The sequence below is a fragment of the Manis javanica genome, chromosome 5, assembly GCF_040802235.1.
Source record: "Manis javanica isolate MJ-LG chromosome 5, MJ_LKY, whole genome shotgun sequence".
In the NCBI taxonomy this organism is placed as follows: domain Eukaryota; kingdom Metazoa; phylum Chordata; class Mammalia; order Pholidota; family Manidae; genus Manis; species Manis javanica.
Genome location: NC_133160.1, coordinates 8,689,823 through 8,834,001, shown reverse-complemented (window position 1 = coordinate 8,834,001; position 144,179 = coordinate 8,689,823). Strand labels below are relative to the sequence as shown.

General features: G+C 43.1%; 1 protein-coding gene across 4 annotated transcripts; it reads right to left on the bottom strand.

Moving 5' to 3' along the window:
* Positions 1-42,390: 42,390 nt before the first annotated feature.
* Positions 42,391-105,930, bottom strand: ZFP64 (ZFP64 zinc finger protein). 4 transcript variants are annotated; one of them, XM_037006304.2, is made up of 9 exons: positions 105,293-105,930; positions 102,070-102,309; positions 88,232-88,393; positions 87,111-87,173; positions 83,859-84,110; positions 49,168-49,314; positions 48,858-48,920; positions 46,290-46,541; positions 42,391-43,622 (listed from the first exon to the last, which is right to left on the bottom strand). In XM_037006304.2, the coding sequence occupies exons 1-9, from the start codon at positions 105,336-105,338 to the stop codon at positions 42,913-42,915; spliced, it is 1,935 nt and encodes a 644-aa protein (XP_036862199.2). In that variant the 5' UTR covers positions 105,339-105,930; the 3' UTR covers positions 42,391-42,912. The 4 variants fall into 4 exon arrangements, with proteins under 4 accessions (XP_036862199.2, XP_036862200.2, XP_017520588.2 ...); XM_017665099.3 differs by lacking the exons at positions 42,391-43,622; positions 46,290-46,541; positions 48,858-48,920; positions 49,168-49,314 and adding an exon at positions 77,062-78,870 and having other exon boundaries at positions 102,070-102,303; positions 105,293-105,533; XM_017665098.3 differs by lacking the exons at positions 42,391-43,622; positions 46,290-46,541; positions 48,858-48,920; positions 49,168-49,314 and adding an exon at positions 77,062-78,870 and having other exon boundaries at positions 105,293-105,527.
* Between the last annotated feature and the right edge of the window lie 38,249 nt (positions 105,931-144,179).

Below are 144,179 nucleotides of genomic sequence, written 5' to 3'. Positions count from 1 at the left end.
GTAGCAAGAGCACACGGGGAAGGAAGAGCCAGTGCGGAGTCCCTGAGGCAGAAGCCCGTCTGCAATGCTGGAGGAAGGCCAAGGCTGGGGCGGCTGCGCACAGGGAGCAAGGGGGGAAGGGGAAAAGTGGCCAGAGCTTTAGGGCGGGTTGGGGGCAGGAGACTGGCCCATCACCAGGGCCCTCAGCTCACTGTGAAGACTCACTTTAAGTGAGGTGAGAGCCCCCAGGGGGGGTTGCAGCAGAAGAGAGCTGTGATCTCCCTTAAGTTCCAACCAAATTCCTCTGGTGTGGAACCTAGCATGGAAGGGGCAAGCATGACACTGGGAGACCAGAAACGTCTAATACCCAGGAAGATGTCCACATTAGAATGAGATTTTTTTAAAAAAGTTATCCAATAGCAGGTACAGATAGTGTCCTATAGTCATGTGAGCTGTGCCCACTGGGGGAAGGAACCTCTCTGTGCTCTTTGCAACATCGTATAGTCTATAATTTTCCAAATAAGAATAAAAATAAAAACAGGATGTATAGAATGATCCCATTTTTGTTTAAAAATGTCTATGCAATCCAAAAGACAAACAACAACAAATGTTGGCGAGGTTGTGGGGAAAGGGGAACCCTCCTACGCTGCTGGTAGGAATGTGAACTAGTTCAACCATTGTTGAAAGCAGTATGGAGGTTCCCCAAAAAACTCAAAATAGAAATACCATTTGACCCAGGAATTCCACCCCTAGGAATTTACCCTAAGAATGCAGGAACCCAGTTTGAAAAAGACATATGCACCCCTATGTTTATCTCAGCACTATTTACAATAGCCAAGAAATGGAAGCAACCTAAGTGTCCATCAGTAGATGAATGGATAAAGAAGATGTGGTACATATACCCAATGGAATACTACTCAGCCATAAGAAGAAAACAAATCCTACCATTTACAACAACATGGATGGAGCTAGAGGGTATTATGCTCAGTGAAATAAGCCAGGTGGAGAAAGACAAGTACCAAATGATTTCACTCATCTGTGGAGTATAAGAACAAAGGAAAAACTGAAGGAACAAAACAGCAGCAGAATCACAGAACCCAAGAATGGACCAACAGTTACCAAAGGGAAAGGGACTGGGAGGATGGGTGGGAAGGGAGGGATAAGGGGGAAAAAAGGGGCATTACGATTAGCAGACATAATGTAGCAGGGGGGGACATGGGAAAGGCAGTATATATAGAGAAGACAAGTAGTGACTCTATAGCATCTTACTACGCTGATGAACAGTGACTGTAATGGGGTATGTAGGGGGGACTTGATAATAGAGGGAGTCTAGTAACCATAATGTTGTTCAAGTAATTGTACGTTAACGATGCCAAAAAAAAAAAAGTCTATGCAAAGAAATAACACTAAAATCTTCCTAGTGGCTCTCTCTGGAAGTGGAATAACAGGTAATTTCTTTTCTTTCCTTACATGTATATTTTATAACTTTTTTGCAATGTTTACTTACTACTTTTATTACTTCAAGGACAAGCCTTTATAAAACCATCCAGAGTAACCCAAACCCAAGGGATCATGTACAGAGACAGTAAGGAAATGAGGTAGGAGGGTGGTTCAGGAAAACAGTTCTTCCTACAAAGGCTGACCTGGGGCCAAGAGTAAGTGGTTTGACAGATCTGGAAGCTGACCTGACCCAATGATGGCACATTTGAACATCACCCAATTTATGGCCCAGGCTTTAACACACTGCGTCTAGCCCCCAGTCATCACATGTCGTGCTGCTCTGGGAGGCCGTCACCCCCTGGTGGTTCCATTTGTCACCGGAAACTGACATGTTTGGAGAGCACACCAGCCCTTCCCATGCTGTCCAGCACTCCTGCGCCCTCAGCCCAGTCCCTCCCTGACGCTGAATCTGAAGTTCAGTAACTACCATCTTTGAGTCTGATTCTCCCTCCATCGGGTGAGCCCCTTGAGGGCAGGAACAGGGTCTTACTGGACTGCTACCCAATCTGTCAAAAGAACGACTTTAACCTTTGCTTGCACTGAAAGTGACAGCTCTGTTTTGTGGCTTCTGCTTGCTCTAATTTTCAAATTTTGCCCTTAAGGTAACAAACATACAAACTAGCAAAATACGAGAGGTTAACACTCCATAGCGAACCTAAAGGGTGTCCATCCAAACCCCTGAAGAAGCCTCAATGTATTATTTAAATGTTTTTCAGAACGTAAGCTCTGGACATAATTTTTTCCTACCTCCCTGCCTTTATCTTTTCACCTTTGTCTTGCAGACATATATGGGTCATGTCCTGTGTTCTAGCACAGCCATAGGGTGTAGGGGCAGCCCTGATTCAGATTTGAGGGGTATGGAGTCTGCAGAGAAGGCTTCCCAGAAATGACTTTCTCTTTTTTGGGATGAAAATATTGATACTTATTTCTCCATGCAAATGTCTGGGAATACTATTCTAGAAGACAGTGGAAAGAAGTCTGACTTTAATTCCACCCAGCAACGGCCAAGTTGGATTTAGGAGCCAATTGGAAGAGTAAGGGCCTGGGGTGACATAATTGCAATGAGAACGAAACAGTTCAGACTTACCTTGTATCAGAGAAGAAAAAAATGCTGATTGACCTTAATTAGTTTTGGGGTAAAGGGCAAGGCAGATAAAGCAGTGACAAAATAGGAGCGCCATTCTGATGGATGAGCTACAGCTCCGACATGAACACCCCAGGAGACATGAGAAAGTTGTGCAGGGCATGGGATGTCTCTTTGTGGAGCGAGACTGTCCCACATACAGTCATCAGACATCCTGGACCCTACTCCCTCAATGCAAGGGACAGTCCCTAGTTATTGTGACAGCTTAAACACCTCACCCATCTCCAACACACCCCTGCTTCCTGCCTCAAGTCCTCAGAGTAGCTTAAATGTCACATCTTTACTCCTCCTGTAGACCCGGGCCATGCAGCAGCCCCAGGTGGTGGTGGCGGGAGGCGGAGGGCAGTAAAGGCAGGAGGGAGGAATGGACAAAACAAGGGGCAAGGTCCTGCTAAGGTGTAGCTGAGTTCTGGGCAGGGGACAGCAGGTGCATTTCACAGTGGGAGGTGGACTGCGCTGACTCCACGGGCTACGTGGGTGCCACACCCACCCTTCCTGGGACCCTAGGCTGTGATTCCCAGGCAGTGGACACGGGATCTGCAGAGGAAGAGATGGAAGGGGTGGGTCCACAATGGCAGAAGGGCACATCATCTGAGGCTGTAGTCAGGAGGCCAGTACAGGAAGGGAGGAGGTGCCTGTCCAATAAAGGCCACCATTTGCTAGGGTCCCCTGGTCTTGGTGCTGTTGGCATTTGGGGCTGGATCACTCTCTGTGGTGGGGCCGTCCTGCATGCGGCATCTCTGACCTTTAGTTGCCAGGAGCCCTGCCTGGATGTGGCCTTCAAACGTGTCTCCAGACCTTGCCAAATGCCCCATGGGGGCAAAATTGTCCCCAGTTAAGAACCACTGTCCTAGAACAAATACTTTTAGGTGGAAAGATGAGTAAGGGTTCATCTTCCCGACTGCCAGCAGCGCTGCCTATGGGCACTGACTCCACACAGGGCTGTGATCCTGCCCTGTCCTCCAGCCAGCAGACGTCCACTTAGGACTCATGCCTGCCCATCTTGTCATCACAGACGTCCAGGACTGAAAGGACGCTGGTGGGTCTGGTGAGGGGCGGGCTCTGGGAGGATGTGAGGAAGTGGGTGTGGAGAAGTGAGTGGGGCCCAGGCCATTGGGCTATATTCAAGGGAAGGGATTAGGGTTTTTGTCTGTGTGATGAGAATCCTTAGAGGCTTACATGCTCCAGTTCCACTTTAGAAGCTCCCTCTGGCTGTTAGGTGAAGAACAGGGTATCAGGAATGGATGTAGAGACCAGTGAGGGGGCTACTGATGGCAAGGTGGGAGATGACAGTGACCTGGGCTTGTGCTCAGGTGTGGTGGCAGCAATGCAGAATGGTTCAGAGTCTGGGCTGGTGGCTGTGACGCTGGCTCAGGTGAACTGGGTGGGGACAAGAGCAGATGGCCGCTAGCAGCTCAGTTTTGGCCTAGATTGGAGACGCCCTTATGCCATGTTGAGGGGAAGGCTGGGGTCGGGGAGCAAGTAACCATGGCTCAAATACCGGGATATTTAATGGTCTCGTGTAACAAGATGTCTTGGGATAGGTGGCCCTGGGTGGGTTGGGTGGCTCAGCAAAGGCACCAGGGTTCAGGGTCTCTCCATCCCTTTGCTCTCTCTCCATGCACTGGTGTTCCATTTTCAGACTCGTCACGTGGCTACGAGAAGCTGTCACAGCCATCACATCCTCACTCACTTCCATGCAAAGACAGGAACAAAGGGAATGGACAGAGAGGCTCTCTTTCAATACTGAACCTCCCTGGCCATAGTGACTGAATCAAAGGTGGGCCCGTGACCCAGCTGAGGCTGATCAGAAAAAATATGGACTTCATGTTCCGAACTCCTGATACACCCTCTTGGTGTCTGAATGAAAGTTTGGAGGATAAAAGCCTGGAGTGCCTCAGGATCCTGCACACAGAGGAAAGCAGGGCCCCTTGTAACAGTGTCTGAACACCTGGATGCAGCCATGCCTGAAGCTAGGCCAGATCCCAATTTCCTTTTTAGTTAAGTAATCAAATACATTCCCTGTTTTATTTAACCCTATGGGAGCTGGGTATCTCTCACAGTTGAAAGAGCCTGGGCTGAGGCACCTTGCAGTAAGAGTTTCTTCTTCAATTCCAGGGTTTTTTGTAATAAACAAATGTATGACTAGCTTAGTTAGTTCAGCCTGTAACAAAAATACCATATACTGGGTGGCTAAGACAACATTTATTTCTCACAGTTCTCAAGGCTGGAAGTCCAAGATCCAGGCGCCGGGGGATCCAGTGTCTGGCGAGGGCTGCTTCGTGGTTTGCAGATGGTAGTTGTCTCTTGTAGCCTCACATGCTCTCTGGAGCAGAGTGAGAGGAAGCCAGCTCTCTCAGGTCTCTTCTTACTAATCCCATCATAAGGCCTCTGCTCTCATGACCTAATTATCTCTCAAAGACCCCACCTCCTAATGCCAACACATTGGGGTGAGGATTGCAACATGAGAATTTCGGTGGGACACAATCATTCAGTCCAAGACAATGACTTATTTTAGTAAATCCCAAGCCTCTTTCAGAAATCAGTTAAAAATAACTTTAAAAAATCCTAGAGCCACTTTTCAATCTGGTGTGCAATGCAGAGTATCTTTCTTCATTTAGGTGGTATGGGTGCTACTCAGGTAGCTGTTACATTACGCTGTCACTACCAAGGAAGTGCATTTACAAACAATAGGTGCAGCATTATTGTTACAGAAAAGTGTAGCACCATGTAAATGGCAATAAGTAGGTTAATAGTGAAAAACATTAAGGGCAGCCATGTATTGCAACATGCAGCTATTTAAAAAAAAAATGAGGTAGGCAGCTTTCTCTATATTGATGATACGGGTCAATCTCCAAAGATGCTTATGCAAGGGGAAAAAGCAAATACCTGTTACTGTGTCTAATAGGCTTCCTTGGTAGCGACAGTATAAAAATATTTGCTTGTGAATGTATAAAAAAATCTCCAGAAAGATCATACAGGCAGCTCCTGATGGTGGCTCCCTCTGGGCTGGGAGCTGGGAGCTGCAGAACAAGAGAAGCAAGAATATTTTTACTCCATAGGTCTCTATACTTTTTGACTATTGAATCATGGGAATGGATCACCTCCGAAATAAATTACACACACGCAAGCAACAAAGAATGACAGGCAGTGATTCCAAACACCAAAATAATACAGGATCACCCAAGGTTTCATGACCCAACGAAGTCACGAAAGATTGGCTTAGAATGGCGCTTGGACTTGAAGTCCTGTTATGGAATCAGGCCTTCCTAGTCGAATTCACGTAAGGAATAGAATGTCTTCCACGGGTCTGGTGTTGGCCCCGCTGTTCCAGGATCAACTCTAAGCTCCACTCTGAGTTTTCACTGTAATAACGGTGTGTAATTGTCACATTGCGATGTCCCCGCGGCTCCCCCTGCATGTTGGATTCCCAACAGTTTGGCTTCTTGGTGCTTTTTAAAAATGATTTTGTGTTGCATATGTATGTGATCATTAAAGGTGGGAAAAATTAATGCTATTTCAAATTAATAGGACAAATAGGTCCCCATAAAAAACACAAAAAGGTCCTTAAACTCAAAGAAATAAAATGAGACTTCAGTCTGGCTGTTGAGACTGTAAGGCATCATCTCTTTCTGAAAATATTAAGCTCTCAACAAGTAGATTAAAAACTTTACCCTCCATTAAATCCTAACACAGTGAAAGTGAATGCTCCATCTCCAGTGTCATATTTCCGGAGGGGACAACGATTATGGATGTCTCTCGGATCTGTACGCTCCATTAAGCCGCGTTAGGGAGAATACTTTCAAGTTCCTAGGGACAATTAATATCTTACTGGCAATGGGATTCTTGAATAGATGACTGGGATTTTAATTACACTCGAGCAGAAAGTAATACTTCTCAGAGCTGGGTACAAACACTCTTTGGAAGTAAAGTTGGGGGTCATAAAGAGCGGGGATCACTTCAGCTAGTCATTTGTAATAGGTGAATGGTTGTGTTTTGACTTCCTGGAGTTAGCTGGAGAAGCAGAAAGGGATATTTTAGGAGGGGTGGGAAGGGTCGGCTTGAGGAAAAGGAAGATCTTTATGAGTTTTTTCAGGGTTGGGAATTCATAAATAACAATAGTGTTTGCTGTAAGAAGAACAGAATTTTAGGATTAATCTTTCTCCGAATTTGTAAGTAACTCAGTGCATGCTAATTACCCAGTGCATTAATTGTTATTACAGGAAATGCAAACATCTCACCAAAAGTTGGAAAGAAAAACTAGCAAACAGTCACCAGATCTCCAGATGGCTTCCATGGTCTAGCCCAGTGGTTTTTAAGAAGGGGTGACATTTTTCCCCCAGGGGACACTTGGCCTGCTGAGACACTTTAAGTCTTCACAAGTGGGGGTGCTACTGGCATCCAAGGGGTCAGGGATGCTGCTAAATATTCTTCAATGCACAGAGCAACCCCTAGAACAGTGACTTATCCAGCTCGAATGTCAGTAGTCCTGAGCCAAGAAACTCTGGCATCCAACCTAACAAATTCAGAGCAATAATTCCTTTTTAGAATGGGCCCTAGCCCACACCATATCATTTCAGTGGAGGAATGATTCAGATCTCTGGAGGCCTTGCCCATAACCACCAAAAAACATATGATCCCTTGGGGAGCAAGGGATGTGTCATTTCTATGACATACAGACACACAAATAGATACTACAGACCTACAGTAGACAACATGCACTGACTAAAAAGGCATGGAAAATAGGCATAAGATCTTTAGTTCTTTGGTAAGAGAAGGTGCAGGGAAAATCAGAGCACAGGTTGAAAGAGGCAGTTTGGCCTCGCAGCATTAAACTGCAGTAGCATTCTTTACAAGACTGACTTTTCATAGATCCCTTGGAATTAAAGGCGATTACAGATTGTGTGCACATGGACTGTGACTCTCAACAGATCCTCAGTAGGATCTACAACCCCCAAAACATTGAGAACCATGACTGCAAAGGATTCCAAATACCACTTGTGGCTGGACATACTTTTTTCTTCTATTTTTGAATATGAGCCACACTTGCATATGTGAAACTAAAATCACACAGTATGAAAGGGGAGCCAGAACTGAGACCAGGATGAGGGGATCCCTCACTCATCTTGGGCACAAAAGGGAAAGGGGGGGAGCCCAAAACACTCAGCAATCAAGACAATTACATTTTAATGCAACTTTAAAAATCCCCAAATCAGTGGAAATGAAAAAATTGATGGAAAAAAATCCACGATGCACACAATATTGAATTTTTAATTAAAAACGAGGCATTACTGATTTTTCCTATGGCTTCAAGCTTCCCTATGCCTCTGAAGGGCACTGCTACTGATCACGGCTTGTCACACCCCCCCGTGTATTCCTCCAAAGACAGTGTACGCAAATGTAAGCAAATATTTATAGATCTGCCTCCTGCATGCATGCTCTCTACACACGCCATTCCATAGCTTGCTTTCTTCATTTTTTATATCTTTGAGATTGTTCCATATGAGACCAGAACATATTACATATTTACGCTAACGTATATATTCCATATATGACAATTATGCAAGAAAACGCATTGTCTGCTCTTTTAAAGGTCTGAGCTAACCAATTGTTTTCATTATTATAAATTAAACTTCCTAAAAGTAGGATCTTTAAAGCCATTAAAATTCACTCGCTAATACTGGGTGTTACATTTGTTTGCCAGCTCACATGGCATAAAAAAAAAAAAAAAAAAAACCTCTCCAGAGAACTAAATCAGTTCTCTATTTTTAAGATGTGCATGCCACCTCCTTCCCCCGCCCTCACTGGGGTTGGTAGCGTGTCTAGAAATGGCCAGATTATCTTGGCGAGACTCCCAGGTAAACTGAGTGTCCTGGGGGGCATGCTGGCCTCCTCAAGTTACTGTCACTGCTAATTAGTTTAGGGAGCATAAACCCTTCATATTCTCAAATTCCATTTTCAAAGAGAGGAGGCTTAAGTCCCCACAGATGCCAATGATGTCACTAAGGGGGACCTCATGGGCTGCAGTCAAGATTCATCAGAAGCTAGCGAGGCAGCCTAAACCGACGATGTGGCCCTAATTCTGCTAATACAATTAAGGCGACACAGGAACCATACAGCGTGTCCCTTCAGGAGCTCAGGGACCGCTAACAAATTCTTGAGAACACGTGCTTGTGCTGTTGCTGCTAGGCTTAAGAAAAAAGAAAAGCAGTCAAGTTGGAAATGTCGTTCGTTGGAAATTTGACCAGTGTATCGTCAGAGAGTATTTTCCGTATGCCAATAAGGGCAGCGATTTGGTAATGCTTACTTTATTCAAAAATTCCACAAATATTTACGGAGGGTCTATTTTGCGCCTGGTGTGCTTCCAGGACTGGTGATACAGGATGAAGACAGCAAAACAAAGAAAAAATTAAGCATTCCAGAATATGTCCCACAGAAAGGAAAGAACATGGGGTCCATCCAATCCAGGGAGGATGGATTTCTCCGACTTTTTTCCTTCAATGCTAATATATACTATGCTGGGGGTTTCTCGTACGTGTACACATATGCTTATACAGATATCCAGACAGTCTCAATAACAACCGTGGGGGAATAAGAATCTCCCAAGTAAGTGATCTTAAAAGCATTCTTGTTTATCTTTCACCTTTACACAGAATCGTCCTTGAAATTGTTGAAACTTTGAACCATAGTCTGTATTTAAAAGAATTTTCTGCCTTTGATCGTGCGTCAATGTTGTCACATTTATGCGAATAAAAATGGCAGTGGTAACAACGATCACAGACACAAAAATGCTCCATTACTGCGGTCTGGCTGTATGACACACACGCTACAAAGCCTGTCGCTCAGGCTGGCTCCTGGAATCACACAGCAGCCCTGGGAGGTGGGGTGGTACACCCCCGTGGAGAGACGAGCAAGGGGGACTGGGAGCAAGGACTGGGCAGCTGCCATCACGTTCTTGCCTGGCTACCAAGTACAGATGCCTGTACATCTACACACAGAAAATCTAGGCTGTCATTTGTCAGCTGCTTATATTCATTTGATAAAGCAAGTGCCACTAGAGAAAAACCAGCAAGATCAGGATTTCTAACTCCAGGACTACATTATCACAAGAGGGTGACTGTACGTTGTCGGGTCCCCTCCTACAAAACGAGATGAATATTCAACATAAGGACCCCAAAGGGTTCCTAACCGATGAGGACCAAGCCAGATAGTGCATATGAAAACAAGAGACAAGGTTTCTACATTCTCAAGTGCTTTCCAAATCTTACTATATTATCTAACTGGGGTGTTTTTTTTTAATGGTCTCATTTTTTCCCCTTATTGAAGTGAAATACACATAACATGAAAGTAACCATTTTGAAGCACACAATTAAGAGGCATTTAGTGCTCCCATGATGTTATACCACCACAAAGTACATTATCTTCACGAACGTATGCACATTGCTTGGGACAGCTTCGGGTATGAGAGACTTCGTGTTTGTAACCTTTAGGAATTTAGTGCCCCTCAAGGGATACTAGGCTCCTGCAAGAATCTCCCAATCCCTAGGCCTCTAGCTCACACAGGATTCCTGCCTCTTCTCAGTGTTGTCATTGAATTTCAAAGCCTTACAACTGCACCCAACAAATTGCTATGGGTCTTTATTCATAGTCTCTGTGATCTGTGGCTCTTTCACAAAGCAAGTGAGTGTTTGCTATCTGATCGGCCACAAAGCCCGAACTCATCCAGGTAACAGAAAATGTTAATGATGACCACCCTTGATTTTAAAGACATCCAAACCCTGTATATTTGTACACCCAACCCCCCTTGTCAGGCTGCTTGTTTTAGGATAGGCGCAGTGCTTGCCGCTGAAATTTCTAGAAATAAAAGGCTCAACAACATTTAAGACTTAACAAATGCACTGAAACACAGAAGCCAGTTCAAAGCCTTTTCTATATCTGGTAACTGGAGCTATCGCTTCTTTGTACGTGCAAGCTCTTTTGAATATTAGACAAAAATTTGATTATTTGAAGCATAGTGCAGGGTTACTTTTAGAAATGCTGACTGTTGCCACAGGACCAGCCCTGTTTTAATTCCTAGACAGGTAGTTTTAGAGATTCACAAAGAAAGAGAGGCCCTGGCACTTTCTCTGAAGCCGCAAACAAGCCCTGTATTTTTGGCTGGTGCTGTGAAATGCTCTGGGTCAGGCGGTCTGCGATCACACCAGTTGCAGCATCCAGTTCAAAGTGGGGGGAAAAACAATCTCAGCAACGCGGTAATTTCCAAAAGTCCAAACATCTCTGGCCCTGCCGCTCCCACAAATGGAAATGGTGTCAGATCTGCATCATAATTGATTCTTCAGATTTTCATCCACAAAAGGATGTGGTCAATAAGAACAAACAACACCCGGGCAACCGGCAAGCCTTTCTGCAAACTTTCCCCTCCTCCGCCTACCGGAGTTTAGCAACTGACATCAATTTCGGCGTAATTGTTCAAGATACACTCCCTGAGGTTTATGAAATGCTATGAAGAGCGGTGGACAAGCACATCTGTGCTATTGCTATTTTCCCTCCTGGAGATGCGAACTGCTGATAAATATCCACAGTAGAGTTTTTTTCCCATAATTCTTTGATTCTTCAGCAGCAAAGCCATTCGAGGAGTCAAAGCTTTTTGCCCCTGCCTTCCACAAAAACAAGGGGGAGGGGGAAAAAGAGAGAGAAAAAGAAAAAAATTGATACAGATAAAAGAAATTAAGTGAGCCATAAAGTCTGAGCTTTGTACTGGGCTGTGTGGTCCTGCTGTGCGGCCTATAAGCCAGCTGGGAGAGGGCGCCTGCTGGGTGGCTAATTAAAACAATTATAAATACAAAGAAGGTATCAATGGCATTCCAAGACTCAAACGAATAGATAAGGCATTGAAGATTTAAATTGTCAATGGCCAATCTCTTCTTAAGTGGTTCTGAAGAGAAGTCGGTGTGCCCAAGACTCCCCAACAGCTCTCTGACTCTTGTTTGGTCTTTGGTCGGTCAGTGGGGACCCTTCCTTCTACTGGGTTTATGGACGTCAACGTCTGTCAATGATGGAATTAAGGGAAATAAATTTACAGGCTCAAAAAGACTTCCTGGCATGTCGGGAAAGTGGATCTGAGCTTCAAAATAAAATTCTGTAGGGGGCAAAGAGGTCCCTTACCTTCCTTTTGGAATGGGTGTTTTCAGAAACAAGAAAACAAAAAATATCTTGAGATCCTTTGCTCCAATTCAAGGTGACAAAATGAAAGTCAACAGAATATGTGTTTTTTCAGAAGTGCTGTGGGCAATTTTAGGAATATTATACAAGTGTGCTAGAATACCTCTTGAGGGCATTTTTAAAAGATGATTCGCAGAACTAAGCTTACATCCAACAAAAATGGAAATCTTTTTTTTCTTAGACCAAACATTTTTAGGGCTTTTGTTTCTGGCCTTTGTAGATTCATCACTTAAAGGAACACCAGAAGTATAGTAACCTGGAGTTGCTTAAATGAGTTCTCAGATTATGGTAAAGATTCTCAAAAGGGTGAAACTTGAAGCCACGGGTGAACTGTGTATCTAGGAAAACAGTGGGCAACTTTGAGCGGTTTACAGTGCAGGACAAAATACGTGTCAAACAGGGATTAAAAGGTGGGCAGAGTAGGGTTCCAGGTTCTCTTATAAAAAAGCAATCTACCTTCCTGGAAACAGTCCAGCATATTACCTAAGGTGCAGGATTCCATATTCTGCACATGCCTCACAACTTCTCAGCCTCTACGTGTTGGGAGTCCACTGCAGTCGAAGAGACCACTCGCTTTGCAGCCTGCAGGAGCAGAATGTATTGCAGTGCTTCCAGCAGAGAACCCAGGAGGGTGGTCTCAGCGGTGGGTATGACCAGAGAGGGCCTGCACTCCGGGGCCATCAGCTGTGCACCAGGAGAAAAAGCCAAAAAGCCCCCATTCACCAAGGCTTACCCAGAGCAGGAGCAACTCTGCCTTCCACCCTGAAAGAAAGCAACTGCTGGGGCTGGTGGCAGCCCGTAGACAGGAGGAAGGCAGCAGAGGCTGAGGAGGCTGGTAAGAACTCGGTGGGGGTGGGAGCCCTGGAGGCGTGCTTTCCCACCCCCGCCCCTTCCCGCTCGGCCTCCCCCTCCTTTCTACCCCCTTCCCCTTCTCCTCCACCTCTTATTTCCCTCCAGCTACCAGGGGATTGATTCTTTCTTTTTGGGGGTGTCCTGGTGGCCTACGCCCTTTGCCTTTATGTTATTTCTTCCACCAGATAACTGAACCATCCGTCTCTTTCCTCGTGTCGAAATATTAGTTATCAACAAAAAGGCCCAAGAGCTCTGAATGGACACGTGGGCGCAACACAACACAAGCTGGTAATTAAGTAAAAAGAACGATAGGATTTGACCAGACCGACTTTTTCTCTAGGATAAAAAGCTTCAGTGCCTTAGGTATTTTTAAACTTTTATGTAGCCAGAGTATTAATACGAAGTACAGAAGCTCCTCTAGGTATGAAGATTAATTTCAGAACTCTTGATTTGAGCAAAACTCAACGCAAAAGAAAGTGTGGCAATTCTGCCCACCGCCAACAGAGGGCGATAGATACTAGGATCTGTCCCTTAACGTTCCGTCAAAACTTCTAAGCAAGACAAACTCAAATGCACCGGTGCGGGGCACAGCAAAGGATGGCAGAGCTTCCACATCTGCTGGCCACGGCCCCCCACTGTACGTCAGAATGTGGGAAAGCCATCAGTCAAGCTAGACAAATTGTAAATAAAACATTTAAATCATTCTCCCTTGACAAATATACATTCATAATGAGAAAAGCAAAATGTGTAATGCTATTGTTTATACATGATTCAAAGTCAGAAAACTATCAAAGTCGAGAGAATTTTCTGCTAATTGCACATGTCTGGGTATTTTGCTGTTGGGCGTGTGATGATACTCATATGGGTAACAAAGGTAACTCACAAATTATTATTTATCCTATAACATTTCTTGTTGCTTTCATTTCCGTAAAATCACAAAATATGTAGTTACAGTCAAGTTTTTACATAATTTATATTCTATTGACCAAAGGTTGATAAAATATTTTGTAAAGAGCCAGGTAATAAATAGTTTAGGCTTAGTGGCCTATATATGGCCTCTCACATATATTCTGTTTTACAGACCTTTAAAAGTATAAAAATAATTTTTAGCCTATGGGTTAAATATAGCCACTAGGCTGTTAGAAGTAAAATCCTGTCTTTTGCCAACTTTGGCTTTTGACAACACCCATCTAAAAGATGAAAAAAAACCAAGCAATTATATTTAAAGGATATGAAATCTGGACATATATTCATTAGAAAATTAGATGGCAAAAAATGAAGACTTCATAAATGTTTTAAAATATTTTTCTTCTAAGACATTCAAAATTAAGATGGAAAGGTAAAATAGAAATGATAATTGATATCAATGTTTGCATTAGAATTATTTAAACTGAAATATTTATACATATATATATTTAGAAGTTTTAGGTAAATCTGATTCAGTATTTCTTATAAAAATAAAACTATTTGCAATTCCAGCATTCAGTGTTCTTCTAGGTGCCAATGTCAAGAATCTAAGCATGTCATCACAAGACCAGCATATAAGCAAGTTTAAGAGAAATATGCATTGTTTAACATTACAAAATATTCCTCAGCTGCCATGTGCAGCTGGCATAAATACTGTGTTCTCTGTAGGAACCTTTGGAATGATTACTGAGATAAGAAGAAATAAGAAAGGGGATGTTCGGGTATTGCTGGGGAGACTGGTTATCTGAAATGTCTGATGCATTTGAGCCATGGGAGATGGTTCCAGCAGTTAATTCAGTTGTCTTTTCTCTTTCCTAAGTGCTTTGCCTGCACCATGGAGCCGTGTCCGTCTGATGTTGGCAGCAGTACAGCCACAGGTCTGCAAGGCCTGCAGAAGCGAGTGCCTTTTGTTTTGCAGACATAGGACCAGAGATGTGGAGATTCCCCAGGGGCTTGAATCATGTTCATCGTGAGAGTGCATGTTTACAGCTATGGACCGCACTGCACCACCTCTGAGTCCCAGGCTCTGAGGGGCAGATTTGCCCAGGAATTTTAGTATTTTGTGTGTTTTCCATTCAGAGCCACAAAGGGAGGTGTCCAGGGTAGGGGCCCCTCTTGCCTAAGTCCAATTCAAGCCCAAACAATTCAAGTGGGAAGATGAAGGGCTGCTGACATCTTCATGATGTGGCCAAACCTGAGAGGGGACAAGAGGTGGTTAAGACTAGCTAACTTGGGAACCATGCCCTGTCTAAAGATACTATCAATATTTGTCCCTTACCAATTGCTGGCATGTAGGGAAGTGGACCTGGGTTGTTGAACTGTGTGATTTCTCAAGAGAATGCCAAAATTTTGGTTTGTATGTGGGAAAAAAATTGATATTGACAAATAATCCAAATAAAAAAAATAAAAAGCACTTTTGTGGAAAGGATCACATCTTTAGGCTAGATTCATTTGTAAAAGGATAATGATGATGAAGCACGTCAAGGATGCTCTGGGCAATAAATCAGCCAATCAAAGTCAAGGTCTAGTACACGTTCCTCAGTAGGTACTCAGTAAGTGCTGGCTATTACTAGGAGGAGAATGGGATTAGTAATGAGAAGTTGGGAATCATCTGCAGACAGGTGGATGGCTGAAATCTCATGAGGACCTTGGAAAGGGTGGTGGGCGGGCATATGTACTAGGGAGCATATGGACTGGGGGGAGTAGAGGAAGGGAGTAGAACCCTCAAAAGGGTCAGGAAAGGAACAGTCAGGGAGGAGAAATGTCAAGACAGGGTTAAAAGAAGTCGCCTGGGTGAAAATAAAATACACCCCTTATTTTCAGAACAGTGCTGAGAATGACAGTGAGTAGATGGCATTTTACAGGCTTTAGGGTACCTAAGAATTACCTGGGAGAGTGGACAGGGCACATGTTTAAATGCAGATTCCCAGAAAGCCTGACTCAGGGATTCTGGGCTAGGGCCTGGGTATCTACAGGGATTCCACTTGCAGAGAGGCAACCAGCTACACTTGCAAGAACACTACATTAAGACTGAGCATATAGCCAGGGAGAGGAGACAGGGAGCGGCCACCATTCCTTCAAGGTAGTTGGTTAGGGCAAAATGTGTCTCACCCTCCACTACCCACGCATTGAAGAAAGTACAAAGTTCTTCAATGGAAAACAGGTTGCTTTCAATAAGTTGCTTGGTGAGTAAAGGAAGGAACGGTGAGTGGCAGTGTTTATTTCTCCTGCATAGGTATAATGGCCAAGGGGACTTAAATGTGACCCTGGGTTTGGATGGGTCAATTAAATTGGCTGATTTTCAAGTATTAAACCAACCTTGCATTCCTGGAATAATTCAATTTGGTCATGATGGACAGTGGCAAAGAGACTCATTGATCAGACTTCAGTCTCTGGCTCCAGGACCCCTTTCCCCTCTCTAAGCTTCAGGAAGACATGATCTTTAGGAAGGCATGATCTTATCTCCAAACAACACAATAGCTCCCTGAGACTTGGAAATAAACACTAAATAAATAAGCTTTAAAATGATGTTTTAAAAGTCTGTACTCCCTAAACTTATAAAGTTTATATCTAAAATGTTTCATATGTTTAAACAGCTTAAAAGGATTCTGGGGTATAGTAATTATTTGTCATATTATTTTAAAAAATTATTCAGAGTAATATAAATACCATGCATCCTTGATCTCTACTATCGTTCATTTAAATAAATACACGAATAAGCTATTCTTTAGTAGTTGAACTTTTACATCATTATTTACGGAGTTTTTCCCCTTAAACTTGTACTTCAATTTCACTTCCCCATGGAATTTTATGTTCATGTAATAATTTTTTTTTGGCTTAGAAGTCTTCTATTGATTACCCTGTCAAACTTCTTAGCAGGAAAACTTAGGCAAAGTAGAAAAGCCTTTTTAACTTTCCTTGATCAATTTTGTGTTACATTGTCATTATTATTTTTATGTAATTGATGAAAACAAGGTGAATGTACTCTAACATCAGAATGGCAGAAGGCTGATAATTGTTGAAGCCGAGCCACGGGTGCCGAGAGGATCATATGATTCCACGCCTCTGAATAGGTTTGAAATTTTCCATCATAAAAAGTTAGAAAACATGTTGAAGAAACAGTGTGCCATAAATTCTGGTTAAAAATTCCTAAACAAAAAATGTAAGATTTTATGGGTGGTACCATTTTAACAAGATGTTTGTGACCTGAACCATCCCTTTCTTTGGTGTCAATCAAGTAGCAACCACTATTACCAGGTTCTTGTGTATCTTTCCAGTGATATTGCATCCAATATACGAATAAATACTCATATATACTCTTTTTGCGATACTTGCTTTATGTTTTTTAAATGTCTTCAGAAAATTGCAGAGTGGATGACCTAACGTTATTTACTAGATTTCTCCCTTCTCAGAGGCATTTAAGTAGTTTCCCATCTTTTCCCTTTACGATCAGTGCTGCAAAGAGTAACCTTCACAGGTACTGCTTTGCTCACCTCTGAGTTTATCTTAGGAAAAAAACATACAAATTTTTAACACCAGTTTCAATAGAAAAAAAGCCTTTCAATAGCTTTAGGAATATTTTTTATAGATTAAAAGCTGATCAAAAGTGATTCTCTTAGCTCACTTTCAGGGGAGACCCTTGTCCCCTTCTTACTTTTCTATTTCAAACTAGCTGACCTCCATGATCTAGTACAAATCTCACCTCTCAATATATATTTTTCCAAATATTTCCAGTGCAGCTCACTGCAGCCTTTTCTGAAATGACAGAGAAGAGAAAGCTAGCGCTTATTGAGAATGTATGGCATGCAGGTTCCGTACTAGGAGATGTATTACACGAGCTACGCTCACTACCTTCCATAGCCCTCACCACCACCCATGATACGGACATAACAAATAAGAAAACTAAGCTCTGAGGAGTTATTTGACCAACGTCACTCAGCTGATAAGGGGTGGGAATAGAGATGCATCCCAGGTCTGCTTATTTCAGGAATTCATTCATTGCCTCTGGAGCCATAGAATATATATATCCACACCACCAGGGCCAACACTTACACACTTTTAAAACTACCTTAAGATGCACAGAAATACTGCAAAGATTGTACAGAGAGTTCTATGTATGCTTCTCCTAATTAGCAGACTGAGAAACTAACGTTTCTACAACACTATAAACTAGATATTTTACTTGTATTTCACCAGTTTGCTCACTAATGCCCTTGTTGTTTGCTTTGGGATCCAATCCAGAACACCACATTGCCTGTAGGATTTCCTGTGACTTTCTTTCTTTCCTGTATGTCTCAGCAGCCCCCTCACTTTTTGAGGTCAGAAATATTACTGAACCTCTAGGGAGAGTGCTGGGCCCACAGCCTGGAGTCAATCACAGTGTGACATATTGGGCTTGGCCTAATTTATTAAGGTTCTGGCTCTACAAGAAAACAAGTTTCCGGGGCTCTAGAATATCAGGTGTGCTAATGAATATCCCGTAAAGGCAGGTGGGGGGACATATCAGCACCTTGTCACCCTGTCTGCCAGGCATGGGAGGAAGTGGGAGATTTGTTCTTAACACCAGGTCATTTCCTCCCATCCCACTCTGACCTCCCAGGTCATTTACCAACAGCCAGCAGAGGCCAGGACCAAGTCACTTAGTGACATCTTAAGGGGAGGCAAAGAACTGACAGGGTGCGCTGGTCCTAAACTCAGGAGGGACCTTCTCATCCACAGGTCCCCTCCTTGGATGGGTTGCCACATGGAAACATGAGATGTCTAGAACATATTTTATAAAAAGAAAAATGTGCTATGTAATTTTACCCTATCCCCATGTTTATCTAATATCTACCATCCATAATAAAGCTTGATAAATGTGTGAGGTTCATTCACTTGTCCATTCAACAAACATTTACTGAATACTATGTTAGGGGCTAGGTATAAACAATAAATGGTGGAGTCCTAACCCTTACCCTAAAAGAGTATATACAGATATAGGAAGCAGATTAACAATCAATCAGTCAATCAATCAATCAATCAACATAGTAAATAGGCAAGTGAAATGTTAGCCAACTGTGGTAAGGGTTAAATTCATTTAGTAGGTATTTGAGCACCTCCGTGGGACAGGCATGGTTCCAAATCCTGGAGATGTGACAGTGAACAAAATAGCCCCTTAGCTTTGAGAAGCTAAGGCAGATTCTAATTAAAAGGAGAGTCGATTTTAGAGGGGTCAGGGAGGGCCTCCCCAAGACAGGAACCTTTAACTTGGGATCTGAAAGATAAAGACGTAGCCTTGGGAAAGGGCAGAAAGCATTGCAAACAAATGCGGCAGCGTGTGCAAAGGTCTGAGGCAGAAGAGAGGCCAGCAGGTTTGACGAACTGAGAGGGGAACGTGGTGGAGTGTTTAGTGAGCAAGGCGGGGAGGTAGCCATGGTGTGGAGGGGACATCAGTCCACAGGCCTGTCTGTCACCATCTAGAAGCTTTCCTGAAGCCCCTTCCCTGTGGGTTCCAGGTTAGAGACTGCCAGTGGGAGGTAGTCATACGAAACCTGGCAGGCAGAAGAGAGGCCAGCTGGAGGCGGGTCCAGGCCAGTTCGAGGCTGGAGGCGGCTTTCCCAAGAACTTTGTATTAACTGTGGTGTTACTCACTGAGGGCTTTCAAAGGGCTCCTAGTGGCTTGGGACAGGCTTCTGACAACTACTCACTAGGGCAGGTGTAGGCGATCTCTGCCTCTCAGGCCAAATCCAGCCTGCTTTTCTAAATAAATTTTATTGGAACACAGTCATGCTCATTTATTTGAATATTGTCTGTCTGTATTGTCCTACATTCAACAGTGGAGCTGAATGGCCTGCAAAACCTAAAATATCCACTTTCTGGATCTTTACAAAAAATGTTTGCCAACCCTGCACCAGGATGTGGCGAGCCCAGTGACCGGCGTTGAGCCAGGTTCAGCTCCCCGTGCTGGAATACTTAGAGCGATTTCTGTTATCTCGACCTCATCTTGACACCCATCCAACGTGTTATGCAAGGGAATGCTCCAGATAATGTTTTAAGATTACCTTTTGCTGCTGCTTGGAGGATGGGGTGGAGGGAGGCAAGATTGGAAATCAGGGGGACCCATAAAGAGGCAGCCATCCTGGTGAAACATGAAGATGGCTTGCACCAGGGGATGGTGGCAGGGATGGGGACAGGAGAGAAGATGCAGGATATAGTTTGGAGATGCCCAGTGGCAACAGGCATACCTGGGTGCCTTCAAATATTATTCTCCAATAAAAGGAACCAGGACTCCTTTGAGAAATGGCTGATGCCAGGCCTGGGGCAGGAAATAGGCAAGGTCACCTTGTGATGCCAGCAGGAAAGAAGTACTTATACACATCACGACGCCATGTTGGAATGGCGCAGGTGTCGACTTGAAGGACCTCCCGACGGCCACATCTGGAGCAATTTGGGCAACCAAGTTAAGTAATAATAATAATGAATGACACAAGTCAGTGATGGAATAAACAAGGAAATGGGGCAGCAAGGACAGTGCTTCCTTAAGAAATCCCACCTAATACGTGTGCAAGGAGTGACAGAGCTTGAAAAACCACCACTCAGAAGTTGAAAAAAAAGACCACCATGGGAATAATCGCTGCAGCACAGACCATCGAGGGATGCTAAAGTTGGTGGGCCACAGAATGGTGAGATATTTGCACATGATCAGAGAATCTTCCCACAAGGTACTTATTAAGGACAAAGGTAAAAAAGGCAACTTCACTGTGGAGAAACCCTACGGACACAGCTGTCACTGAAGGACCACAGTTATCACCAGTAACCAGACACAGTGACTTCGCTGAATGAAGCCACAGGGGGCGTTTCTGAACACAACGCACCATCTCAATCAGATCAAGAGAAACATCAAAGAATCTCCAATGGAGCAACATTCTACTAAGTAACTGGTTAGGATTCTAAACGGGTCAAGGTCATGAAAGAAAGGAAGACTTAGGGGCTGCCACAGAGGGGCGGAGACCAGGACCACTAAATGCAGGTGGGATTCTGAACTGGCTCCTGCGTCAGGAAAACGGAGCTGAGCAGGACCACTGGCAGGATGTGAATGAGGACTGTCAGGAATGGACAGCCGTGCAGCAAGGTCATAGCTCCTCATTTTGATAGTTTTGGAGGGTGATTATGAAAGATGGGAACATTTGAGAAGGCTGGGCAGAAGGGTTTCCTGGGGACTTTGTACAATTCTTGCATGTCTTTTCTAAACCTAAAATGATCTCAGCATAAAAAATTGAAAGCTCAAGAAAAAAAAATCTGATTTGAAAATAGGATCAACGGGGTTGCTAGTCAATGGTGTTGGGGAGTAAGGAAAGGGGAGATAAAAGTTATACTGTGCATGTGTTCAAGCAAGAAGATACAGATGCATGTCAAAATGCCCTAATACGTAAGAAAAATGAACTGTGTAACTATCCCTGAACCATCTGTGTCTATCTACCCACACATTTGCCCATTTATTTATGTACAGTAAGATCTATTTTGTATGTCAAAAGGACATCATCTTGTTCTTAAAATTCCAAAAGGGCTAAATGTGGTAGAGAGCAGAGAGACCAGTGTTAGTAATGGATATTTGATTTCATTATCTGAAATTAGAATCTTTTGTGACTATTTAAGACAAAACACTAGAATTAGCTCGTATTTGTTTTGTGCCTGTTCCATAGCTCATTGTCACGGGTATACAATTGATGGGGTATCAAATACAATGATAGTTATTAGCAGCCCTCATGAAGTGAGCACCTACTATGTGTCAGGATTTGGACCAGGTGCGAAAGATGTCTTATCTCACTTAATCCACCCAATGACGCTGTGCCCACCATTTAGATGAGGATGGTGAGCTTCTGAGGTTGGGGTGGGCGGGTAGGAATGGAACTGCTTACCATCTTTTACCCAGGGGATGATAACAAAGGCACATGGGGGTAATTGCCCCAGGCCCCTCACCAGCAAGTGGCAGACCTGTGCATCACTTCTAATCACAGCGGCAGGATCTCTGTTTTACCTTCTACTATTTCTACAACTTGTAGAGGGCGGGACCACTCAAGGACTGCTTACAAATTTGTCTAAGTGTGTTTGCTTAAAACACCCATGTAACAAGTTTGTGTATGAAGGGATACAGCTTACATTTCAGCCACCCTTGCCAACGCTTGGTATCACCAACTGTAAAAGGTTTGCCGATCTTATGGTGGGAAACCACCTCACCTGTCCTCTGAGGGTCTAATTTCCCAAGTCAGGCTCAGTCCAGCCCTTTGCATGTGGTACTGACCACATGTCTGTTCTCACGTGTTCTCTGTCTGTCCACAGCCTTAGCCCACATTTTCCTCTACTGGGTTGTCTTTTTCTTAGTGATCTGAAGGACTTCTCTTTGCATTCTGGATGTTAATCATTTGTCTACTAGAGCTGGCAATTATTGTGCCCGGTATTCTGCTTGTCTTTTAACTTTTTTCTTGGTGTCTTGCTAGTATTACTATTATTGGTGTTTTAAATCTGTAGGTATCAAATCTCCTAGATGGTTTTTGTGTCTTGAATAAAGTCAAATATATTCTTCCATATCTACCAGTTTTTTTAAGGCTCTGTAATTTAATCAAGGGGGATTTTTATAACTATAGTAGGGAATCAAGCTACTTTTTTCCAACTCAATAGTCAATTTTTCTAGCCATGCTTATTGAATTATCTGACAGCTTTCTCTTTTTAAATTATATGTAAGATTTAAATCTTTTGTAAATTACTTTTATAATAAAAATACAATTACTTAAAGGAAATAAAGTCATATATTGATGTCTCATGTGTCAGTGACAATGCCAAGCATGTAGTAGGTGCTCAATACATGTTTCTGAACTGAAGGCATCAACTTTTCTGCTTAACAGTATTAGAGGCAATACAATCTTCATGTTAACTGTGGCATCATTATAAGCTTTTTGGGGTAAGATCTTCATCTTGAAGGTTTTGTTCTCTTACTGCTAGTTTTCCAGTTCAATCATCTAGAATCCCACTCTACAGATAGAAAAGAGTTAATGGTGGGTGTCAGGATTCCCTATGTTTAAAATGAAATCAACAAAACGTATGTAATCTTCATACTCTCTTATATAGCCCTTATCATTGAGAGATTATTCATATCACACATTTTCAGCTATGCTTGGACTAAGCTACTTTGCAGCAATCTGGAATCTTCTCCTAAATAATTAAATGAGGTCGCCAAAATGAGAACATAATGGGTAGTCCTTAATAGATACGAGGTAAGAATTCCTCCTTCATTTCAACTACGCCGACTTCAAGAGGTCCCTGGGGGTGAATGTCCTTCTCCCCACATCCTTCCCAAGGCTCCTATTCATTTTCTGACACAAGGAACTTTGTCAACTGCTGCCCATTTCCAGTTTTTAGGCTGTCCCCAGAGTTACTGAAAATCCGGCAGGGCTGGACATTCATTTTATTGTGGTGCCCACCCCCTCCCCTTTCCTCGTCCGCAGCTTTGTTCAGCCATCAAGAGTTACATTTAAATATGGGAGTAGAAACAGTCTTTAAGGCTATTAGCAATGAAAGATAATCAATTGGAAAGGATGCCCTGCTGGGCAATTTTCAAGCAGAGTTATCACCAAAAACCAATTGCGCTGGCAGCTTTTGGTTATCATGAACATCTCCGTCCAATTACAAGTTACAGCAATTGCTGCCTCCTATGATTTATGTACACGTAGTATTTAATATTGATTAAGCAAATCAGGACACATGGGATGAATTCCCAACATTGGGGCAAAAAGTCCAGATCCTCAATAATTTCCCTTTTTGCTGGTGACTACAATAATTATGTGCTAAGTGGGGACATTTCAAATGATTTTATGTCTTACTATATTATTGGAGTAAGGGGGTTGGTAGATTTTATATTTACGTTTTGACACCTGGTCATATTCATAGGCCTTGATGTTTTCGTCATTCTTTTATATGCTATGTATCAAAATGTGCAAAAATATCACACATGGATTTTTAAAAACTCCTCTGTTAATGCCATTGAAAGTCACTAATGCGATCATGATAATCAGCTTATCTAAATTAGTATGGTGCTTAACAAAATAATACCCAATGTTGGAGAAGTAAAAAGTAACCTTGGCCTTTCAGCGTTGCCAATAAGTATAAACTGGTACAACCTTTGTGGAAAGCAATTTGGCATGTTTAGCAAGAGCCTTACAAATGTTCATAACCTTTGACCCAGTAATTCAATTTCTGGGAATCTATCTGAAAAAAATAATCCTACATACGGAAAAAGCTTTATGCATTAAGATGATAAATGCAGCATTATTTTAATTATAAAAAAATCAGAAGAAACCCAAATATTCACTAATAGAGTAATGGTAATTTATATTGATAGTGTATGGTAATGTGGGGAAATGCCTATGGTAGGTCTTAAAGGGAAAATAAAATTTTTCAAATTGTACACACATTACTGTACATTAAACAGTGATGTAAAAACATACTAACTAGAGCAAAAGACTAAGAAAACAGAGCAAAATGTCAGCATCTTTTACTTATAGATTTGGGACTAGGTTATAGGTAATTTTACTTTTCTGTTTTATTTTGTGTTTTCTGAATTTTCTACAAGCATGAATTTAATTTACATAATAAAAATGTCTATTACAGTAGTGTTTTAAAAATTCAGATCAATATTTTCTTTCAGTGTGAATACCAGTAATACATTGATCATCTCATTGTACAATATCACCTATTATGTACGGATACAATAATGTTTCGGGGAATATTTTATTCAAGGAAAACCTAAGAGTCGGAAGTAAGTTATACATGGAAGCAGGGACTAGATCCACTCTACAAGTGATCTTTTTGTGGGTGGGAGCACAGAAACAAGGTGAGCGGCTCAAATGACTACTGCGCTAGTTGAATAAACTCCTATTTTATCCTGAAATCAGAATCTCAGAGAATAACAGCAACAACCAAAAAAAAAGCTATGAAGGCGATCAATTCTTCTAGACTCACATTTGGAAAGAAAAGGTTCTGTGCAGTTCGCAAATTGCATTACAAAGAACTCTTCTCAGTTTATTATCCAAGGATTTCCAGAGACTGGCAGAAAACGAGGTTAAACATGTGCAAAGGTGGGTGGTAGGAGACGGGGGAGCAGGTGTAGAAGCCGAGTGTACAAGTGAGATGAGGGGGCCGAGGTCCACAGAATTTTAAATTCCAAAGGATTTTACAAATTTAAGTTAATGCGTCATATATATTTAGAACATGAACATCAAAGTGAATAAATGAGAACCTGTGAGATAAATTTAAAAGCTATTTTTAGTATTTATTTAGCACTTGCTTGTTGTAAAAAGCCCAACAGAAGGGTATTAAATACAAACTCTCCTCTCCCTACAGCTGCTTTGCTTACCAGAGCCACCAATAAAATGATTTCATACCCTTCAAGACAATATCCATCCACGCATATACCTTCTCTGTGAAACACAGGTGGGATTATACTGTACCGAGTGCTCCGCAACCTGCTTTCTGTTCACTTAATAATTGGCCTTCAATCACTCTCCGTGTCAACACACATGGGTCAACCACCCCTTTAAAAAAAAACCTGTATGTTCATCCAGGGATGGCTGCACTGTAACACTTACTCATGGTAATTTCCGGTTTCCCACTACCTGCTCCCATGGATAGTGCCGCTCTGAACTGCCTTATAATCATTTGCGTACTTAATCAAATTAATTCCCTGGAAGAAATTCCTACAAGTAGAATTGCTGGGTCAGAGGGTGTTTATATTTTATATTTTGGTAGACATAACTATTTTAAATCTATCTCAGGCAGAGCATAAGAATTCTTTCCCAACCTTTGGCCATGGAACTACACTTGGTTTATAACGAATATACTTCCTATTCTATTGTGTCCATTTATTTTCAAAGTACAGCCATTTTTTATTTGACTAAAGGGGAGAGAATGAAGGGCAAGATATGTGCAGGCTTGTCCTGATTTAAGCATGAGCATCAGTTAATTACTATTAACAAAGTAAATCCAATTAAAAATTATCTAATTCCAAAGTCACACATAAATGATTTGAGGATTAAGGAGACTCCTGTGCATGCAGGTAGGCATGGGTGATGGGGATTTGTTGGCAATTATGAGCTACTATTTAAAAATATAAATTATAATTTGAAAGCTCTTGATCTGGGGCTTATTATGGGCCAGACACTGTACTCATTAAATAGATTAAATTATTTAATCTTCATGGCAACCCTGTGAGGTAGGTACTAAGATTATCTTCATTTTATAGATTAAAACAACGAGGCACAGAGGTCTTCATATGACCAAGGTCATGCAGCTGTGAAATGACAGAGCCAGAATTGAAACCAGGTATCCTGAATGCAGCCTTTGGGCTCGTAACCACCATGCTACATTTGAAAGTCATGTTAAGGAAATAAGGACGCCTTCTGCAGTTCTCCACAAAGCTCATCATGGCATTTACATACAACAAGCAAGTGTTCCTAATCTACCATTGGGTTGGAGGTGACCCCAGTATCAAGATGTTGCAATGGCTGGATTATAGGTTTTTAATTTTTATTTTACTTTTCTACATTTCCTCCAGTGACTACCCACAGGCACATCTCATTTCATTGTGCCTCACAGATGCTGCATTTTTTACAAATTGAAGGCGTGGGGCAATTCTGCAACGATCAAGCCCATGGATGCCATTTTTCCAACAGCATTTGCTTACTTCATGCCTCTGTGGGCATGTTTTGCTAATTCTTGCAAAACTTCAAACTTTTTCATTATTATTATTATATTTGGTAAGGAGGTCTTGTGCTCTTTGATGTGACTATTATAATAGTTTTGGGGTGCCACAAACCACACCCACATAAGATAGCAAACTTAATAACTGTCATGCACTCCGACTGCTGCTTCACTGTCCCCTGTCTCTCCCTCCCCTTGGGCCTCCCTATTCCGAGACACAATATTGAAATTACATTTTTTTTTTGAAAAAGCCATGAGTATGTATAACTATTTTAAAAGATAAGACATTTTAAGAATGCAAAGTTTTTTTTATAAACGACTTTCATATTTAGGGAACATAATGTGTTGAGATTTCTAGGTGACTGAACATTTGACAAATGTAAATTTACTTCATGTCACTCAGAAGAGAAATACCTTCTTGCAATGGGGACACATGGACAATTCAAGAGGCAAACATGTTTAGCTTTTCTCAAAATCCAGAGATGTTTGTGTGTTTTAAAAGATTTTTTTTTCAACCATTTAAAAATCTAAAAACCACTCTTAGCCTATGGATTGTACAAAAACAAGCAGTGGGTTACCGTGGGAAATTCTGATTCTCTAAAAACCTATAATCCAGCCATTGCAACATCTCGATACTGGGGTCACCTCCAACCCAAAGGTAGATTAGGTTAAAGAAACACTAGAGTCTTTAATGACAACAGCAGCTACATGGCAAAGGCCTTCATATTTGAACAATATGAACCATTTGGGAACAGCATACATCAGTAAATAATCATATTCAAACACTCTGATTATATTAAAAGTAATCTAAAAAATGGTAGCCGTTAAAATTAAATACTGTATTTTCATAAGTTTTTCTGACTGGTAGGGGTTGTAAACTACAGCCGGGAGGCCAAATCCAGCCAATATTAGTTTATTTATTTTTATTGAGATAATTGTAGATTCTTGTGTAATTTGAGTAGTAACACAGAGAAATCCCTTGTATACTTGGCCCAGAATTCCCCACGGTAACCTAGTGCCTGTTTTTGTGCAATCCATAAGCTAAGGGTGGTTTTTAGATTTTTAAATGGTTGAAAAAAATCAAAGAAAAATATTCTGTGACATGAAAAATTACACGAAACTCAAATTTCAGTGTCCGTAGAGATTAACTGGAACACGACTAAGCCTTTATGTACTGTCTATGGCTGCTTTTATGCTATGAGGTCAGAGCTGAATAACTGCAACAGAGACCAAACGGTTCACAAGGCCTAAAATTTTTACTACCTGCTTTATAAAGAAGTTTGCACTGGGGTAGAGACTAGACAGGGGTCGAGAAGAAATGAGTAGCTGTAACAGGATTTTTCTTGCAGAGATAAAAAGTTTCTAAATGACATCCACACCACTGATTCTCTCAGATATCGGTATGAGAAATACCTTCTTGCAATGGGGACACATGGACAATTCAATAGGCAAACATATCTAGCTTTTCTCAAAATCCAGAGATGTTTGTGTGTTTTAAAAGAACACACAGGGAGGATCGGGGAGCCAAGATGGCGGCGTGAGTAGAGCAGTGGAAATCTCCTCCCAAAAACACATAGAGCTATGAAAATATAACAAAGAAAAATCTTCCTAAAATAGAGACCACAGGACACAGGACAACATCCAGACCACATCCACACCTGCAAGAACCCAGCGCCTTGTGAAGGGGGTAAGATACAAGCCCCAGCCCGGTGGGACCCGAGCGCCCCTCCCCCCGGCTCCCGGCGGGTGGAGAGAAACCGGAGCAGTTTTTTTTTTTTGGCGAGCGCTTTTTGGAAGCCTTAGAGGGACGGGCCCCCGTTGCTGGGGAGGCAGGGTGGCGGGACCGGTGAGGAGGTGCCTGGGAACAGCGCCGGAGGACAAAGAATATCCCGCGTTTCTCCCTGCGAGACCTGGGGGCGGGTGCCTGAGACCGGTGCCTGAGGACGGAGGAGGTCGCGCGTTTTTCCCCTTTTTTTTTTTCTCTTTTTGGCAAGCGCTTTTTGGAAGCCTTGAAGGGACAGGGACCCCAGTGCTAGGGAGGCACGGTGGCGGGTCTGGTGAGCGGGTGGCTGGGACCGGCGCCTGAGGACAAAGAATATCCCCCGTTTTTCCCTGCGGGACCGGTGGGCGGGTGCCTGAGACCGGCACTTGAGGACAGAGGAAATCGCGCGTTTTTCCCCTTTTTTTTTTCTCTTTTCTGCGAGTGCTTTTTGGAAGCCTAAAAGGGACAGGGACCCCGGTGCTAGGGAGGCAGGGCGGCGGGACTGGTGAGCGGGTGCCTGGGACCGGCACCTGAGGACAAAGAATATCCCGCATTTTTCCCTGTGGGACCGGTGGGTGGGTGCCTGAGACCAGCACCTGAGGACGGAAGAAATCGCGCGTTTTTCCCCTTTTTTTTCTCTCTTTTTGCCAAGTGCTTTTTGGAAGCCTTGAAGGGACAGGGACCCCGGTGCTAGGGAGGCAGGGCGGCAGGACTGGTGAGCGGGTGCGTGGGACCAGTGCCTGAGGACAAAGAATATTGAGCGTTCCTTCCCTGCGGGACCGGTGGGTGGGTGCTTTTTGGAAGCCTTGAAAGGACAGGGACCCTGGTGCTAGGGAGACAGGGCAGCAGGACCAGTGCGCGGGTGCCTGGGACCGGCACCTGAGGAAAAAAAAAAAAAATCGCGTGTTTTTTCTTTTTTTTTTCCTTTCTGTTCCCTCTCTCATTGTTGCTGTTGTTGTTTTGGTTTGGAGAGTGCTTTTTGGAAATCTTAAAGGGGCAGGACAGGTCACTTAGACCAGAAGCAGGGAATCTGGGGATCTCTGGGCACTCTAACCCCCTGGGCAGCAGGGAGCACAGAGGCCCCTTACGGAGATAAATAGTCTCCTGGCTGCTCCCCCTCTAACGGGGCTCCACCATTTTGGAGGAACAGCCCCAGCCAGGCCAAGCCCACAGCAACAGTGGAGATAAACCCCAAAGCAACTGGGCAGGAAGCAGAAGCCCTGTCTGCGCACAGCTGCCCAGCACAAGCCACTAGAGGTCGCTATTCTCCCAGGAAAAGGCTACAAACCAACAAGAAGGGAAGCTCTTCCAGCGGTCACTTGTACCAGCTCTGCAGACTATCTCTATCACCATGAAAAGGCAAAACTACAGGCAGACAAAGATCACAGAGACAACACCTGAGAAGGAGACAGACCTAACTAGTCCTCCTGAAAAAGAATTCAAAATAAAAATCATGAACATGCTGACAGAGATGCAGAAAAAAATGCAAGAGCAATGGGATGAGATGCAGAGAAAAATGAAAGAGCAGTGGGATGAGATGCAGAGAAAAATGCAAGAGCAGTGGGATGAAGTCCGGAAGGAGATCACAGATGTCAGGAAAGAGATCACAGAAGTGAAACAATCCCTGGAAGGATTTATAAGCAGAATGGATAAGATGCAAGAGGCCATTGAAGGAATAGAAGCCAGAGAACAGGAACGTATAGAAGCTGACATAGAGAGAGATAAAAGGATCTCCAGGAATGAAACAACACTAAGAGAAATATGTGACCAATACAAAAGGAAAAACATTCGTATTATAGGGATACCAGAAGAGGAAGAAAGAGGAAAAGGGATAGAAAGGGTCTTTGAAGAAATAATTGCTGAAAACTTCCCCAAACTGGGGGAGGAAATAATCGAACAGACCATGGAATTATACAGAACCCCCAACAGAAAGGATCCAAGGAGGACAACACCAAGACACATAATAATTAAAATGGCAAGGATCAAGGACAAGGAAAGAGTTTTAAAGGCAGCTAGAGAGAAAAAGGTCACCTATAAAGGAAAACCAATCAGGCTAACATCAGACTTCTCAACAGAAACCCTACAGGCCAGAAGAGAATGGCATGATATACTTAATGCAATGAAACAGAAGGGCCTTGAACCAAGGATACTGTATCCAGCACGACTATCATTTAAATATGATGGTGGGATCAAACAATTCCCAGACAAGCAAAAGCTGAGGGAATTTGCTTCCCACAAACCACCTCTACAGGGCATCCTACAGGGACTGCTCTAGATGGGAGAACCCCTAAAAAGAGCACAGAACAAAACACACAACATATGAAGAAGGGAGGAGGAGGAATAAGAAGGGAGAGAAGAAAAGACTCTCCAGACAGTGTATATAACAGCTCAATAAGCGAGCTAAGTTAGGCAGTAAGATACTAAAGAAGCTAACCTTGAACCTTTGGTAACCACGAATCTAAAGCCTGCAATGGCAATAAGTACATATCTTTCAATAGTCACCCTAAATGTAAATGGACTTAATGCACCAATCAAAAGACATAGAGTAATAGAATGGATAAAAAAGCAAGACCCATCTATATGCTGCTTACAAGAAACTCACCTTAAACCCAAAGATAAGCATAGACTAAAAGTCAAGGGATGGAAAAACATATTTCAGGCAAACAACAGTGAGAAGAAAGCAGGGGTTGCAGTACTAATATCAGACAAAATAGACTTCAAAACAAAGAAAGTAACAAGAGATAAAGAAGGCCACTACATAATGATAAAGGGCTTAGTCCAACAAGAGGATATAACCATTCTAAATATATATGCACCCAATACAGGAGCACCAGCATATGTGAAGCAAATACTAACAGAACTAAAGAGGGAAATAGACTGCAATGCATTCATTGTAGGAGACTTCAACACACCACTCACCCCAAAGGATAGATCCACCGGGCAGAAAATAAGTAAAGACACACAGGCACTGAACAACACACTAGAACAGATGGACCTAATAGACATCTATAGAACTTTACATCCAAAAGCAACAGGATATACATTCTTCTCAAGTGCACATGGAACATTCTCTAGAATAGACCACATACTAGCTCACAAAAAGAGCCTCAGTAAATTCCACAATATTGAAATTCTACCAACCAATTTTTCAGACCACAAAGGTATGAAAGTAGAAATAAATTCTACAAAGAAAACAAAAAGGCTCACAAACACATGGAGGCTTAACAACATGCTACTAAATAATCAATGGATCAATGAACAAATCAAAATAGAGATCAAGGAATATATAGAAACAAATGACAACAACAACACTAAGCCCCAACTTCTGTGGGATGCAGCGAAAGCAGTCTTAAGAGGAAAGTATATAGCAATCCAGGCACACTTGAAGAAGGAAGAACAATCCCAAATGAATAGTCTAACATCACAATTATTAAAACTGGAAAAAGAAGAACAAATGAGGCCTAAAGTCAGCAGAAGGAGGGACATAATAAAGATCAGAGAAGAAATAAACAAAATTGAGAAGAATAAAACAATAGCAAAAATCAACGAAACCAAGAGCTGGTTCTTTGAGAAAATAAACAAAATAGATAAGCCTCTAGCCCAACTTATTAAGAGAAAAAGAGAGTCAACACAAATCAACATAATCAGAAATGAGAATGGAAAAATCACGACAGACTCCACAGAAATACAAAGAATTATTAAAGACTACTATGAAAACCTATATGCCAACAAGCTGGAAAACCTAGAAGAAATGGACAACTTCCTAGAAAAATACAACCTCCCAAGACTGACCAAGGAAGAAACACAAAAGTTAAACAAACCAATTACAAGCAAAGAAATTGAAACAGTAATCAAAAAACTACCCAAGAACAAAACCCCGGGGCCGGACGGATTTACCTCGGAATTTTATCAGACACACAGAGAAGACATAATACCCATTCTCCTTAAAGTGTTCCACAAAATAGAAGAAGAGGGAATACTCCCAAACTCATTCTATGAAGCCAACATCACCCTAATACCAAAACCAGGCAAAGACCCCACCAAAAAAGAAAATTACAGACCAATATCCCTGATGAACGTAGATGCAAAAATACTCAATAAAATATTAGCAAACAGAATTCAACAGTATATCAAAAGGATCATACACCATGACCAAGTGGGGTTCATCCCAGGGATGCAAGGATGGTACAACATTCGAAAATCCATCAACATCATCCACCACATCAACAAAAAGAAAGACAAAAACCACATGATCATCTCCATAGATGCTGAAAAAGCATTTGACAAAATTCAACATCCATTCATGATAAAAACTCTCAGCAAAATGGGAATAGAGGGCAAGTACCTCAACATAATAAAGGCCATATATGATAAACCCACAGCCAGCATTATACTGAACAGCGAGAAGCTGAAAGCATTTCCACTGAGATCGGGAACCAGACAGGGATGCCCACTCTCCCCACTGTTATTTAACATAGTACTGGAGGTCCTAGCCACGGCAATCAGACAAAACAAAGAAATACAAGGAATCCAGATTGGTAAAGAAGAAGTTAAACTGTCACTATTTGCAGATGATATGATACTGTACATAAAAAACCCTAAAGACTCCACTCCAAAACTACTAGAACTGATATCGGAATACAGCAAAGTTGCAGGATACAAAATCAACACACAGAAATCTGTAGCTTTCCTATACACTAACAACGAATCAATAGAAAGAGAAATCAGGAAAACAATTCCATTCACCATTGCATCAAAAAGAATAAAATACCTAGGAATAAACCTAACCAAGGAAGTGAAAGACTTATACTCTGAAAACTACAAGTCACTCTTAAGAGAAATTAAAGGGGACACTAATAAATGGAAACTCATCCCATGCTCATGGCTAGGAAGAATTAATATCGTCAAAATGGCCATCCTGCCGAAAGCAATATACAAATTTGATGCAATCCCTCTCAAATTACCAGCAACATTCTTCAATGAATTGGAACAAATAATTCAAAAATTCATATGGAAACACCAAAGACCCCGAATAGCCAAAGCAATCCTGAAAAAGAAGAATAAAGTAGGGGGGATCTCACTCCCCAACTTCAAGCTCTACTACAAAGCCATAGTAATCAAGACAATTTGGTACTGGCACAAGAACAGAGCCACAGACCAGTGGAACAGATTAGAGACCCCAGAAATTAACCCAAACATATATGGTCAATTAATATTTGATAAAGGAGCCATGGACATACAATGGCAAAATGACAGTCTCTTCAACAGATGGTGCTGGCAAAACTGGACAGCTACATGTAGGAGAATGAAACTGGACCATTGTCTAACCCCATATACAAAGGTAAACTCAAAATGGATCAAAGACCTGAATGTAAGTCACGAAACCATTAAACTCTTGGAAAAAAACATAGGCAAAAACCTCTTAGACATAAACATGAGTGATCTCTTCTTGAACATATCTCCCCGGGCAAGGAAAACAACAGCAAAAATGAGCAAGTGGGACTACATTAAGCTGAAAAGCTTCTGTACAGCGAAAGACACCATCAATAGAACAAAAAGGAACCCTACAGTATGGGAGAATATATTTGAAAATGACAGATCTGATAAAGGCTTGACGTCCAGAATATATAAAGAGCTCACACGCCTCAACAAACAAAAAACAAATAACCCAATTAAAAAATGGGCAGAGGAACTGAACAGACAGTTCTCCAAAAAAGAAATACAGATGGCCAAGAGACACATGAAAAGATGCTCCACATCGCTAATTATCAGAGAAATGCAAATTAAAACTACAATGAGGTATCACCTCACACCAGTAAGGATAGCTGCCATCCAAAAGACAAACAACAACAAATGTTGGCGAGGCTGTGGAGAAAGGGGAACCCTCCTACACTGCTGGTGGGAATGTAAATTAGTTCAACCATTGTGGAAAGCAGTATGGAGGTGCATCAAAATGCTCAAAACAGACCTACCATTTGACCCAGGAATTCCACTCCTAGGAATTTACCCTAAGAACGCAGCAATCAAGTTTGAGAAAGACAGATGCACTCCTATGTTTATCGCAGCACTATTTACAATAGCCAAGAATTGGAAGCAACCTAAATGTCCATCTGTAGATGAATGGATAAAGAAGATGTGGTACATATACACAATGGAATACTACTCAGCCATAAGAAGTGGAAAAATCCAACCATTTGCAGCAACATGGATGGAGCTGGAGAGTATTATGCTCAGTGAAATAAGCCAAGCGGAGAAAGAGAAATACCAAATGATTTCACTCATCTGAGGAGTATAGGAACAAAGGAAAAACTGAAGGAACAAAACAGCAGCAGAATTACAGAACCCAAAAATGGACTAACAGGTACCAAAGGGAAAGGAACTGGGGAGGATGGGTGGGCAGGGAGGGATAAGGGGGGGGAAGAAGAAGGGGGGTATTAAGATTAGCATGCATGGGGGGGAGGGAGAAAGGGGAGGGTGGGCTGCACAACACAGAGAGGACAAGTAGTGACTCTACAACATTTTGCTAAGCTGATGGACAGTAACCGTAATGTGGTTGTTAGGGGGGACCTGATATAGGGGAGAGCATAGTAAACATAGTATTCTTCAGGTAAGTGTAGATTAAAAATTTAAAAAAAAAAAAAAGAAAGAAAGAAAGAAAAGGGGGATTACTCCTTAACAGGATAAAACTATTGGTAAATCAAAGATCAACGCATGCTTTAAATATCCTTAATGTTGATCACTTAAAGGGTGTCAGATGATCAGCTATGGAGGTACTCTTTTCTGATAATATTCCTTTCTCTTAATTAAAAAAAAAAAAAAAAAGCAGTTACTGTGTGCTGACCTCCAATGAGTTCTGCACAGTGGTATAGAGGGCATGTCAAAGTGTGGGCAAAGGGTCTGTTTGTTTCTACGCAGAAGATCAAGGCCTAGCTTGGATACCCAGAAAATGAACTAAGATACGATATGAGGAGGAGCTTCCGGCATCAGCACTCTCTGGAGGACTCGTGCCGGGGGATGATCATCAAAAAGCCTCCACAGGGATCCGGACGATGCTGCGGTTGTGGCTGCATCCAGCCCACCATCTCCTGGACTTGCCATGAGAAGGAGGAGGGAGATGTCTAGGCTGGCATGTGCATACAGTGAGACAACGAATTTGACTGGATCTGTACTGTTGGAACTCAACCAGGAGTTGGGAGGGGTGCAAGTTGTAGCACCCCAAAATCTCATGACTATAGACTATCTATGGTTAAAAGAACATATGGGATGTGAACAGATCCCAGAAATGGGCTGCTTTAATTTGTCTGATGGTTCAAGTACAGTTGGAAAATATCCATCATATCATAGATAAATTTTCACAAATGCCTAGGGTGCCTAAATGGTTTTCTTGGCTTCACTGGAGATGGCTGGTGATTATAGATTTGCTTTGTTTATGTCACCGTATTCCTATTATGTCAATATGTGTGTGCAAATTAGTTAGTAGTTTAAAACCTATACATACTTAAGGTACTATACAAGAAGATATGTCAAAGAAATAATCAATCCTCCCAAGTTTCCTTCATATGCTACATCTATAGCTTTTCTTCTTCCTTCCTAATTACAAACTTTAAATAGAATTCGTGCCTCATATCGAATTTACCGAGTATCATAATTCCTCCAGGTGGTAAAGATACCTCGAGACAAGTGCTGGGCATAGAAGCCACAGGGCATAAATCTGCAAAGAAGTAAAAAGCTAACCTTTGCAAACAATATGGCTTCTCTCTCACTTACCAACTTTACATTTCCCTGTATGGCCCCGGAAGATGACTGGTTAGCCAGAGACGGGTAAGATTCCTCAAGGGAGGAACAACCTAAGACAGGCACAGTCGCAGGGGGGCCATCAGGTGAGAATTTGGGGATCAACAGAGGTGAGGCTCAGAACCTCACCCCCCCTGCTTTGAGAGAAATCTTCTGCATCCGTGGATGTCTTGCTGCCCTTGTCTAGCCTGGATTAATACTTAGTCCATAGGCACACACCTGATCATCTGATCATCTACATTTGCCTTCTTACAGCACTAAACTATGTTTTCTACCTTTATCTTGCATCTACCTACCACTTCAGCATTTTATTAAAAATAAAAATAATAATAATAATAGGAGAAATGTGGGATCAACATATAAATCAAGTACAAAAATCAAATGAATATTCATATTTGACCTGATGGTTTATAGGTAATATTGCATGATCAAAACCGAAAGTTTCTGTGATGACTGCCCTTATACTGTTCACCATGTAAGAATTTATTCACTCTGTAAGAATTCGTTCACCATGTAAGAACTTGTTCGTTATGCTTCAGAAGATTGGAGACTGACGAGAATTAGGCTTGAGATGGATTAATGATTGTACATTGAGCATTGACCCCCCTATACTGAATTTTATTGTTGTTAACAACCATTTGATCAATAAATATGAGAGATGCCCTCTCAAAAAAAAAAAAAAAAAAAAAAAAAAAAATCAAACGAATATTCATATTTGACCTGATTGTTTATAGGTCATAATGCGTGATCAAAACCGAAAGTTTCTGTGATGAATGCCCTTGTACTGTTCACCATGTAAGAATTTATTCACTATGTAAGAATTCGTTCACCATGTAAGAACTTGTTTGTTATGCTTCAGAAGATTGGAGACTGACGAGAATTAGACTTGAAATGGATTAATGATTGTACATTGAGCATTGACCCCCCTATACTGAATTTTATTGTTGTTAACAACCATTTGATCAATAAATATGAGAGATGCCCTCTCAAAAAAAAAAAAAAAAAAAAAAAAAAAAAAACACACAGGGAATAAATTTCTCTTAAAATATAAAGGGATCATCTATCAAAACTAAAAGAGAGGAAGGAAGATTGTTTCAAGGCCACAAGCAAGCACAAACACAACTGAAATACCATCCCTTCCTTTCCAGGATGCTTACAAGTACCAAGCTCAGATGACACTGGGCTGAACACTAGAATTAACAGCTGCTCGGTCATTCACGTGTCACCCTCCCGGCCTCGGGTACTAACCCTACCCTGAGTATTAGGCTGAAGTCGGCGTTTTGTGACCTTTCAAGAAATATACGGCACAACAGGAGTGTGTGCGGTGCCTCGAGAATTTCAGAATTGACAAACATGTTTTCCATAGGCCAAAGTCCCGTCGAAGCATCTTAAGAGCAGTTTACCAGAAAAAGTATGTATGTAGGTATTAGCCTGAGTCTCTCCCAATACAAGATGTTTATGGTGGGGGTGTGGGGGTGTTAGGAGTCAAATGCTGGTACTGCTAGCTCTGGTTATAGGAGCAACTTTAAGTTCAAGTTTTACCAAAGAGCCCCCCCAAAATTCCTTTAGCATTGGAGTTCTTAACAGAGGGTCAAAGGGATCAGAGATAGAATCTGGAGGGTCTGGGGACTGGAATGGGAAGGAAAAAGAATCTTATTTCGCTAGCCTCCATCTGAAATCGAGCATTTATGGCCATTTTGGATGTAGGTACCAAACCACATTAGCACTGGCAGGACCACTGATTTGATTCACAAAGGAAATCAGGTATTTTCCTATCACATCATGGCTACTGTAGCTATCCTGAAATACCATTTATGCTCATTGTTATTTCAAACCAAGAATAGTTATTAGATTTGCTGCTACAATTTAATATGCTAACAAAATACAATTTAAAAATGTCTATTTCAATGTAATTGTTTTCCTTTGCCAACCTATGCATCGTTTTATTTTAAATGTCTTTCAGATGGGATTCATAGATGTCTTTGGACTGAAAAAGGGGGTCCATAATTCAAAAATCAGTGAAGAACTCTGGTCTCCCAAGCAGGTGGTTCTGGGAGGAGAGAGAGCTCCACTTGGAGGCCTGACATGGGTTTGAATCCTGACAAATTGCTTGCCTTTAGACAGACTTCCTTACCTTCATTTTCTTCTATTAAAATAGGAGCATCTCAAGGTGCAGGTGGGGCCTAAAGATGCTAAGTGTCTCCTGAGTGTTTGTAACACGCCCAGGTGGCCACTTGCACTGATGTGAGTTCAAGCGTGGTGATCATCAAAGATCCGGACTGAAGCAAATTATGCTGTTTTTGTAACCTGCCCGTGTCTGGGGAATGTCAGAACGTTCATTCCTGCAGGGCCTGCCTCAGCATGAGGTCAGTCGAGAGGCATTTTCCTAATCATCCTACAGAACCTATATTTGAAGCTTTCTCCAATTCAACAACAGACCTCACCCTTCCTACAGAAGAGTTCATCTTTTTTCTGCCTCAACTCTTAGAACCCATTTGGTTCTGTTCCTGATTCCCTCACCTCTGTTAGTGGGACACCTCAGACGTCGTGGAGTGTCAGACCACAGACACCACGCAGGTGCCGGAGCCCAGCACACCCAGGTCGGACTCTCCTGTATTAGCTGCACTGAGCGAGGTCACTTTCTGGTCAGTTTTCCCTTGTAAGGACAAATGCAAAGGCCATTCATTGTGAGGTCTCAATGGACTGGCACAGGGAAATGCTTGAACAAGGCATGTTTTCTTTCCTCCACAGGACTGGCTACGTAATTTGCAGAACCTGGTGCCAGATGAAACCATGGGACACCTTGTTCAAAAATTAAGAATTTCAAGACGGCAACAGTGGAGCACACAACCAAGTGCAGGGCCCTTCGTGACCAGCGCAAGTGGCACACCCATGCCTCCAGCCTGCTCCCTCCATGGAGCGGTTCCCACTTGGCGCACATTTGAACCACCTGCAGAACTTTAGGAAGCCATGTTGTCCAGGTCCCTCCCACACAGATAGATTACAAATGCCTAAGAGCTTCCCAGGTGACTGCAGCACACAGCCATAAGTGAGGCACACTAGAGTTAACAGAAAACCTTGGAAGATGGCCATGGACCAATATCCACAAGCAGCAGGCAGAGATATCCCCAGTAAGGCCCTGATAAGAGAGATGTTCATATATTCAGATCCTGTGCTGGGTATTTCATAGAAAAGCCATCCCCAACCTCTATGAGCCTGCATTATTGCTCAGGGAATAACACACTCATGACTCAATGTCTTCTTCCTGGACTTAACTTGGCACAGTTTACTCTGGAGCCACCACTTCCCAGCACCCTTTGCCTTAGAAATGGCCTATGACCAGTCATGTAGCCATGGGAAGTTTACATGCAACTTTCTGGCAGTGTTAGGGGGGAGGCAGGAGGCAGGTATGCTCTTCTGTCTATCCCGGTTGGACCCCAGGTTGAAGGTGTGTGTGTGTGTGTGTGTGTTTGGGGGTGGGGGGCAGTTAGGAAGACAGAAGCCATGATCTCCGGTATCATAAGGTCACAGTACTAGTTCTTGGTTATTTACCCTCAACCAAAAAAAAAGGACACACAGGTAAGCTAACTTTTGTTTTAAACCAGTCAATTTATCACTAAGCTAAATACCCAAAGCAGCCCATTTTACAGATCAGCAAGTGGAGAATCTGAGGCTAAAATCTGGCTGGATGTCAGTCAGATGGTACTGTAGGAGGCAGGGCTTCCTCACCTCCTTCCTCAACCTCACTAACTTATAACAAAATAAGTCTCCTTTTGGATTGTCACCATCCAAAATATTTTTTATTGCAGACTCAACCTCAAACTTTAGTTTAAAATGTGGACCCTAGAGCTATACTGCCTGGAGCTGAAACCCAACCATGTTCCAGAAGTTTCTTCACCTTCATGCTTGTTTAGACATTAGGACCAGAGGCAGTGACTATAGCGAGGCAGGTAAGGTGAACCTCTCAGGTGCAAATATAAAGTGGTGCCCAAAATCTCATTGATCAAGGTCAATATTTTAATGTAATTTTCTAAAAACCACATGTAATGCAAAAAATCCACAATGAACAAAACGTCAAATTTAAATAAAGATACAATCCAACTCCGCCTTAATTCCCAGGCCAACTTCTAATAAAACTTTATTTACAAAAACAAAATGGGTGACTTGCAGGCCATAGTTTGCCATTAAAAAAAAAAAAAAGATCGTTTTGAAATAGTTCTTGGTTCTGAGTTTTTGGTATTCTGGGCGAATGCCTCCCTTGCCCCAACCTCATCCCAGGTCTGGATGACACCTGGGGGAAGTCCATGAACACAGGTAAGGTGCACAGTACCACACCTGGCTCAGAGGAAAGGACTCGTGTCGCCATGACAACAGGAACTGACGCTCAGCCTTTTTAAGGAAGAAATTAAATGCGGGGACACATTCATGTTGTATAGGGTTCTGAAGGCCGCGAGAAACTTTAAACAGAGGCAGGCAAGAGGGTGTCACCTTGATTTCTGGACTCTCCCCTCGAGATTTTAGAGCTGATCTGAGTAACGCATCAGCTTTGTGAGTAAACAGCAGAAAGATGACCAGTTTTTCCCAATGCCTAACCTGGAACTCACCTGTTACGTGAAACAGCACCTTCCCTGAAGGGACCCAGGAAGTCCAGCACTCTTAATCTCGCTCATGTGTTTTTATCCATGATTAATTACTCTGTTACTTTACTCAACAGTCCAGCTCAGGGTCAGAAAACTATGACCCTTCCAATCATGGCCTGCTTTTTGTAAATAGTTTTACTGGTAAAGCGCTATAGCCGTTCGCTACCTATCATTTACAGCTGCTTCAGTTACAATGGCAGAGCTGGGTGACAGCGGTAGCGGTGAATGGATTCAGGAGTTTCCAGAGACTAGGGCCAGCAAAGTCCAAGATATTTAGTGTCTGGCTTCTCACTGGAGAAGTCCATCAACCCCTGGTCCAGGTGAAGTCACACTGCAAACACACTCAGTTTCCTCTTTCAGATCCATTATCAACCTTGCGAACAGAGGCAGGTATAAAAATGTTGCCTTTCTACTCTCCGCCTTTCAGCGGCCCCTCAGACATCACAGCTCTTCCCCAGTTTTCCCCGGTGATTACCTGAATATTTTAAGTCTCATCCCAGTGGGGTTAGCCAGTTTATAAAACAACAGGAAGTGGGAGAATAAAGTTTTATTGGGACCTAAACTCATCCTTTTTCTTGTAGTCTATGGCTGCTTTTGTGTTAAAATGATGGAGTTTAGTCACAAAAGAGAACTTATGGCCCCACAATACTTCAAATACTTCATCTGGTCCAAATATTTTGCGGACCTCTGCTCCACGGGGACTCCAAATTTTCTAGGTGATACCAGGTAGATCTGAGACTCCTGAAGTCCATACAGCTGTGAAAAAAATGCCTTCTAAAAAGGCAGATATTATTCCTATTTATCTGAAGAGCTATAACACCAGAGGCACACAGAACGTTTGTCTGATTTTGATCTATGGGTTCCCACTTGAAAGGTCCACAAGCCTCCTGTTACTAGAACAGAAACACAGATAAGATCCGTGACAAACAACAGAAAGATGAATGGAATCTGTACAATGCACCACCATTTAGTAACCACTTTTTTAAACCATCAGAAACAACAGTTCCAGAGCAATGAGTAATTTTATCATGAGTCTCTGCCATCATTTTTGTCTTTACTCCTTAGTACAAGAGGGATTCAACGGCACATCGTCCCCTGCCTGATTTCAAATTTAAGTGGAATCAGGTTTTTTCAAACAAAATACGCTGTGTACCTCTTGCTAGTCCATAAATGAAATATTACCCTCTATACAATCTATAAAAATTTGTTTTCACATCGTTTTTTTCTAGTTTACCAGAAACAGTGCATTTGTTTTAAAAGAACAGATGTTTAGCTTGATGAGGGCATGTAAGAATTTGTATTAAAGACTGTGTTTGAAGAAAAGATGCCAAAATAGAACAAAGCAACTCTGGATAAATGATATGTCCACTGGCATTCCACAGCCTCCTAAGTTTCAGTCAAGCAGATTGTCCATTCACGAGAGGTTTGGATTTTTTTTCACTTCTGTGTTGGTTCAGCAAACACACGCTTACTGTGATGAACGATGCTAGTTTCAGGCTGTGAGGAAACTAGCATTTCAGGCTGTCCCATCCATCACATGTCCCAGAACCAAGCCCAGGGCGCAGGGGGCCCCTAGTCCTTTATGAGTACAAGCGCACACACATTTTGAATTTCACAGTGCACAGTGAGTCTTGGCTAGTGTTAGCTTGATCTGGAGTGCCATCTACAGATCAAACTGCATTTCACTTCACTGCAAAGACGGCATTTACAGTGAAATTACGGAATGGGAGGATGGAAAACCCCCGCCATAACTTGTCTATGGAGAATGTGAAAAATGGACTGCTCCCCTTACATCACTCTGCAGATGAGTCTGTCTTTTTATTGTAAGACAACAGATAAAAGTAACACAAGAATGCGTAAGGCAAACACTCGTAACCACCACCCAGGTTAATAGAACTTCCCAGCTACTCTAGACCCTTCCTGTAGCCTATCATCATCTTAACCTTTCCCTAGTTTACTTTTCCAGGTGGTCTAAGAGGTTTAATGATTCCATCAGAGATGAATGTTTTAGAATTAGAATTCAGGAAGAAGGTATCCCCATGGGATACAGCGGTGCTCAGAGGACCCCCATCCCAGATGGACTGAATCAACTTGCTCAGCTGATTCTTGGAGAGCAGACATCGTGTGGAGAGGGGTCTCCATAGCACCGCTTTGGCGCTGGGCCTCACACCATGGCATCTGCTGCCTCTAAGGGCCTTTAGAGTTGGAGCCGTCATCCCCAGAGCTGGTGACTAAAGTCTGGCTGGGTGGCATCACCTCGGAGGGCTGGGCAGTGGCATTTGTCTGGAACTCCAGACAGCTTGCCACCCTCTTTGGCTGAACTAGAGGCACTGGCTCGGCTCCAGGGCGCCCTCAAGCTGCCCTACCGAGACCAGGGTGCCGAGCTGCCCAGAGGCACCGCTTTCGGGCGGGAAGGTAACCAGGTCCGAGTTCTTGCTCTCACTCTGGTCGCTGTGCTGCTTCTTGTGGCATCTCAGGGAGTCATCCCTGACGAAGGCGGCCCCGCAGGTCTCACAGCGGAAGGCCCTCTGGGTTACTATTTTGGCCACGTGCTGTGAGCTGCTCCCTCGGGGCCCTTCCTTGCCCGGTGGGGCCTGGTTCTCCGTTTTGACCTCATCCCTGTGCACCTTGTCAATGTGTTTTGCCAGGCTGCTGGGCCGCTTCGTGTCGAAGCTGCAGAAGTCACACTTGAAGGGGCGGTCCTTGCAGTGGACCCTGCTGTGCACGCGCAGGGCGGCCGCGCTGGAGCAGGAGTAGCTGCACTCGGGGCACTTCTCGGGGTGGTCGGCCTGATGCAGCCGGCTGTGCTCCAGGAGGTCGGCCCGGTCCCGGCCCTGGAAGGCACAGTGCAGGCACTTGAATGTGTGCTTGATGCGGATGTGCGACTTGAGGTTGGCCTTCATGGTGCAGCGGACGTCGCAGAACTCGCACTTGAAGGGTTTCTCCCCCGAGTGCACGATCATGTGCCTTTTCAAGTCCGAGCTGATTTTGAACTTGGCGCTACAGAGCCAGCACTGGAAGGGGGTGTCCCCTAGCAATGGAAGGTGTGTTTCCATTAGAGCAGGAAGGCAACACAGAACTCCCCCCAAACATGTGTCAGAACACCCGGCAGGAAAGGACGGTTGGGACTCTTCATTTCCAACTGCCTGTTACCACCACTTACTACGCATATTAACTCGCTTGGTTCTCACAATCCTATGAGTGGGTAACTATTACTCACATTTTATAGATGGGGTAACTGAAGCCTACCGAGGTCAAGTTATATGACCTAGGTCAGAGAGCAGGGAATGAACTCCAGCATGGAGGCATCCAAGACTATACTCATGATTAAGTTTTGAATGTAAACTCTTGACATCCCAAAATTGAACAAGGAAGAGGTGCAATTATGCACAACTGTTGCAAATTAAGCTAAGACTTATAAACATGCTTACACTAGTGTTGAAGTTGCATGGGTTGTCTTGCATTACTAAGTTTCATAATTTTGTAAAATTCAGTCTGCAGTTGCAAAGCACATGGATGTGGCAGTGGGGGCAGGGGACAAATAATGAAAAGCCATGGTCTCATCTGACTTCCTGGAGGCACTGCTATGGGTTTTTAGTTCCCGAGGTGGTTACCTTAAACATCATCAGTGGACTCCAAGCAAAGGTGAGCATCTTGCATACCCTGCACATCCATCCTTTCTCAAACTCCTCCTGCATTCTGCTGGCTTGATTTTTATTACTCTTCCAGCATTTTCCTCTATATAGCCTCACAACTATCAGTCCATCAGCTTGAGAAGTTTTATTAGAGGAGTCTATGTCACGCTATCTTCTCCTTGTGTCAGGAATAACTTATATTTAAGTTCAACAGCATTTGCATTCCAATCTCTGAATTTCCATGTTTTTAACTTTAGAATCAAACTACACTTTCGAATGGGTGGTATTCACCAGAGCCAAATAATGTCCACCTCTTTATAGTATCACTATCATATTTAGGCCAGTTGATAGCGTCATAAGGGAAGTTAAACTGATTGTTTCCTTACATGCTTGTTTTGTACCACGTTTTAGCTTACTTCTTGACCAGACTGTGCACTGAGGAAAAAAAAATCTCACAAGAACCTCAAAAAGTCATTCAGTCTCTTAGAAAATTTACATGGAATTTCTCTTACAGTTTTCCTGAGTTTTTTCAACCTTCTACCTAAGTATCACCCTGATATTTCTCTTTACTGTAATGTAAGTTAGCTATATTCAGATATTCACCTATCAAATATCTCATGCCAAATTGTTTTCTCCCTGGAAAAGAGTTTATCTTCCAGTAATTTCCACCAGCATGGTGCTTGGATGTAACTCAAAGTCTTGAGTTCTTGCACCTGTGTCTATGCTGCTGGCATGCTTCAGACAGTTTGGCTGAGTATAGAATTCTATGCTCAAAATCCTCTCCTCCCTTGAAGGGCACTAATTCCACTATCTCCTAGAAGCTAACATACTGAAGCCTTTCTAGGTATGGCTCTCCCCAGCCACTCCTGCTGCCCTGTTTGGCATCTTATAAGGTCTTTCTTTCACTCTCATGGCCACAAGGAATTGTGGTTCTTTTTCTCATTTGATTCTCACTTCTATTTTCTTTCCTTCTTAGACCTAGTCAGCACCCAGACTTCCAGCTTTAGGGAAAAAAAAAAATGAGTTGGAGAACTAAGACTAAACTCTGGGAAATTAAATTTTTAGCCAGCAACCCTGGTTTTAATTCACACCTCTTTGTTGTATCTTTTCATAGAACTCTTCTTGGATGCAACATTTCTGCCAGTGGGTAGCTACCCATTAGAATTGAAAAATTCCTGTCTACTACCCAAGTACTCTAACTTCAGGATTAGTTATTTGTTAGACTTTGTGCTTTTTATACCACTCATTCCTGGAAGGGGCTCATAATCCATAGTTGACACTTCATATTAAGGAAGAGTTAATTAGCTTAAGGATCAGATGTAGGTGCTGTAGGTTTTACCTGCCTTGGGGTAGTTTGGGCGGTTTGTCAATAGGCTTCAGCTTGTGCTCTGAGCCAGTCCCAAGTCTGAGCTCTCAGGACATTCAGACATTGGCTGGAAAGACTAGCTCCCAAACACGGCTACCTCCTTCATGTGTCTTTTGGGACAATTTTCTTTACTCAAATTTTAGACATCAGCATATATTCCTATTTGACCATCTTCCATGAATTCACTGAAAATTCTCATTTTATGAACCTCCTAAAAAGCCTCCCAGATCCCCACTTTTCTGTGTCATGACGGGTTGTTTGATTCTGTCATTTCAACAAGGTCTCACAAAGGGAAGCAGCAGCTCTTTGCAAAGTCTAATTTCTAGAAGTTTGTGATATGCAGTTATATTCAGCTGATTTTGCTACATTTCTGAATTAAGCCATGCAATTAGAGTTTATATTAAATGACTGAAAACACCTAGCTTATACACCAGACTTAGAGATGCATCCTTTGTTCAACTGCTGTAGTATGTACCCATCTCCAGCTGTATTTTATGTAGTCAAGTGAGAAAACCCAGCTGTGTCACAAAGTTATTGTCCCGACGAAAGAAAAAAAGCTTCACACCACCACAGAAATTCCAAATTTTTTTTTTTTTTTACTTATACCACCAAGTCATTTATGTTGCTTGTGTTTTAGCTGAATGAAGGTTAATAAGTTAGAGACAATAAGGCAGAGGTTTCCAGGTCAGGGACTTACCCGTGTGGGACCGGAGGTGGACGGTGAGCTGGCTGGAGTTGCGGCTGGCATAGGGGCAGAGCTGGCACTTGTACGGCCGCTCGTCGGAGTGTATCCGCAGGTGCTTCTTGAGGCTGCTGCTGTCAACAGCGGCATAGTCACACAGGTGACACTTGTGGGGCTTCACACTGGTGTGGCACCGCATGTGCATTGTCAGGTTGTCTTTCCGGCTGAAACACTTGTCACAGAACTCACATTTGTGGGGCTTGTCTCCTTCAAACACAAAGGAAGATGGGAGGTTTTAAGGATTTATCAAGATGACTGCAAAGAGATTTGACCAAGATGGTAGCCTGGGTGTATGGATCTGATTCTTCTTTCTGTCCAGATGCCCAGAGAGAAGAAAACACTGAAGACTAGGTTAGCACTTTGGGAAACAAGAAGGTGTGCCATTTTCTGATGGCTCAGACATTTTGAAGAATCCTAAGGGACAGATTACATAAAATCAGACTGAAGGAGAAAATCAGAGGTGAACCCCCCCCCATTTGGGAAAATGGGAGTGGTTACAGAAGTGTTCAACACCAAAGGTGGTAGGCGTAGGGGTCTTGGAACAGCCCGCTGGCTCACTAGCTGATGAACCACATAGAGTGGTCAAGCTGATCCCCTTCCCTCGCCTGTACCGAACTGCAAGCAGCCAGTTTCTACTCCCAGCCCCAAGTTGTTAGAAAATGAGGGTGCTTATGCCAGAGAAACCATGCAAAGGCCCCAAGTAGCTAAGTACGCTTTGAGAAACAGAGAACCTTGGGCCCAGAGCATCTCCACCAGTGTCCCACCCCTCCCCTCCAAATACTGACCATGTCCAGGTAAAAGTTAAGCTACCCCAAAACCAATTGCCTGGGAAAAGCCAGAGCCAGGAAGACATGTCCAACTCAAGAACCTTAAGTTATAAATGCAAAGAGTTTATTTTTATGATATATATCTTTTTAACAATCATAGAATGAAAATGAAGTGGACTAGCAGAAGGGATGTCAAAAATGACTTAAGAGCTAACAAAGCTCCCTAAAGGTTGCTCAAAAAAAACAACAGGGAAAGCACGAGACATGAAAGCTAGTTCTAGATAGTCCAGGACAGAGAAAATAATTGCTTCTCAACAGTGAACACAGCCATGGGTCTGAAGGGGACTTATCTGGAGGCAGGGTAGTACAATTTCAGAAGCCCGAGAATGACATCTCAAGTTTTCCAGAAAAATGGTCAGATCAGCATACAACTCTTTAGATAGGGCTGGATGCCAGCAAGACGGAAACAGCATCTGCAAAGTTCTGTAGACATTTAAGTAGTTCTATTCTCGAACATTCAGTGGGAAGAGAAAATAAAGCCAGTGGACAGGTGACTAGTGGAAACACTTGAAACTGTACATCTTCCTAGGTGAGGACTGACCACTCAAGAGGCCTTTCATGATCTATCCTCCCCAGGCAAACTGATTTCCATATGCTCTTTATGCTTATTTCCATAGCACAAAAGTCCACACCCAGCAGATACCAATTGTCCAGAAAGCTCTTCTTTAATGATGGGGCCCCAGAATTCTAGCTGGGCATGTGGCCGCCCTTCTTGAAACCATTTCCCAGCCCCAGCTTGATGCAGCCGTGACTACATTCTGCTCAGACCCCACTAGTCACAATGGTGGTTGCTGTGAGCCAGCCCCCTACCCAACTTGTTTCCCACTGGGTGAGAGACCTGGAGAAGCAGCTGTATGTTAAGGAGGACACACATCCCTCTTGCTTCTTGAACTGTACTTGAGAAACATCGGACAATGTTTAAGCCATGTAACCTGGTTTCTGAGGGAGTCAACAGACCAGTATCCTAGCTCACGCAGGCTAGTAGAGAATTTATACCGGAGACCAAAGGTTGGCAAAGTTTTTGTAAAGATCCAGGTACTAATTATCTAGGCTGTGTGCACCATAGTTTCTAGTAACTACTCAATGATGCCACTTCAGGGCAAAGCGCCCAGACAGTAGACAAATGGGCAAGCCAGCAGGCTGGATTTGGCTCCTGGGCCGCAGTATGCAGATCCTGGCTACAGAGCCTCTGCTTCTAGCCTCCTTATTTGTCTGTATTCTCAACAGCCGATTGCTCTGAAGGCATCTGTAATAAGCAACCTTATTGCTCTCTGTGGTCACAAGGCCTCTGTGCATCCCTCCTTCTGCCAGCCTGCAACCATCCCACACCCACTTTGCTCTTTCCAAGCCTTTGCACCTGCTGTTCCCTCTGCCTGGAAGCTGCTCTTCCTTGTCTGGTTAGCCGTATTTCGCACATCAGGAGTATCTTGTTCAGAAACACCATTTACAATCAGCCTGGAGCAATGCCTCTCCCGCACATTCTCCCCGCATCTGTCAGTCACCATGTTTGCCTCTGACGCTTTAGGTCACAGCCCACCCACTGGGCTAAGTGTCATCAGGCGGAGACCATATCTGTCCTGCTCACCACAACACACCCAGCACTTAGTTCATATCCATTCCCTTGTTTTTTTTTTTTTTTTTTTGGTTTTCATTTCCTTTAAACACTCAACTTTTGAACAAAGGCACGAATACCTACCCGTGTGGATTCTTAGATGGCGGTCCAAGTCTTTCATGCCGTGAACAGTTTTGAAGTGGCAGCCTAGGAGAGAAAGAGAAAAAGCACTTTTCTTAAAATAGAACCTCAAAAAAGCAGCTCCTCTGAAGCTGAGGTTCTGGGAAGCCATGGAGAGAGCCCTAATGCCACAGGATGCTTATAAGCCACAGAGCACTCCTGTGCCACCGTGTGCACGAGCCACGCAAGGGTCCAGCAAGCACATTCATGCGGAGCTCCCGCAACAGTGCCTGGTATAAAGCAGGGCCTTGGCGCCTTCGGGCTTACGCTCTACCTGGATAGCAGCAGTTGAATGTCCTTTCTCCAAGGGTCGCTGTCTGTTCCTTTGACTCTGCTGGAAGTGCCGTGACAGGGGATTTCTGGACATCACTGTTGTCAGTGGCGGGGCAAGTTGATTTTGGAGCATTATCTAATTCTGAAGCTGGTATTGAGACAAAAAGAAGTATTAGTTGCTCCAATAGAAGCATCACGGTCCATCTTCTTATAGCAGGTTTGGTCTTATTTCACCTGCCTTCACCACATTTCCAAAAAAAAAAAAAAAAACCATACAAACTGAAAGCCACACCCACTGGTCTTAGAACAGTCCTCCTTCTTGAACCACCAAATACACATGTATTGCCCCCACTCCCCAGGAAATACAGGGGGCAAAGAACATGGTAGCATGACCACTGGCAAAACCCAGACCGCATGACTTCACAATAGTGCTTCTCCAGAGATGTGAAGAACTCTTTTTTCAAGTAATTTGATCCATCACAGGCCAATGCTTTTATAAAGCAAGCACAAATTATGAGAAAAGTAAAAGTAAAAGCGGAAGCATTATCATCTGATATGACAAAGCTCCATGCAATGGTAAGGTCAAGCTGTTTTTAAATGTTTACTCTCAATGTCTGAGCTTGTTCCTTCTCCATTTGGTAACAGGTCACTGAGCACATGTCACACTCCCCAGGACAAAATACAGTTGCTTCAATGAGTAGCTTAAAGATGGAGGGGAAAAAAAAAAACACAACAGAACAGAAGCCTGGAGATGGTCTGCAACATCAGGACCTTATTTGGATCCAGAGGTAAACATATTGTGAAAGCCATTTAAGACAGAAATGTGAATACAAACTGAAAGTTTGATAATGGTTTTTTTTTTTAAGGTATAAAGATGAAATTTGTGTTTACAAGCATTCTTATAATCTAGTGATGGACATTCAAAGTTGTGGTGTCTGAATTGCTTCAAAATAATCCAGGGTGGAGCAGGTCATGCAGAAGAAACAAGATTGACCACGTGTAATTAACTGAAGCCAAGCGACAGTATACAGCCAGCTCACTGTCATTCACTATCCTTTTAGCAAAACCACGTTAACTGCCATTTCCATATTGCCAAAATGGTCATATAACTTCATGCTGTTCAATCTAACATGTAGGTTTAAGCGTTTCTATGACAAAAACTAGGTACTCCTAAAAGACTGAAGCAATTCCTCTACAAATAGATTGAAGTCTAAGGAGAAGAGGTGCTGACAATGTCTGATATCTTCAAAGATATTGACTAGTTTATGAATTATAGGCCCAGGTCTGGGACTTTATTTTTGCCTCAAATATAGAAGGTGGATTCTGTTTTCCTCGGGAACCTTCCCTTACCACGAGAAGCTGAGGAGTACACCGGGCTTGCTTAGCTACACACTCTCTGAGTGACTGTGGGCAACTTACCTCCCCTTTGGGCCTCAGTGTACTCAGAACAAACTCAGTACAGTGCTCGGCTTGTATGGAGCAAATCCCACTACCGGGCTTCAGCTGGAAAGGACTGCCTACATTGCATCTCAATAGCTGTGCATGGAGCCCCTTAACAGGGTCTGAACACGCGGCCTGGTCCTGGGACTCTCAAAGAGTAAAGGTTGTCATGTGATTCTGCCCGCAGGGGACATTTAGAAATGCCTAACGACATTTTTGATTGTCATGCACATGTGCACACATGGGTGATAGTGGCATCTAGTGGATAGGGGTCAGGGACGTTGCTATACATCCCACAAGGCCCAGGATGGCCCCCCACCTATATCAGAATCACCTGAATGGTGGATTAAATGGAGTGTCCCAGGCCTCACCCCAGAATTAACAAGTAGGCACAGACCCCAGGTATCTGCATTTTTAGAGCATTTCCCCAAGTGATCTCATTCCACTCCAGCTCTAGCTACCCACAGGGCGGTCCCCAGAGCACTAACATCAGCACAACCTGGCAGCTTGCTAGAAATGCAGAATCTCAGGTCCCAGAACTACAGAATCAAGCTGATTTAACAAGCTCCCCAAGGGATCCCAGTGCACATGCACATTGGACAAGGGCAGCTCCAAGCCAGTGCTTTTCAAAAGTGTGTGCATCAGAATCATCATAACAGGGCTTGTTAAGGTGCCTGCGGTTTGGGCTCAGCCTCTAGAGCACCGGATTCAGAAGGTTTGCAGTGGAGCTGGAAATTTTTCATTTCTAACAAGTTCCCAGGGGGATATGGGTGCTGGTCTTGTGACCACACTTTTGAGAACTTCTGCCCCATGAGAAGAGAAACTGGCTCCGAGGAGATGCTCAGATTTTCAGGGCTAGTTTTCAGCTGATCAAAACCCTCACTTGCTAGATTTGAAGCCCATCATCACCATGCCCCTCAGAGGAAAACACAACCTTGTACTACTTAGAAATTCATGTTTTCAAGAGTTTGACAGTTTTGAGGGTTAATCCCCGAGAAGTCAAGTAAAATGAAACGCTGAGGGTGAAAAGAGGTCGTAAAGCAGCACTTTAGGGAGCTGACTGGGAAGCCAGCTGGCACATTTCAAAATCCAGTTCTGTCATTAGCTGTATGACCCTGGGTAAATTATTCTACTTGTCCCTCAGTTGCCACATCTGTGAAGTGGGGATTATGGACCCTATCTCATAGGTTTAGATGAAGATTAAGCTTAACATAGGTACAAGAATCCTGTACAAAAGTCAGCACTCTGTTATTGGTTTATTCATGGACGTGTACACATTTGAGCCACCAGATTCTCAGGAAGAGGGAAATGCATTGTGCAATGTCAACTTAGTAGGCAGAAGGGAGACTGGTGGGTTAAAGCTATTGGAAAACTGTCCAACACCATAAAGGGTCACCCCGGAAAAATGTGATGGAGATGCTCAAGGCACATCTCAAGGTGAAGCAAAGGAAAGCAGGAAACAAGAAGCCCACACCCTCTTGAGAAAGGTACAGCTGATGCAGAGACCCTCCCAATCTGAAAGTGGGGGTGGGCCGAATTTCACAGAACCCAATTTAGCACAGCAGACCTTTCAAGCTTTCGAGAAATACTTTCCTTCTGCAAGGTTGTTTTCCTGGCCCTAGCTTTTTTTTTTTTTAACTATTGGTGATGAAGTCTACCAATTCACCTGTTCCATTTAATTTCCTCTCAAAGCTACCAGAGCTGCAAAGCCATTTGCAAATTAGGAATGGCCCACCCCTGCTAATCTAAAAAAAAAATGTGGGCCTCTTGCTCAGCATCACAGACCTAAAATACCAGGGCGGGGAAAGCATGCAGACTGAGGGGGGACAATACCCATCAGTTGGAAGACTGATTTTCCTTCAAGTGGGGGCTGGTGTTGAAGCCACTGGTGCATTGTTCGGATCCTGCCGTGCTCCCACAGGCGGGCACCCAGTACAGGGCACCCTCCCCAGGCCCTCCAAACGTAGGGGCCGCTTGCCGAGAGGCGCTGGCAGTGCCATTTGCTGAATAAAAGCAGCCCCTGGCTCTGAACAACCTGGGTTGATTGAGGAGTCGTCGTTTATAACCGCTTCCCCTAAAGGTGCAACATCCTCAGTAGTAACTCCAATTCCTCTTTATGGGATCAGCAGGAGCCCTGCCCCCACCCCAGGAAGACCCTCTGGTTCCACCCCAGGGCTCGGGCGCAGTGTCAGTTCTGGCAGCTCCATCCAGCCAAGCTGGCTTTGAACACAAGCTTCTCCTCTCGCCCCCTTCTCGGGCGTGAAGTCACCACGGCACCCCCAGACCGATCCCTACTGGCGGTCTGAGCCTTCCCGGAGGAGACCCGACGTCCCTCTCCCTTTACGCGCCGGGAAAACCCAGGGAAAGGGGAGAAGGGGAGAAAGCTCGGGAAGACCCCCCCTCCCCAGCCACTTGCCAAGAACGGGTTATCAGCTAACCACTGCGGGAAGGGGGGAGGCCGGAAGGATCCGGTAGGAACCTACAAGGTCCTAAGCTCATTGCAGGACAATCACAGGGGGAAGCGCTTTAGAAATGCGGATTCCCCGACTCCACGACCCCCCAGGGATCGCCCCGGCGGGGAAGGTGGCCGCTGCCCGAGGCTGGACCCAGTAATGCAGCGAGTCAGCAAAGTTCCCTGCCCCCAAGCTCTTGATCCGAGGCGGCTCCGCGGGCCACCAATACCGCCTGGGGGGCTTAGGGCAGTCTTCACCCCGCCCGGCCCTCCAGCCACGGGGCAGCAGGGCTGAGCCCGGGGCCGACAGCTTAGGGTAAAAGGCAAAGCCCTCCCTGGGGCTCGCGGGGCCGGGTCACCTCTCGGGCCGCACCCGAGCCGCTCCAGGACCCCCTTGCTGACATCCCAGGCCTCCGCACCTGCTGTTCCTCTGCCCGGGGTGCTCTTCCCCCACAAGGCCACCTCCACGGCCGGCTCCCTCACAACCTGCAGGTTGTCACTCCCCAGTGCCCTGCTGGGCGAAGCCTGCCCCAGACCTCGCGTTTGAAATGACCCCCGCCCCCCAAGCTCCCACCCCTGCCTTCTGCCGTCTCCCCCGCTCCCCGCTTTCCCTCCTGTGCCCTCAGCTCCAGCAGGGCCGGAGTTTGCACTCCTTGTTGGGGGCTGTGCCCCTCTCCAGGACCCAGCCCCGCGCCCCGGCAGAAACGCAGCCCTTTTTCAGACATCCCTCTCCCCAAAGACGCCCAGGGCGCGGGTCTCCGGGCGCCCATCTCCTGCACGCGCAGCCCCAACCCAGCGCCGAGAAGGCCGGGGACCCGGGGACGGCGCACCCCAAAGACAGCCTCCACCCGGGTCTCAGAGCATCCTTCCGGCGGGCCTGGGAGATGGGCCATCACTTAGTGGTGCTTAGGGAGAGTGGCTGGATAAGCCCACGCACGGAGCAGCCAGGGTACCCCAGGAGGGTCAACTTACAAGGAGGCGTAGATCACAAAGGCGGGGCACCGAGGCCTGAGCCCCACAACTCGAGCTGGCCTCCCACGCCCGGTGCCGGGCTCTGGCACCCGCGCGGCCCGGGGGGCGCCCGCGAAACAGCAGCCTCCAGCCCCCGCGGGGCGTCCGCAGGGTTACTCACCCGGCCACCCCGCCACTTCAGGGCGTGCAGGCTCCGAGTCGAGGTGCTGGGGCTTGGCCTGCTTGCGCCGCGACATGGCGTGAGGACCGCGCCCCCGGCGCGTCCCTACGAGTGGCCGACTTGACAAAACCGACTCCTGGATGGAGTTCGGTAATTACCCCCCTCGGCCAGAGCGCGCATGTCCCGGCACTTGGGCTCCGGAGCGAGGAGGCCGATTTATCACGCGCACTGACGGCTGATTGGCCCGGAGCCAAGACCTCGGGGTCGCTGGGACTCGCTGCCTGCGCCCCCGCAGCCGCCCCGGCCAAGAGCTCGTTAGAAATGCAGACTCTCGGGCTCCAACCCAGACCCGCTGAATCAGAATCTGCATTTTAACAAGCTCCCTAGGTGATTCGCATGCACATTAAAGTTTGAGAAACCGCGTCTGCATTTTAACGAGATCCCCAGGTGATTCGTTTGCCCATTAAAATTTCAGAAGCACAGCTCTCTCCAACTTTAATGCGCGCACGAATCACTGGGGATCTCGTTAAAATGCAGATTCTGACTCAGTGGGTCTGTACTGGGGCCTGAGCTTCTGTATTTCTAACGAGCTCCCCGGTGAGGCCGTTGGGGCGGCTGCTGCACTGGCTGTGTTCTTAGATTCTGACTTAATTGCTCTGAACTGAAACCTGGGCATCGGTTTTCTCTCTCTCTCTCTCTCTCTTTTAAGCTCTCCAGGTTATTCTGAGGTGCAGCCAAGGTTGAGACGCACGACTTCCGCTCGTGGTTCTCCACCGTAGCTGCAGATTCGAATTTGAAATTTAAATGAGGCCAGAGTGACTCCAATCGCAGGGTGAAAGCACTGCTCGTGGAGGAGCCGGTTAAAGATGCGGATTCCAAAAGTTTTGACTGCAGGAGGTGGAGTCCAGGAATCTGTATTTCTCCGCGATGCTCCCCCGCCCCCAGCCCCGTGATTCGGGCGCTCGGGTCCCAGACCACACAGAAGCAGCCTGGGGCCAGCAGGGGCGCGCCCCGCCCAGCAGGTGACTGAGGCGTGGTCCTCTGGGGTGGGGGTGGGGGGTTGAGCTAATTGGCGTTCGTGCTCAGACTGGCTGGGACCTTGATGAGACCCGAGGGTACCCCTCCTTGCACCAGGTGAACGACATCCAACGGGGAGCAAGAAAGCTACTTATATCCCCCAGGTGTTTATTTTCTTCAAAGTGGCGAGTTACTTAAGACGAGGCTGTGCCCTAAGCTTGCCCCAACCCGAGCATCACGTGGGCGTCCTTGTTCAAAAGACCCAGGTTCGGCTCGGAATCCGGCGGGCGGCGCCTGGCCATCTGCATTTCTACCAGCGCCGCGATTTCTGCGGCTGGCCCCGGCCCTCTGCGGTTTCGCAGCCTCTCTTATACGCCTTCTGCAAGGTCACCGCTGGCAAACCCTAGCGGAGGGCCTGCAGGAAGAGCATATTCACATCTCTCAAAAATTGGGCTGTTTTCCCCAAACTTCCCGTTGATTTCCAATTTGTAAATTGATTTTAGGCAAGTTGGTGTATTGCCAGGTGAGGTCACTCGAGGTTAGAATTTCGAGACTTAAAAAAACCTAAGCAAGGTTTACAGTTTTGAGATGTGTGTGTAGCAGCTACTCATAAACATAAAGCCATTTGAAAACACCAATGTGCTGGGTCTATAGTGTTTCCATTGGGAATGTCTCAGAAGGATAGTGGATAAACTGAGGACAGTGGCTGCCTCTGGGGAAGTGGAGTGGGGAGGACTGGGGGAGTCTGATACTCCTTTACCCTGCCTGAGGTGTGTATACAGGTGTTTACAGCGCTATGTTTACACTGCACTTCTCAGCTCAGGTGCACACAGCTGGATCACTCAGTCCTTGGTACAGGACATGTCAGGAGTAATCCATCCCTCATCAGTGTATGTTTGGTTGCTTGTTTATTCCTTGGCTTATGATACCATAGAGACCTCACCAACCTAAGCGAGGGCTTTAACCACAACCTACATTTTTCATATGGCCCTTCTCCCCACTCCCCACCCCCCAACTTCATAGCCATCAAACTAAACCCCCCCATACTTCTTTGTTTTTTCTTTTCACCAAGTTGTTTTTGCACTTACAAGTGTTCTTAAACAAATGTACCATTTCAATTTGTAAAGAACTTCAAAGGTAATACAATCTTCCAGGAATTACTTTCCCCCACCTCTTTATTATATTGCTAAGACCATCCCAATTGCCGTCACTGTCGTCTGTCCATTTTGACTAATGTGAAAACAACACAGTTTATCCACCTGCCCTCCTGTTGATGGGCACTTGGGTTGTTTCCTAGACTTTGCCATGTGAATAGTGTGGCTATGATCTTTCTGAAAAAGGGTCAACAGTTTCTTAAGTGATATGCATTGGTTGAGATGCAGGTGTTTAAAAGATTGTCAGAGTGGTGGCAATGATTTACACTTCTCTCTGCAATGTAACATACCATGGAACCACACTCAGTATTATCATATGTCTTAATTTTTGCCAACCAAGTTGATACACAATGACATTTCGCTATGGTCCTGATTTATATTTTCCCTGCCTGTATTAGTTCAACAAAGAAACAGTGAAAATTACTGTTTTCCATAAATATAATGACAGCTCCTGATTAAATTTGTATTGTTTTTTGAAGGTATTCTTTTATTGTTTTATAGTATATCCACTTAAAGTTATGGTTCTAAATTAAGTTTGTTACCATGTTCGGTTTCAATGGCTTGATGTCAAGGGTCATTAGTGAAAATTATGATATATAGATCTAAGTCAGAGTAAGGTATCATTGGCTATGCTAAGTCATGATTCTCCTTTTTCAGTCCCATTCACCAGTTATACAAATTGACTATTCATTTTTTTTAATGAAGTCCAGCTTGTGAAATGTCTGGCTCTCCTGATAATCAACCTGGGTTTTTTTGCCAACTAAACTGAAGAGGGTGTACCACTCCGTCTTTAACAAATGGATTTCAAACCCACGAAGCTCTTTATATGGAAGATGTTTAAACAGAATAGAAAATTCTATTGCTAAGTTTAAACAGGCCAGATAGAGGCTTTTTATAGATGACAACTTTTCATTGTTTTCAGCCACAAAGTTATATAACAAAGGAATCATGGCCAAATCTGCATTTCAAAATACTCTCTCCAGAGGATGTTTCTCTTGGGAACTAGTTACTTTCTCATTCTTCATGTCACCTTGCCTTGATTTTTAAAAAATGGCCTTTCTTCACAGAGGAAGTCAATAAATTTGTCACTTTGTAAAAGAAAAATGGAGCATATCTGTAATTTTGGTAACTCGTAAGTACTTGGCCCAGAGACAAACAGTGCACCTCTGAATTATGCGAAAGATTCTCTTGGTTACGCCACATCTCTACAAAGCATTGGGCAGATTCCAGAGGCAGTATGATGTGATAACCAAGTGCCCAGGCCAGAGCCAGCCTGAGTTAGAATCCTAGCTCTGTTACCGTGTAAACTTGCTCTGTACCCCTGTTTTCTCATTGATAAAAAGGCAATGCTAATCCATACATGAGGATGAATGGATTTATATATTTAAAGTGTATTTATATATGTAAAGTACACAGGACAACGTCTAGTACAGAGGCCGTGCTCACTGTGGTAACTATAACTCCTACCCTATTATTATAAAAAAGATTGTTATCTATAATAATAGTGAACACTCACCTAGAATGGTGGTTCTAATTAAGTAGGCACAGATATTGTTTTATATGGAAATAAACTAGAAGCAAACAAGGCTGTGTTGACATTTCTCAGACCTTCTGAGCTGTAGATTTCCTATGCCTTCATATCAGTTTTAGTGTTTTAAATGAGTAGTTAATATACTACTCAAATAATCGCTTTCTTTAAGAGAAGTAGATAAAAATAAATTGTAATTTTCTCTCTGATTGTCCTGGGCCTCCTGTGGGTGCGAGCACCTTGCGTGGGTCATGCTCCTCTAAGCCACCTTTGATTCTGTCATCACTGCTGTGATTCTCCACTATGGATACAAGAACGAATGAGTAAATGGCTATCCAGATACAAAGGTTTCTCAATCCGTGTAAAGCTAGACAGGGGCAAACCTTAGTTCTTCATCTGCCAGGAATTAATTTGTTCACCTGATGCATTTTTGAGCCCACACTATCACCTGGCTCTGTTCCAGGTTCTGGGTGTAGTGTGACGTGCAAGAGAAACAAGATCCAGTGGGTAGGTCAGAGCTAGAAGGAGAAATGAGCGTACAAGGTCACAGCAGGTAACAATGGGCGCCACAGTCAAGATGAAGTGGGCGGCGGAAGTGCCTGGGTGGTGGTGGTGGGGCGCTGAGTATGGCTAGAAGTGACCTCTGAGCTAAAACCTGAATGTAATAGGCAGCCATGGGAAGAACCAGAGAGAGAGCATTTCTGGGAGAGGAAACACTAAAGATCTAAGGAGAACAGCTTTGGCATGTTTGATGTAAGTAACAAGATTCAGTGAGTAGCTGCTTCCCAGGGGAGAAAAACATAGCTACTAAAATATGAAAAAAAAAAAAATCCAAGCTCACTCATGATGAAAGAAATGTGAGTTAAAATAAATGGAAATACTGTTTTACATCCTTTCTAAATAGAAAAGACCACACACACACACATATTAGTAAAGCTGGGCATATGCTATGATCCAGCTATCCGTCCCCATACTGTACTTCCCAAAGTTCCTGAGCCTGAGAAGCACCTGGGGACCTTGTTAAATGCAGATTCTGACTCCAGTGTGTCTCAGATCACCAGGGGACCCTGTTAGGAAGGGGAGTCTGACTTCAGTGCTTTTCAAACACTAATGTGCAGAAGAATGATGGGGGATCAAGTTAAATGCAGATTCTGGGCAGCAAATGTGTAAGATGTGTTCAGCCTCATTATTCATAAAGGAATGAATATGAAGTCATCATAAATTCCTTTTTTTCCACCTACCAGATCAATAAAAATTAAGAATGCTGATAACATATACTGTTAGCAAGAGCAGGGGAACTGGTCTTCTAATGCATTGTTAGTGGGAGTGCAAATATTTACAGCACTTTGAAGGACAAGCTGGCAATACATTTTTAAATGGACCCTACTATGAATGATCCAACAATACTGCTTTCCATCTCTTCTTCAGAGAAACATCTGCACATGCGCAAAAGGGAGTGTGTCTAAGGATGTTTGTTGCAATGCCACTGTCAGTCAAAAAACTGAACGACCTAAACGCCCAACCACAGGAGAATGGTTAGGTTAAACTGAGGTTTCACCATACCATGGAATACCAGGCAGCACACGAAAGTAATCAGCCACATCTATCTGTAAAGCGTGGCTAGAGTGCTTGATACATTGCACTGAGGAGGACGTGCAACTCCCACGTAGACACTTAAACACATTCAAATCCATGTTTTCAATGGGGAAACAGGAAAATTGGGGAAAGCAAGTACTGAAGGATATACACAGGCTATGTGTTAAGCAAGGTAGGGGTGTGATGGTAGCTTTGGGGAGGAAGAATTGCAGAACCTGAATTTTCCATGTGTGTGTGTAGGAGGACATTCTCCTTAGTACTATTTCCTTATTTAAATTACAGGGAATGTATTTACATCTGCCTTATAGTTAAAAGTAATAATTAAAATAAATTATGGTTCTGTCATACAATGGAACAAATTCTACATGACTATAAAAGAATAATATATTCCTGTATGCACTGATATGGAATATTCTTCAAGCTATATTAAGTGAAATAGTCAAAGGACAGAAAAGTATACAAACTATGGTGTTGTGTGTGTGTGTGTGTATATATATATATATATAAAACATATATAACAGCATTTCTCTCTATAAAACACACACACACACACACACACACACACACACACACACACACACACACACACGAGTGCAAAGGAGACCAGGGCACTGGAATATGAGTCATCCCTAGGGACAGGACAGCAGTATTTGTGATGAGGTTGAGGTTGTCTGAGTGACTGACATCTTGCTATATCCCTTTTTGCAATTTTTAAGTTAAAAAATTTGAAATCACAAAATGTGCAATTTAAGGCATAAAACAAATGACTGTGTAATTATCAACAGCTTAAGATCTACAACATTCTTAGTACCAAAGAAATCCTTCACATGTTCCTCTCACAGCTTCTCCTTCCTTCTGCCACTATCCCTAATTTTCAGTAATTGTTACTGAAAAATGGTTTTGTCACCTAAGTAATAGGTTGCTTAGTTCTGCCACTCTTTTGGACTGTATGAGTGGTTCTTCCTTCCCTTGCTTCTTGAAGTTTGTGAGGTTCAACATGTTGCTGCAGGCAGCTGTAGTCCATTCATTTTCATTCTGGCATAACATGCAGTATGTGAATACACCACACTTTATCTGTCTACTGAAGACACTGCCAATGGGTGTTTTCCAACTGGGTAATTCTGAGCCGTGAACATTCTTGCAAGGTTTCCTGATTCACATGTTTAAGTTTTGCTATGACCAGAAATCTGCATTTAGCAAGATCCCTACATGATTCTTCTGCACATAAGAATTTGAGAAGCACTGAAATCAGAATTCCCTTATTAACAAAGTCCCCAGGTGATCTGTACCCATGTTAAATTTTGAGACACACTGGAGTCAGAATCTGCACTTTCACAAGGTTCCCAGGTGACTCTCATGCTTTGTAGGTTTGAGAAGTGCAGTGTGGGGGGGAATAGCTGGATGATAGCACATGCTCGTGGCCAACTGTCCTAGGAAATGCCAAACTATTTTCCAATGTGCCAGATCAATTTACATTCCCATCAGTGTCTATAACTTCTTAAATCAAAGCGAAAAAAAGAAACTAGTTAAAAAGTCACTAGGGCACAGTCTTAGTTGAAACTGGAAATAACCACTCTACAAATCCTGTTTTCATCTTCCTGTTTCCTTTCTGCCCCCACCCCCCCAGGATTAGAATCTGAAATGATGAAATGAAGTACTGGAGGAAGGAACTGGGTGGGCAGCAAAGAGGATCAGGTCCTTTATTTACAGAGAAAACAAACTGTCTCCAATTTACCTGCTGGCTCCTACAGGTTTGAAAGTTCCTGGACTGTAAAGAAATGTTGTCCAAGAATAGGAATTCTAAACTTCTAGACCCTGGGCCAGGTGTGGCAGGTCTGGTATTGTCACTTGTCTTACCTACTTCTGAGAAAAATGAGCTTCCAATCCCTTTCTGGCAATGATGAGTTCACCCAGACCAATTGTGATTTTCATGTTCTTTTAGTGTTTTTATGTCTTATGTCACATAGACTCCCTGACTCTGACATTTTCTCCCAGGGCTTGTTCCAGAGCCATTCATTTGTTTAACAAACATTAATTGGGTTCCATCTGGGTGTGAGGTGCTATGCTAACCTCTAGGAATGCCACAGCACGCCTTTAAGGAAGTCACAGAGTAGTCAGGAGGGAAAATAAGTAAACAGGCAGTTACAGTACAGTGTGATAAAGGCTCACACAGTGGTCAGGCAAAGCTTCCTGCAAGAGGCGGATTCATAGATGTACAGGATGAGTAGGTCTTGGGCAGGTAAAGAAGTAAGGCGAGGAAAGTTCCAGGCAGAGGAGATAGCCTGTGTAAAGCTCGGTAGATATAGAGATGGCACTTTAGAGGAAGCTCAGTTGGGCAGTGTCTGTGAAGCACAATAAAACAAAATGCAATAAAACAAGGTATGCCTGCAGTGGTAACATGCTTAGGGCATTACCCGGTACAGAAGGAGCAGTCATTGAAAAATGACTTTTGTGTACCGATAACTATAGATATCCAAGGCTTCCTTTGACTCAATTTCTGTAATGGAGGATCCATTAGTTAGGATTGTATGCTTGCAAGTAACAAAACACCCAACTAATACTGCCTTAAGGACAAAAAAGAACTTGTGTCAAAGAACTGAAGGTTGGGAGTATGTTTTTGTGTCAGTTCTGGCTTGATCCAGGGGCTCAAATGCAGTCCTGCTGGCCTGGCCTTCCTCCACTCCTCTAAGCATGGCTCTGCAGGGGTTTGTTCGCTCCCAGGAGGTTCTCTCATGGGGGCAGCTTCTGACTCGCTCCTAGTGAGTCCCACCTCGCTCTTGGCTAATCACCTCTCCTAGAGTTTGGGTTGGACCTAGGGACTCACTTCTAACAAACAGAATTTGGCAAAAGTGATGGAACGTCACTTCTGAGATTAGATTACAAAAAAGACTCTAGCTTTCTTCCTGTTCACCCTGTCTTGTTCTCTCTTGCTGGCTGGCTTGCTCCTGTGGAAGCCAGCAGCCATGTTGTGAGCTGTCCTATGGAGGGGTCCATGTGGTAAGATACTGATGAGAGCCTCTGGCCAACAGCCAGTGAGGAAATAAGGTCTTCAGCCCAATGGCTCACAATTAACTAAATCCTGCCAACCACACAGGAGTGAGTTTGAAAGCAGATCTGTCCCCAGTCAAACCTTCAGATGAGACCCCAGCCCTGGCCCACAACATGATCATAGCCTGAGAGACACCTTGAGACAGAAGACCCAGCTAAGCTGTGCTTGGCCTCCTGACCCATAGAAACTGAAATAATAAATGTTCTTCATTTTAAGCCACTAAGTTTTGGAGTAATTTGTGACACAGCAATAGGTAAATGATATATCTCTATTTGGCAGCTTGGGCAGTACATGCCTTATATCCTCATAGCTCTACAGCAAACAATGGTAAAAAAAAGTGCCTTTTTCTAGGATTCAGCCCTGGTTAGGTCTGATTGGCTTGCCTTGCATCATACACCCATCTGTTAAACCAGGAGATGGCAAACTATGGCCTGCAGGCCCAGTCTGGCCATGGACTCTTTGTGTGTATAAGGTTTTATTGAAACATAGTCCCATTCATTTATGTGCATTGTCTACAGCTGTTTTTGTGCTAAAACTGCCGAGTTCAGTAGCTGCAACAAAGACTAGACCACCCTTTATATCTAAACTATTTACTATCAGTTTTTTTCTCTTGAAATCAGCAATCATTTCTGTTGCTTTAGAAAAACTTGCTGACCCATGCCCTTCCCACCCCCCCCACAGGGATATGTCAGCTCCGTCTGAAGCATTTGGACTGACAACAGAGGTGGAGTGGATTTCCAAGGAAAAGCTAGGAAATGTTGAGAGCAGACAAGAGATGGAGCCTCTGCAATGAACATTAATGGTTTTGCCTGACCACGCTGACCTCCTTCCCTTGGGGACTACTTCTGGTGGGGCTGCTGGGTAGGGAAAGCCACCGAAAGCCAGAGGAGTGGGCCACCAGCCAGGATGGGCTCATCCTAGCACACCGTATCCCCCTAAGCATGGCACCAGTCTGGCACTGGGCACATGCCTCAGTGGAGCACTGTACCTGGGATATTTATACACCCAAGCAAAGAGAGAAAGACTGCCTTCTGGGTTTGCTAAATTGGGCTGATAAGCTGGTGTTTCAACCCATGTTCTTCTGCCATGTACAGAAAAGCCATCTGCACGAGGAAAGAATAAAGCCAAGTAGAGGTCAGAAGCAATGAGCATGATTCTGAGAAGCAAGAGGCCACACAAGACCACCTCTCTGGTTTAGGGCCCAAGTTCCCCAGAGCAGTTCTGACCCCCTGTTTCTTTCTTAGATTCTGGAAACTACCTAGTATCTGTCCGGGAAGTTGTCTTCTTATTTCTGCTAGTTTGGGCATGTTTTCTGTTACTTGTAACCAAAGGAGTGCTAGAAATACCTGGGCAAGCTGTAGAGAAAGGCCAGAGAAGGACTTCCCTTACCTGAAGTCAGGAGGAAGCAGAAATCCTAAGTAAGTAGAAGGCATGAGGTACGTAAAAGATCCAGAATAGAGGGCAAGGTGCAGAACAGAAAAAAAGAAAACCAAGCAAACAGATAAATGTGGAATATTTGAGTCTTCATTACTGCAAAGAAAATAGCCAAGAATTCCTAGAACTAATCAACTTTAGTCCCAGCTTCCTATCTCTCACACACCTGAGGTCAAGCTTTGATTTACTTGCATTGCAGATACCTTCCTACCTTTTTGTATTCACCTGGGTCTTATAGGCATTTAAGCCCCAGTTTATACTCTCTTCAAGTATGAACTAGTTTCAGTACAGCATGAAAAATAGAGTCAATGATCTGTAACACCTTTCCATACGGACAGATAGTAACCACACCAGTGGGGGTGAGGATTGAATAATATGGGTTGTATACTTGAACCCAATATAAGATTGTATATCAATGGTGCTTCCATTAAAAAAAAGAATAGTTTCGCATGAGTCGGTATACAATGATTTCAGGATTTTTAGCCCCGAGATCGGGGGGTGGGGAGTTGTAAAACTACTTTACCCTCCCAGAGTACCTGTTGTACAGAAAAAGGGCCTGGCACACAGTAGACGCTTAATACAATTTTATGAAATGCATCTTGAATCTTGAATGATATATTGTTACATGAAAGAAAAAAAGAAAGGCAAGCTACAAGACAATATATAGAATAAGGGCCATTAAAAAGAATCAAGGGGAGAAAAAGATACAAAAACTATATATATAAGCAAGTGTTAGCATGTGACTGCTTTTGGGGAAGAGAATTAGGGATACCATGTAGGAAGGAGAATAATTTTTCAGTATGGATACCACATTGAAATGTTTGAATTTTTTTTCACTCTGTGCATGTATTACTTTTCCAATTAAAAATGTGCTGTAATGACAGGGGCATGTTAGAGAAATAGAGTAGCTGGTTGATAGAATCTTCATAGAAAGAATATGGATGTTCACTAAAAAAAATTCTTTCAACTTTGCTGTCTGAAACTTATTACAAAAAAAAAATTATTGGGTCACTTTTACTTTAAAAAGTTCCCTCCCTGGGATGAAATCAAAAGCCAGCTCTGAAACACAGGTACCCATCTAACTCTCAGAAGGGGGACAGTTCCCAATGGGGCAGTGGGGGCATCTCTCTGCATAAAGGTGCCAAGTTTGCACTGTTAGAGTGAAAACATCTGAGCTGGCTTTTTAGGTAAGCACAAGGGTTGAGTCTAGATTAATGACTTCTTTGTTGGCATGGCCCCAAATTCTGACCAGCTGGAGTCTTCAGTATTGGTCAATGCCAACAGACCCACTTAATTCAGAGCTTCTTACTTTGGGAGTGTGTCACCGATTGTAAGTAACAGAAACCCCTGACCAACCGAGCCTAATCAAAGACACACATGCTGAGAAAGCAGGTCATTAGTGCTGCCACAACATATGGCTGCAAGAAATCGACTGCCTATTATGTGCTAGGTATGTAGTAGGTATTATTTTATTTAATCCTTCTTTATGACACTATAAGGTAGGTGCTGCTATCACTCCCATTATACAGAAAAAGAAACTGAGGTTCAGAGAGATTAGGTCACTTGTCTTGTTCGCATCTCTGGAAAGGTGCAGAACTGGGATTTGAATCCAGTTCTTTCTGACTCCAGGGCCCTTGTTGTTCACTGCTACCCTTTACTGCCAATTGTTCCAGTTCTCCACGGGCTGGCTGCACAACCCAAGATGGAGAGGTCTTTGAGTGACAGTACTTACTCACCTGCTTAGTGGTCATTTGGGTGTCCCTTTGCTGTCTACACTGGATTAGATTGAAAGACAGTCTGTAAAGATGGCTACTGGTTTGTTACCTTGCAAGAAATTTTAATACTGGAAAAAAATGAAGTTCTCATTGAGCCTTCAACATCCCAGTCCTTCAAATCAATCTGGGCTCTCCTGATCTTTCTGAAGACACATGGAAACTTAGAGTCAGCTCATTATGAGCAGATGCTCCAGCACCTTACTCCTTTCATGCATCTTCCCCAGGGAGACGCTGAGTCTCAAGAGCCAGTGGGGAAATTGCTGCCTCTAGTGAAAGATGCCCAGATGGAGACTAACAGGCCTTAGGCAGACTGGGGGCACAGTCCTATGGGTAGGTCTTCCTTTCCCTTTCTCATGAAAAGTAACTCACCAGAAATAAAAAATTAAAATAAACACTTTTTTCAAAGGAAGGAAAAGGAAACAAGATGGGAAGAAGAGCCCTGCTATATTTGCATCCAAATTGTATAAAGACAAATACTTTGTCATCACACTTGTGTTGAAAGTGACTTTAAAGTAGTATTGTAGGGAGAACATTATTTCATTCATTCACATAAATACTGAACATCAGACAAGGCGATTCAGGAGGCAATCGTAAGTTGAAGATTTCACTAATTGTCTCCTGTATGAGTCAGTTTTTTTGCTGTGTAACAAACAACCTCAAAATCTCAGCGGCTTTCCACAACAAATACTTTTTTGCTTTTTTATAGTCTGTGAGTTCACTGTGGCTCTGCTGGTTTTGGCTTTAAGCTGAGAGTGAGGCTGAGATCAGCTCCAGGTGTCTGTTTATTTCTCTTTGGGCCATCAGCTTCCTAGGGCATGTTCTTCTCACGACAGGTTACTTGAGAACAAGAAGATAAGTCTAATCATAAAGGCACGATTAAAGCCCCTCTTTCCATTAGCTGAAGCAAATCACATGGTTTTGCCCACAATCAATGGGACAGGGAAGCACACCCCACCCACCGTGTTTGCTGACAGACGAGGGTGCCACAGAGGGAGGCCCGAACTGGAAACAATAATCTAATCAACCACAGCTACTGACTTTGAAAACACAAATACAATCACACAATGAAGAATAAACAGACTGATAAAGACTGAGAGTTACATTTATAGTAATAATAAATTTATACCTAAAGGTATTAGGTCAAAAGTTCAAACTTCGATAAGGTTCATGGAACGTGACTTGCTATTTTTCTTGGAAAACTGACCCATGGGGTGTGAAACTCCAATCTTTGCCTGTTGCATTGTGTTGATGTATTCCACCACTAGGGAGAAGCATTAGTCATAACTTTGCAGCTTCTGGGCTTGACCTTCCATCAGTAATAACACAGCACATCGGAAGCTGATTTACACCTGCCCTCCCAGTGTAATTATCAATAGTGACCCTCCATCTTCAAATCTGTCCCGGTTTGGATGATAAATCATGCGGTCATTTACCTACATATGGTATAAATGTGGTGCCTCTCCTCCAGAAATAAACCATCTTCCTTTTTTTTTTTTCTTTTCTCTTCTAGAAAAATGCTCCAATTAAAAATGCCTTCTCTCCTCCAGACCTTCCGACGTTCTGTGACGATGCTCATCTCCCATTTCTCTGTCCCCTGCTTTCAGTCATGGAACTCCTATTTGTCATGTTGACTTCCCACGGGCAGCGTCCCCTGGCGTGCTTCTATGTCCCCCACCTAAGCATTTCTGTACTGTGGTGAATGTTAATTTGCCTGCCTGCCTTACTAGACTGTGAGCTCCCAGAGGGCAAGGATCCTACCTCCCTTGTGTCACCAATATCATATGGCGCTTGGGTAATTAGTATTTGCTGAATGAATGCAACTGTTATTGTTTTCATTATTATTGTAATATATGTCGACATGCAAGCCACATGGAATATTCCTCTTGCCAACCGCACTGTCCTCCAGCTCCTCAGTCCCTGGCCCACTCTTCTCTGGCCTCATTAACCTCAAACACCCCAGGCACGCTTCTGGTTTAGGGTTTTTGCACTGGCTGTTCCCTCTGCCTGCAACTGTCTTCCTCTTGATATCCCCAAGGCTCCCTCACTCATTCCAGTCTTTGTTCCAATCTTAACTTCTCAGGGAGGCTCTTTAAAACTGCAATGCCCTTGCCATACCAAATCTCCCCCACCAGTAGCACTCCTCACTTCCTTTGACACTGTGTAAGGTACGTATGTATTCTGTGCACTATGTATTGTGTATTGTCTGTTTCCCCACACTGGGATGTAGACCCCAAAGTAGTGAAGACCACTCTCTTTGTTTGCTCATTGCCACCCCCCAAGTGTCCAGAACTGCACTTGGCACAGAGCAGGTGCTGAAGAAACACTGAATGAATGAATGAATGAATGAATGAATGAGTTGAATGAACATTTCTGGGGACTTTCGTCCAAGGGTTAGAGTGGTCAGAATCTGCCTCAGCCCTCCAGATCCATAGATTTGGTGGAGGAAACAACAAAATAGGACAGTGCCAACAACAGTGGCACTTGAGATCAGAAGGAACTTCAAGGCGATGGGTTGATCCTACAATCTAGGGTCCTCATTGCTCCTGGGGCCCATTCCACATTCCACATGTACCTCAAATGAGCCCACCGATGAACCACCAATATCCTAACTGTTGATGGCATCCAGAACATTCACCCTATAATCTCCCTCTTCCCAATAACTAAAGAACACCCAATGCCCCTTTCAGAATTCAGTGAAGTAACTCTCAGGGCAAGAGAATACTGGAAAAATACAGCTCAAGATAGATGGCCATCATCACTGCTCAAGAACCACGAAATCAGCCTTAAGCACATAACCACTTCCTCGAGCAATCCTTCTGAAATGTTATAGTTAACATTTTTTTTTTAAAAAAAGAGAGATTGGTTTAAGGAAGAATAGTCAAAAGTACTATTACACTTATAATTCTTCTGTCCAAGAAATCTTGACTATCTTAAGAAACCGTGTTTTAAAAATACAAATAAATCTACATCTATTTTAAAAAAAGATGTATGTAATTTGTATTCAGTCAGATGCATCTTCTGAGGGCAAGGGGATGCCAATATTGTCCCAGAAGAGATGTTGCAGCTTTCCTCTGGTCCACTCTTGATTTTTTGAGAGTTGGTTGTGGGAAGCACCTGTTAAATTCTTAGCAAGTACTCAGTACACTGTAAGTGCTCAATAAAGGTTAGCTTACTAAGAGAACAGAGTGGCTGCTTGGCCAGGCAGCTCCACCTTTTCAATTCACCTGAGCGAGAGGTGTGTCATTCCTTGCCACATCCTTCTGTTTTCATCTTGGCCCCTGGACTAGCATCAACTGCTTTGTCTGTGCTTATGCAAAGATGGATAAACATGCCCTGCTCTCTGCTAGACTGCCAACATGAGATTCTGGCTCCAGGACAAAATATTGATCACTGTAGGAATCAAATAAAATCAAACAACTAGCTGTGTGACCCAGGGCCAGCTGCTTACCCATTCTATTGCTCAGCTTCATTAGCCCCAGAATGCTGATGGTAATAACAGCTCCTGAAGAGAGCTGGTGGGAGTGTTCAATGAGTTAATGTGACTAATACAGAGTAACTGCTCAATATGTCACAATTTTTATGATGATAAAAATTTACAAATAATTCTAAAAATCTAAAAAAAATTAGTACCTTAAAGAGCAGGGGAAACAGTGGAAACAACCCAAATTTCCATCAACTGGTCAATGGATAAACACAATGTGGTATATCCATACAATGGAATATTACTCAGCCATAAAAATGGAGTACTGATTTGATACATGTTACATGGATGAACCTTGAAAACATTATGTAAGTGAAAGAAGTGAGACACAGAAGATCCCATATAGTATGATTCCAATCATGTGAAATGCTCAGAACAGCAAAAACATATAGACAGAAAGTAGATTAGAGGTTGCCAGAGGCTGGGAAGAGGTGGGAATGGAGAGTGACTGCTCATGGGTATAGGGTTCTTTCTGGGGGGTGATGGCAATGTTCTGCTCTTAGATGCTGGTAATGGTTGCACAACTTTGTAAATATACTAAAAATTACTGAATTAAACACTCCCAAGGGTGAATTTTATGGTATGTGAATTGTATCTCAATAAAACTTTTACTAAAAAAGATAGACAAGTGAATACCTTTCTGCCCAACCTACTTCTTCTCCCTGTAGAATCAGAATTCTCTTGTGTTCATCCCGTCAGTTACTATCTCGCAGCCCCCTGGGCCGACCTCTCCATGAGGCGCTGCACAGACTGCTCAGGGCCCACTGAGAATGATTTTAGGGGCCCATGCAAGTGCTTTAACTTATTCTAAAACCAGAAGAAAAAATCATAATATAATCCAACCTGGATTACATTCATCTTTGTACCCACACAGTTGCAAAATATAATTTTAAATGTGGGTGTGTGAGTGTATGTGTTGAAAGGGATCTACGCCGGCAACTGGACCCATGACCTGGACCAACGAGAGTGTGACCCTGCTGGCTCCCAGTAATTCAATATTGAGCGAAACCTTTCTTGGAGCTCACGTTCTTTGGTGTGGGGACGTGTGGGGGGCCCGCATTTGCACTCATGATATCAGGATGAAGGAGGAGGCACCAAGCAAACTTAAAAAACTAAACCAAACACAATGGAAAAGGTATTCTTGCCTCTGCTCGTTAGCCACTAGCCACTCAACTCTGGGGGGAGGTGTGAAGGAACAGGGGTGGACCTGGGCTCAAGGACAATTAGGCCAGTGATCAGCAGAATGACCTTGGGCAAGTCATCTGACCTCTGTCTCTCTATCTCGCTACAAGTGTAGAAATAGGTCAGTGCAAGAGCATTTTAAAGAGGGCAGGTTTGCCTTAAGCAAGAGTTCACCCTCTCTGCAGGCTGCGTTCACTGAACTTGCAGTTCATCCCTGAGATGGGAAAGTCAGGTGGTGGAAAGCCCTATAGGGTTGAATCTTGTTCCTCAGATACCCTCTGACCTGAGAAACGAAAGTATACAGCAGCGAAGGAACTAAGAGTGGTGGAGGAGAAAAATTATTATACTTTTTATTCTAGATCCTCAACCGACAGCTTTCCAGAAGATCCCATTCTGGCTAAGGAATCAAAGAGAAATTTCAGTTGCAAGCATTCGTTTTTTATTGCTCAGAGAACTGTTCTGAAGGCAACACAGGAAAGGGAGAATTTTTTTTTTTTTTAAGAAATCCCTAGGATTCATTCAGTGACTGTGTTCCAGGACATAGTCTTTCAATTCCTGGTTCCTTTCTGGCAAATGTATTTTGCTCCAGAGTCACTAATGTATAAATGCAGGGGCTTATCAAGATTTCTATTTGGTGGTGAGAATTCTATGATTTTATTTAATCAAGGGTCAGGACTTAAATCAGAGCAGCAGGGGCATCTAGAACGTTGCAGTCTTAACAGTGCTTCTTTGAGATGATTTCAGGAAGGATGGTACCCAGCATCACAAATTGTCCTGTGGCTTTTCCGGAGTTTATGGGCCATTCCCACAATAGGATGCAGGGCGATTCTTACCACTGCTGGCAGCTGTTTCATTTTTTTTTTTAATGAGATGCCAATAATAACAAAAAGTCTTAAAGGTGCACTCATTTTTTTTTTTTTAAGGAAGGAAATTCTGACCCATGCTACAATGAGGATGAACCTTGAACACACGATGCTGAGTAGGAGAAGCCAGACACAAAAGACCACACGGTGTGTCATTCCACTTTTAGGAAGTATCTAGAAGGGCTAAATCCATGGAGACAGAAAGTAGACTACTGACTGCCAGGTTCTGGGGGAGGAGGAATGAAGAGCAGGTGCTTAATGAGTCCAGAGTTTTATTTTGGGGTGATGAAAAAAAAATTTAAGACTATTTTTTTAGATCAGTGGTAGGCTTACAGCAAAATTAAGAGCAAAGTATAGAGATTTTCCATATACCTCCTACCCGACACAGGCATAGCCCACATTATCAACATCCCCCCTGGAGTGGCACGTATGTCACATCTCATGACCCTACACTGACACATATTATCACCCAGAGTCCATAGGTGACATCATGGCTCACTCTTAGTGTACATTCTGTGGGTTTGGACACATGTACAGTGACATGCATCCACCATTATGATGTCATATACAGTATTTTCACTGCCCTAAAAATCCTTTGTGCTCCACCAATTCATCCTTCCTTCCCCTCTAACCCTGGCAGCCACTAACCCTTTTACTGTCTCCATAGTTTTGTCCCTTCCCGAATGTCACAGAGTTCGGTTCATATTATCTAAAGACTTTTCAGATCAGCTTAGCAGCAGCAGCTGAAGTTCCATGATATCTTTTCATGGCTTGACAGCACATTTCTTTTTTTTTTTTAAATTGAAATACAGTTCACATACAATATCATATTGGCTTCAGATGAACAACTTAGTGATTCATCAGTTATATGCATAACTAAATGCCCCAAGTGCTCTCATGTTTAAGCATTCCGTTCCTGTATCAAATGTACATTCAATCTAAATACCTATGGATGCCTCATCTTCTTGGGCTGCATTTAAATTTTCATGTTAACTCCTCATCCCAGGAGCCATTTGAAAGGATTAAACAAGATTAATATGTACAACATTATTAAGTACAAGCACTGTGTTGGCACATTGTCAGTCAATAAATGTTATCTTTCATCTTTCACTGAAAATCATTATTGTGACTTGCTTATAAATATTTATTTTGCACCTATTATGAACAGGGTCCAGGGTAAGGGTTGGAAATCTGTGGCCCAACATCTGTTTTGGTATGGTCTGTGGGCTAAAGAATGGCTTTCATATCTTTTTAAATGGTTAAAGAAGAACAAAAGAAAATAGTATTTTCTGATGTGTGAAAATTTTATGAAATTCAGATTTCAGTGCCCACCAATGAAGTTTTATTGGAACACAGTCACACCCACTCCTCTCCTTACCATCTGTGGCTACTTTCATGCTACAGTAGCTAAGCTGAATACTCACAAGAAAGACTATATGGTGGCCTACAGAGCTAACAATATTTACTATCTGACCTTTACAGAGAAAGTTAGCTGAACCACTATTCCTAGGCAAGATCTTCAATATTTTGGAAATTTTGGAAAGATTCTGCAAGAGGCATATGGGCATGACTGAGGAAATCAATTCTCAGATCCTCAATTTTGTGTCCTTTTTCCTAAAACTGATCATCTAAGAACACACCCACTGAAAAAACTGAAGAAAAACATGGGAAATAATTCATAAATAAAAACAAGAGATAAACACTGAAACTGAATGGAGGACAACAAAAGCAAAACCTTTTGAATAGATAAACTCTTGGCAAACTAAGGAGCAGAACACACACACACACACACACACACACACACGCACACACACACACACACACACACACACACCAGCAATAATGAAGCTGATAGACCCCAAATGCCAAAGATTCCAAAGTAATTTTAGGAGACTGTTGAATGGAATTATGGGCTATAGATTTGAAAATGTAGGGCAAAGTGAATGATTTTTTTTCTTTTGTAAAATACAAACTACCAAAATCGATCCAGATGAGATATAAAACGTGCACAGACTGGTGATTAAGAGGAAAAATTGGAAAGTTTGTACAGGATGTACAATGAAAAAGGACATCAACCAGGTAATAAACAGGTAATATCCTGAGATAGCCATATTATTGCTGGTCACCAATTCATTTTCAAAGTAGCATAACCTAAAACAAACAAGAGCCAAAAAAGAAAACTACAGGTCAACTGTGCATGTGCGTGCAGTTGTAAAAATTTCAAGCAAAATATTAATAAATGAAACCCAGCAATGTATTAGAATTGTTTCAGGATTGCAAGATGATTCAATACCAATACTTAATGTCCTATACTAATTCACTATGTCATCAATTGAAATGCAAAACCCAAATAGTTATATGAAAAGATATGGAATGATATTTGATCAAATTCAGCAACCTACCTACCCTGATAAAAACTCCTGTGAAGTGCAAACTGGAGTAGAAGAAAATGACCAAAGTACTGTAAAAGCCACCACTCAAATGAACAGCGTCTATTACATTAAACTGGGAAGGTCTAAAGCCATTCAAATTACAAGCAGAGGCACAAAAGGGATGCCAGCTATATCAGCATTGTTTGGAAGCTCAGCCTAATGCAACTGGACAAGAAAACTAAGCAGTATAAATATCACAAGGGAAGGGATAAAACAACCTAGAAATGAGGTGAATGTATAACCATCATAAATCATATTTATCAGAGACCAGAGCTTCTTATAAATATTTACTGTCAATTAGAAAGAATTTTTGCTAAGGTGCTCACTATAGACAAATACACAAAATAGAGCTATTCTTTATGCTTGTAACAAATATAAAATGGAAAAAGTCTATGTACAATTACAATTACACAATAAGAAAATACAGTCCTCATATAATAAGAACAGACTGTATATGAAGAAAACCATATACGGTTACTACAGGATTTGAATAAAGTTTTTAGGGCAGAAGATTTTACATTAAAAAAAAAAGTCATTCTTTTTGTAAGGTCATATATCACATCTGATCAAAACCCTCAAAAGACATTGTGTGTGTGTGTGTTGGGGGGTACTGGATAAAATGACAGTTCATCTGGAAGAGTGAATATCTAAGAATTCCTAAGAAAATTTTGGAAAAGAATAGCTAGGGGGAGACTTTGTCAGTCTAAGAGATATTAAAAGGCTACCTTAATGCTAATACAAAATATATGATGTTGGCAAATGAGAGAAGACAATGGGACAGAATAGAGATTCCAGAAATAGATCCAAGTACATTTGGGAACTTCACCTAAAGATGAAATTAGATTTGAGTTCCAGGGAAATCAGTTTTTTATTTAACAAATGATCCTGGTACATGTGGGCAGCCAAACTCGTATACCATACATATGTAAACATGAATTCTTGCCGCAGTAAGTGCTAACGAAAAACAAACAATATTGCAGAAAAAAGCCTTTTCAATCTCAGGGGAAGAGAGGATTTTCCTAGAGAATATAGGCCACAAATGGGGCAAAAGGAGACTCTGACTACATTAAAAGATAGTCATTTTTATATGGTAACAGCACCGCAAGGGAAGTCAAAAGTCAAAGGACAGGAGGGGCTAAAAAGCAGTATGGGACAGACATGGATTCATATCCCAAGGGCCCAAAAAGCCCAGGAGAAAAATGAGGAAATATGAGCTTTAAATTCATAGAAAAGAAAAATGCAAATGATCAGCAAGTCTCTGCAGAGATGCCACAGCAAAGCAGATCAAAACACCAGCTGGGGAAATGCACAAAGACCAGATAACTCATTTCACTCATCAGAGAGACAAAACTCCAAAGGACTGGTAACAGCTAGGATTGGGAGTAGGTGGGGCCCACACCACAGAGGAGACTTTTGGAAAGGTAATTTGGAAAGGTAACCTGAATTCTAAATAAGATCAAGTGACAGAAACTCACTGAAACTCCAAAAGCACAAAAGAACATGAGGAATTACATAGGATGTTTCTGGCGGCAGTTTGTAATGGCAAACGAAAATGAAAACCACCTAAATATTCATGTACAGGGAGATGGTTGAATAAAGCATAGTGTATTCATACTCATATTTTACTTAAAAAAAAAGGAAGTTAGAGATGGCTGCATTCATCCACAATACTCTAAATACATGAAATAGTAAGAACAAGTTGCAGAGAAATGTACAGTGATACAATTACTACAAAGCAGGTAAAAATCATTTCCTATGTTATTTTTTGAGTCTATGTATGTTGGTATGAACACAGAAAACTTAACCTTACTTACCTTGGGTGGGTGGGGTGAGAGTAGCAGGGGACTAGAGATTATTGTCTTGGTTTTTGTTTAATTCTGTATAGTTTATTGCAAGGAATAAATTTTGCTGTTGTAGTTTGTTTTGAAAAATCCAAATATGCATGTGTGCATATGTATATGCATGTATGTGTAGATGTATGTATATGTGTATATATATGGAGGGCAGCTTCGAGGTGGAGATATAAAGATATAAAGATAAATACAGTATATAAAGAGAAAATAGTATGTTCAATTAAACTGCAACTCTATAAGTGGAGTGGAAAAATACAAACATAGGCATAGAAGAAAAAAGTCCATCAAAATGAGCCAATTTTTATATTTGGATATTAAGATTATTAGTAACTAATGTTTTCTTAATAATGTGTTTCTCATATTTTCTACCTTGAATATACTCTGCATTTATAACCAGAATAAAGTTCTTCTAAAGTTAAAAAGAGGGGCCACTAGGAAAAGAGAAAACGTAGAAAACAGGTTCCCGATGACTTCAGTTTCCCAACTAAGACTCAAGAGCCAAAATATTTCAGAGACCTGTAAGCAGTAATTCTAGAGCAATGAAATTATTAAGATAACATAGTATGCTGCAAGCCTTTTCGATTTCTTACCAAACTACAGTTAATGACTCATTATCACCATCGCTGATACGAAAATGAAGAAATTCTGGCAAAGAAAACATGTCAGAACTGTGTTCAAGCATTAAGGTTCAAAGAAATAAGCAAAACCCCGCTTGAATTCTGTAGCTATTTCCTAAGGGAAGCTGACTTTCCATTTCCAATAGGCAAACCCCTCCAGGCTTCCAGCACACCATTCTGTGTACTTCCTGAGTTTGGCTATTAACAAAACTGGGAATGGAGGAATAATATCTTTATGGAAAAGCGAGCTGATCTGCATGAGGATTTTAACAAGTTTGTGTGTTAGGGAAGTAAAAGGCATGACGACTCTAGTAAAAATGTTAGTGTTCTCATAACATTTTAAACATGCTTCTGTAACAAAATTAACCTCCCCTCCTCACCAATCCTTGCTGACACTCTGTAAGAGCATTTTTCATTCATTCAATATTTATTAAGAGCCCACCATGAGTTGAAGATCATGCTAGAGGTTGGAAATCAGACGCCAAGCCCCTAGCCCATACATACCTGGGTAGAACCATGGTTAATTCTAGCTTGCTCTCTGGCTCCACCTACTGACCAAACAGCACTTCAGTTCGAATCGATAAAAATCTGCATTTTCTTCTCAATGCAGCCTGTGCTTTGGAAAAACCTGGGTGCTTTTCCAATCCCACCTGTCTGATTCCCAGGACTTCACACATATTAATATCTAAAATAATGTATCCTAGCAAACTGTGCTAAAGGTTAGTACTAACTTGCCTCATATTTGCATCTACACAGAAACGTCTCATTAATTCAGTTTTGAAATGAAAATGCTAGTTGGGTCACTTTAGGCACCATGCTTATTTATAGGATAATTCATACTCCCTCATGCCTGAATCATAACGTGACTCTGAAGAATCATTAACACTCAGTACATTTTAATCATGTATCAATTTATTAGGAAACCACTCCTTTTTTGATCATTAGCACTAAACACTTTTTTCCCATTGTTCAAGTATCCATGTAGCATGTAGAAAATGGTCCTTCATGCCAATAGATTTGTAATCTTGGTTTCAGAAGGGAGACTTAGGAGGGGATGGTAAGTACCATCCACAACACAAATTTACTGAGATGAAAAAAAGACCTTTTTTAGAGTTGGGAAATCAAGTTGGAAACAAACAAATACATTCATTACTCAATTCATTTAACTCCAACCCCTAAATGGAATCATCTCGATAGCTTTTAAGATTCTACAACAGTTACAACACGGCGATTCATTCAGAGGTGGTCTCAAAGTTATTCCAGCATTAAAAAAATTATAGGAACAGTATAAAATTACAATTTATTGTGGGGAGGGGTATGGTTCACGATAATCCTTGAAAACATTAAGAGCAAAACCTCTTACAGAATTCTATTTATGACTTCTCTATTTTCCCCTTTCTTTTGTTTTTTAAAGTACTAATCTGGTATGGAATCGGCTGGACAGAGCAAGGCTGGGTGGGCTCCTCCTTGAATGATGGAGTAAGTCTGCTTGGGTAATTCTTGCTGGGAAGAGGAGGAGAATATAGGCGGGGCGGAGGTGGCCACGGCGATGTTCTGGCCTCCGTCGCTCACCACTGTCACTTCAGCTGTCCCCTCCTGAATCAACGCGTTAAGGCCTTCAAAGTCTGCGCAAGTAATGCCCGAACTGGTGATGAAAGTCTGGTTGCCCACACCCTCCTGCGGGCTGCCCGGGGCCGTGGGGACAAGAGTCTGATGCAGGGTGGCTCCGTCCGTCTGGTCGTGCGTGGTGAGCAGGACCGCTGGCTGCGCCATCGCGGCGGCCTCGCCGGGACACCCCGAGGGCTGAGCAGGGGCGATCAGATTGACCTGGCGCAGGATCTGCAGCCGGCTGTTCCCCGGGAGATCGTCTGGGCTCTGGGCCACCAGGGCGGGCGGCACGATGTTCACGGCGGCGGCCGCGGCCTGGATGATAGTGTTTGCCTGGGGCACCTGATGCCCTACGATGATTTTGACTCTCCCCTCGCCGAACTGGGGCACTTGGCTGGGCTGCAGGGGCACCTGGAGGTGCCCCACGGTGAGTGGCGCTGGGGGCTGCTTGCTGGGGTCGATCTGAAACTGCAGGACCGTCACGTCCGAGTTCTTGCTCTCGCTGTACTCACTGTGCTGCCTCTTGTGGCTGCGGAGTGAGTCCTCGCGCATGAAGGAGGCCTCGCATATGTCACAGTGGAAAGTCTTCTTGGCGTCCAGCTTGGCCACCTGCCGGCTGCTCTGACGGCTCGGGTCTTTCCTCTCCAAGGCCTCGGTCTTGACCATGTCCCCGTGGAACTTCTTCATGTGCTTGCTCAGGTTGCTGGGCTGCTTGGTGTCAAAGCTGCAGTAATTGCACTTGAAGGGGCGGTCGGTGCAGTGGATGCGCTCGTGCACGCGCAGGGCGGCTTTGCTGGAGCAGGAGTAGCTGCACTCAGGGCACTTCTCGGGGTGCTCCGACTGGTGCACCCGGCTGTGCTTGCGGAGGGTGGCTTTGCTGTCACCCAGGAAGTCGCAGTGCGGACACTTGAAGTTATTCCCGCTGTGCTTGATGCGGATGTGCGACTTGAGGTTTCCCTTCATGGTGCAGCGGACATTGCAGAACTCGCACTTGAAAGGCTTCTCCCCCGAGTGCACGCGCATGTGCCTTTTCAAGTCCGAGCTGATTTTGAACTTGGCGCTACAGAGCCAGCACTGGAAGGGGGCGTCCCCTGTCAACACAAGGTGAGTTTCGATAAGAACAGGCAGGTAACAACCACAGCGGATCCCCCCGAAGCAACACCAGAAAATCGCTTATACCAAGGCGGGCGGGTGGAGACTTCTAACTGCAGTTCCTAGCAGCCCCTGGGAGAAAAAAAAGGCTTGGGGTAGGGGGCTTCTCTTCTTTCCTCAAAGCTAAACCACTACCACCATTACAAACCCCAGAAGAAAGTCGGTAGATTGAAAAGAGCTATGTCACTGTCCCAAATAATATAATATTTGCGAATATACTTAACATATTCTTTCAAACAATCAAGCTATTGTTCGTATAGTGTGCCCACTCTGCTAGTCACAGTTGTATAATTTTGTATAATCCGTTGATTTTGATTGAGTTACATGTTGTAACAGATTCAAGGACACATTTTCCAATCAGTCAGCTCCGTGCTCACGCATCAGAATATTCTTTTTACAATGATTGAAAGGCCCAGCTTATACTTGATGCAGACTTCTATTAATAAAAGACGTGTTTATTGAGCAAAATTTATGTATCCCACATGGCCAGCTGCGTTCTTTACTTGTGAAGTTACAGAATCCAGCTGCTTGATTTTTTTTAAAAATTCATGTTCGCTGAAAGATGAGCAGGAAAGTGAAATTGCAAACATCTGAATGCACACGATAGTCCACATTTATTTCCTCAATGAATGCCAAGTCCAAATTATCTAAGGCACTGATAATGCAAGCAAATTGGTGACCCTGCTCATTCCAATACGGTTTAAGCAAACAGAATGATAGCTGCTAACATTCTTCAGTTGATTCCAGGATGGCAGGCACTCTGCCAAGCACTCCACAAGAATGGTCTCATGTGATGCTCCCAGCATTCCCATGACATGGTCCTATTACTAATATTATTCTTAACTCTATTGTCCAAGAGAGGGGACAGAGGCCTAGAGAAACTAGGAAACTTGTTTATGGTCACCCCGTAAGTACGTAGCAGGGCCTGGATTCCAACCCAGGCTGCCTCCAAAGCTGGTGTTCTTAGATGTGGGGAATTATCTGTACATAAGACCAATGTTTACTTTCTTAGGCCATACGCTCAAAAAGAGTGAGACTGTGTTCCGGCTTTTTGGTATAAGGACTAAAATATCACCATGAGCTGTTGAATACATGCAACTAAAGACGGCAGGTGTCAAGTTTAACATGCTTCTAGAAAACTGAGAAGCTCAAACCTAAACAACGTTTTGTGTGACAAAATACCACCAACTTCATACACACTAAACTCCAGAACAAGGAATGGTAAACTCTAGCTGTGGGCTAAATACGGCCCACAGCCTGTTTTGTACACACAGGTTTATTTTGGAACACAGTCACACCCATTTGTAAATGTACTGTTTATGGTTGTTTTCATGTTACAGTGGCAGAGGTAAGCAACTGTGACAGACAGTATGGCCTGCAAAGACTAAAATATTTACTAGCTGGCCTTTTCCAGAAAAATTTTGCTGGCTTAGAATGCTCTTCACCTTTTTATGCCAATGACCCCTTTTTGGCAGTTCAATGAAACCCATGGGCCCTTTCTCAGAATAATGTTTAAAGGTACAAAGTAAACTAAAATAAAAATCAATAGGAATGAATACAAAAGAAATACCAATTACATCGAAATAGATATGAAAATTAAAAAGAAAAAATTTGTGATACGGCAATGTGTATGCTTTATTAATGCATTAAACAAGATCTGGCGGCGGGTCTAGTAACTACAATAATTTCTAAATAGAGAAGAGCATAAACGATATTTTGACCTCTCTGCAACAGTTGTTAGGAAAAGACCTGTGACTTCTACTGGCAAGAGGTTCACATGCCCTGTAGATCAGTTGCCTATTTTCATAATGGAAGAACATGTCAAATTTTAGTACAGGTTAGTGAAAATGAGTTTAGGTTGCTACTAAGACACCTGGTTGATGATGTGGTCAATCAAAGTGATGGAAAAGTAAAAACAAAATCCTATTAATTTTACGATTTCTAAAATTTTATCAGTGCCACAGACTTAAAAAAGGGAAACAAATGTTGCATGGAGACATTGAATAAATGAATTTTTTTGAAAACACACCTTTTCTAGACCAGTCTAAAGATGCTACTATAAATGGTAAGTTCATCCTTGTAAGTGAAAATTCCTCTGAACCACTTTCAGAAATGAGTCCTTCAGCTCCTCTGACTTAGGATGGTGAGGCTTCTGAAGAAATCAGGGAGGTATCAGTTATGTTAATGTCTTCACTTGCTATAGTAGATGACAAAAATATCCCCCAATGTCTCCTATCTCTCATCTCTTCCTGCAGCAACAGCCTCTGCCATGTATGTCATTAGTCATGTTCTCCCAACACGGGCAGAGTGACCTGCCATGACCCTCAACAACAGGTTCAGTTATGTTATCAGATTTGGCTGAGATGGTATATTAAGTAGGCTTATTAATATAAGCAACGGCTTGAAATGGGCTTGTGTGTTGGGCTTTGCTCACTTGCTGTTCTGCCACCCATCCCCGTGAGAAGGTCGGACCTGGCCTAGCCCACTGGTCCCAGAAGGATGATCCCAGATATGGAGAGCAGAGCTAGATCATGACAGCCACGGCTAGCAGACAGCCAGCCCACGGCCAGCAGATTCTCGGGCCTGTAAGTGGGCCCAGACAAGATCAGCAGATTTGCCCAGAGCATCCCCAACGGATCCCCAACATGTCCACAGAAAAGGCATGTTGCTGTATCCACTGAGGTTTTGTGGGAGTTTTTGTTACGCTGCATTATTGAGACAGCAGAGAACTGGTACAGAGATTGGTGTCTGGAAATGGAGAGCTGCCATAATAAAAAAACTCAAATAACCTAGCACTGGCTTTAGGGTTGGGTAGCAGGTAGAGGCTGGAAAAGAGGCAGTGTACACACACACTATTTAATAGCAGACATTTGGAAAAACTGTCACCTATGGTAACTTACAATACAGAAAATGTAACCATTAAATTTTGGACTTGAGCAAAGAAATGAATTCTAGGCAGAAGAGTGAAAGCGTTGTATGAGCTGTTTGTGATAAGGTATACAAAGGGAAAACTCAGAAAGAACTGGCTGCTTTCTTCATGGAATTTAGAGAGACTAGAGAAAATCAGAGATATGCTGGGTTAGGTAACATTTCTCATCTCCAATCAGCAAAAGGATTTCAAAAAAAAGATAAAAGCTTAGGGACAAAGATCGTATCTGGGGAACTGATAGCAGGGCGGAAGACTGACAAATGAAGACTGAATTTAAGGCTCTTTGTCAAAATCTCCAAAAGAATTAATTGGGTGCCTCGTAGGTTCTCTCGGCTGGACAAGGAGACCTAGAAGTCCGAAGGGATTGACCCATCGCAGGTTATATGCTGGAAGTGCTCATAACTGGGTTTAGAGGAATGGCAAGTCTCTAAAAGAATGACGGGTGGGCTTTTGGCAAATAGATGATACACAGGAAACTCACAAAGGTTTTAAGATTGTTCTACCAGCAAAGCTGTCACAAGCCTACACCGAAACAAAATCTAAAAAGACTCACAACTTTCAGTTGGCAGGAAGCAGGCCACGAGTTTCTCAAAGGTACATTTTTCACTCCTTTTCAGAAGCAGCTGAGGAAAGGGATAGTAAGGATGCTCCACCAGTGGGCAGAGTCAAGAACCAGCAGGCTGAGCCAAGCCCTAATCAAGAAACATTCCCTGAGCCCAGACTGGACGGCACACGGGAACATTTGCCTTGAGGGATTTCAGAAATCTGTGGGCCAGTGACTGCCGATGCCCCCCGCTCCTGCCCTTTCTAGCAGCAGGCTTACTGTAATCATCTTGGCTCCGTTTCACCATTCTGCATTGGGAGTGTGAGGACAGACAACTTGTCTTTTTCCTTCAAAGGTCTCTAGGTCAAGAGGAGCCATATACAAACATGATGGAGGTCACAAGATGCTGGTCTTTAAGCCTGAGCTATGATTGGATGCGCCTTGTAGGGTATTGGGAAGAAGTGAATCATTTGCATGTCAGAGAGATGTGAATGATGGTGGGGTAGACTGGTGGCTGTTTGCAAAAATGGCCCTGATTCCTTATCCCTTCTCCTTTCTCTGGCCTTTGCCATGTAACCTTATGGTGGCCTCCTACTGTGGGTGAGCTCAGTCCCTGACACCTGGCCCAACCATATAACTTGCTTTGGCCAATGGGATGCAAGCAGAGGCTTGAAATGGGCTGACACACTGGGGCATGTTCGCTTGTACTTCTGCCACTGTCATGAGAAGGACAGCCAGGGGGTTGCTCACTAGTCCCAGAAAGAGGATGACAGAAAAGTGGAGCACAGCCGGATTGCTCCAGCCATGACAAGTGGACAGCCAGCTAACCCACACCCAGGAGATCCCCAGCCGAAGTCAGTGGACACCCCGTTTCCCCCACACATGTGATTAAGCTTGGCCAAGATCAGTGGAATGGCTAGCCAACTCCCTGCTGACCTGAAGTATGTAAGCAATAAGTGCTTGTCAGAATATGCCACTGAGGTTTTCTGGTGCTTGTTACACAGCGTCATTATATCAACTGCTAACTGATACACTTGCCAAAAGGAAAGCATAACATCATCTGTTGTCTACTCTGCTGAATCTTTCCATCAAGCTGTCCCATTCTGAACTAATCTGTGTACATTTTAAAAATGACTGAAATGCCTAACCATACATTATGCAGAAATTAAAAAAAAAAATGCCTTGCTATATCTCTATTTCATTTAGTGCAGCTCAGTTAAATACTGTACTAGTGAATACATTATAAAGATATACATGAATGAAGTCATAAACTTGATTTTCTTTCTATTTTACTGAAAAACGTACTTCTGGGCAGATGAAAGGCAAAACTGCCAACAGTGGGATGAGCACATACCCTTAATTCATTTACTTAGGTTGTGACAGATGCTTTGCAGTGCTGACGATTTAAGCAATAGGACAGTGAGTGCAGAGCACATCTAGTGTGTGGGACTTACCTGTGTGGGACCGGAGGTGGACGGTGAGCTGGCTGGAGTTGCGGCTGGCATAGGGGCAGATCTGGCATTTGAAGGGTCGCTCGTCGGAATGAATCCGCAGGTGCTTGTTGAGGCTGCTACTGTCGGCGGCAGCGTAATCACACGTCTTACACTTGTAAGGCTTCACGCCGGTGTGGCACCGCATGTGGGTCTTGAGCTTATCCTTCCGGCTAAAGCACTTGCCACAGACTTCACACTTGTGGGGCTTGTCTCCTTCATAGACACACACACACACACACAGAGGCATCAGGAAACAATATGAGAAAAAGAAAATGGCTTACTTCCCACTGCCCCTATGAAAAGAGTAATACACAATCACCAAAGAATACTCGGAAAACCCGCAAAACCTAGATGAATGATTGGCAAAGAGCTAACATCCTGGGAGAGGGAGTTTTTTCTACTTAGCTGATGGGTATTTTCTCATTTTTCCTATATTGAATATGAGTTCCTTATTAATTACAAATAGAAGGCAGCTCAAAACTTTAAATACAACTGTATTAAACAAGAAACAAGAAACTGTTCATCGCATCCATTTTCTCTTTTTTCCTTTCCTAACAGACATATCCTAAAACTCAAGAGTCTCTGAGTTTTAGGAGAGTTATGGTTGACCAGCTAAAGTCACAGTTCTCAGCCTCATTTGCAATTAGGGGTGATTCTGTGTTGAAGTCCTCATCAACGAAATGGCAGAGAAGGGAAATGTGTCCTTTTCATAAAAGGAAATTGCTTGTCCTTTTACTTTTTCTCTTTCCACCCTTCTTGCCAGGTATTAACAAAACATGGGGTGAACTGGCAGGCGAGGTCACCCACCTGCAGGTGGTGGATAATGTAACAAAATGTATTGCAATAACAGAGAAGGAAATTAAATTCCTAGATGATCTCACAGGCCACAGCCACCTACCTGTCCAAGGCCACCTGCTCACCTCTGGACAGTTACATCAGAGTCATAAAGCCCGGCCTTGTGTGAGCTGGTGTTGGGGTTTCTTTGTTATAGCAGCTTAATCTGTACTCACTGATGCATATGTCAACTTACCACCCATGGACAACCACTAATTTTTTAATGTATACTTTTCCAGTTATTTTTGTATGTCTCTCCATGTACATTTTTTGCACACAAAACTTTTTTGCTAACATCAATTACTTACTTTTTGAAAGGCATTGTTCCTCTGAATGATTTTACTTCATTATCTGAACAGCTGGGATTAGAACCCAGGACTGTATTGCCTTCTTAGCCAGAAGTAACACTATCTCCCCGCTACTCTCTTGCCATTAAAATTATTTCAATCATCTTCTCACATCATTAAATATCCACAAGGTGATTTTTAAGGCTGAAGTATTTCACTGTATGGATGTACCATAAATTATTGAGCCAATTCCTTACTTGGCCACTGAAAAGAATGAAGTAGATACATATATATACTGATATGGAAAGATACCCAATATTAAATGAAAAACAGCAAGTTGCAGTGATAGCATATAAAATATGAACTTAGTAAGAGGCAGAAAAAGTAAATGGGGTGCGTTTTTAGGCCTGGATATCGGCGTGCCAAAATTTAAAAATGAGACACACTTGACCATTAAGACTAGTGACTTTTAGGCATGTACCAGACAAGGAGGACATCGGCTGCAAGTCAGGATTTTCCCTTTTTACTTCATATATCAAATAAGTATTTTGCCAAGTCCTAAACAGCTAAGTGTTAAAATTAGTTGTCAGGCAAAACCATCATAGACTAAGCATCTGGGATTTAAGAATACATCTCAAAGTGCATAAAAAGATTATAGTTTTCTTATTAAAAATGTTAGTGGTCAAGTTTTAAAAAATCCAGGAACAATACTTTCTCATTATTGTCAGCTGCTAAATAGCTGCTGGGGTCAGCACCCTGTGTGTTTGCTACATTGAGCAGCTGCCAGGTGGTGGTGAAGCTGGATGGTTTTCCACTGGCTCTGCTGGCAAAGAGCCCTGCTACCGGTGCTTCCCGCCACGCCCTATTCTCTGGAAGCAACCAAGTTAAGGACACCACCCTCTTGTCAGCTCTTCAATCACTGATGGAGATGCTGCAATTATGCAGAACCTATCCTGCAGCCCAAGCTTGGGTATATGTAGAAGGTGCTCCCTGAAGATTTTCAAACATAGACTTAAAGTTGTTGCTCTCACTGATATTTTTATAATGCTTCCCAATCATCATCAATAATTAATAATTAATAATTTTCTCTTGCAATGATGACTATGCTACACTTGACTGAGGAACTCCAACATTCAAAACCCACACAAAGATTCACTGCCTGTTACACTGAGAATGCTGACCCATACTTAAGGCTTAGTAACTTAATATTCTGAGAATTAGCACTGATCCAAATAGCATGACACTGCGAGGTGGGTAAGATGGGATGGTGACCCTAGTGTGACAGGCAGTCACTGGCTGTGGCCAAGGACTATCAGAAATAATTGCTGCATGTTTCATCTTCCAAAGGCTAAGGCTCGGTAGCAGATTTGGGGCAATTAGTGACACCCACGTCAAATCTCAGTGTGTCCCTATCTTACACACAATCATACTCTGAATTTATCATGCCTGTATAGGAATTATGAGCATCTAATACTTGGTTAAAAATACTCTAAAAGCAATTCCTTCTCCATGCAGAAAATCTGGGAGACATAAAAATAATACGTTAAAGAAAATTAAAATCACCGGAAATAATCACGTTTTTCTTCCTCCATGCATCAACCTTTTTCTCTTTAAAAAAGAAATTTATTAAATTCCCACCTCAAAATTGCAAAAATAACACATGGTATTTCCAATGATACAATAGCAAGATATAAAAGAAAAGTCGCTACTCTTCCCTTATTCTCCTTACCAATCATCACCCACACATTCTCTCGCACGCACACACATATTTATAAAATCAGCTCTTCAAAATGAGAACACGTACATTTAAATTTTATTTAATTCTGGCAGATAAATTTTCAGAACGGCTGGAGCAGCTCACATTTCCTCTAGGTAAGTTTGCTCATATCTATTCCAACACTGGATTTTATTACTTTAAACATTTTCTGCCAACGTGTAGAAACAGCATTTTATTTTTATTTAATTTGTGTTTCTCTTCCTGTGACAACCTAGGAGGGTTCTGCATCATATCATGTGTCTGAAGTGTCTAGATCCTCAGCTCCTAGCACAGAGCATGTGTTCAGGGCACATGTGCCCAAGAAATGTTACTTACCCGTATGAATTTTTAAATGACGCTCCATGTCCTTCATGCCATAGGCAGTCTTGAATTGGCATCCTTAAAAAGGCAAGGAGAGAGGAATTACAAAGAGAAACACAGTAACCTGAGAGTGGAGAAACCTGACAGAAACTTCCTGAACCAAGGGATGATCATGAACCCTACAGCAACAGGCAAACAGAGATCACGAGCCTCCTGACATGATATACCAAGAAGGACATCACATCACTTCTCTGCCTCCTGCCCAAACTGCGCATCCTAATCTAACTAAGAGGAAACATCAGACAAACCCAAATTAAGGAACATTTTACAAAACAAGTGGCCTGTACTTTGTAAGAATGTCAAGAAAGACAAAAGCTTAGGACTAAAGGACACTAAAGAAACATGAAAGTCAAATGCAATGCGTGATCATGAACTGGATCCTGGACCAGGGGAAAAATATTTTTCTTTTGATATAGAGGATATTAGTGAAATAAATTGGTAAAATCTTAACAAGGTCAATAGTTTGATGATAGCGTGTATAAATGTTAACTTCTTGATTTTGATGACTGACCTGTGGTTATATAAAAGAAGTTCCTTGTTTTTAGGAAATACACATAGTACTTTAGGGGTAAAGAGACATCATGTCTGCAACTTACTCTAAAATGGTTTGGGCTGAAAATATATGTATGTTAGAACAACAAAGCAACTGTAACATGTTAACATTTGGGAAATCCAAATGAAGGTATGCAGACGTTTTTGTACTATTTTTGCAACTTAGCTCTAAGTCTGAAATTACTTCCAAATAAAAAGTGTTTTGTTTTAAAAGGAAAGAATAGTATTTCTGGATATCTTCCTAAGCTGTATAGCACAGAAATAAAAATTCACAGTAACCTGAAATTCTCACGAGCCCCGTATCAAAGGCCTGTGGCTATGAAAGTCTAAAGCCCACATGCATGGTGTCCAGGGATAGTGAAAGACAGGTCATATGTGATGACACAAATGCTATGGGGCTCTGGTTTTTAAGCCAGGCAGTTTGGAGCACATCTACGTCCAGTTGTAGGAATTCGTGAGTTAGAGCCCTGGACACTGTTTAATCTCACATCCTCTACTCAAGTAGGACAAAATGCTGCCTTTACCTGGATAGCAACAATTAAGCCTTTTCTGAGCAGGTGGGGCCGCGGGCTTTTTGGCACGTGACTTGGCAGGGAGAGAGATGACGGTGGCTGTCTGGTTTTCATTGCTCTCCGTGGGCAGATAAGTTTGATAGCCATGTTCAAAAACAAATTCTGGAGCTGAAACTAAAAGATATGATGATGATTAATTTTCATGATATAAATAACCCAATAGCTATTCCCTTTGCCTACCTTCCTTTGTAGAGAATGAACATGCTAGATTGCTTTCCCAGTTTCCCTTGCTGTTTAGGAGTGATCAAGTGACTGTGTTCTAGTCAGTGAGACACTAGAGAACATCTACTGGGAGGTTCTGGAAGATTTTCTTCCTGATTAAAAAAAAAAAAAGTGGAGTAGACAGACAGCTGAGTAAAGCTCATTCTTGCTGCCCTGGTCACCCCACTTCCTGTCTTTGGACATTCTGGAGTGGCGTATGTGATGCCTGGATCTGTGGCAGTCATTCTGTAATTGTAAGGGGAAAGCAAGAAAATCAGATGTTGAGCCCAAACATTGAAACCATCCAAATGCAGACTTATAAACTAAACATGAAATGTCCCTATCATTCATGCCAAGTAGGTTTTCTGTTAACTTCAGCCAAATATATGGGGTACTTTCATAAGTTTTATCACAGAACCCTAACAGTGGCACCTGTCAACATTTTTGCCATGACATTTACAGAATATATTTACTTAAATCAACACAGGCCTAGCATCACTACCTACTTTGACTTTGCCTGAAGCTGTAATATCCACGACACACTTTAAGGTGGTAGTTCTATTTTCTCATAAAACAAACATAATTAAAAAAAATCTAAGGTGTTACAGATTGTAAGATCCACTCTTATTTTATATACATTTAAAAAGCTGCCAGTTAATCACATTATGACACAATACTTTCTTTCGTATTGCTCAGATATTTTTTTATATTGCTATTCCTTAGAAATTTTGTATTTATTGAATGACTTCTTTAAGCCTTCTTTGGACATTTGACAGGAAACCCAAGTTTCTGATTTCCATCTCTTGGGCGTCTTTGGAGGTGACAGTACCATTCTGATCAGGTCAAAGAATACCTGGGTTCTGTCAGCATTTTGTATTTAAGGAAATTCACGGTTTCAATTGTTCTCAATCGAAATATGCAGAAAGAAGTTCCTTGGCTTTTGTTTAAAGTTGGCCTAAAGATTCTGACAAACTGACATCTGTCTTCATACCAAGTCTCTCTGAGGCACATCAACCACACCTGCCTCTTGCTGAAATGTTTTCATCTGCTCTGTGGGATTTGGCTACTGGTCCTGCTCCCACTGTTCTGCTTGGTTCTCAAAGCATGGACCCTGCCAGCAGTACTGGGGTCCCTAGCCAGCAGCACTGGGCCTACCTGCAAACGTGCTCAAAGTTACTCTGCTGCAAAGGTGAGCTGGGCCCCATCCCAGCCTGAGTCAGAAACTCTGAGGTGGGCCCGGCAATGAGTTCTAGCAAGCCCTCCGTGATTCTGACACAAGCTCAAGTTTGAGAACCACTGGTGAAGAGGACCCTTTCCATGCATCTCTGCAGTAAAACTTCACCCAGCCTTGTCTGGTGGAGGGAATCCATCTTGCACAGCAAGAACCAAGCAGTTGCTCCTCCAGCAACAGACATTTGCTTCATTAATACAAAATTGATTCCCTGCTCCTATTTACAGGTATTTCTGGGTACACAGTTAACTTTTCATCTTCAACCTGAATCATCATGCAAGATCATGGAAGGTATTTTAAACAATACTTAAAGGCAATATGCGTAGTTCCAAAAAATGCACACAACTCTGTCAAAGTGACAAAAATGTGATCAGTGACAATCAAATTTGTTCACAGGTGTGCAAAGACAATTTTTTGTGACTGCCTGTTGGCTGACAGCCATCTCATTGATTCTAAGATGCACCTCCATTTCAGATACATTAAAATGCCACCTTCAGACTGATAGGAGTCCAGTTCCAGCCTTACTGGACGTGTCCTATGTGTGTGATCTCAGGCCAGCTCTGTAACCTCTCTGAGTCCCAGTTTCCCCATTTGTCAGTAAGGATGACCTGTGCTTACCACGTAAGGTTGCTGCAAAGTTTAATGAATAATCAACAGCACAGGAAGTGGCCATGGTGGAGTCTTAATAAACGCTAGTTACTACAGTGGAGCAGGACTGGACACTGGGCTTACCAAACTCTCACCTGGAATGATCAAGCCCACGGGTGACCAAGTGTCTCTTTGCCTGGGGCACAGGGATTACCCAGGACATAGGACTTTCACTGCTCAACTAGGAAGGCTGGTCATGCTATCAGGACTTCCCAACTTTCTGCTCTAAAACTTGTTCAACAAAAAGAAGGCTGGAAGGTGCTGGGGTGGGGAGGGGGTGTGGGAGGCCAATCCTTCCCTTCAGCTCAGCTCCTGGGGTCCTCACGACCTTCCTGGGAGGTGAGCACTGGCTCCTGCCCTCTTGGGAGATTGGCCGGGCTGCATCCCTTATCTGCCTACCTGCCCCTCCCCCAGGAGGTTCAGCTTCCCTTTTGTGGCCAGTCACAGTAGAGGGGGAAACATGGGAAGATGCTGGTTATTAACCCCTTTCAGATATGTAGTTTGCAAGTATTTCCTCCCGTCCCACAAGTTGCATTTTCATTGTCGTTTCCTTGGACGTACACAAGTCTGGTGCGGTCCCATGTGTATTTCTGCTTTCCTTGTCTGTGCTTTTGTTGACTAGGAGAGGAGGCAGGGAACAAAGGGAGTCAGGCACCCAACTGCAGGGGTCATTTTGGGGGTGGAGCTGATCACACGCAACAAGCGAATCACCCCAAAGCAGGCAGTTCCTAGACCAGAAGGGTTTCTGTTCAAGAGTCTGGGCTCTTAAGTCCCACCTCCTGAAGCCTCAGTTTCCTCACCAGGAGAACGGGGACAATCCCCGTCCCGATCTCCTAGGGCTGTTGTGAGGACCAGAGATCAGACATGCAAAGACTGTTACTGCTGTTGTCATTATTCACTGATTTATTCAGCAAATGTTTATGAAGCACCTACTACTGTGTGCCAGGCTCTGTCTAGGCACTAGAAACACTTCCATAAACTGAAGGGACAAAGATGCCTGCCCTGGTGGAACTGACACTCTCGTTGGGAGTGATGCACTTCATATACTATACAACTAATGTAAACAGATGGCTAAATGCTATGGAGAAAACTAAAGCAGGAAAGGGATAAAGGGAGTGGTGGGAGGCATGTAAGCAAGGAGATCTGGGAGGGCTTCAGTGAGCAGGTGACATTTCAGTACTGAACAGAAATGCATGTAATTGCTCACAGCATTCTGTTGTAGGTGCCTGGAATTCAAGAGCCAGCAAAGAGGTGCTGGGGTTCCCAGTTACCCAGTCCTGTTGGAGCCTCTGGCTGGTTTTATCAAGGTCACTGCCTTCCAAGCTGCCCCCACCCCTGGCTTCTTTCTAGGATCTCCTGTGAACAGCAGGATACCCCAGGGAAAGCCTTCAGGTGGCCTTGGTCACTGTGGGGGTTTGTGGGGTTCAATGTTGGAGAAGCCATTCATTTCTAGGGGTGTGTGTGTGTGTGTGTGTGTGTGTGTGTGTGTGTGTGTTCGGACTGACCTGGGACCAACCTCTTGTCTCCACGACTCACTCACTAGCTATGGGGCCTTGAGCAAGTCGTGTGTGTGTGTGTGTGTGTGTGTTGACCTAGGACCAACTTCTGTCTCAACTCACTCACTAGCTATGGGGCCTTGAGCAAGTCCCGTGTGTGTTTGTGTGTGTGTGTGTGTGTGTGCGCGCGCCGACCTAGGACCAACTTCTGTCTCCACAACTCACTCACTAGCTATGGGGCCTTGAGCAAGTCCCGTGTGTGTGTGTGTGTGTGTGTGTGTGTGTGTGTTCGGACCGACCTGAGACCAACTTCTGTCTCCACGACTCACTCACTAGCTATGGGGCCTTGAGCAAGTCCCTTCTGTGTGTGTGTGTGTGTGTGTGTTCGGACTGACCTGGGACCAACTTCTGTCTCCACGACTCACTCACTAGCTATGGGGCCTTGAGCACGTCCCTTCTCTGACCTTCAGTTCTTCTGTCAGTGAAATGGGGATGTTAGCAGCAGCTGCTGAGCTTAGACCTTATTGTTTCAGTAAAGCTTCAAGGTTTAGGGAGACTGAGTTGGGCACACGGAGGGCTGGATAGTTACCCGCTGCCGTTACCTGATTATCCACAGTAGATTTATTCATTTGTCTGTACTCAAATTTGGCGTAACTGGTGGCCCTGCAGAGAGCCCAGCAGAAATGGGGGCATCAGTGACCGTCGACCGGTGCCAGCACCCCAGGTCTGCTGGGGGGGAGGATGCCCGGCCTGCGACGGGAAGTGTTTCTGCAGAGGCACAACCTGCCCCCCGCCGGAAGAATGTTCTAGCTCCTCTCTTCTCTGAGGGTAGTGAGGGCTTTATGTGGGGGGGGGTCTCACTGCTAACTTTTTGCAAGACCGCAGGGCATCTCCTCCTCAGGTGTGACTGTTAAAATCAAGCCCTGTGGTTAGTGAGATCGCCCCGGCTGCATCCACCCTGCCGGCTCTGCCGCACACACACCTGCTTCGCGCTTTCGGTTCTGGTTTTCATGTCCTGGGGATTCCCTTGCTTTTCTGTGGGTCCGGGAGCGCACCTGGGCCTCTTTGTCCTAGTTGGACCGGTTTGTAGCTGGAGCCCCTTGGGTGTTGAGTTATCTGGTCCTGATGTTGTTTAAACTGTAAGCCTCTCACAGGAATTTCCTGGAGAGCCAAAATCTTCTCTGAGGCTCGTACAAATTGGGCTCACATGGATCACCTGTAGTTCCTTTTCCACCAAATTGCCTGTAAAATCTGGGGACAACTTTCATATCTCCCAACCCACTTTGGGGCTCCCTTCTCCTCTTCAATTTAGAAACTCCATTTTTTCTCCTTTTCTTCTTTTTAAAAACTAAAAACTGTATTGCTTTTTCAAAATTAAAATAAACACTAATTGTAGCAAATCTAGGGAGTACAGAAAAATGTAGAAGGCCCAATGCTGTTGCCACATGGCAACATACACCCTTGCATTATATGACCATTATATCCTGTACCTTTTCTCTAAAACACTCGCCTCCAGTGCGATTAGGTAATTATTTGGAAAATTATTTAAAGACCATCCTCTCCTCCCTTTGGGTGGATGAGCCACATGGGGACCCATCTGTGTGTTTCCTTCCATCGCTGTCTCCCAGCCCCTAACACACAACCTGGCAAAGGGCAGGGGCTCAGAGAGTATTTTTTTAAACTCATGATTAACTAAATGACTTGCATATAGATTTTAAAAGTATAAAGAAAGTAGAAAGGATCATGATTTATGTAATTTCATATTCTCCCTTTTGGTTCAACACGTTTGCCATGTTAAAGCAGTTTGCCACGTTATCATTCACCCAAAACACAATTTCCAGTGGCTACCTAACATGCCATCACTTGGGCTGTCACACAGTCAAATCAACCACTCCCCTTTCTTCGACACTGAGCTGTTTCCTGGGTATTTACTTTTCTAAATGACACCTATCCAAAATGTTTAACTTATCTCTAGTTTCTTTGAAGTTGAAGAATTGGTCAGAATGATATCGGCATTTTATCGCTGAGTGATAGCCAACCATAGATCTTCTCTGAAAATCTCAGTCTTTTCTTGGCCTTTCCCCCTTTTCTTGGCCATGACAGAATGAGATCGTGTAATCTGCAACTCTTTTATAAGTGAGGAGGGCGACCCCTTCCACATTTATTACCCACTCACATACCTTCTTTTGCGAATGGCCTGTTTAGGCCCTTAGTTCTTTTTTTCTATTGAATTTTCACTTTTTTCTCATTGACTTGCAAATGGTTTTTATAGATTAAGGACATCACTGCATTGCCCTATATTCAAATCCATTGCTCTTCCTGTTTCTCCCAATGTTGTCATGCTTACAATTCATGCAAGGGTTCTCGATCCAACCAGAAGTCAGAATTCATCTCCCGAGAGACAAATGCACCTCTTTCTCTGTAATGAAAAGGCCTCTCATGCTCTTCCAAAAGGTTCCACAAATGTGCGGTACATCTGCCTGGTCCCATCAGTCGACTGTCCCCAGCCCACCAGGTAAGCCCAACACCAGGTTCAACCCCTGACCCCGCCCCTCTCTCTACCACAGCTGACTGGTCCAGCCGCACACACCTGACAGCAGCTGGGCCAATCAGACCCCTGGAATTAGGAATTAATTGGTGTGGACTTTCCTTCTGAAAAAAGAAGGCATAAAACTTCAGGGCGGATAGCGGTGCCTCTGCAATGGCAATGTATACACAGCCCACCTCGGGATCTCTCGATTCCAATTCAATAGTTCTTTAAAACAAGCCTCCACCAGTGTAGCAGAGAAGACAGGCAGTGACTCACAGCATCTTACTACGCTGATGGACTATGCCGATGGATGCAATGGGGTATGTGGGGGGGACTTGATAATATGGTAAATGTAGTAAGCACAATGTTGCTCATGTGAAACCTGAGCATAAGATTGTATATCAATGATACCTTAATAAAAAAAAATAGAACAAAACAAAATAAAACAAAACAAGCCCCCACTAGCTGGCTTAGGTTTTCAGGACGCTGCTCAGACTCACCAGGCAAAGGGTCTGGGTATCTGCATGTTTCACTGAAGCTTCAGGTAACAAGGTTTACAAACACTGCAATGAGGAAGGACTTTACTGAGGGGTAGTGTGTAGTGGCCAGGTGCACAGATTCTGCAGCTGGTAGCCCAGGTCTGAGACCCAGTTTTGCCACTTCTGGTTCTGTCATCTCGGACATGTTACTTAACCCCTCATGCCTTAGTTCATTATTGGTAAAATGGAGATAAAAATTCTTAGTAACTAATTTACGATTGTGAAAAACTACCTCTAGTACTTAGAACATGCGTGCATGACACATGATGAGCACTTCGTAAGAATTAGCTATTTATTACTATTATTACCAGATCCTTCTGGCAAATCACTACATAATTTATTTTACTAAATCGCTTATATGTTCAACAACCTTCCGTGTCTCCCCAGCTCCTTCAGAACAAAGGCCAGCGCGGAAGCATGGCTGCTATCAATACGCCCTGTGCCATTTCTAGCTGCTGTTAGCAGACTGTGCCTTGAGCTTCCCCACTTCTAAGCCATCACTAGGAAATGCCCCCTTCCCACCATCTTCCTCCCAAAGGCCGGCCTATTCCTTGATCCCACTCAATTTTTTCCCTGGCTTTCTCCATGGGACCCATCTATTCTATTAACTCTGACCAAGGCTGTGCCTGTTGCAGATGGCTAGGTTTGTATGTCTTACGACTAAATCCTCCTCCTTGAAGGCCCTGGAATTTACCAAGGGTAAGCACCTCCGTTAGCTGGCACAGTCCCAAAGCTGCCCTCACTGAGCCCTTAAGATGAGACAGACGCCAGGCCACATGCCTCATGCACACTGACAAATTTAATCCATACAGCCGCCCTTTCCTGTGCTCATTGGGTAATTATTTTATTGAGAGCCTAGAATGTGCTGGAAGCAGGAAAACAAGTCTGATTAGGTCTGTGCCCACAGGGGGATTTACAGTCTAGTAAACTAGAAATGATAGCACTGATTTGGGGCCCATGCACCAAACCAAGCCTTAAGGCTTTCAAATCATAGAGCCGGTCTTCCCTATGTGAGTGTCCTCTGGGCAGTGACCCTAGGGACACACCTGTAGTTGAATACGTTTACCATGCATTGAGACAAGGAACACCTCACACCACAGGAACTGTGCAGCCTCTCAGTAATGGGGGGCTAGACAGGACTTATTATAGGTTTGAGGCTCATGGTAGATGATTTTGGGGGAGGGTTCAAGGACACCTGCAACGGAAGCTGTCAGGAAGTGGGGAAAAGTCGATGAGCTGATACCTTAGTAAATATTACCGAGAAGCAGAGAAGCTAAAGCCATAGCAGGCAGAGAAGCAGCCATCATGCACGTGACAGGTAGAATGGATATCTGGTATTGTGTGGTTCAGATGTGATGATAGAGAGGTTTTGTTTTATCCTGTGCCAGTGTTGTCACAGAGGAGCCTTGGATCATGTTGATGTTCTGGGAAACTTTCTGCTCAACAGGAGAACAGCATGGCCTACCTGGGAGAGCCAGCCTAGCTCCCAGCAACCCTAAGGCCTAGCTGATGATGGCTTCTGGCTGTCAGGGGCTGCTTTTCTTCTCAGAGGGCTGCCTGTAGGTCACCACTGGAGCACATCTGTTGCTATATTTGCTGCCATTGTCTCAGAATTCACTTCTCTAGCTGAATAACTAATTCTAACTGTGATAAGTAAGTGCTAGGTGAGGAAAGTGAGAAACCAAACTTTAGGGTATGGGGAGAGGGAGAAATCTCAGCCAGCTTCTAGGTGGAGGTGACTTTCAGTCTGGGATCTAAAGATGAGAAATTAACAAGAGGCAGGAAACATCATGCTAGGTCATATGATCCATTCAACTACTTTTGGCTCAGGGCTTGCCATGAGCCAGGCCCTGAGCCAACATAGCCTATGTGCTGTTTCTTTTAATTTTCACAGCCTCCTGATTCAACAAGCAATAAAACCTAACACTGACAGCTCTACATGTCTATTGTGTAGGAGTCCACTGAAGTGAGTACTACAGTTCCTTCCACCTACAGTAGGGAACACAGAGACCCAAGTTACCTGTTCCAGGTGGCCTGGTTGGCAAGTGGTGCTGCTGAGATGTGAACCCAGGCGGTCTGGCTCAGGACCCCAGACTCTTAACTACCAAGCCCCATGGCCTTTCTGTTTCTTTTGTCACCACTTTATAAAGGGGACACCAAAAGCTCTTATAAATCGCACTGGCCGTGTGGCTCCTATGGCCCTATGCAGCCAGGACTCAACCTTAGGGGCCTGACTCCAAAGCCCCATGACTTTAAAGCCATGAACTTAGAAAATTCATGTGAGATGCTAATTTTTTCCATCAACATCAATAGCTTATTTTATTGCTCCCATAGTAAAGTTCTTAAATCAAATGTCAAACAACAGGCAGCTTTCAAAGCTAGAAGGGAGAGAATAAATTTTACTTTACATCCAACTATCACTGGGCAGAGAGGAGACATGAGCTGAGTATGGACGAGTTCAGCTTAACCAGAGATGAAGAGTGACGTCATCTGGACAATATCTGGGTCAGGTATCTGGAGAAATCTGCTAGTGTTGGGGGTCAGACTGCAGTTTTGGGCAGTGAGGGGCTCTTCAACCCCGTTGAGACCCAGAAAACCCCGAGGAGCTTGTTAAAAACACAGGTGCCTGAGCCTCAGCCCCAGGGATTCGGACACAGAGGTGGAACCCAGGTACCAGCATCTTTAACAAGCTTCCTAGGGATTCTGGTCTATCTGCAGGTCTGGGAACTGCCAGTAAGTGTGACACCAAAGCCCAGGCTCAGGGGAAGCTGGCACCGAAAACCAAGCTACACAGTGTAAGAGGGAGGAAAAAAAGCAGCCTTCTGCTTGTTTATGGCACAGAAACAGGAGCAATTGCAAGGGGCAAATGAGTCGGGCAGAAATGTAACAGACTGCCCACCTCACCATCCATTCATCCATCCACCACCCGTTTATGAATCTCTGTATTAGTAAAAGCTGTCATGTACTGAGCCCAGTCAGGCTGCCCCAGGCCCTTTATGTGGGTTACCAGAGTCCTCGCAATGATCCAATGGTTATTAGGCATTAGGCACCCAATTCTATTACCTAACAGAGGACGCGCCATCTAACCCTCTCTTACAGATGAAGAATGCAGAGGGAGTAAGCCCCTGGCCTGGTCCTGGCTGCTGGCGCTGGCGAGCAAGCCGAGTAGTCTACGCTTGGAGCTCCTTCAGCACCGAGCAGTGGGTGCCCCTGTGAGCTGGGCAGAAAGAGGGCTCCAGGGTAGCGGGCAAAACTCAGCCATGGCCAGAGTGAGTGCCTGAAGGGCAGTGGAAGCGTTCCGAGGAGGTTGGAGGGCTCTGAGCAAGGAACTAGGGGAGCAGGGGAGGGCGGCTGATTGGGGGTGGGGTCTGCTTCTCTGATGGGTATAAGATTCGGGCAGCTGTTCATTTACTCAACGGAGAACAGTGCTAGGGATCTGTGCTGAACCCAAGGGGTGCGGGCCCTTACCTCATAGTGCTTACAGTTCAGTGATGGGATGAACCTTAAGTTTGTTCCACAAACAATCATTTAATTTTGGGGGCCTGACCCAGTTTGGGAGAATAATATGTGTCTGAGTGTATATATGATGTCAATGAAGGACTCTTTGAGGAAATGCCTTTAAGCTCAGCTTGGAAATATGTATAAGATTAAGTCAGTCCCAGCTGTAAGAGAAGCTGTAGATGTTAGATGTGAAGTAAAATTTATTCTCTGCCTGCTAGCTTTGAAGAGAGGAAATGCCTTTAAGTTCAGCTCGGAAATACGCGTAAGATAAAGTCAGTCCCAGCTGTTAAGAGAAGCAAGCTGTGCGTAGGGTATTAGGGAATGGTGGGGAGTGCCCACCAGGGTAGCCTGACTGGGCTCAGTACACAACAGTTTTAATTAATATGGAGATTCATGAACGGGTGGTGGATGGATGGATGGGGAGGCGGAACAGCACATACAAAGGTTCCGAGGCTAGCGGATATGTGGCTTATTTGGAAAACAGGAAGATTATCATGGTCACTGCAATACAGAGCGGAGGGGAGCATCCCGAGATAAAAACAGATTCTTTGTGTACAGACTGTCATGTCAGGTGAAGGTGGGAAACGTATTTCTGGCAGAGGGAACAGCGTACGCAAAGGCTCAGAATCCAGAAAGATACAATGGCCACAAAAAAGTGTAGGCCTTAAAGCCTCCTCACACTGGGGCATCATTTTATAGACTTGACACCCAGTGTGTGGCGTTCCTGGGGGGTTGTTTTTAAGGACAGGGAACTGAACGTTCAGTCTTCAAGAAGACCACCAGGGTAAGGGCCAAAACGTACAAGTCCTGGGACCCTCCTGAACTTGCGGTGGCGCCCTGACCACGTCTGCCCCCATCTGCAGCTTCACTCTGCCCTGCTGTAAAATACGAAGGGTGTACCAGGTTCATCTTTAAGGTGGTTTTAACATTTTCTTGGTGACTTCTTGTAAGATGAGAATCAAGATGAACTCAGGAGAAAGTGGGAAGATCTCCAGGTACTTTTATTCGAGTTTAGGAGTTGATCAGCTAATTCTATTTCAATGTGTAAACACTCAGCAGAAATGTTATTTTGGATGCACCAAGGAAACAAGCACAGAACGTTGCTTCTTGCCAAAAAATTCGAACACCACACCAATACAAACTGCTAATGCGCAAGTTGGTAGCCCCACTCCAGATGTTCTCTACTCCTCAGTTCCAGATTAACTATTGGGTAAACACTGTTTGAGAACAAGTTGGTGGGCTCAACTGGGCTCACAGATGTATTTTGTTTGGCTAACAAAGTTTTTTTTTATTAAAGTATCATTAATATACAATCTTATGTTGGTTTCAAAATGTACCTCACAGTGGTTCAACAGTCCCTGTGATCAACTTATATTGTGATTGCCAATTATTACGCCCTTTTATCCCCCTCCCCCTCCCCCCCCCCTGAAACTGCCCCCCCCCTTGGTAACCATTAGTCACTTCTCAGTGTCTATGAGTCTACTGCTGTTTTGTTCCTTTTGTTTTGCTTTGTTTTCATATTCCACAAGTAAATGAAATCATATGGTATTTGTCTTTCTCTGCCTAACAAAGCTTTAAAATGTGGGAAATTTCACATTTTTCAACTCCTCTGAAACATCCAAATATCTAACTGACTGGATCCAAATAGCAGCTGTACCTTCGAATGAGTCATGCATGCTTCCTCCACTTCACCACACTCCCCACCATTCCCTAATACCTACGCACAGCTTACTTCTCTCCTTAACATTACCTGTTTCATTCTTGTTCTAGAAACTTTTCTTGAATATATTACTATGTATGTATGCATATGTATGTTTTTTTACACTTACCTGGAGAACCTTTTTACGTCTACATACAGATCTAGCTCCCCTTCTCAAGGCTAAGTCATATTCCATCATCTGAATCTGATATTTACATATCTTGACAAATAAATACAAAGGTTCCACTTTCTTTATAGTATATGCTGTAAACAAATACCTTTGCACATTTGTTTATGAAGTTCTATCAGATAAATACCTAGAAGTGGACTTATTGGGTAAATGTGTTTATGTACATTTTAAAATTTGAAAGATTTAAAATTTAAGCTGTTAAATTTAAAAGCTATCACAAAATTGCCCAGGTTATATGAATTTACATCCCCGGAAGATGAAAGTGGTATCCTTGCCCAATTTGATATGCATTCCTACATTTCTAAGGTGATGGAGCATCCTTGTCTGTTTACTGGCCTGTGGTGTATCATCTTTGCCCTTTGCTGACGTTGCCACTTGGCTATTTTTCTCTACTTTCACTGACTCTTTTGGATACTTATATGTGAGGGACATTAGGCCTCAGTCATATATGCTGCAACTGTTCCCCAGTAGTTTTAAGACTTTATAGTACATTGTTTCTATTTTAGAAAAACTGTAACTTCATTGCAATCAATACATGATTCTTTTTCTTTTGCTGGGGGGCCCACAACCTATCGTCTTTGGAGGCATAGTATTAATATTATATCAATTAAAAAATTGAATGTCTTTAAAATTTAATTAAAAAATTGAAAACATTTTCATTTCCCTGTAGGATCCAGCAATGTCTGTACTATCTCAATTAAGTGGGTTACTTCAGACTTTTAAACTTATCTGTCTGGCCCCTCAAGACAGATTATATAGGTGTACGTACAGTGTGTGTGTGTGTGTGTATCTAAGTATGTGTGTGAGTGTATAACGTTTACTCTAGAATTCTTATGGTTTTACTGTGCACATTTAAGTTTTGGGTCCATGTGCAGTTTATTTCTGGTGGAGGGAGTGGATACAACCAAGAAGGGGACTGAATTTCTCTGTTTTCCTGGTTGGCAGTATAGTGGGAGGGAGGCAGCAATGCCTGTCTGTAGATATAAAAACAGACGAACCCCATGTTTTTGTCCTTTTATATAAATAATGCAAATTCCGGGCTCACACACATACTCCCATCACCCAAAATAACCACTTTTTTTTCTGAGCGTGAGAAGGCTTTATTTCGTGCAAAAAGTACACACGCTAAGAAAGGGGAGTGTGAGCCACCTCAAGGAGTAGGGCACACTGCAGGGCTTGGGATTCTGTCTGTTAAGGCTGTCAAGAGTGGGGCAAAGGGCAGGAGGCATGTCATGGGCTTGACATGCGGTCTCATGGTGTCTGTTTCCAGTGAGAGACATTACGTCACCATCTATAGTCTGTCCTCTAGATATTCCGTAAGATAAACTTAACACAAGGAATTTCTTGAACTTGTTTTTCTCCAGGATGTTTCTCCTCAAGCAGTGGGGACGGATCATTTAGGACTGCTTGCCCTACCTTCAGATAGGGTAACAGAACCACCTTTTTTTAATGCAATGTATTTCCTCCAAGTATTTTGTTCTTAGTATACAGATTTTTGTTTCAGAAATCTTTTTCTTTTTGCCTGTTTGTTTTGACTAACATGTGACCACATTTATAATGGCTAACGCTTAATGTTTTAACCCAGCAGTTCCCAAATGTGGCCGGGCAGCTGGCTTCTCAGTGGAGATTGTTAAAAATAATGAATTGGTACCCTAGGGGGTGAGCCCTGGGAATCCATACTTTTTTTAAGAGTTCCATGAAGGTGTTTGGGACATAGGCAGGCCAGCTCCAATCGACTCCCCACCCCCCCAGTACCTGTGATCGTCTGGGTCTCTGAAGTGATGGTTCTGGTGGTGGTCTGCGTCTGGGAGGCAGGTACCGTTTCCTCTGATACAAACTGGACTGTGCTGGGGGCGGCCCCGGATGTGCTGGTCAGCTGGCAGCCACTTTGCTTGTGAGCTACAAAGGCATCCAGGTTGTTAAACTGCTGCTTGCAGATGCCACAGATGTGGATGTCAGGGGTGAGCTCCACCAGCACCGTTGTGCCCCCTGGAACTCCATGGGACAAAGGGAAAGTCACAGATTAATTCCAGACAACTTGCAATTATAACACAAACCAGATCCAAGGTAGGAAAAAAGATTAAAAAGGAGGTAGGCATGGCTTATTGCTGGCCCAAGGTCCATTCCATTCCCCAATTCTTCCTTACAAACAAAATCCCAATTCTGGCCCAGGAGCCATGTACCCAGACCCAAGTGGGGGCCATGATGCACCGCTGCCCATGGGGGCACTAGTGGTATTTTACCAGTAGCCGCCATCTCCTACCCCAACTAATGTAGTTGTACACTTCCAGTCATTATGGAAACCAATCCCCTACTTTCCTCCTCTTCCCACCCATGAGAACACTAGTTTAAGTAATCTTGGTCCCCTACATACTTGGGAACTTCTGAGGAAAATATGGCTAATATGATAAAAAGAGAGCAGACATGGTTTGGTACTGCTTTCCTGTTCTTCAGCCTTGAACGCAGATGTGATGCCAGGGGCTTCAACAGCCATGTTGTAACTATGAGGAAAATGCTAAGGTCCCCACAGAGCTGGCCCTTAGTTCACTGATTGCCTGAATCAACTAATTCCAGGTTTCTCATTAGGCCAGTATAGTTCAGTTTGTTACTTATAACCAGTTCATTCCCAACTGTTAAGGATATTAGTCCTCAGTAGTAATGATACTGAGAAGTCAATACTGTATAAACATTTGCAAAGCACTTACCACGGGACCTGGTGCTATATTAGGAAATGCTATATAAATGTTTGTTAAATAAAGAAATAAAATCCATTACTACATCTCTAACTGGTATGATTATCTTAATTTCTATTTTTAAAATTTTCTTTGCCTTATTATGATAAAGCATTATAAAATGTCATGTTTATAAAAGAAAATCTGGAAGAGAAGAAACATGGGGAAAAAAATCACAATCTTCCCATTTACATGTACCATAAGCATTACAAAATACCTTCCTCCGTACATTTTCTTTAAGCTTAAAAATTCTTTAAGATCATAATGTACTATAAAACTGATCTTTCTCCTACATAATGTCACATAAGCACCGTTATACTACTAAAATCTTTATAATTATTTAATGACAACATACTAAATTTTCCATGTGATCCACCTGCCATTATCTCAGTAGCTATGAGGGCTTTATATTATTTCCAATTTTCCCCAAATCTAAATAATACAAGAACTACCTTGGTGCATATATGGCTTGTACCATGCATCTTAAGTTTCTGAAAATTCATAGAATATTTACATCACGCTAACTTTTCCTCAAATCTGATGAAGACAAGAAATCTGTGTGGAAATACAACTTAGTTGACTTGCTAAGGAGAGGCACTCTGGGCTGAGCAGTGTTTTGTTTTATAAGCCACCCTGCAGAGCGCCCTGTGTACGTAAGTACTTTAAAACCAATGGATGAAGAATGGAGCCTTTTCTACTCTGCGGGAACACCGCCTCCCTGGAGCTACCGAGATGCCCATGGGACCAAGAGGAGAAGTTACCCTGCAATGAAGTGATTTGCATCGATGAGAATTCCCTAATGATTGGACAGGACTAATACCCAGTATGAAAGGGTTTTAATAACCAATAATGCTGCAGGTATGTGGCAGATGCACAAACAATGGCCTAGATTTCCGTTAGACAATTTACCAACAGCAACAGGCTTGGATTTTCTCATCTGTAAAATGGAGAGAAGTTTCTGTTTCATAGGAGATGGTCATGAGGACTATGAGATGGTATCTGTACAAGGCCAGCTCTGGGGTCCGCATTCCTCTGCATGTTACTTGGTGGGGTTATTACTGAGGTACCTATCTTAATTTGAAAGCATCCCCTTCTGGAAATTTGGAATGATAAAATACATCTGCCTCCCTCACTGGTAGTGAGGATGAACTGAGGGCAAATCGCAAACACTAGATCCAGATACCCCTCATCGGAAACAGAAAGAATTCCTTTATCTTTGCAAAGTTCTGCAAACCCGTCCCAGCACCAGAATAACCTGGGGGAGCGGAGGTGTGTTACACCTGGACACATCTAAGCCGCACTTCAAAGACACTGAGCCATTATGCAGCAGAGGTGCAGGAGGGATGGTGTTTAGGGAAATCTGTGCCCTTCACAAATTATGCAAAGAACACCCAGCCAAGTTTGGGAGCCCAATGTCTCGAAAACTGTCAACGGTAACAGATAGCAAGCTAAGCCCTCACTATGTGCCAGGTCTCTGCAAACCTCTGTGCCCGGGGTTCGCAAACTACGAGAATCCGAATCGCCCGGGTCAGGCCCGCAGATCCCGCCCACCCCAACTGAGGGGTGGGGCGCGGAGAGCTCGCTTGGTTGTTTTTTTTTTTTTTTTTTTAAATAAGCGCTCGCGCTCCCAGGTGGCTGGTTTGCGCTCAGTCCTTGGACCACACTTTGGGAAACAATGCAACGGACGAAACCAGAACTCGGAAAACTGCTGTCCTCATCAAGAAAATTAAAATGAACCCAAACTCAACGAAAGCGACACGGCCCCTTTCTCCATTCAGAGCTCCACCGTTAACGTGAAAAAGGCTTTGCGGGGCGCCGGCAAGCGCAGGCGGCCAGACCTCGTGAAACCCTCGGTTCCCCACACTTCAAGGATTTTGAGCCACCGAGACAGAAGTTTTCGCATCAACCATGCCGCAGTTACCCCCAAATCCCCCTAAACCCCGCAGCGGGGGGCAGAGGGGCGGCGGCGAATGGCCCGAGGGGGTGGCGGTTGTCTGAATGGCATGCCCTCCCCCACCGCTGCCTTGCAAGGGGTCTTGCGGGGCTGGAGAGCGCCCCACGCCTAGCACCAGGTTGGGCGCCCCCTGCACGGCGCGCCCGCCGCGGTCCCCGAGACGCCGGCTCCGAGCCGTCACCCCGATTTCGGGGCCCCGGGCCTGCTGGCTGCGTCGCAGACGTGCTTGGGCCCGGGCCCCGGAGCGCGCACTGGGCCCAGGAGCGCGCACTGCGCCCGGAAAAGCACTTACTTTGCACCGAGCCGGGGAAGCTCTCGCCCTCGCTGCTCGCATTCATGGCCGCAGACTGGGAGGTCCCCGGCCGGCCGGGGTGCCAGGGCGGGGGGCGCTGATCTACATGGTGCCAGGACTTTTCCTTTTATTTTTCCACACCCCCAGCCTTCCTTCTCCCAACTCTGCGAGGCGGGGAGGACGGATGTAAAGCAAGCTCCACTTCCGCTGCCTAGAGGGCGCTGGCCGGGCCCTGCCGCCCCAACCTGGCTTTGCATCAGCGGCTCCCGGAGAAGCGGCGAGCCAATCCCGATGCCCGGGCCGCGCGGCCCGGGCCCCGCGGAGCCCCCCGGGATCCGGATGGCGCGCACGCGTCCCCGCGGCACGGCGACCGCGGGTGGCTAGGGAAGTACCCGCCGGGCCGCGGCAGCCGGCGCGCCGCCCGCACCCCTTGCGTTCTTGGCCGACGCTTTAGTCTCCCCGGCGCGGGCGCCTTTGCACCTGCCGCCCCGAGCGTTCGGTCCCTAAGACGTCGCTCTCGGGGCGCCGGAGTGTTGGCGGAGAGGACTGGGCGGTCGGGGCGCGGCGGGCTTGGGAGAACCCCGGCTGAGCGCCGGCACCGGGCACAGCAGCAGAGCGCTGGGCGGGTTCGCTGACCAGCTAGTGGAATAAAGAGAACCATGATCACGTGTGTGATAAGAGTAACATCTGGGATCAAGCGCTGAAGGCCACCTGCGCCAAGGGTCTGCGGACTTTATCGTGCACAGTCACCTGGAGGGCTTGTTGGAACACAGACTGCTGGGTCCACCCTGAAGTTTCTGATTCTGTAGGTCTGGGGCGAGGCCCGAGAATGAGCATTTCTAAGTTCCCAGGAGCAGTCCCTGGTGTTGGTCGACACTGCCCTCTCTGCCTTGTCCCCAATCTTATCTGCCACTACTCTTCTCTGTGGCTTCAGTGCCCAGCACTCAAGTGTTAAGGCCTTGCGTCACTGTTTCCTCGTATCCACCTGCCGCCCTTTCTCATGCCTTCAGGTCTTGATTCAAATTCACATCCTTAGAGAGGACATTCTTGGCTGACGCATTCTGATATTGTGGTTCGCATCTCCTGGTCTGTTTTATCCTTCTTCGTGGCACTTATTGTATCTAACGTTATGTATCCGAAGCCAGTCTATCTCTCACCATCGTCCTGGTCCGTATATATCTATCCGTATATATCTATAGAGAAAGGGAATTCACGTGGGTGTTGCCTGGTTCTCCCTCCCCCTCACAGTCAAAAGTTCCTAAAAAGTGGCATTAAAAAGAAAATCTCTTTCCTTCCTTGATAGATCTTCCTTGATAGATCTATCCCCAGTGTTGTGGCCTAGTACCTGGCACGTAGTAGGCTCTCAGTTAATATGGTTTGTATCACTAATAGACTTTTCCTGCTGTTTCCTTTAAGGATGTGTTCATTCTTCCAGCAACTATTTGTTTGTAAGTTTTGGCACTGTGCTGGACCCTGGAGGTACAAGGGTCATCCAAACGCTTTGGTGCCTGCTCTAATAGAACTTGGCTAATGACTAGCGATCCAGTCAACACTTAAGAACCAAGTCAACAATGCAATTTCTTTATAGTAGTAAGGTCTCAGAAGATAGAAAACAAGGGTGTGATTGTGGCTGTGGGAATGGTCAAGGAAGGCCTTTCTGAGCAGGTAATAACAGAGAGCAGACAATGTTGGAATGGGGGGTGGGGCAATTCCAGCCTCAGGCATTAGCAGGAGTAAGAGTCCTGAGGCAGGAATGAGCTAGAAGTGTACTGGCCATTGCCCACCAGTTCCCCTGCACGTCTTACCACCCGCCTCAGGCCAGCTATACCTGCCTCCTTGCTATTACTTGAACACGCCTAGCTCTCCCTGCCCCAAGGGCTCTGTATCTGCTCCTCCCTCTGCCTGGATTCTTTTTGCCTGGATTGCTTTTCCCTGTTCTTTTCAGCCCTAGCTTCTGTCTGTCCTCCAGGGCCAAAGGGAAGGTCATTTTTCCAGGGAAACTTTCCCTTCTCTTACTAAAGCACCTGCCTGCCTTGGTACTCTACTACATCGCCCTCATAACACCTATCCCTAGCTAACATCCAGAGAGGTACTGCAGTTTAGGGCAACATGTGTTTTTTAATGCTTGATGAATGTTTACATATGTACACACCTGGGTAGCCACCTGGGTGGAGATACTGTTTCCAGCCTCCTGCCCCTTCCCAGCCAGTGCTACTCCAGCTCGCCAAGCCCAGAAGGTAAGCAAGCACCTTTCTGACTTCTGTTCCAAAGATACCTTCTGTCCAGAGTAGTATTTTTCATATATTGCTTGAAAAGGAGACACTCCCAGAGGGCTTGGTAAAGAACAAATTCCTAAGTCCCAGTCCAGACCTACTGCATCAGTATTTCCCAGGGCAAGACCTGGTAATTTGCATATATTTCACACCTGCCACAGATAATTCTTCTCTTGATATAAGTCTGGGCCTTACCAGTTGGTGAAGTCTGTAGGTCCTGGGGTCAGGCTGTTCCAAGACACTTAAATCCTGGAGCTGCTATACTCTTACCTCGGGTGACCTTGGTTAAGAGATGCAACTGCTCTGTGCCTCAGCTTTTGGTGAATTGGAGATAATAGCAGTACCTACTTCATAAAGTTGTTTTTCAGAGGAAATCAGTAAATATGGATAATGTGCTTAGAATAGTGCCTGGCTTATAAACATGAGCAACAAATCCTAGCTATTATTATTTTTTACTTATAGCTGGTTACTATCTGCCCCCTTACCAGACTGTGAGCTCCAGGACAGCACGGACCTGCCTAGTTTATTACCCTGTATCCCTGGAGCCTAGAAAGGGTCTGGTGCATAAGAGCCTCAATAAATTTTTGTGTTGTTGAACGAATTCAAGTAAGTTTCCATCAGCTCCATTTTAACCCTTTGATAATATGTCCAGCCAGACCTCCCCTATTGCATATTTGGTCACTGCAATGGTTTCTTTCTGGTCTTAAAATTTCCTCTTTTTATTTCTTGGTTTTTCTATACTTGTTTTTCTAAGAGTATTATACCTTGGTTAGAAATTTGGTAAAAACAAATACAGAAAAACATAAGGAAGAAAAATAAAACCATTTATAAGTCTCTGCCCAGAAATAACATTTTGATTGATGACTATATGTAAAGTCCTTTCCACTTTGTGTATTTATATATATGTATAGATATGCATAAACACACAAGTTATAGTCATATGTTTTATAAAAATGTGACTATAGCTTACATGCTATTTTTAATCTTTTTTGGGTAACCATTATGATCATTATTTTTAAAAATGTATACAAATAATACATAGCTTCTGAGACCTGCCCACTAGAGATAACCAGTATTTATATCTTTATGTACTATATATCTTTCCAGGCTTTTTACATAGAAATATAATAGAATGAACTATACAAGTTGCTGATATTTATCTATTTTTAACTTAAAAATGTTAGTGTTCTCACCATATTAATATTATACTTCTGTTAGAGATTGCTGTTTGTATTCCCAATATTTGTTGTCTCAAGTTTTCTTAGTAGTAAAAATTTCTAATTTGCAACTGAGTGCATAACCTCCTGGAAAAAGACTTTTCCCAATCTCCTTTGTGGCTAGACATAACTAGATGACTAAATTCTGGTAATGTAGATACAATGTTGTTCTTATAACTCCTGAGGAACCTAAAAATAGCAGTTGTCATATGGCTTCTGCCCCTTATTCTTTTCCATTCCCTTTGTTCCTTACTTGGAATGAAGATGTGATGGCTGGAGCTCTAGCTGCTATTTTGGACTCTAGGTATGGTGGGGTGGTGAATGGAAGAAGTCCAGCTCCCTAACTTCTTTGTGGAGGTGTCAACTTGACTACCTCTGGGCTTCATTAATATGAGAAATGCACTTTTATCTTGTTTCAGCTACTGTTACTCATGTGTATGTGTGTTGGGCCGGGGAGAGATTCTTTTACATGCAGCTGAGTCAAATCCTAATTAAACACAATACTATACATACTGTTTCATAATTGGATTGGATTTGAAGATTTTAAAGAGTTTTCACAGTCTGGTTGGTGCATAGAAACACCTGAGAAGTTGTTCAGTATACACATGCCTAATCCCATTTGTGCAGACTGCTTCAGAAGAACTGGTGTGCAGCCTGGGTATCTGTACATTTGACAAGCTCTCTGAGTGATTCAGATACATTCCATGTTTGCAAATCTCTGCTCCCTGTGGTTGGTTTTAATAGTTGCATAATATTTCATTTTAGGGTTGCATCATAATTAATTTGATATACTACTAGATGCTATTAATGATTTTTTAGATATTATGAATAATACACTGCAGTAGCTTTTTTACTGGCCCATGTGAACACTTCCTCTCTTTCTGCCAGCCATCCTGAACAGAGCTGCCAGGATAACTTGTCTCAATGCCCCCTTTGGAAGGGATTTTTCCATTCTTTCTCTTTTCAGGTCATTTTCTCAATATGGATTCTTCCTAGGTACATTGCTTAGTAGGGATTACACATCTTACAAAGCAAATAATCTTTTTTTTGACTAGGATGCTCACGATTTCTTCTGTTCTGAAGTTTTTGACCACTTCTCATTTAGTAGGCAAAATATAATTCAGAAATGGCAAACTTCCTGCGGGGTACAGACATATTAATGATCCTACTTCGTGTTTGAAATCCAAACTCTAAAATAAATGTGAATATGTTGCTAATACTTAAAAGATGATAGACTGCTCATAAAAATGGGATTTATAGCTCCCCCCATTCCAAAGTGGAAAGATCTGGTAAATCTGGACCTGAACTATCATATGGTAGCACTTGGCTGGGTCTGAGAAGCTTCTCCTTTGGATGGAGCCTGCCTTCTCCAGTTTACCCCAGTCCCCACTTCTCCCTATTACTTCTTGATATCAAGAGTATTAGCTCCCTAGATCATTGCTCTTGTGCTACATGTGTGTGTTTGACTTTATCCAAAATTTCCCACATGTTTCTGATAGAAAAAGATATTTATCATTCCTAATGGTTTAAGTATTTCTTTGACTAAAAATCTCTACCAAGGAGTTACTTACATTACCTGTACTTCGTCATTTAATCCTAAGAACAACAGAGAGGTAGGCACTATTATCACTATTTTATAGAAGTAGAATCAGAGTCTCATTAAAGACAAATAAATTTCCTCCAGTCAAAAGGCCAATAAAGGACTATTTCATTTATGAATGTTTGAGGGCAAGTAACAGAAACCAGAAGAACAGAGACTTGTACAGTATTTCAAAATCAAGCTATTAGAACTATTTCCTTGCTTGCATAATTTCTGGAAGGAGATTTCCATATACTCAATATATATTAATAAGAGAATACACAATTAAAAAAAATTCTGAAAATATTGAGAATAATGAGGTCATAGTCCCTGGATTGTATCAGTCTTGTGAGCAAAGATACAAGCTTAACAAAATAATTCATAATTTCAAGTGACTTAAATTTTTTCCACAGTAAACATTTCAACAAATGTAGTTTCCTATAGCAATTACACAGGACACTTAAATATAAATTCTCAGGGCAAGAACTTCTGTTCATTTTCTTTCTTGTGGTACCGAAACCCATAATGGAGCTTAGTATATAAAAAGAGATGGAAAGATGGAAGGGTGAATGAATACTATCCAGCATCCTTTGGAAGGTTTCAAAGAAAACCTTTGACTATTATAAGGAGGTATTTGTCCCTTAGGTAAACAAACAGGTGAAAGTGTGACATGATGACAGAATCTAGAAAAAGTACAGATTCCATTTAAATTGTATGGTAATTGGTATGCAAATATTTCCCCCTTATTTTCCTAGTCAAAGGCTGGCAAGAATGGCTAACTCAGGGCTTTGCACTCTCAAAAGCATCTCCACTCGAAGTTTCTCAAAAGTATTATAGAAAATTGTGGCCCAAGGTTTCAACTGCAAGTTTAACTGAAGCTTGTGGCCTGTCTGGAGTCTGCTGTCCTCTGATCCATGTCTGGAGTCTGCTGTCCTCTGATCCAATCCTTGCCTCCCCAGCTCAGCTGGGCGTGTCAGGGCAGCTGACCCCACTCTGTGCTTTCCAATCTTCTGTGGCCTCTGGCTTCCTATTGGGTTTAGGTAATGGGCTGAAGGGAGAAGCCAGAGTCTCTCTCTTTCTCTCTCTCTCTCTCTCTCTCTCTCTCTCTCTCTCTCTCTCTCTCTCTCTGGGCTGAAGGGAGAAGCCAGAGTCCCTCTCTCTCTCTCTCTCTCTCTCTCTCTCTCTCTCTCTCTCTCTCTCTCTCTCTCTCTCTCTCTCGACAGTGGCTTCCAGCTGTTATTAATCTCTGGGTTGCCTAACCAATTCCACTTGGCTGTTCAGCTCTTTCATCCCCGGGTATCAAATACGCTGCATTAAATTTTCTTAAATCCTCAGAATTGCTTCTCTTTTTCTGGTTGGACCCTGACTGGCACAGCTGCATTAACTTTTGTGGGGCTTGTATCATTTTATTCTTGCTTTTCTGGGCACTGCAGGTGATTCTCAATTGGAGAGTGCCTCAGACTCTCTGAGGCAATTTGCTGAGAACACACAGGCCCAGGCACCACCCAGGTGCACTGGAATCGAGTCTTGGGGCGTGGGGTCCAGGCACGCAGCCCGGAGACACGCCCTGACTGTAGAGAGCACCTCTTGACTTCATCACTGGAACTTGATCTGAAATCTTGGAAGGGGACCAGCGGGAAGTTTTTCCAAAATTGCCTCACTAACAGTATTTAACAAGCACCTGAAATGTTTACATAAACATAAAAGCCAATGAAGAAAAGCCTGAAAGTCAAAATAAATACTAAAATCCTCTCTACTAGGATACAACCAAGACTCAACCTGCAGGGCAGTAAGCGGTGATTATGCAACCCATTATTTTGATGGGAGTTGGCTTTGAGTCTTGCCTGGCATTGCACCGAGGGTGGCACACCTGGGTTTTAATAATATATGCCCTTGGATAATTTCATATGAGCAAGTATACACAGGCCTTATTTTTTTCACTCTTTTATATGGTTAATGCATGAATATGAAAATACTCAAATAGTATAAAAGGGTATACAGGGGAAGGGGGATGCCCTCAGCCTCGCCCAGCCGCCTGGCTTCCTTTCCAGGAAGCAACCACTATTACTGGTTTCTTGGGTGTTCTTAGAACTTTCCTACTTATATATGCAAAAAGCTATGTATAGGTACATAAACTCATGTATTTCTTTTTTTCCAAATTATACTCTAATGCAAAATACTCTATACCCTGCTTTTTTGCATAACAGCGTATCTTGGAAAATATTGCTTGTAAGTGGTCTAGATTTGCCTCTTTTCCATTGTATATATTCATATAATAAAATTTACTTAAACAATCTCTGCTAATGGACATTTAGTTTCCAACTTGTTACTACAAACAAAGACTCAGCGATTATATGTCTATCTGTATTTATATCTGCACAGGAGGAAAGAGACTATCTGTACAATAATTTCCTAGAATAGAGCTACTAGGTCACAGGGTATGTACATTTAAAAATTTGAAGTGTTCCAGTGGGGCTCTCAGAGCATCTATTTCCCACATCCTCACTCACATGGGGCTATCGCATTTCTGACCTTTGTCAATCTGACGGGTAAAAAAAAATGCCATGTCATAAATTTAATTTGCATTTCTCTAGTTGCGATAGCGGTCTGAATTTAAGCAAGCCAAAGCAAATGCTTAACATCCATAGCCAACAAAGCCTAACAGTGCAGTTACAACCTGTGTACAGTTGTGTCTGTGGAAGCGAACTTGAGTTCCTTGTGTAAACATCTGACATTGTGTAACAAGTTTTGTAAACTTGTATAATTGAAACTAAGTTCAATTGGAATACATAAACAGCAAAGGAGATACTTTGTTCCAATTTGAATGTCACAGAGGGAATCTGGAAGTACAGGTGAACTTGCTGGCTTCCCCAGTGTGTTGAAAGTTAACGTGTAACACTTTTGCCTGTGTATTTTCAAATGGTCTTAATAGTATGTTAAAGATGAAATTCAAATCGGATATGTACTGAACTGCTGAAACACTCTCAGTGGCACTACGGGGTGAAAACCACCGATCTAGTTCCCATTTTACAGAAGGAGGAATAGAAGCCCTCCCTTCTTGTGGGAATCCAGAGCTATTGGTGGAAATTAAAAAAAAAATCTCTTTTTTCCTTTTTGAATATCTTTTTGATACACTTTTATTTTGAAATAGTTTAAGACTCACAAGAAGTCACAAGGATAGTACAGAGTTCTCATGCACTGTTCACCCAGCAGCCCCGATGGTAACAACATGTTCTTCTTGAGTTGTAAAACATCTTGAAATGTGCATTACTTTTAAATGCTCTTTACCCATCCTGTTCACAGCCAGTTCCGAAGGTAATCATACAATGATTGTATTGATAAACCAGATTTTCATTAAAATGTCCTGGAAAGTATTTTTAGCAAGGCTGCATTTGCCATTGAAATTAATAGTCCCCCAAATACAAATGTTTAAAGTCAGAAACTGATTTCTTATTCTCAACAGTCTAAGGTGGTAGGTCTCCTTGAAGGGCCTGGACCCCTCCCATCTTGTGGCTCTGTCATCTCCTTTGGCTGGGCCTGGAGAAGGTCTACTCATATCCTAAAGGCTATGGTCTGAAAGAGACACCCCCACGTCCTGCTTATGTGCCATCAGCAAGAGCCTACTCCCATGGCCCAGAGTGGCTGCAAGTGGGCAGGGCTAGAAAATGCCATCCCTTGATGGGCAACTGTTCCTCAACTGCATGTCTAGACTAGGGGGCAGGGCAAACTGTGATCTGTGATGGACAGATAGCTGTCTACCACAGAAAGCGTTCTCTACTTTTGCTGAGATGATGTATCACAGAGATTTGGGAATTTAGGCTTTAATTCAGCCTGTGGGTCTGCCTGGAATCCCTTTCTCACTTCTGAGAACAAGACGACTTCTGCCCATGACTTCCATTTGGGAATGGGTCCCCCCACCGCCCCACATAATGTTAATCACTGTCCTGATCCCAGAGGTCACAAAGTTGGCATGTGGCCCAGACATAGCCAATATCTGCTACATATTCACTATCTGGATTATCTGAGGCCCCTCCAAGCTTCTGCACTGCACACATTCTGCTCTGTTTCCATCTTATCTACCAGGATTACTTCTGCTCCTTCAAGCTGAGCTCAGGCATCCCCTTCGTGGAGCCCCTCTTTCAGGATCTCCCAGTTGGTGCACGAGTCTCTCCCCAGACGCCTAGGCATGGCTGCTTTCTAGCACTTCCACTTGGATGACACATGTTGGCTAGTTTTGGTGAAGATGCCTTTGGCTGTGAGCTTCTGACATTAAGCTTTTCTTATGCTTCAGGACGTAGATGCCCTCAACCCTTGCAGCAGCTGGCCTGTCCAGGGTTTATTGGAGCTCCTGGACTGGTAACCTCGGTCAGCACTAGCTTTTGTCTGGGGCTGTGCCCAGCCTCAGTCTAAGCTATACATGGAAACACTCATTTCCTACTGCTGGTCTACCAGTGGCCATGTGTGATACTGTGATTTCTAACAAGGAATAAATATTTGGTCTTCATTCAGGTCCTGGCACAGAGCTCCTAAAATCCTTTGGAGCTTCCTGAGTGATGAGAGCTACAAAGGTGTCTTATTTTATGTTAATGAAGTGACTTTTGGAAAGCCCCTAGGTACCGTAAGGATGGGGGCTGCTTGCCAGGGGAACAAACGCTGCTGTGATTAAAGGGTTGGGACTTTCAGTCTCCCTCTCCCCCGACTTCCAGAGAGGGAGAGGGGCTGGAGATGGATTCTAGTCCCCAATGGCCAATGATTTAATCAACTATGACTATGGAGTGATTATAAAACCTCCATAAAACCCCAGAAGGACAGGCTTCAGGGAGCTTCCGAGTTGGTGAGCAAGCAGAGATTCATGGAAAGCAGGGAAGCTCTGAGCTCCTCCCCCACACCTTGTCTAATGCAGCTCTTCCGTTTGGTTGTTCTTGAGTTGTGTCTTTTTGTAATAAGCCCGTAATCAAGTAAAATATTTCTCTGAGTTCCGTGAGCCGCTCTAGCAAATTAATTGAACCCAGGAAGGGTTCTCATTCTCAACTGCTCTATGGCACAAGTGACAACCTGGCCTTGAGGTTGGCTTCTGAAGGTGGGGTCGAGGGAGGCAGTCTTGTAGGACTGAGCCCTTAGCCTGTGGAATCTGATGCTGTCTCCAGGTAGATAATGTCAGAGTTGAGTAGAATTGTAGGACACTTGCTGATGTCGGAGAATTCCTTGGTGTTGGCAAACACACACACATTGGGACATGTGACCGGGTTCTGCTCAGTAAGACACGGAAGAAATCTCCTGGGGCCTTTGGAGAAAGACTTTCTATCCTGAGAAGAAAGAGGCACATGTGAGAAGAAAAGCCCTTCTTACCCTCATTTCCATCATCTCTTTGCTCTGGGCGTTGCCATGAGCGGACCTGGGTTCTGGAGCTGCAGCAGCCATCTTGTGCACATCAGGCGCAAGCCTGGGAATGGAAGCTGGGATGCTGAGATTGGGGAGAGCCAACATAGAAAGAACCTGGGTTTTTACTGATATTACTGAGCCATTGAACTTAGCTTGGCATTGCCTACCTCCTGACTTTTCATTAAAAAAAAAAAATAGTAAATGTCCTTATGGTTTCAGCTAGTTCTCTCCAACTTTCATATCAGGGTACCCGATGAAGATGATAATAATTGCACAGCACACTGGAGTAACATGGCAGAACTTTGGAGGTATTGCTATGGATGGTGAAAGAAATTAATCATATTTGTTCATGTGATTGCATTAGAATGTATAAAATGAAACAAAATTTTAGAAAGAAATTAAATATTGCAATTTTACAAAACTTGTTACACAATGTCAGATTTTTACACGAGGAACTCAAGTTTGCTTCCACAGACACAACTGTCCATATGTCAGACTTTATGCTTAAAGTGGCTACAAGCGATTCCTGTTCAGGTCTTTTTAATGATGATCTTGTCACACATTTGATAGGTGCTATCAGTGAAAAGCTTTGTCAGCACAAGGAGGCTATATAAAAATATAAAATTATTTTTTAAAACCACCTTTCCGAAATTTCCATTACTAACATGTTACTTAAAGACTCGCACAGCAAGCATCTCCTTTCCTGTCGCTGATAAATGTTGGAATTTCTTGTGACCACTCCAATGGCTTTCAAGTCAAATCGGACTTATAGATGGAAGATCATGGATTTCCTAATAGTGATGAGGCTCCTCCTTGCAGATCTCACTGGAGGGGCTCATCCATCCACTGCAGCTAGTCCAAATCACCAACAGGGCACAGCTGAGAAGGGAGAAAGGGCATCACGTTACGGAAAGACTCATGACAATTTCTATTCGTTTCATCTGTTGAAGATTCTTTCATCTGGACTGGAAGAGCTGAGAGGTTATTGTCTTGGGATGGTGTCTTCATCATCATCTGGACCTCTTCCTGGAAATGGACCACCTGGAGATCCGGCCAGACCCCCCTCCAACCCCCCAACCTGGTCAACCCAATGTTGGTTGGTAGGGCACCACGTTGCTTGGGCATCTGGAAAACAAACTCCTGCAGCAACGTCATGGCCCCCTGGCCCCTGCATGCAGCAGCGAGCCCTGCAGATGGCTGCTGAAGCCAGTGTCCAGCTGGTGGAGAACCTTCTCGGCCACTCGCAGCCCGTCAGGCACCATCGGTGATGTTTGGTGGAGGGCTTAAATGAGGGCTGGTGGTGCTTTCCGGTGTGGAGGGTCCACGGCTTTGATATTTGTCAGTTACCTGCTGGCTGTGAAGGAGAGAAATCCAAACCTGAACAGGATTTAAACAAAGAAAGGAATGTATGATTCTAGCTCCGAGGATGGTATTATCAAGAATGATTCTCTCTCTCCTTGTCTCAGCCCCAATTTAGAAAAAAATATATAGCTCCTCATGCTATATTTTAAAATTTAGTCTTGATTTGTATCTACATCACAAAGGCATGTAGTTTAAAGAGTTAAATAAGTTTACAAGGTTTGTTATGAAAAAGAGTGATCTCCCTACCCGCATTTCCCAGGCTCCAGAGAATAGTAGTGTGATTATGTTTAGACAAATATTCAGTGTTGACATTGTGTAAATACTAGTCAGAGCTGAGCCACAGTATATTCTGATTACTTTTCCTATTCTGCACAACTTTTTGTTTTCATTAGAGTTTTAAAATTTTCCTTTTCTGTTTACATACTTTTCTGTGTAACTGATTCATCTGAATTAGTCACCTCCAGTTGTGCAAATCTCTTCTCAGTGGATTCAAACATATGACAGTTTCTATCAACTTTATCTTTTGAGGATTCTTTGATCTGGATTGGAGTAGCTGAGAGGCTATCGTCTTGGGCTGGCGTCTTCATCATCATCCCATGTGTTTCTGATGTTTCTTCCTCATGGCAGACCCCCTGGTTTTAAAAATCTTTTGTCTTTACTTTCTTGGTTTATTCCTTTTTTTTTTTTTTGGTGTATTAGATTCCTGTGACAAAGGATGAAAGAGGTGCATTTGAAGACTGAACCTGTGTATAATCCTCATACTTTATTGATGATTTGTGTTTAAAGTCCTAGGCTAGGTAGAATTTTGCTTAGCAGTCAAAAGAAAGGAGCTACTGATGCAGATAAAAGCTTGAGGAATCGCAAAGACATTATGTTGAGTGAAAGAAGCCAGTTTCAAAAGTTTCCACACTGTGTGATTGCATGTATGTGACATTCTCTAAAAGACGAAATGGTAATGATGGAGAAGAGATTGGTGGTTACTAGGGCTTAAGAGTGAGGGGAGGGTTTGACTGCAAAGGAACAATATGAGGGAATATTTTGGGGTAATGGAAATGTTCTGTATCCTGATTGCGGTGATGGTCACCCAAATCTATACATGTGTTCAAATTCATAGTACTATATACTGAAAGAGAAACTCATTAGATTATAAAATAAGAGGTCAAATAAAAACATTCTAGGTTAAAATTATAGTTGATTCTTGTTATTTAAAACAGTTGTGTCTATAGTCACATGACCATGGACTTAGGGAATGCTGAACCACTTCACTCTCCCAGAGGGGATATGGGGCTGGGTACCTTTCAGCCTCTGGTCATGACATTTCCATCAGTCTGTCAATACGTAGACTTGTATTATGTGTGTCTCTGTTTAAAGTCACCTTTCTTAATATGTTTTGTTGATTGATAAGCATACAACTCTGTCAACTGCACGGGTACTTAAACCTGAGCAAAGCTTATCCAACATACCTGTGTTCTCCGTAAGCACATCCCAGCCTTCCTGCGCTTAGCACTAGATACCACTTCGGCACCATGCCTGGAGGCCACTGTGAACAGTTTGAAATCGCTAACAAAAATCACAAGAACAGGGGAAAATGCGGCTCTAAATAGATGCTTGCTCAGAGTATGAGAACCGAGATGAGAAGGCAGAGCATCAGTTTAAATTTTAGCAAGTAGGTCAATTCCAAGTACTGAATCTGAGAATGATGAGGACCACCTGCAGTTTCCCTCGGCAGGGCAGAAACATTGTTCCAGTGCCTGTGAGTTTCCCGTGTTACCAATGACAGTAACTCTGATGCCATTCCGATGGTTGTACTTTGGGATGAAAACGTCATGTTTTTTTCACCAGCTTCTAGCTACTTTCCCTTGTTCCTCAGCAATGTGAAGTTTGACGATGACCCTTATTAGTTGGGTCTATGTCTACCCATTGCACGGGATATTCAGAGGGTCCCTATCATCTAATAACAGATGACTTATGACGTGAGTTCTGGGACATTTTATTGAACACCCTTCCCCTCCACCCCCTAAATCCCTGCCACCTGTTTTCTCTGTTCTCTTTCTAGAACTCCTGATATTTGGAATTGGAACTCCTGTACTGGTCTTCAGATTTATCACTTCTAATTTCCAGGTCTTGGTCTTTTTGCTCTACCTTCTGGAATATTTCCCCAACTGTATCTTTCAAGCTTTCTATTCAGTTTTCCATTCCTGCTCTCATATTTTTAATTTCCCAGAACTCTTCTGTTATCTGAATGTTTTAAAATGGATTAGACCCTTATTTTGTGGGTGCAGTCGTTTAACTCTCTGATGACGATAATGTTTGGGGGGAGGCTTTTCTTCCTCCGTGTGGCCTGCCTTTTTTCTGGTTAGTCGTTTTTACCTTTGGCTTTCAGCTTTTCTCAAGGGTCTTGTGCTCTTTGGCTGTCCAATCCTATTCTAGAAAGAGGCGCTGAGGAGCTGATTGGCGGCCCTGAGAGTGGGGGTGGGGGTGGAAGGAGGCTGCTCGTCAAGTCTGAGCATCAGTGGAGGGCGACCTGGCTGGGCTGTCTCATCGCCCATCTTCCCACCTCCCTGCACCACTTATCTTTAGGTTTCCTTTGTCTATACTGGGCAAATTTCCCAGAGAATGCTTGCCCGCTCACCAGTCTGCAGGATATCAGCCTTCTTGTCTCTGGTTTTGAAAGGTGGCTGGGGAGGAAGGCAGGGATGGGGGGTGGTTTCAGCAATGAGGATGTAACCCTTGCCCTATCTCCTCTATTTTTAGTTTAGTCCCTGTACCTGAAGCATCCTGTTCAGACCTTCTCTTTTATCCTCTCAACAGACTAACGTCCAGCCATGTAAACAGCTTTGGAGAGAGTTGTGTGCCCAACACGTGGCTTACAGGGGCTTCCTTCTCGGGAGTGTGCGCTCTCCCCTCTCCCGCCTCCCTCCACCGTGATGTCAGCCAGTGCCAGACTCACACAGGTGTGCGGCTCTCTTGGGTGGGAATACCTCCGGCTGACTGTGTCCCAGAGCTCCATCTGGGATCTGATGGGTGTCCAGCTGAGGCCGCAGCCTTACTTCCACGAGGAAGTCCGTCTTCCGTTCTGCTTCTAGGAAACCTGACCTAGGATGCATGCCATTAGGGTATGACCTTGAGAGGCCTTACGCTGACATTCTTGAAAAAACAAAAGTATGGTAATAGGACACAGATCGGTGGTTGCCAAGGGCTAAGGGTGGGTGGAGCGTGTGGCTCTGAAGGGACAGCAAGAGGGGATCTGGATGATGGCTCTGTTCTGTACCCTGATTGTGGTGGTGCTTACCCAAATGGGTACGTGTATTAAAATTCAAATAACTGGACATGTGAAGAAAAAACCAAGCTACTGTATTTTAAATTAAAACATAAAATGAAAAATGAATGAATTTTTTTTTAAAGGCTTTGCTCTTGGAAAGGCATGTAATTGGGACCTCTCGAACTGGGCTCCAGGAGGCAGGATTTGAGGGTCAAGGTTGGAGGGTGTGTGTTAATGGGTTTCTGTGCAGACCTCCTTCTCTGACACTGTATCAGAGGCAAGCTGGTTTCCCATTTCCCCCTTCATGGTAGTCAGAGGGATGCTGCCCCATCCTGGGATGCCCACGTCCCCATTCCCGGAACTATGAACCTGTTACCTTACATCGCAAATGTTACCTTACTTTGCAATTAGGGTTAACCAAAGGACCATGACTGTCGGGGTCACCCAATGCAATCACAAGGGTCCTCATAACGGGGAGGCAGGAGGGTCAGTCAGAGGACATGTGGTGTCAGAAGACAAGGTTGGAGAAAGAGAGAGATTGGAGATGCTACACTGCTGACGTTGAGGATGGAGGAGGGGACCACGAGTGAAGGAGTGCACGTGTCTCTAGAAGCGGGGAAAGGCCAGGAAATGGATCCTCCCCTAGAGCCTCCAGAGGAACCAGCCCCACCGACACCTTGGTTTAGGACTTCTGGCCTCCAGAACCTGAGGCAAGACGCTGAGTAGTATTTTACCCACTACATTTGTGGTCATTTGTTACAGCAGCAGTAGGCAAGGAACACACCGCTATTTCCACGTTTGTTCCAATTATCCTGATCTGTGACTATGGCAGTTCCCCGGGTTCCCCTTTGAATGGATTCTACCACCTCCGAAAGAAACCAGCCCTGCTAACACCTTGAATTTAGCCCAGTGAGACTGAGTTTGGACTTTTGACCTCCAGGGCTGTAAGATAATATATTTGTGTTGTTTCAAGCCACTAAGTTTGTAGTAATTTGCTATAGCAGCAAAAAGAAGCTAATATACTCCACTCTGCTTTGGGACACAAAGGGAATTTTAGTACCAGTGCCTGAGATAAGCAGTTGGTGCAGAGAAGTGATGGAATAATTCACTAACTTAATAAATAACTCAAAAGGAAGTCCACAGCCTGAATTCACACAAGCTTTTATTGTATTAGGATCACTTGCATGGTTTTTGAAATGTACTCCAGTCCCCAAACCCCTATTAATGTAATAGAAATTCAACTGAAAGTGTGAGAAACAAGGGTCCTGTTGGGTCAGCGTTAATGTCTGACTATAGTGCATAAAAGGCCCCCAAGACCTCCTGTTCATAGGAAATGAAGGTGGTGTTAATGAGGCCCGGTCGGGGAGGTGTCAAAGGCAGAAGAAAGGCATGTAGCGGGTAGTTGCTGACTTCAGTCTCTTTTTCCAGATCATAAGGATTACTTGATAGTTCCAACATCACAACTGACTTCTCTTTTGATTTTGACCAGAGAGTTCACCATTCTCTTTATTTTTTTTTTGTTGACAGATTTATGACGTATTTTTTTCTGAAAAACGTATTCATCATTTTAAGGTGTCATTCCTCTTTGGCTCTATGTCCTGGCATATTTGGCTCAAGTTAAAAAAAAGAACAAAAGGAAACCTTTGGTCTGTGCACTTGGCTGACCAGGATGAGAAAGAAAAAGTGAAACAGAATTGACTAAGATTTCAATAAGGTCTCAGCGAGGCTCGTGTCTGGCATACACTCTATTTATTTCAGATTTTTGTTTTAAAGGCCTCCTACTGGGAAGTGCTTAAAAAAACACACACAAATAGCTTGGTGTAGGGCCCGGCTTCCATTGTGGATTGAATTATGTCTCCCCAAACAGATATGTTGAGGTCCTAACCCCTTGGTACTTGTGGATGTGACCTTATTTGGAAATAGGGTCTTTGCAGATACTGTAAAGATGAGACAGTCCTGGAGTGGGTGGGCCCCTAGTCCAAACTGACTGCTGTCCTTGAAGAAGAGGAGAAGAGATACAGTCAGACATGCAGGAACGCTGTGTGAAGACAGAGGCCGGGATCGGAGCCATGCAGCTCTGAGCACAGGCACCCGAATTTCCAGCAACACCAGCTAAGAAACTGCACGGAGCAGCTAATCCCTAGAGTCTTCAGAGAGAACACGGCCCAGCCGACACCTTGATTTTGGACTTCAAGCCTGCAGAACTATGAGAACATACACAAGCAGGCAGAGAAGGGTGAATTGTGGGCTGAAGGGCCAGACTCTCTGGAACTCTCCTGATTTGGATTCTGGTTCTTTTTGATTCTGTAAGCAACTCAATATTTTCCTAACAAATTCCCTTTTTGCTTAAGTTATCTAGAAAAGATTTCTGCTGCCTGTAACCCCAAATACTGACTTATATGGGAGAATGGGAGGGGACTTTATACTCAGTAGGATGTCTTTTTCTATTTTGAAAGTAAAAAAGAAAACTGCTATTTTAGAAGTCAAAACTGTAGGAAGTTAAGCTTGATTAAATGCTTTAAATTATTTTAAATGGTGAAGAAATACAGAAAATGGGTCATCAAGAATATGGGCTGCACCTTTCTGAAGCGGGTAAATTAAAAAAACAACAACCTATGAATCCAAGATTTTTCCATCTATCTAAAAATTCTGGTCATGAGTTTAAAAAAGATGGTGGGGAAGTGCTGGAGATGAGTGCTTTTCAAACTTTACTGAGCATACCAACCATTGAGGGGGTCAGGATAATGTGTGGATTCGGATTCACTAGACGTGGGGTCCTGCATTTCTTACGGCTTCTCAAGAGGAGCTGATGTGGGTCCAAGGAGCACACAGAGTAGCACGACTATCAATTTATTTATAAGGAAAGTGAGGGCCAGGGAAAGTAACTCCTCCGAGGCCATATGGCTAGTTTGGGAGCAGAGCCTGAACTGGTAATTCCAGTCATATCTGAAGTCCAAAGGTGTGTGTGAAGGAAGGATTGGATCCAGTGCCAAAGACATGGTCATTGTAAAAGCTGTCTTTGCAGAAACTAGTATCTCTTAATGTTTTGTTACTTGCTTATTGTTTTCACATTTTTTTCCTATGCCTGTGTCTTGGGTTGCGTTTGTCAGAAGCAGAGCGTGAGACAGACTTTGTAGTGTGATTTATTAGGATGTGATCCCAGGGAAGCTCGAGGGGAGGGGGAAAGAGGGCAAGCAAACTGGCACGGAGGGTAACTTCAGTTGAATCCCCCTGGGGAGCCCTGTGCACAGTAGGGATCTTACTCAGCTGTTTTCCCTGTCAGCTTGGGCTATCTCTCCATCTCTTCCTGTAAGGGCACTAATCTCATTCATGAAGACTCCCCCCTCATGACCTAATTCTCTCCCAAAGTCCCACCTCCTAATACTATCACACTGGGGATCAGAGCTTCAGCATAGGAATTTTGAGAGGGGTGCAAGCATTCAGCCCGTTGCAGGTGTCTAGAACTGCTCTGCTCAAGGCAGTGGCCCCTGAGCCGTTGAAATGTGGCCAGTCCCAACTGAAATGTGCTGGAAGTGTGAGATGCACACCAGATTTTGAAGACTCAGTATCAAAAAACAAACAAAAAAGAATGTGAAAGGTTTCAGTAGTTTTTACTGTTGACTACATGTCGAAACGCTGTATTTTGACTCTAATGGGCTAACTGAAATGTATAGTCAAAATTATTTCACTTGCTTTTGCTTTTGTGAAAATATAATTACTAGAAAATTTTAAACAACAAGGTAGGTGACATTATATTTCTACTGGGCAGAGCTGGTTTACAGCCTAGCATCCATCAGTCACTCGTTAAGGGTGTTGGTTCAGACATGTCTAGCTCTCCCTGGTCCTGGCGAATCTGGCAGAAGCCTGAAGTAGACAAGGAGCCCAAGTGCTTAGCTGTCAAGAGGAGGAGGCCCCTGGGAGCCCGTGTGCAGGAAAAGTGGAAGGGGGTCCACAGGGGGATATGGTGCTGTCCCATAGGGATGTGCCAACATTGTCTGCTATAAGCTGTAATGTGTGTCCCATGACCAAGTTAAATTGTCATGTACATGAACTTTTTTTTAAAACAAAAGGTCATCGTAAGCCATAACATTGTAGCATCTTAGGCTTGATACATGAGTAAAGTTGATTTCTAAGGTACATTAAAATAAATGCAGAACTATCAAAGTAGAACCATATTTATTTCCTGTCCTATACACGTTTTGGAACATTCTGGCAAAAATCAATGCTTGCTACTTTCAGCGAAGGAATTCTGTTAAAAGAGTAGTCAGTCATTCTCCGATATGTGTAATCACGACTTGCCTGCTCTTTAATTTTATGGAGCCATTTGAATTCCTTCAATGTGTTACTTTGACACTTCCTGCAGTGTTTATGCAACAATCATAAAAATTAATTGTCTTCCTTCTCGAAACTATTTAAAATCCTCATCCTTGGCCTGCCTTATTGACACGTGCACATTAAAGTATGACTCTGTGACAATAATAATTTTACAACAATGAATAAATGTCAAATTAATTGTATTAAAATACTAATTTGCCTGCTTCCTTTCTAACATATGTAATTATTAATTTTGGAGAAGTGTGCAGAAAATATTAAGCACATTGTCAGAGCTGAGGTTCAACCTCTGAAGTGCTGCTTACTTTCCTTCTGAGAGGTATTATTTGGGAGTTTCTCTTTTGTTGGGCTCTGTTACTTGGTAGCCAGTAAGTTTTTGGGAAATTCCAGAGACTATGTCTTAGATTTAACAGCAGTGGCCAGGAGGTATCAATGAGATTACCAGAACTTTATGAAAACATTGTGGGTTTTTTTTGGGGGGGGGCATTGGGGGCAGCCTTTGTTCTGTCGTGATAAGGATGGTACCATTTTTCTAATCTTGCTTGTTTGCCAGGGTTTGCTATGCAGCTGCAAGTAGAAAGAACATGTGTTTCATATCATTCTATTAATATTATCTTAAGTATGTATCCTCAGAGAATCTTTCCCAATTTTGGCTTAACGTTTTGGGTAGTTATTTCCACCGTCATCTCAGACGGTATAGAGAGATTAACTCAATCTCTGAATCTCTATTTTTTTTGGTAATTATACTTAGTTTATACCTTTTACACAAATAATTTTTCCTATCTATATTTCCATAGTACTCCTTAGCTGGAGATGAATTTGGCCAGAAGCCCTGTGGCTATAAATGGGGTTTGTGGATATAATCGGAGGCGCCAGCAGGTTGAGGGGGAGCTCCCCAACTACTGCAAAATGGTGACATCAAAATTTCTTAGTAGAAATCACAAGGCGCGTGCAACGTTTGGCATGATTTTCCCTAAGGCTTGGGAAGCACGGGACAATTAGAGGGGTTCAACGTGGTGTTCGTAGGGTCCCTCACCAATCTGGATCACTTGCTGCCTGCTTCCCTTTGGCAAGGGCCAGCTCACCTCCAATCTTCTGGGTACATTTTGGGCAAACCATGCCCTTCTCTTCCAGGCAGGGACGTGCCGGAGTACTGAGCTCGCTCTCCTGCTGTCCTCCCTTGTCCTTTACCCACACAGCCCCTTTCTAGAAGGCGGGGTTGGGACTAGGCTAAGTGAGTCATGCAGGTGGACGGGTGGATCCTTACTTCAGTTGTTGATATTTGTTCAGCATGGGTTTCGGCATTAATTTTGATTTTTAAAAAATTGCATTAAATTATTATTTATCTTGGTTACTGAGCTTTTTGGTGCCGCCTTGTTTTCCACCCGAGGTGATTCCTTGATCCCAGCCATGCTCTTCCTAAACTGAAGTACATGTGGCAGTCTTGACAATCCCTCATGATCATTGAATCTGGGTAATGCGTGTACGGGGCGTCAGAGTGTTTATGTTTGAATTTTTCAAAAAAAAAAAATCACGATTTTACAAATACAATACAAATGCACATATATGTAATAGAGAAAGCTTAGTTGTATTGCTTTATATTTGTATATTATATAAATATAAGTACTAGTCATTTTTTTTCTTATATTTTCTACATTTATACTGTAAAAATTTGGAAAATATTTTTTCATGTATCATGAAAATGATCACACTCACTCTTAAATCTGACCTTTCAGAGGGTCACTGATGATATTTCTCTGTATTTCTGTTCCATCTTTTGCCTGTGTATACATGTTTGTCTGTAAGATACTATCAATCAGGAACAGATGAAGGTATCAACTGGAAAAGCCCATTGGCATGGAAATTTGGGATCTGAAAACTTGGCATCATATTTTACAATATACGCAATTGGCACTTTTTATTTTTGCTTACTATATTAGGTTGTTAACCATTCAAAATTGATTAAAAATAGTCCTTTGATGTCCAATTCTAATTATAAAAGGAATACAAGTTAATTTTAGAAAATTCTATTTGCACGTGGATGTGCATTATCAAAGTATCAGACTAGACATACTAAGTTGTATTATGTATATTTATGCAACAAGAAATCGTGAATATTTTCCCATGTCCTGTATTCCATGAGGACTGCTCCGTGATCTCTAATGGCTGCCTTGGGTTCCGTCAAATGGACGTAGCTCAGTGTGCTGGTGAGGACTGCAGGCTTTTGTCATCCTGACTGCCTGCGGTCTCATCCCTGCTCCACAACTTACTAGCTGTGGGTTTTGGACAAGTTATTGGAAAGACTCATGTCTGTGTTTCCTTACCTGCAAAGGTTGAAAGTGATAGTACCCGGATCATAGGGCTGTTGCAAAGAGACATGACTGAATGTTTGTTAAGCCCTTGGAACAATGCCCAGCATATCGTAAGTAATCAATAAAGCTTAAAGAAATGTGATCATCTCATCCTCTTTGAGTAGATGTTGAGCTTGTGTCCCACCCTTTGCTTTTTTAAGTAGTGCTGTCAGCATCACCCTTTCCTTAGGCTAAATTCTTAGAAGCGGAAATGTTCGATTTAAGAACACAAGCAATGATCCGTAATGCCAACACGCACTCCAAAAAGGCTGTGCCATATCTCTTTCCCTCTGCAGCTGGATTATTTTAAATACGCTTTTTGCTAAGTTAGATAGGTTATTATTATCATTATTATTATTATTACACATTTCTTTCATTAGATAGCTATTCCTTTTTCCTTTCTTAGTCCCTGATACTCAGATTTATTTTATCTGATACTCAGATTTATTTGTTTACATGAGGTATTCATACCTCATGTAAATGACAATCTTTCATTCTTTGCTGAACTGATGTATAGACAAAGTGACTGTTCCTTAAAGTAATATGGAGTCTTTTGTTTAAAAATAGTCTTATAGACATAGGTAAAGAGTGGGTGTTCTTTCTCTTTGCTCCTGCCAGTCCAATAACCATTAACAGGTTGTTTGTTATCCTTCCAGACCCTTTAAATAATCATCTAAAAATATTTCGCTAAGTAACAGTGTTCAAATATATCTATGAATACTTATTTATAAGTGATATCTTTATTTGTATTACATGCAGTTTTGCCACTAGGTCATGGATAAATTTCTACACCAGTATATACAGATCTGCTCAATTTTTCAAAATGTCTGTAAAGCATTCTCTATCCTAATGATATGACTCTAAGAAAATTTTATTGGCCATTTCCTATTGATAGACAGCTGTCACAGATTTGTTAATTTATAATTTGGTCATTCAACTTCTTTGTACCTCTGGTTTGCTTACTCATATGTGGATAAATATGTCAATGACCAGTTGTGGTGATTCATTTAAAAATACTGATGCAGTCAGGAAATAAAGCTGGATAAAGCTTAAGATTTGAGTCAATACAGTGGTAATCTCTCCCCACCCAGTGATGGTCAGAAGTATTCCAGCGTAAATAATAAATGTGCTTAATTAAAAATGAAAACTAACCAAACAAAAGAAGACACTCCAGATCAAAATTTCAATTTAAAATTATCATTTACAAACATTAATTGGGTCCTGCTTTTCCTGCCTTTGAAGTGAACTTTAATTGTTAACCGTACCCTAAACCACCTTTAAAACAAATCCGTTATTCCAAAGGTTTGTTATGTCATAATTGCCTGGTTATTTGGCTGATGGATATGTCATATCTGGAAACAAACTAGTTACCTTGTGAAATTTATTTCAGCATGCATTTTCTAAACCACCGAAGAGGAGAACATTGCCTGGAGAAATATGATAAAAAATATGATGGATTTAGAAGCCTGGTGCTCAGGTGTAGTATTTAGTCATTTTTATTATATTGTTGGGTCAAAAACATAAAAGAAGATGAGCAGACTCCTGTTAATGCACTTTGGAGTTTTTTGCCTGCTCTCCGCCTGGGAAGGAGGTAATTCTCACCTAGAAGCTCTTGAATGCTTTACAAGTAATAGGAACCAAGGGGGAAAAGCATGTTTTATATTTTAATGCTGACATCCTTATAGAAAAAAAAATTAAAGATTCAGAATACTTGGCTGTGATTCAGTACCTAAACTCTTCCTGGTGTTTTTTAGAATTCCCTGGAGGCCCGTAAATGTTTCTGTGCTGGAGGTACCCATTGTCACTGCACACTTAGGCCAGTTTATCAAACTAACGAGCTCAAGAGTGATGCTATTTCCAGGTCCAGCTCCACGAGGGAGGGACACAGAGAAAACAAAACCGAAATCCACACAGAAGAGAAATCCTTAGGGCCACCCTGACAAAAAAATTTATTAACTCATACACGCCAAATCTTACCCAGAGTAATACTCTTTGTGGAGGTTTTATTCTACAAATCTTATGCTAGTTCCCCAAGTCCAAGTGCGATAGATGAAGCTCTGTGGTTTGTGCACTAGGTAATGTTTATTGTTCCAGGTTTAAAAAACAGTACTGTATGGCTTTTTCCATGAACAAAATATTTGCAAATACCTGTGAAAGGGATGGAATGTAGTTTTTCTCTTGTTAAGTGACTAATGCTTCATTTTTAAATTAACAACAGGAGAAAGAGGGTCTAAAATTTATTTAGAGGAATGTTGTCTTTATTTGGAATTTGAATGATGGCTAAGATTGGGGGAAAATAGTGAGTTTCTGGATAATTTGTGTCATCAAAACAACCACTGTATTAGAACATGAGCTGCAGTATCAATAGACAATGAGAAAAGAACATGGGACTTATACAAATGTGCATTTCTTAAAAGCTCTTGTTACATGTTATTTTCTAGCTGAGCAGGTGAAAATTAGACACGTGTTGGATACACTTGTACTGATAGGAACATCATACAATTTAAAATAGCAAGTCCATTTTATAGGGTTTGCCTTATGCAATGCTGAATCATTTTGCAATTAAACTGATGTTTAAGTGGATTGTTCAAATTTGTCAATCAAACGTCAAAACATTTTCTTAAAGGTGACTTACTAGAGCTTGGTTTTAATATTTATAGCATAACCAAATACGAATTTCTGAGTTGTACAGTTGTTCCTTTTAGCTTTATAAATTTGGGTTCTTCTTCATTTTTTTTCTTCCTTTCTTGTCTTTGTCCCCTTCTTCTCCTGTTCCTCTTTCTTCAGCAAATTCGCCGAAGTAGGTAGCCTTCAGTATTAATTTTATTGTTTGCTTATTTAAAGAAGTTTCCTTTGGTCATATTTCCACATATAATTTGGATGAGGCATGAAAAAATTTTAATTTATGTATATATATTTTCTTGTTTTATGATAGAAATACTAAAGTAGGATAAATAAATTGTCTGCTACTATTTCTTAACCTTTATATTTGCACCCAAGAGCAGACATTTTTCCTGGAATGGCATTAAAAAAAAAAGTCACATATTATGTATATAACTCTTGCATTCTTGGTTACATTTTTATTTATTATTATTTTTATTTTGGTATAATTAATATACAGTTACATGAGCAACATTGTGGTTACTAGATTCCCCGCATTATCAAGTCCCCCCCACATACCCCATTACAGTCACTGTCCATCAGCGTAGTAAGATGCTATATATAGAATCACTACTTGTCTTCTCTGTGCTGTACTGCCTTTCCCGTGCCCCCGCCCCACTGCTACATTATGTGTGCTAATCGTAATGCCCCTTATTCCCCTTATCCCTCCCTTCCCACCCACCCTCCCCAGTCCCTTTCCCTTTGGTAACTGTTAGTCCATTCTTGGGTTCTGTGATTCTGCTGCTGTTTTGTTCCTTCAGTTTTTGCTTTGTTCTTCTGCTCCACAGATGACTGAAATCATTTGATACTTGTCTTTCACTGAGCATAATCCCCTCTAGCTCCATCCATGTTGTTGCAAACTTGGTTACATTTTAAAACATTATCATTCACATTAATGTTTGAAGTATTAAACATTTTTTTAAACATTATTATTCACATAAATGTTTGAAGTATTTCCTCTTGAGGAACTACCTATGTTTTTTGCATAATGGTCTAAGTTTCATAGGAATTTTTTGTGAATGATGGTAGCACAATTTCTGTTCTTGGACCTTTAGGCCATGATTCATTCTATTTTGAACCTAAACAAGAACACTGTTTTCCCAGCTGAATGTCCATGCCTCACATTTATCCAAGCTACATGATCTATTATTTTTGCTTTAAAAAGTCATAATTAATTGTCTGATCATGTTTTTATCATCAGTTATTTCATACATGGTAATCCAGCCTGTGGATTTCCTCATGCTTGAATGCACTTATTTACTCATCTTTTTGCTGTATATGGTTGATACTTTTGGGAAAAGACTTTGGATTTAATATATTGAAATTCAAAGCCTAGATTTGCAATTAAGTATATTTTTGGGTATAATGCTGGGAAAAAAAGGAGTGTGAAAAAGCCCTTTAGGGGAAGTGAATGGTGCTCATTTGAAATGTGCAGAACAGGGCTTCCTGTTAAGGATAATAAAAATGGTCACATTACCACTATTTTACATTTGTGTGACCTTTTGAATTGTAGTCAACATTTGCCTCCCCCAGACACCTGCCCCCAGCAAATTTCCCCCTCTTCTAACAGTATCCTGATTTCTTTTTCAGAAATAATCTTTTTCCGTAAGTCTGGTCAGTCATAGTGTCCTGGCTTTCAGCTATAGAGGCCAAAGAGGTTCTTTCCAGAAACTTCTTATTTCAGTGCAGACAAGGGTGGGCAAGTGACCTACGGTCAGAGAATCAGACTCCCTCACCCAGGACTTTGAACTGTGAGTGTGACTCAGAGATGGAAAGATGGCCCAAGGGCAGTGCCCCTGATGGGTGTGCTAAGCCATGTCCTCCCTTGGTCCAACTTTGTGATCTTGGTTCTGATCTTTGTGCCCTGTCTTGCAGCCCTTCCATAAACTCTGGAAGCTCCCAAGTATTTTTCCAGTAAATCCCCTTTTTTGCTTTTGCTGGCTGGACAACAGTGACTTTTGGTGTTGCTTGCCACCAAAGAACTCTAACTGATAGAGAAAAGTTTCTCATGAACCAGATGAGCCAGATATCATTTAACGAGATGTTGAGCAGGTATTGCCACCCCCACTTTATAGATTGGGAGCTGTGGGTTCAGAGAGGCTAAATGACTCACCCAAAATCTCATAAAGAGTAAGTCACAGAGCCATGACTTGTTCCCAGTTTTGACCTCTGCTTCAGAGGTACATCTTCAAAGGTAATTTTGATTTCCTTTAGTAGCAAAGCATGGCTTAAGTACCAAATAGCCTTGTCTTTGCATCTTGGCCAATAGCTGCAACTCTCAGATTTGTTCCCTTATCTATAATGGACATCATAATAGTATCTACTTCCAAGAACTGTTGTGAGGACCACGTAAGATAATGAACTTGAAAGCACTTAGCATATGGCTTGGCACACAATATGCGCTCAATAAACATAGTCCAAATGAGGAGTTATGACATAAACATTCAGGGTCTCTGAGTGTTGTACAGATGTCTAATGCAGTTAAACTTCTTAAGCAGTAGGAAAGTGGGTGAGATGGAGAAGAACCCTCACACAGAAGCTGCCCCTGGTTTAACCAGGATGTGTGATCGGGTGGCTGGGCCTTTCCTATGTCAGCTGCTCGCTTCCCCCACTCCTGCAGGAGCCCAATCTGACTTCCAATATGGAGGCCTCTGGCCACATGGGCATGAGCACTGGCAATGTGGTGAGTGAGACTGAAAACCAGAAATTTGTAATTTTATTTAAATTTAATCAATTATAATTTAAACTCAAATAATGTGGCTCATGGCTACTGTATTGGAAAGCTAAGCTCTAGCAGAAGAAAAGGCCAGTTATACAGAAAACAGAGAAGCTCTATTCACCTTGAATAGTACGGTGATAAAGTTTAAGTTTGTGACCCTGTGACATGTGGGTATAGCCTTATTTCTGAGATATTGGAGAGAGTGTATTCAGACCATGGACCATGAGGCTGGGATGGTAATTGTGCGTAGAGAAGGACGGAGGGCAGCCCCAGTAGTAAGAAAAGAGGGGCCATGGAAATGATCATAGGGTCTGCGGCGGACCTAATGTTTGTGTCTCCCTAGAATTCATGTATTGAAATGTGATGGTGTTTAGAGATGGTAGCTTTGGGAGGTACTTGGCACATGAGGGTGGGGCCTTCGTGACACAATCAGTGCCCTGATAAGAAGAGACATGAGAAAGCTTGCTTCTCTCTTTTAGCGATGTGAGGACACATGGAGAAGACAGCAAGCCAGGAAGTGGACTCTCACCAGACACCAGACCTGTCAGCACCCTGACCTTGGCCTTCCCAGATTCCAGAACTGTGGGGAGTAAATGTATGTTCGTTTAACGGTTGTTAAAGCCGCCTGGTCTCCGGTATTTTGTTGTAGCAGACTGCATGGGCTAACACAGGGTCCCCTCTTGAGTTAATTTTTTAAAGATCCAAACCTCTTTACAGAGAGGAAAGCTAATCTCAGGGGAGAAACCCAGAAAAGTGAAATGTTTAGCCAGAAGATACAGAAGGACTATTGTTTTAAACCCAAAGAGGTTGTATGTAAACCAGAAGAAACTGAGATACCTTAATTAGCAAGTTTTAATTTAATTTAATTATTTCTGCACATTCTCCTCATCATCCCACCCCACTGACCCAGGGGTCTGAGAGCAGAATTAGATCAGTTATAGAAAATAAAGATATGTTTCTCCTGCACATCCATCCATAGCATGCTAAATAGATTTTTTACCTCAATTACAATGATTGCATATTTATCTGTGTAATCATTCAATCAATATCAGTCTTGCCTTCTTGACTGTGATTTCCCTGAAGGCAGTGGTTGTGTCTGCTTTCTCACCGTGGGATAAAGGGCAGGCAGCACACTTGGTACAAGGTGCTTGGTATGTATTTTTTGATTGTCCAGGAAAGTACCCAGCAGTCACTCAGTAATTTAGTATTTTTATCCCTGTATAGTTGGACAAAACAAGCTGAAATGGCAGCTACATCACAGGCATCTTCTTGGTTGAAGCCATACCCCTCAAGCATGTTGAAAGGGTCATCTATTATGTCATCAGCTCAGTAAATAGCATGTGCAAACTTCAGTATTGCCTTATGCAAAGCACGGAGGTCAGGGCCCCGTTCACACAGACCTGGTCAGAGAGCACTGGGTGCTTTGAGTAGACCCTGTACTGGGCGCCGTGCACAACCACATTGTATGACTGCCTTTTGGCCTGGCTGGTCACCACGGTAAGAAGTTCCTCGTCAGCTCTGCGGAGGTGGACTGTTTCCTTGTTGCAGATGGTGCTGTAATAAGCAAAGAAGGCTCTGAACTCTGATGGCTGGTAAGACAACACCTTAAATACATTTGGGAAAAATCCTGTCTTCTTTTCTGTCACCTCTATGAGTGCTACAATGTCAAAAGGCAAGGGCCTTCTTGTAGGGAATGGGGTAACAGCTGATGGGTTTGGACTTGTCTTCATGTGGAATCTCATGGAGGTGCAGGTTAAAATAGGGTAGTTGCAAGGTGCTTTCTGTTACATGCTGCTTGGTAGACACTGCTGGATCAATTTGTCCATTATCCCGACCAATAGAAGTTCTTATCTTTAATAGGTTAAGAGGAATGGCTACATAAAGACAGTGGTTAGATGTCCACTTAACTAGTGAGACTAAGCTTAAGATGAAATGGTTGAATTTAATTTACCTAAAAATTATGAATAGATGATTTCTAGTATTGTCTGTATAGCTCAGTTTCCCCAAACTTCTACAAGACTATTTGCCATGGTGATATTAAAATGTATACTATGTATTTATTTTTATTAAATGAACTCATTTAAGAAAATAAACCTAAATGCCTATTTTAGTATCCTCTTTGACATGAATGTCTGTAAAATCACCGATTTGCTGTGCTACATTTTCCCCAATACACAGTAAAATAAATGTAGAATCACCCTTTGGACCCTTGAGGGTGCAGCACGCTTTGGGAGCCCCAGGTGATTCACTATTGATGCCTTATGGATTGTATCTACTTGTTACATAGGGGAGATTGGCGTCTCCGTACTTAGAAATGTGCAGCCCCTCCACAGAGGAAAGGTGCTAGCTGGGTAAGGGGGCCAACTGTTTGCCCAGGACGTTTCACTGCCAGTTCCACCTCCTGGAAACCCTCTCAGCTCTGGGCAAACCAGGATGACTGGTCACCTTCTAGGTGGCACAAATCATAACGTAGAGCCACTGTCTTTTTAGAGGTGGCTCGATTAACAAGACACTTGCCCTTCTGGGGTTTTACTTTCTCTGATCAAGTGACCTTGGGACAAGGTAACAGTGGCAAGGGGAAGACAAATAAAAAGCATCCTAGACATGGAGGTGGGAAACTGGGTTTAAGAAATGGATCTATTGCTCATATGCTGCTTAACTGTCTTAACTGGGCTTTCCCTGGTGGTGGACCCTGAGAGACAGATTTAAGGGCAAGTTGATTATCTGGGCAGTGATTCTAGGAACCACCCAGAAAGGAGACAGTCAGACTAGGCTTAGAACAGCCAATAAAGCTTTCTATCAAGCAAGTTACCACTCTGGGTAACTGGAGCCTCATCCCTGGGGAATCTCTGAGAGCCAGCGTGGACCAGCGTGCCTCCTCCGGGGGAGGGGGAGAGAGCTGGGGTATTTATGCATCAGTTCCTGTTAGTTACTGGTTGAGAGCTGCTCCTGGGGATGTTAATTATCCAGGACTTCCGGCCTGCCCAGAGTACATGAGCAGAGTAGGCTCCACCCACCAGAAAGACCCCCCCACAACACACACTTCTGCCGTCCAACGATGGGCTGCCGCAGAGGGAAGCTGCCTGAGAGCACCGCAGTGGAGATGCCCGAGGGACTGTGAGCAGGCACCGACCAGGTTCGCTCCCATAGCCTTGGGCAGGGCACTTTCCCTTCTGGGGTTTTATTTGCTCCAATCAGGGGAGAAGCTTGAGTCCCATAAATGCTTCCTAACGTGGACATGGACCACTGGCAGCATGGGAGATGATTTTGGTGGTACGTGGACACTAGCTTCAAATAACACTGTATCACGATAAGAAAGTGATCCTGAATCCCCCTCAGTCTTCCCAGAAACATGGATGAGAAAGTCCCCATTGGGTGCTACTTTGTCCTGAGTACCTCTCTCTTTCCTCAACCTCTCCTTTTTAACAAAAGAAAACAGGCCTAAGCCCCAGTGCAAACCACAATTTCTAGAGTGTAATAACACTGTTTCCTTTTAATCTTATTTATTTTTATGGTTAGCTTCTATTTACAGTATGTGATTTTGGTCTTCCTTTATTTAAACAAAAGTCAAAGGGAATAAAGACAAACATTGAATAAATAATGGGACAGATGGAATGTTAATACGGTAAAAGTATAATGATGAGTTATCTAGTGAAATAAACTCTAAATGCTCCCTTGCTTCAAAAGTTCATGGCTTCTGTGTTTCTTTAAGAATCTTGTTGCTTCAGTGAAAATCCTGTTGTTGACCTTTTTGAGGAGATATTAAACCGTCTCAATGTGCTAGGGTTTTAAAATCTTTCCCCTTCCCTTGCATGGTGTGTTATTTGGAGTATTAAACAGGGACAGACTATGATGAATGGTTGTGCAAAGATCGCCCATCCTGCGCACTTTTCTGAAATATGCTGCAGCAGGCTTCCTCAGCACCTCTCAGTTCTGCCTGAAGAGGGATTGTGATTTGGTCATTACCGTTGTCTGCAGCAGGCCACAGGACAGCCTCAGCAGATTTGCTCTGCCCAAAGAGGAGATGTTTTTAGGAAGAGAAAATTATCTTCATCGCCCATTCATTTGGAACCATGCTTGAATTCAACGATTTCTAAACAAAGGAGAGCATTTTAATAAAAAAGTGATTGTAGTTTCGAGCCTTGATGGGCTTTGCGAAGAGAAAGGTATTTTAAAGACCCACCAACTGCATATCACTGCATGGTTGAAAAGAAGGAACAGTAAAAAAATGCAATGACTTTAACAAAGAATGCTGTGATTGGAAGCAATATATTCTAAGCATGGTCTGTTTTATCCACAGCAAATCTGAGATGCAACATTTTCTGGAAATAGGTCAAATCCCGAGCGTTTTATATAAACACAATCCCACTAGAGGGCGCTCTTTAGTTGTATATTTAACATTTCTCTTTCCTTTTGTAAAAATAATAAAAAAAATGACTGTAGGGCTATGAATTCTGATACAATTCTTGTTGAGCATGTTATGAAATTTTCTCCCAGACATTGTTTTATTTTCAGCTTATATGTGTGAAATTCCACTTTAAGAAGTATAACATGATTTTGAATCTTTCAGTATGTATAAAATCCCCACGGTATTATGGTACAATAGGAGCGAAAGACAGAAGTTTAAATTATTGTAATCCCATAGGTCTTTTGACTATAGTTTCTATATATATGTTAGTGCACAAGGAAAATTTATTCTAAATATTAATACCATCTGCTTAGGTTTTTCTGTGAAAAGACAGAGAAGCAGTGTGGTCTAGGTGGGTGATTCTCTGGTTTTTCCAGAGTGATTTTTGTCATCTAAAACAATTTCTAGGATTTTAATTTGTTTTTCTGGATTTCCGTCTGCTTAACTTGCATTGTCTTAGCTACACAATAAGCATAACCTGCTTTTCTTTTGATTCTGTCTTCTAGACTCTTTACCTTTCTCTTTAGTTTTGGGCTTTACAAACCACATTATGAGATGTGGGTGTTCTCGAAACCACACAGGTATGCCACCTATTAAAATGGATTATGACTTTCTCATTTTTCAGAAAAGAAAAATAAATAGGAGTTTCTCAATTTATTTCACTGCATTACATTTTTCTTATACTGTTACAATTTAAGGTTATGATAGTTTAATAGTTTAATATGATAGTGACATGACACAAGCATATAAAATTTAGTTACTCAAAGTTTAATAAATTGATTTCCATAGTGTTCTACAAAAGTCTCCATCTGAACATGTTTGGAAATTCTAATGTTGTTCTGAAATTACAATTCTTTTTTGTTTTTATAATTCCACATATAGTATAGGAACATATGCTTTGATAACCTATGTGACAATAAATATTTCACTCTAATTTGTATCAGAGAGGTAAACATTTTAGTCCCTCTTTGCCCCTTTCAGAAAATCCTCTTCCTTCCCCAGAATAATCACTGTTCCATGTAAATGTACATATTTCACACATTTTCTACATACATGGGTGGTTTAAAAAGACAGCCAGTTTTTATTACTTTAACCTAATGGGATCTTGCCTATGTATTGATACATTGCTTTTTTTTGTTAGAGATACATCTTGGTGATCTTTCCATTTCACTGCATGTAGAACTATCTCCTTCTTTATAACCACAGGAGAATATTCTGAAGTTTATATGATGTTCTTTCATGTATTTATCCAGAGATTGAAGTTGTATCCAATTTTGAAAATATTTCAAACAACCTTGCAGAAGACACCTTTGCTTAGATATCTCTGGTGCCCCTGTGGGTGGGTCTGTAAGGGGTCTCTAGGTCATGATTATGTTTACATTTTCTATTGTCAACATTTCTACCCACAGAATCATGTTCTCCCACTTCTCGTCCCCAGAAATCACCTAATAAAACAGACCTGGGAGAGGATCGCAGGAGTTTCCTCAAGGATCACCTGATGTTCTTGAGAACGTGGGGAAGCCTCTGAGCTTCCACGCGTGAATTTCATGAAAAATCATATCCTCCGGGATATGGCTACGCTCAAGGGGATTCAACTTCTTAGGGAGAAGCAGCATTTGAGACCATTATTCTGATAAGGTAAACTTTCTTTGGCGGAAGAAAAAAATAAGAATTCAGGTCTGTGAACATTTGTCGAGTCTCTGATCTGTGGTGCCAATCTGTGGCTTGAAATAAAAAAGTAAGTTAAATAGAGTCTGTGCCCCAAGAAGAGGGTGGTGGGATCAGGCAGACACACACCTAAATCTCCTCCCAGGCTGGGCACGCCGGACACCGTGGAGCAGGCCAGAGGCCTTGTGTGTTATGGGAGGAGCTGGGGGAGGGAGGGAGACAGAGCGAGAGACAGAGAGACAGACGGATATCCGAGAGACAGCCAGCTGTGGAGGAGTGGAAAGACTCTTGAAGGGGGTGATATCACCAACGGGTCTTGAAAGACAGGCAGACATTCCACGGAGATCATACAGGGAGGGACAGGTAGACGGAACAGGGTGATCTATTAGTTGAAAACAATATGCATGCAATAGTAGAAAATTCAGGAAACACAAAACAGTTAAAAAAAAAATCCCATGAATTCAACCTCCCAAAGGCAACTAGTGCTATCTTTTGGATATTTTTTCCAGTGCACGTATTGTAACTAGGGGGTCCGGTCATCCCAGCCATGGGGGTCCTTCGTGTGATTGGCTTAATTGACAAACGTGGCTGCAGAAGCCCCTGGCCCACACCCTTGAGGGCTGTCTGGAGGGGCCTGATTGCCTGCAAGAAACCCCATCCTCCTTCCTCCAGCTCAGACTTTGGGACGCACAACTGGCCGATCACCATTTCTGGAGGCACCAGCTCGTGCAGCAAGAGAAAGCCCAACAAGTCACACTTACCTATCAAACATGCTTACATCGTTCTACACTTGTCAAGACATCAGTCAATGCCATTAGGTGATTTTTCTCTGCAGGGCTTCATCATGCTGGTGCAGAAACAGTGGCAAAGGATGCTTGGAAGAATGCCAGGTGAAGGAAGAGGTTTCTATTTGCTCGTCAAGCAAATATTTTTAATATTATAAACACTGAGAGGACAGGAGTCATATCTGTTTTAGGGTGTTTGTCTTTCACCTGGAGAAAGTCATTCTCCCCGGAAGCATGGGCCAAATGCCTCCTCAATGTAGCAAAAAAGCAGCAGAAGACAAGTTGATTTTTTTCTTATCAGAGATAGTGTGAGATTCCAGATTCTGCAATATTTAAGAATAATTATTAATGGAGTGTAGCCTGGACCAGCAGGGTTTGGACAGGCAGAGGAAAGCATTCCTGAGTGAGGTATCAGCAGGTATAAAAATGGGATAATAGGTGTATTGGGAGGTGGAGAGCAGCTCTGAGTTGCCTGACTTGGATGGAACAGAAAACTTCTGAAGATCCAGAGATACTGTAACATGTGGATCACATCTGTGAGAATTGTGGTGGACACTTGCCATTTCTTTCAGCTACACCAGCTCCTGTCACAGGCTTCCTGGGCATGGGAGATTCTTCGTGTCTACCTCCCACTGAGGGCTCCCCTTGCCCGCGTCCCTGGTGGCTCCAGTTCAGCCCAGCGCAGATCCTGCCTCCTGCTAACAAGGCGAAGCAGGCGCGGTGTGGATCTGCTCTGCTGAGGGGAGCGGTAGCCCCATCCAGGCTCCGGAGGCAGCCGCCGCAGTGGCTTCAGGAGCCGAGTCCGGAGCCCATATGGCACCCAGGTGCAGCAGGCTACAGGGTCTGGGTCCAGAGGGGACACAGGTGTCCCCACGAGCAGTCTGCAATGCCAGCCTAGGCCTTATTCCTGGCTGCGCTGCCTCCCAGCCTGGTTCTCTGTCCCTTCTGAAGATTCTCTGACCAAGAAATGTACTTTATTAAATCCGTTTTCTACTCAGAATAGCCAGAGGGTTCCTGTTGCAGCTCTGAGCATGAGTGCCTTTGAGGACTGGTGAGGTCTTGGTGATGTACTGTGACACTGAACACATGTCTGTTGGGACATTGGCTAGAATAACATTTCATTTCTCCAACAATTCATAAAAGGATATAGTAAGCATAGCATATGAAAAATTATGTAGCCTCAGTGATAACAAAATTGCAAATAAAATCAGGTATTATTTTTATTTCAGAGAGCAGGAAACGATTAAAAGGAAAGTGCTCAGTGCCGATGAAGATGTGGGGAAGTGGACATTCGAGGTTCAAGCAATTTAAACCTTTCTGGGAGGAAACCTGGAAATAAGTGTGTATAAATGTATGTGTATATATACATATATATATACACATACATATACACAATATCTATTTTATATATATGTGTGTGTGTCTGTGTGTGTTTATGAGATAACTTCCTTTGTTCATAGGCCTTGATTCAGCAGTTTTAGTTCTAGGAATTTATTCATGGAAATATTTGGAGAGGCACATTGGATTTCAGACGGAGATAAAACATCAAGTTTATGATGCCAGTTGTTTTGGAAATGTAGCTCAGAAGTTCATGCACCTGGGTACAGCCCACCCAGGAAAAGCTACACCCGTGAAAGATTGATGCCTCACAGATTGCATGGCTCTGGGGCAGAGAAGGAAAGGAGCACACGGGGACTAGCCTTTTAATGTGTTAGCCCACCCACCTGGGCCACAGGGACCAATGGCTATTACCCAGCAGTCCGTGCCCTCACTCCTCTGTGGGGTGGGAGGAAGGGTGTTATTGGGAGTGTGGTTCCTTTGTGGGGAAACATGAGAAATACAGAATAAATATTCCCTGCCCCAAACATTATCATGGGATTCCATTTTTGTTTTAAAAATGTGTGTATGAAATAAGCCTGAGATGGATAGGGGATAAGCAGTGTTCTCTGTAGGTTGAGACTCTGAGGGGGATTTTTCATTTTTCTTTATTATTTGATTTTCAAAAATAATTATTTTGCATGAGAAAAAACCTGAAATATATTTCTATTAGAAAATGAAGTTTCTGTTCATATTGTGTGTAATCCAGACGTTAGGTAAATGACACTTCATCCTGAGGCCAGTTTCATCGATAGTTAGCTAAACGCTGACAGTCAGTAGGAACAGGCTCCATGAGGAGAAGTTACTGGAGTCCCCACATGTTCTCTGGTGTCCTTTCAATGTTTGGATGCAAACCAAGTCTCTCCTCTGCCCTCCCTCAGATGCCCTTTTCAAACCCTCTTTATTAAGCCCATTTCTCATGTTTCCATTGTACCTTGATTGAGAAGTCATTCTCAGTACATTAATTTACTGTGCGAACACATGAGTTACAGGCAGGCATCAGGATGGGAAAATAAAACCGTTTAGAAATAATTATTCTTTGGGGAAACCTGAAGGCTGCTGTGAATCCAGAATCTGGTAAACCTGAAGCCCAGATTTTGCTTGGGTGCAGGGCTGTTTCAGATGCAGTTCAGCTACATTAAAATGAGAACTAAAGAAAAAGAAAAGAAAAAGGCTGTGATGGGTGTAAGAGGATTACGGGTCTCTTTCACTCACATTTTCATTTTTCCCCTGTTTAGTCAGCTTGCATTGAAGACTAAAAACAGAACAATTTAAACCCATATCTGAGAGATCAGTGAGCTTTAGGAGGCAATGACGAAGAGGACTGTATCTTTTGTTTTCAGAATTTCAACATCAAAACCTGCTCCTTTCACCCACCACCACTGCCACCTACTGAAGTCTTACCTTGTTGCAGGTCCCTGGGGGCAATGCTAGCTGGCCATTCAATATCTTTTCTCTTTTCATCCTTGATAGAAGAACCCCTACTTTGTTTAAGTAAGCAGTGTGTTCCAATAACAGGCCCACTCTTCCCCCATCTCCCCTGTGACCTGGGGGTGGAGAGGCAGCCGTCTGCGCAGTGCTGGTCAGTAGGACTGAAGCTGGTCTTTCTATACAACTGTTTTGTTGAGTCATGGGCGGGACCTTCCTACTTCCCCTCTGTTGTCCCTTTGCCTTTTTCATTCTTCCCATCTGGAATACAGATGTGAGACCTGGAGAAGAAGCAGCCCTCTTGTCACCATAGGGATCAAAGCCTTACTCCGAGGGTGATGGGGCAGAAAGAAGGAAAGGTGTGAGTCCTAGATGGCTTCAATGACCAGCCCTGGCCTGCCCATCTTGGGACCTCTTGATGTGTAAGACAAATCTCTACTTTTAAAGCTATGGATGTAAGGTTTTATTTTCTGCAGCCCAAAGCATTCCTATTTAAAAATTTGAGATGAAACTCACATTACATAAAAGTAACCATTTTAAAGTGAGTCCAATTCAGTGGCATTTAGGGCATTCACAGTGTTGTACAATTACGACCTCTATTTAGTTCCAAAACAATTTTTATCACCCCAAATCAAAATAATTCTTAACTGGTACAAGTGTTAGACTGATTTTGTCCTATTGAATTCACTCAACAGTCCTGGAAAAATGGGTATTGTTACTGGACATTTTCTGTGTAACATGTTTCTGTTCTCCTTTCTGGAGAGCGCCCTCTTCCCCACCATCTACCCACGGGACTTGAGTGGTTCCCCCCATCTGTGGTTCCAGCATGTGCACGTGGACAAGCAGAGCATCACAGATTTAGGGATGCGCACACGACACATTTTGGGCCATTGTTCAAATGGCTGATGTAAGGGTGTCTTATTTTTCGTTAGAAGAATATGTAAGCCCAGAATAGCTGGCCCCCCACCATATGCAGCTGGTTAGCGTGAGCGGGAAGCTGATGTAGGGGAGCGCCAAGAAACAGAGATGCCAGGTCCTGAGGAGATTTTTGAGCTCCCCAATCAGGCTGGGTTAGAAAACAACTCTATCCTCAATATTTTCAAATATTACAGTCAACGAATTTCTGTTTTCTTTCTTAAATCTGTTTGAACTGGTTTTTCTGTCACTTAACAATCTAAAAAGAGTACTGCCTCTTGTAGTAATAGTATGTGATCCCCATTTTACAGAGGTGGACCTGAGCTTTAGGTTTATGTAATTTGCCCAAGACCACCCACTTTTGTACCCGGACTAGTATCCTTCCGTGACTGGTCAGTATTACCCATAAGAAATACCCACTTCTGTTCCATGCTGGCTGTGTCCAAAGACAGTCAAGCTCTTCCATCCTGTTCGTGAATGTGAACCTGAGATTCCCTTGGGTCCCAGGCTGAAAACACCTGTTGGATGTAGGCAAGAAGAAAAGAAACATTTCCCTGAACAGATTAATTTTTGGACTTGGTATTTATAATTAGCTATTTTTGAGTTAGTTACAGCCACCTCGTGGGTTATTTATTTGATCGCACATGACTCTGAAGCAAAACAGCTTTGATTGGGTTTCCCGGTGACGCAGATGAACTGCATCATTAGGCAATTGGCAGAGGTCTTCCTAATTACAAGGAATAAGAGGAAAAACCTGAACACTCCTTCCCCTCCCAAAACAATCTTTGCAAAATACGCTTTGCTGGGGCCCTGGACTGGTTCACGAAAATGTGTCACTAACAAAATATCGACGAGGCAGAAGAGCCTGTTGGAAACAGTTTTATTGAGTGCCTCTGTGACAAAAATATCTTCAAAGGGAGTTCTATCAATTTTATTAAGCTACATTGTGCACTTTTACATGACAAGCCCATCAAGCCCGGCAGCATTTGAATTAGCAATCAAGGTTTAATAGTATTTGACACTTCCCCACCTTGTACTGGCAGAAGCTGTCTCTCTGAGCAGAGACGCCGTGAGAGCGAAAGTCAGCCGCCAGCGGAGAAATGGGTGGCGTCCCAAAGTTCATTTGCCAGTGTGTTGGTCGCTGCTCAGAATACGCTTTCCCATGGTA

What these genes read in the sequence shown, in the direction of transcription:
- ZFP64 (XM_017665098.3), bottom strand. Translation starts at nt 105,338, where the DNA reads ATGAATGCGAGCAGCGAGGGCGAGAGCTTCCCCGGCTCGGTGCAAA. An exon ending in CTTCCCCGGCTCGGTGCAAA is followed by an intron (nt 102,310 to 105,292) that starts GTAAGTGCTTTT and finishes TGTCCCATGGAG; the next exon opens with TTCCAGGGGGCACAACGGTG. An exon ending in CCACCTCCGGTCCCACACAG is followed by an intron (nt 78,871 to 83,858) that starts GTAAGTCCCACA and finishes TTGTGTTGACAG; the next exon opens with GGGACGCCCCCTTCCAGTGC.